Raw genomic sequence first — 131502 nt, 5'->3', positions numbered from 1 at the left:
GCAGCCATGCTCAGCAGCCCTGCTCTGCAGCCATGCTCTGCAGCCCTGCTCTGCAGCCATGCTCTGCCGCCATGCTCTGCAGCCATGCTGGCCACCCTGCTCTGCAGCCATGCTCTGCAGCCCTGCTCCTCAGCCCTGCTCCTCAGCCCTGCTCTGCAGCCATGCTCTGCAGCCCTGCTCTGCAGCCCTGCTCTGCAGCCATGCTCTGCAGCCCTGCTCTGCAGCCATGCTCTGCAGCCCTGCTCTGCTGCCCTGCTCTGCAGCCCTGCTCTGCAGCCCTGCTCTGCCGCCCTGCTCCTCAGCCCTGCTCTGCCGCCCTCCTCTGCTGCCATGCTGGCCGCCCTGCTCTGCAGCCATGCTCTGCAGCCATGCTCTGCAGCCATGCTCTGCAGCCCTGCTCTGCAGCCATGCTGGCCGCCCTGCTCTGCAGCCATGCTCTGCAGCCATGCTCTGCAGCCATGCTCTGCAGCCATGCTCTGCAGCCCTGCTCTGCAGCCATGCTGGCCGCCCTGCTCTGCAGCCCTGCTCTGCAGCCCTGCTCTGCAGCCATGCTGGCCGCCCTGCTCTGCAGCCATGCTGGCCGCCCTGCTCTGCAGCCCTGCTCTGAAGCCCTGCTCTGCAGCTGGATGCATCTTGCAGGAGATGGAAGAGAGAGAATCCCCTGCAGCTCCAGAGACGTCAGCTGCTGACCCAAAGGCCACCACCCTGAGAAAATAAGCTCATGTCTCGACTGGGTTTTCATGGCTACTTCTAACAGGTGACATCAGAGGTTGTCTCCACAGCCAGACGTGGTGGCAGCTGTCTGTGACCCCAGTACTCCACGATGGAGGTTGAGACAGAAAGACCCTGAGCTTGTGGCTAGCCTGTGCAACATGGTAACACCCTTGCTCAAAAAGCAAAAGGAAACAAACGCCCAAGGTACTTTCGGGTACTCACATGCAGCATGCTGACCACAGTCCCATATTTCTGCGGATGACATAATCAGGGATAACCAAAAAAATTGGCATAAGTCAGAGACATCCAGGGATCTTCTCTAGAGGGCAAAGCTTATGCCGGGTGCCCAGCCCAAATGTCAAACAACTCATTTAGAAGCCTGTGGTTCACTTATTCTCACACCCATTTCTAAAGCTCTAAACCTGCTGTGAGAGAAAAACCAAAATGAAAGGCCCCTCAGGTATGTTGACTCGCGTGGGCTGTGGCCCAGTATGGAGTTAGGTCAGGCTGGACCCTGTCTGTGGGCAGCTGTTAGGCCTACACCAGTCGCTCTATTTCTGCGCCTTCCTGACCTTGCATGATATGGAAACACAACAATTTCTATGGAAGCTGGCTCCTGCTCGGTAATTGAATATGCAGCCTGTACAGCTTCAACGAGTATACAGCTACTGTCTTAATTATGGTTTCTATTGCTGTAATAAAAACACCGTGATCAAAAGAAACTCGGAGAGGACAGGGTTTATTTCTTCTTACTACTCTCAGGACACACTCCATCGCGGAGGAAAGTCGGGGCAGGCACTGAAGACAGGAACCTAGAAACAGGAACTGAAGCAGAGGCCATAGAGAAGTGCTGCTTACTGGCTTGCTCCCTGTGGCTGGCTCAACATATATAACACAGGAGCACCTGCCCTGGGGCGGCACCACCCACAATGATCTGGGACCTTCCATATCACTCATTAATTAAGGAAAAGCTGCACAGCTTGCCCATGGGTCAGTCTGGGGGGGCATTTTCTCAGTTGAGGTTCCCTCTTCCCAAGACTCTAGCTAGTACCAATTTGATAAAACACTAGCCAGCACCGCTATATGTGGTTTCTGGACATGGGCCTGACTGACCCATCACAGGCCCTAACTTACCATCTTTACCCTTTACCAAGGGGGCAGCCAGCAGGATGGAGGAAGGTCCAGGATGGGGCGCGTGTTATTAATCATTACTGCGTGCCAAAATGACATTCATTCATATGACAGGCTGAGGCGCTGGGGAGATGGCTCATCTGGGTTGAATAGCTTCCTAGGGGACTCCATGTCTTCATCCCCACATACCCCAGCGTGGCCTGATTCGGAAACAGGGTCTTTGGTGAAGTTACTGAGGGGTCTTATCATACTAGATTATCAGAACGGGTTCCAGACCCAACAGCAGGGATCCTTCCTTGTAGGACAGAGGAGGAGACACGAGGGGACCCATCAGGGAGACGACTGAGAAGATGGCTGGGTTGGTAGGGACTGCGGATGTCCTAACCTCAGGGTTTTGGGGTATAGAGCTGTTATGCAGTGCACTTCAGTGGGCTTAGCTGTGAGCCTGGGGTCACTTGTCCAGCAAACTGTACCCTGGGCAGATGGTGAAAGTTTCACTTGAAGAAATGGATGTCCACATTGGGTTACTGGCCACCTGCCTTGGGGCAGTCAAGACCCCCAACTTCTCTCTACAGGGCCTGCCCTGGGCCAATTGAGGTTCCTTCTGAAGCCACATGGGGACATAGCAGTCTCCTGATAGACATGCCTTGCATGTACAGCCTGGGCGTGTCTCAGGACTCTCAGCCCCTGCCTGCTTTGCAAGACCTCAGTGTGGAGGAGGGGCTGCAGCTCAGTTGGCAGAGTGCTTGCCTATCATCCACACAGGCCTGGGTTCAATCCCCAGCCCTACATAAAACCTGGGACAGTCAAGAATTAATAAATGAAATGAAATAAATGAATGAAAAAGATCTCCTGGTGCAGATTCCTCCCACTTCCCACTTAGGCAAGGGAAACCCACAGAGGTCCTTCTGAGGCCACCTGAGGGACATGGACACCAACTATTAGAGACGCCTGGCGTAAGCCCAGGCCTCTTCACTGGACCAGGTGGATATTGGAGCTGTGGCTGGTTCCAGAGAGAGACCCTCTTGGACTCAGTGGGACACGGAGCAAAATAATCCTCCTGGTGGCATGGTGGTTGTTAGAAAATTACCATAGAAAGTTTGTGAGGGCCACCCAGGGCTGTAGTCAGGCTGATTTCCCATAAGGCCACATTGTCTGGAGCTGGCATCTTTATGCCCACAGCCCTGCTGTGTGCCTTAGTTGTTAGGAGCTGGTTTCTCTCATGTGTGTATGCATTTGACTGATTTTTAAAAATGTGTGTGTGTGCGCGCGTGTGCTACAGAGAGTGTGTGGAGATCAGGAGACAAGCTGCATGAGTTACTTCTCTCAGGAACTGAACTCAGGTCCTCAAGTGTGGGAGCAAAGACTTTTACCCGCTGAGCCATCTCTCCAGCCTGGGAACCTTGAAATCCGTTGTGGATGCTTTGAGTCAATGACTAAGGGCAACATCGAAAGAACTGTTGCAGCCTCCTGTGACGACTTCCAGTGGTGCTTCTAGGTGGATCTCTGTGAGTTCAAGGCCAGTCTGGTCTACAGAGTGAGTTCCAGGACAGGCTCCAAAGCTACAGAGAAATCCTGTCTTTGAAAACCAAAAAGACCTCATGTCTGCCAAACTTTGAAGCTGGGGCCTCCCTGGGAAGGCTGAGTGTGGGTCGTTGCGCCATCTGCCGACCATTTTGGGAACTGCGCCTCAGTCTCCTAGTCTTTTTTTTAAAATATTTATTTTATTTATTTATTATGTATACAATATTCTGTCTGTGTGTATGCCTGCAGGCCGGAAGAGGGCACCAGACCTCTTTACAGATGGTTGTGAGCCACCATGTGGTTGCTGGGAATTGAACTCAGGACCTTTGGAAGAGCAGGCAATGCTCTTAACCACTGAGCCATCTCTCCAGCCCCCAGTCTCCTAGTCTTGATCATTGCCCCCTGGTCCCTGCCCCTGACCTGTGTGCCCACGTGGGGGTCATCTAAATGCAATGCTTACCACTTGCACCTGGATGAATCCACCGTTACCAGATGAATTTTGTACTTTCTAAAGATACGTTCAAATCCCAACAAGTATCGGTGACTGATCATCTTTGGAAGACAGTCTTTGATGATGTCCAGGTAAAGAGGAGGCTGTTAGGGTGGGCCTGCACCAGTACATCAGGAACCCTTACAAATGAGTCAACAGGGAGAGACAGCCACAGGCTGAGGGACACCCAGAGTGGCTAGCAGCACAGGAAGCTGGAAGGGCAATGGAAGACATGTGTCCTCGGGTGTCACAGGAGCCCCCTACCTGCTAAACCCCACCCCCCACCCCTTTACTTTCCTTCTGATTTGAGTTACTGAAAGCTGTGTCAAAGTTGTTTACCAGCTCTGCTTTACGAGCACGTGTTGCCTTGGGCCTCGAGGATCAGAGGATAAGGTTTTCACCTGTTGGCCCACCTGACTGTTGGGTCAGGTGGTTCTGGTCATCTGGTCTCAGGAACCTCACTGCGTGCTTCTGTTGCTTCCAACAAGCCAGTCCATGATCTGTCTTGGCAGCCCCACGTGAGATACAAATGATCCTTACTCATAGCGAGAATACCGGAGACTTGGTAGTCAAAGTGAGACAGGTTTATTTTCACGTCTGCAGAAGCCAGCTGTCAGTGTGCAGATGTCGCATTGTGAAGTCATGGTTTTCAGTTCCCAATCTGAAGATTCCTGCCCTTTTCCCCACAGGCTGGTGCAGAGTGTTGCTGCCCCTCCCCACTCCCCATCCTCCCCTTTTCTGATACATGGCCTTTGTCGTGGCAGATAGTCTGGTTTTTCAACCTTAAGATGCGCCTAGCAAGCAGGCTCCAGCTGCTCGTGCCCTCTGCTGGGAACAGATGCAGAACACCTGCTTAGCTGTAATTCTTCGATGGCCTCACACTGAAAATGGGTCGTGATGCTGTACCTTAAACCCTGGATGTGTGCATACCACGAAATGACATCTGCTTATTGTCTGTTGGGACCATTTGGAGTCCTGGCCTCCAGCTGCTCTTCCCTGCTAGAGATCTTTACTTTCCTTCTGATTTGAGTTACTGAAAGCTGTGTCAAAGTTGTTTACCAGCGCTGCTTCACGAGCACGTGTTGCCTTGGGCCTCGAGGATCAGAGGATAAGGTTTTCACCTGTTGGCCCACCTGACTGTTGGGTATATAAGCCTCCGTGGTGCTATTGAGTAAAGGGCTTCTTACCAGTGACTAGAGGTCTGTGTCTCTGTCTCTCTGTGTGTCTTTGTATGTTTCAATCTCCAGCCCCTTGCCCGAAGCTCGCAAGCTGTATGGTAGCGCATAGAGTGCAGGCAGACATTGTGCGCTGCAATTGTCTTATGTGCACTTAACCCTCTGCCCCTCCTCAGCCAGCTCTCAGCTTTATAGATGCCCAGCTCATACCCCATATCCACAGAGACAGGAGCCCGTGTGGGAATCTATGTCATCACGGTTGCTCCTTCCAGTGTCCCAGGGACCTCAACACTGTGAACTAGATCCTCTGAAGAAGCCGCGCTATAAAAGGTCTTGCAGGCTGACCAGCCCTGAAGACTACAGGTCTGGCTGTCATTCACTCCTGAACCTAACCTATGTCTTGGTGACTGCTAGAGGACTTTTGGACCATATTGTTTTAGCTGACCATTTGCTCCACCAACCCAGGCACACTGTTGACCACCCTGCGGGAGCCGGACCTCATAGACACCTTACATGGCTTTCCTCCTAAGAGTTCTTCCTCTCTGGCACAGGGGCCTGGCGGTTTCTGCCAACACCCACATACTGTGCCAGTCTGGCCTGTTTCTACAGACGGGGAAGTATTCCTGGCAGATGCTCCTTTGGGGCTACTGCTGTACCCCAGTGCACCCACCATGGCCCCAAAACAAATGTGGACACACACCTCCACACTGTCCCTAATCAGTATCCCCACCCCTTATTCCCTGCTGCTCTAAACCATCTTTACCAAGCCTCTAGCTCCTCCGAGAACCCATAAGGCAGGGTCTCTGAATGCTCCTCATTCCCGTTTCTCCGCACCCAACCTAGTTGCTCCACACTTTGTCCCAAGCAGAAGGGGCCATTTTCCCACCAGTCTTAGGCATGGGTCAGGATGTCCCAAGTGTCCACATCCTGTTGTCTCTCTAGCAGGAAGGAGTTCAGGGGTTGACCCCTTCCCTTCAAACTTGGCCAGGGCCGGCTAACCTTAATCCCACAGCCTTGGTCCCCAAAGCTCTGGCCCTGGCAGAACATTCTCATACCGTGGTTCACTTGCTGCCCTCCGCTGCTGGTGTGTGAGCTTGGGACAAAGGCTGCCACTCTCTGGGCCTTGGGTAGGACACACAGCTGCGGCCCCAGTGCAGCTCTTCCCTGGTTTATGACATTGAAGAACTGTGCCCACTGTAGGTGGAAGCACACAGGAGGCAGGGGTAGCTTGGTTCTTACCTCCCCCACTATCCAGGAGCCCAAGGCACAGGGCTGGGGTGGCCCCAGAGCATGGGTACTGGTTTGCAAGGGTCAAAATTCTAGCTAGTCCTGTGTTAGTATGGCAAGACCTGCTGGCAGACCTTGGTAAGGATACTACCAAGGTTCAACCTGGTGAACCAGTGGGTTTATTGGGGTTAGAGGGCTATGGGTGAGGGGTCAGAACACGGACAATTCACAGGCAGCTGCGTCACTGAAAGCTGATCCTAGCATGGGTGACGATTCCTAAAGCTGGCACCGAGTGGCTTGTAGATAGCTGGACAGACAGGAGTCTCCTTCGGCGGTTCCTACTGCTTATGTAACCCTGCGAGGGCCAGGGCTCTGCACTGGTCACTTTCAGGGACTTCGGACTCTAGAGGGAACTGCTACGTGGCAGCTCTTGCCCCGTGAAACCTGGAGTGAGGGAAGCCGACTGGAACCTTGCTGGCCCCCAGCAGAGGCTCAGTTAAGAGTGTAGAGCCCGACTCCAAGAGCAGAGCAGCCCAGGCGTACAAAGGGACACTCAGGGACCAGCCTGCTGAGCATCCCACACAGAGAGAGGTGGGAGAAGCTTGTCAGAGTCTCCCCTTAGATTCTGGCCACAGCTTTCGGGGGCCCCCTCTGTTGTAATTCTGTCCCAGCTGCGTTCATCGATGGAGGTGCTACAGTTCACCAAGGGTATAAGGTGAACCGGGGTGGAGGGGGGGCATCACCCATGCTGGGGCGGTCTTTTGGCGATGCAGCTGTTTGGGGGGTCATCTCTGCTCCCACAGCTGAGCCCAGTATGGTCAGTATGCTCAGTTACCCTTGTGTAGAAGTGCTATTCTGCTCCGTCGCTGGTGCCCTGTCTGGGGAGAGCACATCTCTGAAGATACAGCAACACAGGGCTGGCTCACTCAGCGCTCCCAGCAGCCACAGGAGACACGATGGCCCCACTGAGACAAGGACAGACACAGAGAACCAGATGGGAGACGGGAGCAGGAAGCTGGCAGTGGCCATAGCCCCACTAACTTAGGCTGCCCAAGCAATCGCAGAGCTGCTCTGGGGGACTGGCTGACAGAGGAAGACTGGGCCTATAGTGAGAGCATAGGTGTGTGGGTGGGTGCGCCACGCACATGGGGGGGCAGTCTACAGGAGGAGAAGCAGTTCTCAGCCACACTTCCCACGCTGTGCAATCTTAGCACTAAAGTGTTGCAGCACCTCGTTACTGCCAGGGTTGATACGTAGTAGTGAGTGACTACAGAGGAATGCTGTGTGGTCCCCAAGTAAGTTCCAGTGCGGGGAATTTCCAGAGACAGGTCTGATGCCCCGAGGCTGCTGGAACCCTTCTCCCAAGTCTAGCATGTACAACAGCAGGCGGAACTCTGCCATGGTTAGAGAGCCCAAAGTGCCAGTCATGCAAGGGGCTCGATCCACAAACCTCCCTACCAAGTACAGCTTCCACATTCGCCTGTGCACACTGACAGACACGGAACAGACTGACAGGTGCAAACAGGGCTATAACAACACAAACAAGGCAAAAAACCCAGAGCCCTGGTGGACTGAAGTCTCTCTCAGGAGGGTGTCCGGAACCAGGTGAACACAGGATATAGAAGGTAAAAGGCTTTGGGGGAGAGAAGGGAGTAAGAGGGAACGTGACAGAGATGGGGAAGTCAGAATTGACCACTTGGGTGAAGGTTTAAACTGTCGTGGATGCACAGCCCTCGGAGCCTGTGGGGACGGTGCGATACAGGTGACATGGGGGTCAGTTAGGTTCTTGGAAGGACAGCTGAACCCAGGATTGTGTCGCTCATCTGGACAAATAGAGTGCCCCGGTGACTACATACACCAGCAACCCAAAGGGAGCCATTATTCCGCTGTGAGGCTGCTGGGCTGGATGAAGAAAGCTAAGGAGGATTTATCTTTCGGGGAGGAGCTGAGAGGCCCAAGAGTCACCCAACGTTTTCTTCCAAATCCCTCAGAGCGGCATAGTCTGTGATTCGGTAACTCACCTGTGGGCGTCATGCCCAATGTGAACAGATGCCCCGCACACACCCAACTACCAGTGTGCACAGACCCTAGAAAGCCACACACCCAAGGTGGCCCTGGTGTCCATGTCCACACCTTAGGTACCAATATCCCCCAGTGCCCATCCGATATGCCACACACCTGAGGTGTGTGCACACAAGGCAAGCAGCTCACCCTGAGACGCCTACATCTGAGGGGTCCACACAGAAGCACCCGCAATCCCCAGAAGCCAACACCCCGACCAGCGGTGCGCACACCTCCGCGGAGCGCCACGCGCCGAGAGGCACGCACCGTGACCTTGGAAAAGGTGAAGGGCGTAGAGTCGACGCCCCTCGCGCCACCCCGCCCTCCGCGCAAGCCGGACTGAGCCTTCCCTTTCCTGGTCCTCAGCCAGGAGCCTCCCAGCAACCTACACCTTTTCCTGCCGAGTAAACAGGAAATGGCTCCGCGCGTGGCGGTTGCTTCCGGCCCGGGGCATCGGTAATTCTGAACGGCAGCGCGCTGCAGCCAATCGCAGGAGACGACCGGGGAGCGAGCCAATCGCGGGGCGGGCGAGGGCGGGGCGCGGTCGGACGGACGCCGGGGCGGCGGCCGCGTCGCTGGGGCCGGCGGGTGGCGGCGGCGCGATGCTGCAGCTGCGGGACACGGTGGACTCGGCGGGCACAAGCCCCACGGCGCTGCTGGCGGCCGGCGAGGATGCGGGAGCGGGCCGGCCGGGGACGAGCACGCCGCTGCGCCAGACGCTGTGGCCGCTGAGCGTCCACGACCCGACACGCCGCGCCCGCGTCAAGGAGTACTTCGTGTTCCGGCCCGGCACCATCGAGCAGGCGGTGGAGGAGATCCGCGCCGTCGTGCGACCCGTGGAGGACGGCGAGATCCAGGGGGTGTGGCTGCTGACCGAGTAAGCCTGCGCGAGTGCGCGTGGGAGCCTCGCCTCTCGGCCGCCGGGTGGGCAGCGGGCTGGGGCCCTGGTGACAGGCGGTCCTTCTCCCTTCCAGGGTGGACCACTGGAACAACGAGAAGGAGAGGCTGGTGCTGGTCACCGATCAGTCACTGCTCATCTGCAAGTATGACTTCATCAGCCTTCAGTGCCAGCAGGTGGTCAGGGTGGCGCTCAGCGCGGTGGACACCATCTCCTGTGGAGAGTTCCAGTTCCCTCCGAAGTCGCTCAACAAGTAGGTGCACCAGCGCACTACACGGCAGGGCCCCTGCGAACCCTGTAAGTTCCGTTCTTGCTAGCTAAAGGCCTCATCTTGAAGGACCAGTGAAAAGGACCTTAAAATAGAAACTGTAGAAACTGACTTGAGGGCGGCCCAGTGCCACCTTAAAAGGGCTGCCGGCACTAAAAACCGGTTACCCTTGTGGAATCCTAGCCCACTGTTAAAAGCTATGTTAAGTACTGAACACTCCCCAGACCGGGCATTTTACCTCCAGCAGGGTGGGAGCACAGGGTATCTGTTCAGTCTTTTTCTGGTTCCTGTTTAAAAGAAAAGCAGATTGGCTGATTGATTTGTTGATTGAACGTACTAAAAATCGGATACATTAGAAAACACCTAACAGCCAGTTTTCAAGAGCTGGTGAGCTTGCTATAAAAGAAGTATTCTGAAGCTTAAGAGGCCCATACCCGTGGGTGGTGGTGACACACACCTTTAATTCCAGGACCCGGGAGGCAGAGGCAGGCGGATCTCTATAAATCTGAGACCAGCCTGGTCTACAAAGTAAGTTCCAGTACAGCCAGGGCTACACCGAGACACACTGTCTTGAAAAACTGAAAAAGAGGCCCATACATCTGAGCCCAGACTATGGCGATTTGAATAGGGAATCCAGGAAGCTAATGGCTGTGAGCATTATTCAGTAACACATTAAGGAACGAAAACATCCAAATTTGGCCAGACTGAACTGTATGCCGGTTTCACTGGCTGTAAAGATGAGTCTTAGCATCACCAAGACATGAACCTCTTACTCTCAGAAAGTGCTTGCAGTGGCTAGCGGAGACCCTTGTTACACTGTACCCCAGCTGTCCCTGCCTTCCCTGATAGCAGCTGGCTGCAGCGTTGGACTCCAGTGGTAAGCAAGGCTCTCTTTCCCCTCTTCCATCAGGCGAGAAGGCTTTGGGGTTCGCATTCAGTGGGACAAGCAGAGCCGCCCTTCCTTCATCAACAGATGGAACCCCTGGTCCACAAATATGCCCTACGCCACCTTCATAGAACACCCGATGGCTGGCATGGACGAGAAGACTGCGTCTCTGTGCCATGTAAGCAGATCCGAGGCCCGGGGCCAGCAGTGAGTGTGAGCACTTGAAGTGCAGGTCCTGATAGTGGGGCCTGGGAACACAGGGAGACGCCCATCCCGCTGCAGGATGCTCAGTCTAGAGGGGGCGAGTTGCAGTCCTAGTGAGGCTCTGCAGGTGCTGCCGCTGGTGCAGGTGCAGGCGGGTACTTGGGAGGTGCTGAGGGAGCCCTGAGATCCTTCAAAAGGGCACATGTGCAGCATATAGTGCATTGTGTCCATGCATTCCAGACAGGTTATGGTAGGGCTGAGAAAGTCCTGTCACTGGATGACGTCATAGTCCTCATGAATTTCTCCATCTGTGATGGAGTGCACAGCACGCCAGTGTGCAGCGTGTGATGATGGTCTCGAGTGCACAGCACGCCAGTGTGCAGCGTGTGGTGACAGTGCTGTCGGAGGTCACGTGCTCAGTGTCCTTTGTGTCACCTCAGGGCGTGTGCTGAGTCTCCTCATGGTGTCTTTAGTGACGGAGCGGTACTATCCTGAGCTGAGTGACGTTTGGACAGATGAGTCACCTGGTGACCCAGCCCTTAGCACTTGACCTGATGACTTCTCAGAATCCCCGTTTCCCGTGTAGTGGAGTACTGTTGTCTGCCCTGAGGTGAAGGTTCCATGTTTCTTCTCTCTTTTACAGTTGGAAAGCTTCAAGGCTCTCCTGATCCAAGCTGTCAAGAAAGCCCAGAAGGAAAGCCCACTGCCAGGACAGGCGAATAGCGTGCTGGTGCTGGAGCGCCCGCTCCTCATCGAGACCTACGTAGGGCTCATGTCCTTCATTAACAACGAAGCCAAGCTGGGTTACTCCATGACCAGGGGCAAGATAGGCTTCTAGTCTTCGTGGAGGGACGCGGTGTGCCACCTCAAGCTACCCACTGCGGTTGGAGAGAACACAGGCATGGTCCCTTTAGGTGCCTGATTAGAATAGTCAAGCGAATTATATATATTTAGTTGGATATTGGACACCTTGGCAACATGATATATGAAGGCAGAAATACTGGCTGTCCCTATGCCACCGTGTTCCTTCTGTAACTCCACATAAATGTTTTCTCCAGTGTCCCTGCTGGGCTTGTTCTTCCTGCTCTGCCTCTCCAGCATGCTGAGCAGAATGTGCCCGCCCACTTCTGCTGAACACAAACTGTTGGACACCGGGCGGAGCAGAGCCACCCGTACCTGCACTGCAGATGCACTTGCATTAACTCCCCCTGCCCCCCGCCGCCCTTCAAGTTTTGTATTTTGAAATTCAGCCCGTTTTTTAAAAGCTAAATACAATAGCAGTCAGCAGATCAGTTACAAGAAAGACAGCCACTCCTAGCGAAACTGCTCTTCTGTGAATATGTTTGACCTGAAGTCACACTTTGCAAACTAATCCAGCTTGGGTTAATACAGCAGTTTTCCTAGGCCCAGGGACAGTCAGTCTCATGGCATAATCCAGGCCCTTCTGGAAGTCATGGTGGTGGGTTTTTATCATCCTGTCTCTGTTTAAAAGGGACTGAGTGGTTTGGTTTAAAAAGTGCATGTTTATAATAAGCAGACCAGCCTGCATCCCCCTGGCCCCAGGTGCCATCAGCCCCACCGAGCTTTGCTGAGCTTCACCACGCCAGCCACACACGGTTTCCCCTGTGGCTCTAGCACCTGTCAGTACACTGTAGATGCTGGCCTGTCACTCGATACCTCTGCCGCAGCTTTAAGTTAACCATGGATGTGACCAGAATGACCTCAGATGCACCTGGTCTTTGTCCTCTGCTTTTGGTCTTGTAGTAAAGACGCTGAAAACCAAATGAAGTCGCTCCTTTTTGAAGTTACTGTCACAAAACAGTTGCACCAACTAAAGACTGTCTTGAGGCCTGAGGGACTGAACCTGCTGGCTGGCTGTGGACCCTCCCCATAGTCCTCTTTACAAAAGTTCAGATGGGCAAGTCCACAGTCCAGGTTAAGAGCCTGGTTCAGATATCCCAACATTTTGGTCTGGCTGCTTTCAGGCCGTTTGCTAGAGATGTGGAGCTGTGCTGGGTGGGCTAAGTGCTTCCACTCAGCCAGGCAAAATGGCCGGGGGAGGCACGGGTGCCTGAGGACAGCCTGCTGCAGAGGGGCTGCACAGACCGACAGTAGTCACCCTTGGTCAAGAGCACTCTGGAAACGGCTCGGAATATAGAGACAGAAGGCAGCTAAGTGTTACCTCAGCGTTCTTCATCCTCCTAAGATAGACCTTGAACCTGTGACCTAAGGCCTCGAGGGAAATGACCACCCTTGTCCCATGGATTAGCAAATACCTATTTTATATTACAGTTTATACATATTTACAGAACACATCACTACAGAAAACTGGATATTCCGTCCCATCAGGATCCTGCGCAGCTGTTGCTTGTGTTGAAAGCAGCAGGGCCCGTTGCCTCGGTTTCCACTTGGGTCCTAGGCATGGCCATCCCGTTGTCCACAGGCTGCGCCAAATCCCTCCTTGGTCTCCAGAAAACAGAGACAGAAGTGGTCCTTGCTAAGGAGGGCCAAGGAATCCCCACTCAAGTGCCAGCACAGTCCAAGCACTGGGAAGTCACCTAGAGAGACAGGTGGTCAGGGTCAGAGCAGAGATCAGGACCAGGGAGGGCATCCTATGGATTAAGTGAGGATCCTGGCGAGCCCAGACTGATGCAGCCAAAGCCTATAAAGCTTGGGCAGCAGGTCCCGTGTCAGGTTACACACTGGGCAAGGTCCTGCAAGTTTGCTAAAAGCCATGGTGGTGGGGGCATGTCACCGCTAGGCATGAGCCACCGTCCGTTGGCTGGGATATGCTTACCTTCCCCAGGTACCTGCACGGACACACAGCCTGCAGGGGACCACAGGTACACCTTGCTCCCTCCTGTACAGATGGCCAGCCTTGGCTGCTGTGGGTCCCACTGAAATGAGCGCACTGGAGACAAATGCTCCAGTACCACAAACAGCTTCAGCTTCTGAATGTCCCAGACCCAGACAGCGTTGGGGACGTTGTCTGCAAGGAAACAGAGATAGGGCACCATGTCAGTGCCAGCCCTCTTCGAGCAAACCTGACTCAAAGGATGTACTGGGTTTCTTTCTCAGGGACTAGCACACAAAACAAAACAAAAAAGACCCCCAAAGGCCATAAATCCCTCCTTTTTCCCTGTGGTTTTTACATTTGTAATTGTGAAACTATGCAAACCAAACCAGAGCCACAGAGGCCAATGCTGGAGGGAGTAGGCGGTCAGCCAGGGCGGGCTGACTAGCTAGGAGCTGCTGTGCAGACCGTCCACAGGGAGAACAGCGCACAGCTGCCCTCCTGAGCTGCTTCTCATTCATTTCTGCTCTGGGCGTCAAGCAGTGCAGGGAGCAGCTGACCCTGTCCAGGAGTATGACACTGACCGTTTCTTGTTGCCAGGAAGTAGCTGTCAGAACTGAAAGCCAACATCCCTACTCCCATCCTAGGGTTAGCTCTGTCAGCTACCGGCTTCAGAGTCTGCAAGGCAACTGGCCCAGAGGCGATCTCATCTGGAACACAGCAGGGAGGACATGCAAGGGTGCTGGTTAAAGGGGGGAAGGGAAAGCAGGCCGGCAAGTGTGCAAGAGATCTGCTGTGGGAAGAGGCCTGCTCACGAGTTCCCTAGGGGACAACTGTTCTATTCCGCTGCAGAGAGGGCCCCAAGTAGGGACAGGCCCATGCAGTCTGGAGCCCCCAGGAAGGGTATAAACATCATCAGGTCTGCTTTCTGAGCTAGTCCCAGCTGCTTGAACATCTGGCCGGTCTACCCATCACCAGCATCTGCACAGACGGCTGGCTGCCCTTTTCCAGCTGGGAGGTGAAGGAAGATTATCACCCAGCAGAAGATGTTAGCTAAGCACCAGCCAGTATGAGCAGCACCTCTCAAGCCTGGCTGCCCTCAACCCTGCAGGGCAGGAAGTGAAAGGCTAAGCTACCAAGTACATGTCTGCTCCTGTTCTCTCTCCCCCCAATCCCTCTGAGGTCCATCAGAGAACTGTCGACGGCCAGGACTGTTAAGCTACTGTGACAGGTGGGGTGAGGGCACACGGACTACAGGGCAGTGTGGGAAAGGTGAGCATCACGGGAGAGCACTGGTCTATGCTGCAGGGAGCTTGAGACCCCAGCTGAGATCTCCCCACCCCACCTGAGATTCACATGGACAGAGGATTCTCATCTGAGACAAAGCACAGGCTTTCTCCCTCTGCTGCTTACATTTGCTCTCTGAGGTAGAGAGGGCACCAGCCATTGCTCGGGGTGGTGGGAAGGACAGGTGGCCCAGCCCCAGCTGTGGGATCTTCTCAGCTTCCTTATACACAACCTGAAAAACATGATTTGGCCACTAACCAGTTTGTGACAAGAACCAGGGACTCGGGAAGGTGGCCAACTTAAGTGCCAGACATCACAGTTACTGGGAAGAAGAACACCAGTCTGACCCCTTGCAGTGAAGGACAGCTCAGCTGCCACCTCAGTCCTGCTGACCAGGCTGTCCTGGAGAGATGGGCCCTGACTACATGGCTGTGTCGTGGTAAACAATGTCACAGCCATTCAGAAGTGGCTTGTGTGGGTGCCAGGCCAGAGGGCAGTGAGTAGCAAGCCTGTGGGAGCAGCAAACAGCCAGGCACAACAGATTCGCTGCTAGTGTGGGTCTTAAAACCCATGAGCTGGGGCTTGGCTGCCAGCAACTTTAAACAGTGTATGGGGAATAAGGCAGGTCACTGGAGGTGTGCCTTAAAAGCCTGTATTGGGACCTCGCCTGTACTTCCTCTCTCCTGGCCACTGTAAGATTAGCTCTGCCCTGCCATCTGCTCCTTACCACAGTGTGTTGCCTTGACACAAGCCCAGAGTAAGAAGGCAAAGGGTCCACAGACTGAAGCCCCTTTTCCTTTAAATTGATTCTGTCCCAGTGACATAGCTGATTTATACACCAGTCCCGGTAGAGAAACCATAGCACACACAGAGACCTAGACGCATGAACCACAGGCAAGCCTTGGCGGCCTGCAGGGCCAGCCTTGCACCCTGCCGTCCCTCACCTGAGCTCAGCCAAGGCCAACCACTACTACTGGAAGAGCACAGGCTAAGCCAAAGCCTCACCTCTGCCCAGCTCTTCCTTCCTCCAGGTTCTGGCCTGCAGCCCCGCCCCTTCCTTGTCCTCCTCAGGTCTAGCACCTCAGTAGATGGGTGACCTCTACAAGGAAAGCAGAAGTCTGTCCTTGCTGCGGACTGAGAGATGACAGCGCGACTCAACACTATGGAGCTACAGAACATGCCTTCCTGGTTCCCAGACCTAAGCTGCCCCTTGCTCCCCAAGGTCTGCACAGAACAACTCTCCTGGCCCTTCCCTGCTTGTCTGCACAGTGCCTGGCAGGACGGCAGATGTTCGAGACTCCCCAGTCCCTCTGCTAACACCAGGGACCAACAAAGGACAGAGCATGGATGAACACAGCATCTGGCTAGGATAGTGGCACAGTCCACAGAGCCTGGACTAGACATGCCCTTGACAAAAGAGGGTGTGAGGGCGCAGGGACAAGGAAGACGACATCACAGTAACCAAGGAAGTCAAGAGCAGCTCACAGCACCAGAGACACCACCATGCTCAAGTCAAGATTCATGCAGACTTACTGTCTTGGGATTATTAATGGTTGCAGGATGCCCAAACTCGGTGATCATCTTCCAGGTCACATGATTAAGGAGGCGCACCTGGGGAAGGAACCATGAGGATGACATGCAGGCTGCAGACAGCTCATGGAGGTGGCCAATCCCGAGCCATTTCCCACCTTTCCGTCATAGCTCCCAATGGCCAGGAACTGACTACTGGGGCTCCAGGCCACAGACTTGATGCCCAGGGACCACTCATAGGCACAATATGCGGAGAGCAGGCGGCCGTCCAGGGAGTAGAGCAGAATCTTGTACTGCAGACAGACATGTAGACAGGTCACAGGTACCGAGTGCAGGCTTCAGTGCCCAGCAGCTCGCTGCACTAAAAGCACACACAGGTACCTGCAGGTGCGTGCTCTCGAGAAAGAATGTGCTGCTGGCCATGTGCTATACCTCCAAGCAAGTGTCCCACGCTGCCAGCACACAGCCATTCGGGGCCCACTCGATCCCTGTGAGATCCTGCGTATCTGTGTCAAAGTGCTTCCGGATGAGAGGAAAACACGACAATTTGAAAAAATTTCCTTAGGTAAGTGCATTTATTTCACAACCAATGCTTTTGGCACACGTATCATTTCACATGCAGCACAGACAAGACAGCTGCACGCCGTCCTGGTGAGTGCCAGCCATTCCGGGCCAGGCGCACATGCCCTCATCCTCCCGCAGCCTGCTTCCCAGTGTGCCCCCTCGGATATCTGTTCATGGGTTTGAGGCGTGTTTGCATGGAGGGCGATATGCTCACGTCACAGCTCCTGAGACATCTTGCCCAGGGCCAACTCAACAGCATTCCTCCCAGCAAGGCATTCCCTTACACAAATGAGGGTTCAAAGTTCATGCTAATGCCTGGCGTGCACCAAGTGTGCACACAAGGTCTGAATCACACTTAGTGTGCACTGCTTAAAGGCACACACAGTACTCCTGCCCTCTGGCCACAGAAACCTCATTCTACCTACACCAGGGACTGCAAAGGCCCCTAGAATCATCAGAACACTGGCTCTGCCCCTCTCCGCCCCCACCCCTGCCAGCAGGACAGGACTGCCCTACCCGGAGGAGCTGCCCCTCTACCTCCAGCAGGAGAGGACTGCCCTACCCGGAGGAGCTGCCCCTCTACCCCCAGCAGGAGAGGACTGCCCTACCCGGAGGAGCTGCCAGTCGCTGCACACAAAGATGCTCACATAGTCCCTGCAGTCTCGCCTCTCTGCCAAGGCCAGGTAGCGGCCATCCCTGGTGAAAGTTATTCCTGTGGAGAGAGAATGTACTGGAGCCAGAGCGTGGACAAATGCCCAGAACAGCAGGGACTTTACAGGGGACAAGAGAAAGAACCAAGCAAGAAAAGGGGAAGCCCCAGAAATGTGGTGAGCAGGACACTGTCACACGGGAACCTGACAAGCAGAGAGATCTCACTCCTCCAAGTTAGGTGGGAGCCCAAGTACCTGATTTTTAATGTGTCAGAAATGTCACTGACTGAATGCAGGGCCTAGCTGGTTAGTATGTTTCACAAAGAAACTACAGGAGACACTTGTGGTCAAAATCCAGCTTGCTATTTTGTGTGTTTGGCACATGTGTGTCGTGGCATATGTGTGTGTGTATAAAGGTTAAAAGACAGTCTTAGGCGTCTGTACTCCCCAATGACTTTGTTGAGATTGTTTGCAACTGCATGTGCCAGGCTAAGTGGCCTGCAAGCTTCTGAAAGTCTCCGTCTCCAGCTCCCATCTTGATGTAGGAGTGCTGGGACTGCAGACTTGTGCGGCCGTGCCTGCTCCACAGTGGGCTCTGGGGTCTGAACTCTGTGCGGCCGTGCCTGCTCCACAGTGGGCTCTGGGGTCTGAACTCAGGGCTGTGCCTGCTCCACAGTGGGCTCTGGGGTCTGAACTCAGGCCTTGCCTGCTCCACAGTGGGCTCTGGGGTCTGAACTCTGTGCGGCTGTGCCTGCTCCACAGTGGGCTCTGGGGTCTGAACTCACGTCTGCAGGCTTGCACAAGCACTTTATACCCTGAGGCAGCTCTCTCGTCTGCTACTGCATTTCTTACTGTTTTTGGATTTATCTTTATTATTCCCAGTTAGTGTATAGGTTGTGCACAGAGAGCAGGAGCGCCTGCAGAGGCCACAAGTCCCATCCCCTGGAGCTGAAGCTATAGGCAGCTGTGAGCCCCCGACATGGGTGCTTCTTGAAGAGCAGTGTGTGCTCTAGCCCAGAACTTATCATTTCAAATAAATGAATATTCAGTATTAGCATAAAAAACCCGAGGCCAAGGTTGCTGCTTCATGAATGATAAGAACATTTCAAAGAACAGAAGACTAGAGGACACCTCCACCCAGACCCAGACTGTTGTTCAGCTACAGTAACACTTCAGACTACAAAAAAGTCAGAATGAACCTACAGTGCACTTCAGTCCAGTGTGACCTGCAAACTGCTTATGGCAACAGAGAAGACAGTACGACGCCCGATGTGTCTCGCTCCTTCTACTGTATGCTGTTTCTGGGATCGAGGGCAGTGATGCATACACATCCCATCATCCCATACACTCTGCCCAGGGCTCCAATGGCGAGGGGCTCCTGTCCCTTTCCCCTGCTCTGGGATGCTCAGATGTGACCGGATGTGAGCCCTGACAGAAGAGCTAGGGAAATGAGCTGGAGATGCTCAGGGGTTAAAAACATATGCTGCTTTTCCAGAAAACTGGACCCCAGCACCCAAGACAGACAGCTCACAACCACCTGTAACTCCAACTCCAGGGACTGGGATGTCCTCTCTGGACTCCACGAATGCTTGCATTCACATTACACACACACACACACACACACCTGATTATAAAAATAAATCTTAAAAAAAAGTGAGTGCAGTGAGGCTGCAACAGGCACCGAGGGTGAGCGAACTGTCCTTCCCGACTCTAATGGGTGGTAAAGGGTCTCCCTCCCAGGACGCCACCCCTCTGCAACTCTCCACAGCATCCTGCTGTCAAGGAAATAGCATGCAAGCTCTTGCTTACAGAGACACAGGAAACAGCACAGAGTGAGGAGAGCCAGGTGATATCTAAGGACACAGAGGAAGGTACAGCCATGGAGGCTGGCTGGGAGGGGTCTGCTGCTGCAGCAGCCACTGCTTTCTGCTCTCTGTGACAGACTGTGTGTGAGGGGCGCTGGCAGACTCACCCTGCTGACAGGCTTTGGGATACTTGATGTAAGACACAGATTTTGTGCACAGGGACCAGACGGTTATTCGCAGCTGCCAGGGAGAAGGGGAGAGAGAAAGGAGTTAGGATGTTTCCTGTCGCTAGAAAGACTCTCCAAGCTGAGAAGATAAAGGTGGACTCACGTTGTACACGCACAACAAGGTTAGTTTAGCATGCTTGCATGAGCGGCTGTGAGAGCCCTGATCGTCACCAGTCGTCAGAGGGGACACTGACTCCACAGCGCAGGGCTGGGGCGACGCTCAGGGCGAAGGTCTCACAGCTCAAGGAGGCAGTGGAGTTTGGAAACTCGGCATTCCTCCAAATGCCAAGTGTCTAAGATCCCAGCATGTGCAAGACAGAGACAGGCAAGCGTGCTAGCTTAACTAGAACTGGACAGCTAAGTTCAAGTGAGAGACACTGCCTCAAAACGAGGTGGAGAATAACTGAGGAAGACACGCAACATCGACGACGTGGGAACTCGCGCACACCCCACGACACAATGTCACTTCAGTGCCCTAGCCTGGTAGCCATCTCAAATCCTGATGCGAGCCCTCGGAAGTGAACCCCTCCATCTGCACTGGCCCAGCAGGATCCTGTCACTGAGCCCCAGGGCTCCCCACAACTCAGATCTCAGCAGCAGAGTGACAGCTGAGGATGATCCAGCAAGCCTGTCCTTTCAAGGAACAAGAACAGCAGCTATGACTGCCAGGAGGGGCAATGGACGGGCATATTTAAATAAATACATGGGCACTGCAGACCCCAGGGTCCCCCATAACGGGGAGAAGATGGCTACTGTGCAGTGCAGCTCCAGCAGGCTCTCGAGACCTGTCGGTGTTCCGAGAAGTGTGTAGGTATATCTTCCACTGCTGAGGCGACAGCCCAAGTCGGCCGCCTTCTTGTTGTCTCACAGGAGACAAGGTCTCCTTGCACTGTACAGCGCCTTCATGGATATCCTGCCTCCAGAAGGGTACCCATGATCTAACTGTCCTGCGTGGGAATTGCATGACTCTCAGTTATGTGTCCACTCTACTAACGGATGCCTGTAGGGTCACCTGCTGACCATCAAGCATAGCCGTGGTAAATGAAGTCTGAGGGATTTTTTTAAAAGCTAAAACTTAAAAGCTAGGAATAAGGTAGGGCATGGTGACACAAAGCTTTAATCCCAGTCATCAAGAGGCAAAGACAGCAGATCTCTGAGAGTCTAAGGACAGCCAGGGCTACCCAGTGAGACCCTGTCCCAAAATATAACAAAAAGTTGGCTTCCTTAGGGTGCCCCTTGCTAAGCCATGGTATTCCTTCACACCCAAGCTGAACAGTCACTTCAGGGCCACGGGCCAACAAAGCCATCGAAGGCGACCTGCACGTTTTACTCTGTCCAAACGTCCTCTCCATTTCAGTATGTGTGTGATTGAATGAATAAAGGTACTCTTTTTGGGAGTGGGGCATTAACTGAGGGTCTGAGATCTGGAGGCTGGACTCTGGTCTGCAGAACTCTAAGCATGAGGACTGCTGATCAAAGTTGTCTGGAAAACTCTCAAATGACCCTCTAACAAGCCCAGGCCACTTAAGATGCCCAGTTAAGATATTAGCATAACCAGTACAGAGTTGGCCTGTAACAGAAGACATAGACTTCCAATCCAAGCATGTTTTACTCCAGAACCCAGACTTCCAATCCCAGAGTGTTTTACTCCAGAACCCAGACTTCCAATCCCAGAGTGTTTTACTCCAGAACCCAGACTTCCACATCCCAGAGTGTTTTACTCCAGAACCCAGACTTCCACACCCCAGAGTGTTTTACTCCAGAACCCAGACTTCCACATCCCAGAGTGTTTTACTCCAGAACCCAGACTTCCAATCCCAGAGTGTTTTACTCCAGAACCCAGACTTCCACATCCCAAAGTGTTTTACTCCAGAACCCAGACTTCCACATTCCCAGCGTGTATTAGGCACAAGGGACAGGATGGGCCGCGTTTGGCCAGCTTACATGGAATTCAGTTGTATTCAGAATGTGGCGGCCGTCCGGACTCCAGCAGGAAGCAACCAGCCCTGCGGAGCCCTCGTCGATTTTGCAGTGCCATTCTGGCTGCTCCAGTGACCAGACCTTGAGTCATAAAAGAAACACAGGGATGCAGAGCACGGTTGCACCACCTGCAGCCTGTAAGGGAGAGGATGCTACCTTATCACCTCAGGCGTCCCTTTAAAAGGATCCGCTCATGTCTCTGTTCCAGAACCTCACTTAGTTAGGCTTTGTGGATAGCAGTTCACTGCCTTCCAGCACTCCCTAAACATGAATGCCTCCCACTCCGGAGAACATAGCTTCGAGACTAACAACACTTTAGTGCTTTTCTTTTCTATTTTTTAAACATCAAAAGTATTTGGATTAAACTATTAGAGAACATTAGGTATTTAAAGAAAAAAACTTTAGAGTTTCTTTGCATTTTTGTTTTCAAACCTAACTAGAGGATACAAAAAACCCCATTCCTTCCTAGTTACCCCCCTGGGAAAGTTTCCTAATTCTAACTCTGCTATAGTAACAGCACCGGACCAATTACACAGGCCCTGTGAGTGCAGGCGCCCATCCACACAGGGGACTTACATGAGCCTTACCTATATGTCGCATGTACCTGCCTACACACACGCCTGCCCCGGTACACACCTGCACAAGCCCCCGTCTGTACATGGCACACAGGATGAAGAGGGAGTCTGCTGACCACTCTATGTGCTGGATCTGGTCCAGGCATGTATACAACTGAAGGATCTGAAGGGTCTTCCCATCCCGGATCACTAGCCGGTACTGGACACAGGAAGCCTGAAAAGTGAAGCAGAAGGCACTCAGTAGTGTCTGCTCTACAGGAGGGCAGGAGGGCTCTCTGGTGTGGGATGCCCTCTGTGTGCTGTGAATATGTTTTATTACCATTGGTTAATAAAGAAGCTGCTCTGGTCTATGGCAGGGCAGAATATAGCTAGGCAGAAAAGCCAAACTGAATAGAGGGAGGAAGACGGCGGAGTCAGGAAGACACCAACAGCAGCCAAAGGAGTAAGATGCCAGGGCATTACCAATAAGCCACAGGGCACGTGGCAATACACAGATTATTAGAAACAGCTTAATTTATATGTAGAGCCAGCTACTAAGAAGTCTGAGCCATCGGCCAAGCAATTATAATTAATATTAAGCCTCAGAGTGGTTATTCAGGAACGGCGGGTGGGAGAGAATCCTCCAGTAACAACAGTGAGGCCGTGCCTCAGTGGTCACCTCCTTTCCTCCTGTCTGGCATGTTTCAAAGCTGCCAGTAATTACATAGCTCGTTCCAAAATTAGAAGAAGAGAAAGCTGGTGCATACGAAGATTTAAACGTTCTACCACGCAGTTTCATCATTGCGCACACTACACATCTGTCCAACATTCAACTGGAATCCCCAGATTTGTACAAGTAAATTTATTTTTTAAAAAAATTAGATTGGTGTGCATGCCTGTAATCCCAGCACTGGGGAGGCAGAGACATGCAAATTCCTTAGTTTGAACCAACCCTGGTCTGTAGAGTGAGTTCCAGGACAACCAGAGCTACACAGGGAAACTCTATCCTGAACCACCCCCACCACCAAAAACAAAAGAAAAAAAAGAAAGAAAAGGGAAAAGGGTTTTTTGCTTGGGTGTGATGGGACACACCTGTAACTACCGCTCTAGGGAGATGCTGAGGCCAGCTTTGCGTATTACACTATAGTCTAAAAGAACTTGCACTCGCCTCAGATGCAAATTTGGATTCCCAGAAGTCACATAAAACTGGGTGTACTTGTTTATAATGCCAGTGTTCCTGTGGTCAGAGGGGAGGCAGAGACAGGGTGGGTCAGCTAGCCTGGTGTATGCAGCAGAGAACAAGAGACCTTGAATGGAACAAGGTGGAAGTCAAGCAATCATATTCCAGTTGTCCTCTGCCCTCCGTGTGCGTGGCCCCCATGTACAATTGCACACTAAACAGACACACGTGCATGTGGTGCACAGGCAGACTGAAAAAAGAGAAAAGGAAGCCTAATTTGTCTTCTGTGGAAAAAAGAGAGCGCAAGGGCCAAGTGCAGGTTAGAACTAGGGCCTAGCACAGGACTTAGGTTTTCACAGGACAGCCTTGTGAGCTGTGAATTCCAGAGTTACCAGGTCCAATGAATTCTTTAGGAACCATTGAAGACACTGAAGCAGGAAGCATGGGCCAGCTCTGCCCAGTGTGGCAAGACTCCCAATAAACAATTATCAGGAGTTTCACAACATTTTGATGAGTGGGCAGTCCCAAACACAAACATCAGATAACTAAACAAAACCTCCTTGCTGTTCATAAGAACTTTAAGGAAAACAACCCTCATCTGCCGAGATACTTGGAAAAAGGTAAAATGTATCGAGGTAGGAATGTGTGTGTATGTGTGTGTGTGTGTGTGTGTGTGTGCGCGCGTGCGCACCTGTGTGAGTTCTCTCCTTCCACCTTTCCTGGGTTCCAGAACTCAAGGTCAGGCTTGCATGCAGTAAAAGGTAAAATGTATCAAGGTAGAATATGCTTGTGTGTGTGTGTGTGTGTGTGTGTGTGTGTGCACGCACACGCGTGCCTGTGTGAGTTCTCTCCTTCCACCCTTCCATGGGTCTCAGAACTCAAGGTGTCAGGCTCGCACAGCAGTGCCGCAATCTTCTAATACTACCTCTATTCTGTCACTCACTCCCTACTTTCCTAGAATGACACAAAGGTGGTTAAACGATGTCTCAAAGGCCTGGGTAAAAACAGCAGGAGTGTGGATTAAGAACCAAAATAGCCAGGTGGTGGTGGTGCACGCCTTTAATCCTAGCACTCGGAGAAGAGGTAGCTCTCTAGAGGCCTACCTCACTAGAGTGAGTTCCGGGCAGCCAAGACTGCACAGAGAAACCTTGTCTAAAGAGGATGATCAATGCATAAAAGGAAGCTCATTAAAAAGCATGATTACATTTGTATGCGGGGAGGGTCATACACTGGCTGTGGCTTATGTGGAGGTTAAGACAGCTTGCACATGTCATTCTGCCCTTCCATTATGTGGGCCCTAGCGATGGGACTCAGCTACTGGTCCAGAACCATAGTTTTTATAAGCCGAGTTTTGTTTTTGTTTTCCCTGATGGCTTCCTAATGCCAGTGGTCATATGGGTGTCTGTCACCCATAGAATGGACAGCTGACATCCAACACTGGGACCAAAAGCTAGTTACTTAAATCATCTGCATGCCATGGAGGAGGAGAAGTAGCGCGGAGGAGAAGTAGCGCGGACCAAAAGGAGGGCGCCATTTAACCAGATTACACGCGAGCAAACATAAACTATGCCGTTTGTGACAAAGTAACAATGAGCTGGCATCGCCTAACCCAACTTTGACAAAGGGAAACTGGAGCCGGGAGGCTGGCATCCGCCCAGCCCGCGCCACCTGTTCCAGGTCCCCCTCCCTACCACGACCACCTGCCAGAATATCGACCTCCCCCAGCTCCATCCCTACCCTGCCCAGGCCACCCGCTCCACTTGCCCCTTCCCTACCCCGGCCCCCTGCCAAGACCCCCCCTAGCCCGGTCTGGCTCAGGCCCTCTTTCCATACCCTGATCATCTACCTAGATCTCCCCCGTCCGGCCCAAAACTCTTCCCCTGGTGCCCCGCTTCGTCTGGCTCGAGTCCCCCTGGCCGCCCCCCTCGTCCCGCTCGGGCCCCCTTCCCGCCCCTCTTCGACCAGCTCTGGCCCCCTGCACAGGTCGCGCGCCCACGCACAGGTAATGCCCAGTGCACCGCGGCTCACCAGGTACTTGCCGTCCGGGGAGAACCTGCAAAGCAGGCCCGAAAGCTTGAATGATTCCGAAAAGTTCATGGCCGCAGCCAGCCGGGGCCAGCAGCACCCTAAGGTACGGCCCGCAACCGCCGCGGGCCGCGGCCGGAAGTACGGAGGCGGAAGCAAGCTGCAGCCAATGGGAGCCTCGAGCGGCCGCGCGGCATTGTGGGGCGGGGAGTCCGCGCTCGTGCCTTAAAGGCGCCTAGCGTCTTTGCGCCATAAAGGATCTAAGTGCAAGCCGCGGAACTCGTGGCTGAATTTTGACTTCAGATAAATCACAATATAAATATGTTCCCAGATGTTACATGAGACATACTTAGACTAAAAAACTCCCTTATCTAAAATTCAAGATTTAACTAGGCGTCTGTACTTGTAAATAAACATTTGTTTACATCTAAATACATATTTAAGTATGTAGTCGTCTGCAGATAAACCTATTTTAGTATGTAACAAAGTTTCTGTTACGGGGTTTAGGGGCGCGGCTCAGATGGCAGAGTGCTTGCTTAGCATAAATGAAACTCTGGTTTCGGTGCCCAGCACCGCCTAAACCGGGCACGACGCTTTAATCCCAGACCTGAAGGCAGAGGCGGCGGCAGTTCAAGGTCATCCTCCGTTAGAACGTCTTGGCCTACGTGAGATCCTTTCTCAAACAAAACAAAGCAAAATATAGTATCTATTACAATTTATTTTCTATGTATTTTCTAAGTATAAATATAGGTTTGCTTTGAGGTTTTGTTGAGAGCGACCACGAGCAGCACGACCTCGTGACGCTCAGGTGCTTCGCAAGTCTAGGGCGAAACGAAATCGTAGGCACGTGGATCAGCTCACCTTCCTGGATGTTAAAGTGTGAACTTAGAGGCTCTTGAGAGCAGCCCTGCTAGGCGTCTGTGGGACAGAGCGCCAACCGGGCTTCAAGCCCCGCTCGCTCCCCAAAGAGCCCTGCTCCTCCTGACTCACGCGGCGTCCCAAATCCTCGGTCCCACAGGGCTCCCCATTCCCGTCTCATTCTGGAAGCTGATTGCTCCTGTTTGCACCCAGAGCTTCTGAGGATCAATTTATCGCGCAGCCACTGCCATGGGTGCTGGGTCCCGAATTCTGAGAGCAAAGCAGACCTGGTATTGTTTGGTTAAGCTCCTAGCTCCGAACCTCTTCCTCGCCTCTAATTTCCGAGTAAGATTGAATGAGGATACTTGTACCGTTAGGAGAGAACCTGGAGAGTGCCCGGAATGCTGGCCTTTTCTGTTCCCAACCAGTCCCAAACTTGCTTGTCCCCACCCTGCACCTAGCAATCGTCCTGGTTCATGGTCAGACTTTCGAGTGAGAGGGGGAAATCGGGTCTGCGCCCGACCTCTTCTCTTGCAAAGCCACTGGTGACACTAACGTAACTTCGAGGGCGCGTGGGAACGAACATCTTGGGCTAGGACCACCCTGCGGAGCCACTAAGGGGTCCCATAACCACGCAGGGCAGGGCACACCCGGTGGCCGAAACCGACTCCGAATTGAGATGAGGGACCGCTAGATCGCTCACTTGCCCCGCGGCGAGATCGCTGGTAGTGCAGTAGGCATCTCAAGCCAGAGATGAGCCTGTGCCTAACCACAAGCCGCTCTGTGTGAGCAATTTCTGGGCATCCGTTGAGCATCGCCTACCACACCAACACCCACGTGCACTTTCGACCAAGAAACGACTGATACCCAGGGCTAGGAAACCCGGACGGATCCGGGAGGGTGCAGGGTGCCAACCGTGGCCCCAGGGTGTATGGGTTCAGGAGGCACGACCTCTGATTGAAGTTTGAAGAGTCGAACCCAGAGGGTCTGCACTGAATACTCTTTCCAGGCGGGCTGTGGTCTCCATCAGGCAAATCGAGAGGGGCTACGAACTGTTCTCAGAGGAGACCCGCTGGTGCTCGTCGGTCAACGGTTCTCCTCCAGGGCTTCCAGTCTTCAGTTTCGGTCCCTCCTCCAGGTTTCCTTCGGCCAGGGCTCGCCCTGGAGAAGGCGCAGCTACCCGGCTGAGGGCACTCCTGACCCTCTGAGTTGCAGGCGCTTGGCAGTAGAAGCAGCGAGGGGTTCGGAGGAGATGGGCATCTGGGGAGAAGGCGGAGGAGAGAATGGGAGAGAGTCCAGGGCGTCGGGTGCCGAGTGTGCACCTGGGTCCAACCCCTCGGCGCCTGCGCACCCTTCCTGGCGCCCCGAGCACCGCCAAAGGTCGCGGTCCCCTACAGCTCCGCGAAGGGCTCCGGCTACTAGCGTGCAGTCCGGCAGGGAGACCCCGCTGGGGTTCCTCTGGGCGACGCGCGCCAAGCGGTGGCGGGAAGGAGGCGGGAGGAGTGGGGCCCGGACCCCGACTCGGGCAGAGCCAGCTGGGGAGGCGGAGCGCGCGTGGGAGCCCTGGGCCGGGGTGGCCGGCCCTCCTCCCGCCACGGCTGAATGCCCGCGCTGCGTTCCCGCCGGTCCGCTGCAAAAGGCGCTAAACCCGCGGCAGTCCCTTTGCCGCCGCCTCCCCGCCCGGCGCCCATATAACCCGCCGCCCCTGAAGCCCGCCCCGCAGCCCAGCGAGAAGGCAGCGGCTCAGCCCGGTTCTCTGCGACGCTGACGCCCCGGCCAGCAGCCAGGTAGGCAGCCCTGGGACCGGTGAGAGCCAGGGATCCCTCCCGCGGCTCTGTGGCTGGGATTAGGGTGAGCGGCAACCGGCAGCCGGGATGCTAGCCGTGGGAACCGCCCCAGGGACCTCGCGTCAGTGGCAGGAGGGGCCGGAGTGGGCTACCAGAAGATCCAGTTGATGCCTCGGTAACCCTGGGTCCTGCCTCCTGCCCACCCTGTCCATCACAGGTAGCAGGTGATCCCTGGAGATACTAGAGCTTAGGTCTCCTGCGAGTGGCAGTTGGGAGGTGCAAGGAATGTGAAACCCGAAGGTCTTTCCGTGCATGCCCTGTAAGCAGACTAAGAGAGTCCAAAGACAGCTAGAGCCACTCTACGCTGGCCCGCTGGCCCGCTGGCCCCAAGACGCGAGTTACCTGGAGGGTTGTTGCTTCACCTGCCTCCCTCCCTAGTCTTCTAGGAGAGAATCCAGGCTGCCCGCGCTGTCTCCTGTTTCAGTTCAGGTCAGATCCTTCTGAACCGGGCAACGCGTTTAAGAGATGAGCACATGTGTAGGTGCCTGTCCGTACACACAGAGGTGGGGGGACCCCCAAGACCCTTGGTTCCCTGTATGTGCTGTGATCTCTCTATTAATTAGGTGTGCACTTGGGACCTGGTTTGCAGCAATGTTTGAGGAAGGTTGCTGTTGTGTTTGTTTTTCTTCATTTAAAATTCAGTCGTGTGTGTTCCTGCCCCGGTGCCCCGGCCCCGCATGGCACCGTCAGAGGATGGCTTTTGAAGTCAATTCTTTTTCCATCTTACCGTCTTGGGGATTTAACTCTCAAGCGTCCAGGCTAGGCAGCAAGCACCTGCTTGGTTTTTGTTTCTGTTGCTCTTTGTTATCATTCACTTGGGAAGAAAATCAACGGAGACAAAATTCATCACAAATTCTCGGCGTGTTGCAAATGCCGATCCGCCCCCCCACACACACACAACACACACACACCTTCATTCTTTGAATTATTCAGTAAAAAGAAATTTAAAACATTACCTTGTGAACAAAAGGAAAATATTTGAAATTTTGCCATTCATGATTGTATAAATGTGTGTGTAATCTTAAAAATAAGCGGCTTCAAAGAAGTTGCATTCCCATTAGTCTGGCGGGACTGGGCTACTGGTTGGCCTAAGTGGGAGGCTGCCTATCCAGCTCGGGTCCTTGCGGGTCCTTGCAGGATGCTGAGCACACCTGCTCATTCCAGGTGGTCACCCCATTCCGGTGGGCACCCTGTTTGCAAACAGTCTGGGACAAGTTACTTAACCCTTTGGAACCTCAGTTTATCCATCTGCAAAAACAATAATAACAGTGTCTTTCTCAAAAGGTTGGGAGAAAAGTAGCCAGGGCGCTATATGCAAAGTGGTTGGGAGAGTGCTGATACCCACCAAGTGGCTCCCAAATGTGCTGGCTTTTGGTCCTAGATTTTGACTGTACCCCAGGAAGAGGATCAGTCCCCAGGTTTTGGAGAGGTGGTGGCAGCAAGGCAGGAATCTGCCTCTGACCTGGGTGCAGGCTGGTGGCATCTATCAGGAGTAGGTCCTGTGGTAAAGATGCTTCTATTTCATGTTTATTTATAGAGCATGCCCAACCCAGGTTCTGGAATGGACTTCCAGCGGTGACGCATTCAAAGGAACACAGCTAAAGTAGGGATGAAGAGGGAGGGGAGACTGAGGGCTGAGGGAGGTTCACGGAGGCCGGGGTGTATCCAGGGATGTACTAGCCCTGAGACTCCTAGAACTCCAAAGCAAAGCCGTTTTCGTCATTGCCTTTAATTACAGCTGCTTGTACAGCTAAGTGGGAGACTGTTTCTGTCACCAAATTCAAGGGCAATTTACTGCCCAGAAGCAACACAAATGACTGTGTACATGGTGAATGGTGTTCATAAAAAAAAAAAAGAAAGAAAGAAAGAAAAGAAAAAGCGAATCAGAGAAATCCTCAAAACACTCTTGTTTGTTCCTTCTAACAAGCCAGATTTAGTTTCTGGTTCATCAAAGACTACGTTGAAATGTTATTGGTACCAAATTCTACTTCAACTTCAGAGAAGAAACTATGGAGTAATATTCTGTGACAGAGATTCCTTTAAAAACAAAAAACAAACAAACAAACAAAACCCTGTCACTCAACCTTGTTTCTGCCTAAATATGCGGCAAGGAGTTTAGCAGATACATTGTGTCATTTAGTCCAACTATAGACAGCATAGACCAGGCAATGCCTCTTGCTGCCTCATACCTTGCAGAGCAACCTTGAGGGCTTTTGCAGACACTTTCTCTTTAAGAGAGTTTGCTTTTCCTGGACTTGTTGCTCCACAGGGGAGGACCAAAGAAGAAAGAATTGCTCAGCAAAACTACTGCTTATGAAGTAGCTGCAGGAATTAGTGCCTAGTGCCTGTTTGGGTTATGGCTGTGTTCTGGTATTAGGCTAAATAAGTTAGGATTTTGATTTGCCTGTAATTCTCCAACATTCCCTTAATGTAGTAGGTACTGCAATTATGCCCATTTACAGTTAGGCAAAGGAGGGTTTAGTGTGTGATTCAAGGGGTCTGGAGTTAAAGGTCTTCACACCACAGGAGCTGAGAGTCCCCCCTCCCCCATCTGACAAATGGTCTAGGTCAGGGGCTTCTGGGTGGTTCTCTCCTCTTTAGCTGGTGTTGGCTAAGCAGCCTAGTAAAGTTAAGACAGAGTCACGCACTCCAGTACCCTGCCCGGAGCACTGTTTTAGAAAGGACTCTTTGAGACTAGGTGACTAGAATTAGGAGTGTTGTGAACTCAATACCTAAGAAAAATTTTCTCATCTTCTCCAGTTATGAATGTACAAACAAACCAAAATCTTTACAGTTCATGGAATTTTCTCACCCATTTCAGTGACTGATATTTTTACTGTCTGTTCCTCGGTGCTAGGATTGCAGACATTTGCTGCCATGCCAGGTTTGGTTTTGCTGTTGTTGCTGTTTAATGTGGGATTTTTTGTTGTTGATGATGATGTTGTTTTGCTCTCTCTCTCTCCTCTCTTTGTGTTTTATGTGGGTTCTGTGTATCTGAACTCAGGTTCTCATACCTTACCAACTGAGCCATCTCCCCAGTCTCTACCAAAGGTAATCACAATAAACTAATTTTCAGAAACATTCTAGTCTTATTGCGCGTGCCCTGCTTATCTGCATAGGTGCAGTGAATGTACTGAGTGACTGTGCAAGTCAAACAGAGTCCCATAGCCGGCTTCAGAAACCAGTGCTGGCAGCCAAGCCCAGTCAGGGTCCCACCGTTGGAATTCAGCTGCAGAACTTCTCCTCCTAGAGATCCCCCAAATAGCCTTATCCTTACCACTCCAGGGGGTAACTGTCCTTGTCTATGAGACCTTGTAAGCTAGGTACTTTTTTTTAACCTCTCTCTCTCTCTCTCTGTGTGTGTGTGTGTATGTATGTATGTATGTATAAGGGGGGGGGTGTTATTGTTTTTTACTTATACAAATAACTCTACCTCTATGGAAATAAGCATTTCTATACTACAAAGCATTTACACACATAAAATAAATAAATCTTTTTTTTTTTTAAAGAAAAGAGCTGAGTGTTGGTGGTGCACACCTTTAATCCCAGCATTAGGGGCAGAGGCAGAGGCAGGTGAATCTCTGTGAGTTCGAGGCCAGCCTGGTCTACAGAACAAGTTCTAGGACAGTCAGGGCTACACAGAAAAATCCTGTCTTGAAAACAACAAACAAATGAAAAAGAAGAAAGAAGGAGAGACAGAGAGAGAGACAGACAGAGAGACAGACAGAGAGAGAGAAGAGGAGGAGGAGAAGAAGGAGAAGGAGGAGGAGGAGAAGCAGAAGCAGAAGCAGAAGCAGAAGCAGAAGCAGAAGCAGAAGCAGAAGAAGAAGAAGAAGAAGAAGAAGAAGAAGAAGAAGAACTGATAGAGACGAGGTCAGACTTCTTGGGATTTCATATAAAATTTTCATGCATTTATTATTATTATTATCACTATCACCACCACCACCACCATCATCATCATCATTTTACATCTGTGAGTACACACATGTCACAGCATGCCCGTGGTGGTCAGAGGAGTGTTGGGGGAGTTGGGTCCTTCTACCATTGTGGAATCTGAGTTTCAAACTCAAATTTCAGGCGTGGATGCCAATGCCTTATGGCCTGATGAACCATCTTAATGACCCCGCACACCCCACTTTTTAAACCTGAGTTCTGGGGATCATAATTAGGTTCTCATGCTTATGGCAAGCACTAACACTGACCCAGCCCCAGACATGACTTTGGTTTGATGAGGTCCAGAACCTCTCCCCACAGCTGGGACCCCTTTCCTGTTGTATGTGCCTTTCAGAACTATGCCATCGGCTCCTCCTCGGTGCCACTGTGGATCTGCAGTCTGAAGACACTAAGAGTGGCCAACGGAGTCACATGTCCTAGTGTTCTGCAGCCATGATCAGGGATTATATGTCCTGAGTCTCAGTATGAACCTTAGATCTGTGGCTGGAGCGATGGGGTTGTGGTGCTGAACCCCGTTTACTCAAAGAGTCAGTGTGGGGTGGAAGTGGTCAGGGCTGGCCCGGGGCAGAATTCAACAGACTGAAGGGTGAGAGAGGCCCTGGGACGATGACATCTGGTATTTTAGAACCTTCTGTGGGTTCTCAGTAAAACCCCTTCTGTTTTCCCGGTGTGCTTTGGGTACAAGGATGAACAGCAGCCACCGTTAGAGAATTTGCATGATGCCACTGCGGGCCACTGTGCTGTTCTCTTGGCAGCAGTAGGCTTTGTTTCCTCTGCTTACAGATGGGGAGGCAGAGGGCTGGGAGATCTCTGCAGCAGCTAAAAGGAGGGGCAGCATCATCCTAAGTGTGATGAGGCCATGGTCATAAAAGATGAATTCAGGATTGGGTTGTCATCCCAACCACCGGGGAGGCTGAGGCGGGAGGATGGAAAGATTAAAGCCACCCTGAGCAACAAAGTGGGTTAAAACCCATCCTGATTGACTTAGGGAGACTCGGTTTCAAACCAAAAAGTCCAAAGGGTTCTAATACGCTTCAGGAGCAGAGCACTTGCCTGGTAGGTTCTTGGTAAGGACAGCGAGAAAGGAGAGAGTCTCAACAGGGAAGCCCACAACTGAGCTGATACTAGATTTTGATTAATTTGTTTTTTAAAAATCTATTTTGGTTTTCGAAGACGGGGTTTCTCTATGTAACTCTGGTTGTCCTGGAACTCACTCTGTAGACCAGGCTGGCCTCGAACTCACAGAATCTGCCTGCCTCTGTCTCCTGAATGCTGGGATTAAAGGCGTGTGCAACTCCCCCCTCGCTAGATTTTAATTTTTAAGTAAGATTTTTTAAATCTTATGTATATGAGTGTTTGATTACATGTATGTATGTGTAGTGTATATGTGTGTGTGTGTGTGTGTGTGTGTGTGAGAGAGAGAGAGAGAGAGAGAGAGAGAGAGAGAGAGAGAGAGAGAGAGAATTCCCATGGAAGCCAGAAGAAGTTGTTAGATCTCCTGAAACATGAGTTACAAAGAGTTAGAAGCCACCGTGTGAATGCTAAGCACTGAACCTGGTCTTTAGCTAGAGCAATGAGCAAGTTTTACTGCTGAGCTCTCTCTCCAGCCACTCAACATTGGTTTATTAGACACTGGGGACTTCAGAGATGAAGAAGACAGAGACCTGAGTGTCTTTCTCCGGTGTGTGTGTGTGTGTGTGTGTGTGTGTGTGTGTGTGTGTGTGTGTGTGTTCGAGGGAGCCTGCCCAGCTGAACTCTGATACTGTGAGAGTACAGGGGCTCTGTGGGTTCCTGTCCCGCAGAACAGGGCCCAGAAGGCCTCATGCTATTCAGGATTGGGCTGAGAATTCTCTATTAGAGGTTTCATTGTGCATATTCACTGTATGTGGTTCTGGGTTACATAAGGACTTCTTTGGACAGGCATATATGGTACAAAGACTGTTCCCCATGCTTCTCCCCCCCTTACCAGTCCCCTCCTTTAGACAGTTTATTTATACCTTCTTGTCACGCATACCTATGTGTGTGACTTTATGCATATATGTAAAAATCTAGGAACCACATGTGAGAGAAAACACAATGTTTATCTTGCTGAGACTGGATCAATTCACCTAACCTATCATTTCCAGCTGCTTCCATGTTCATTAAAATGACATAACTTTGCCATTCTTTTTTTTAAATTATTTATTTATTTATTATGTATACAATATTCTTCTTGCATGTATGCCTGAAGGCCAGAAGAGGGCACCAGACCTCATTACGGATGGTTGCGAGCCACCATGTGGTTGCTGGGAATTGAACTCAGAACCTTTGGAAGAGCAGGCAATGCTCATAACCGCTGAGCCATCTCTCCAGCCCCTGCCATTCTTTATGACTGAAAAAAATCCATCGTATATATTCGTCTCCTTTTCTCTATCCAGTCCGCTGCTATTGGGTAGCTAGCAGTACTACCGTGAGCATTGGTTATGCGGGTGTCTCTCCAGTGTGTGAGTTCGGAGTCATTAGTATGAAGCCCAGCAGTGGTACACATGGGCCATATGGTAGATCTGTAGCACAATTAATAAAAACCCAGAGACAGATATTGGGGTTCAACCTGAAGGTCAAACCACTGGCTCTTACCTCTACCTCAGTCTGAAATGGTGATCCCGCCTCCAGGAATCTCAGAATGAGACTATCTGAGAGCTGTCTCCTCCTGACTTATAATCCTCTCTAGTTCTGGGATTAAAGGTGTGCACCACTACTGCCTGGTTTCTATGGCAAACTAGTGTGGCTACTGGGATTAAAGGTGTGTGTCACCACTGCCTGGTCTGTAAGGCTGGCCAGTATGGCTGTTTTACTTTCTGATCTTCAGGCAGGCTTTATTTATTAAAATACAAATGAACTATCACTACGAGACCTATTTCTAAAGACCCTCCTTGCTGACTACAACAGCGGCCATGCTGGTTTGTCCTCCTCTGGCTCCTCCTGTCCAGATCCTCACCAGCGCTTGTTGGGTTTTGTTTTCAAATGAGTAATAAGATGGAATCTCGGCATAGTTTTGATTTGCATTTCTCTAATTTTTAACCATCTGTATTTCCCCTTCTGAGGTCCGTCTGCTCATTTCATTGGTCTGTTTTTTAAAATTGGGTTGTATAATCATGTGTATGTTTAGTTTTTTAAATATTTGCTTTATTTATTTATTTACTTGTTTATTTATGTATATGGTTTTTTGAGACAGGGTTTCCCTGGTTGCCCTGGCTGTCCTGGAACTCGTTCTGGAGACCAGGCTGGCCTTGAACTCACAGAGAACCACCTGTCTCTGCCTCCGAAGTGCTGGAGTTAAAGGTGTGTGCCACCACCACCCTGGTTATTTGCTTTATGTTTATGTATGTGTAGGCATGTGTGCCTGACCAGAAAGTGTCAAATTCCCTGGAGCTGGAGATATGGGCAGTTGTGTAAGCCACCTGGTACAGGTTCTGGGAATGGAGCCCAGATCCTATTCTACAGCAGTAAGCCCTTTTGACTGCTGAACCATCTCTGCAGGCCCTGTGTTTGGAGTTTTGAGTTCTGTATCTATTCCGTTGTTTTATGGGTAGGGATATTTTGCCTGCATACGTGTCTGTGCACCACATGTGTGCCTGGAGCCCTTGGAGGCCGGAAGAGAGTCTTAGGGCTCCTGTGGGTGCTATGAGTTGAACTTAGCTCCCCGGGAAGAACAGCCAGTGTTAACAGCTGAACCTCTCCTCAGTCCCTCTTTGTGTTTTCTAGACGTCAATTCCATGCCAGATATATAGCCAGCAAAGACTTCTTCCCATTCTGGGCTGTCTCTTTGCTCAAGTAGCTCTTTCTTTTTCTATACAAAGTCTTTTGTGTTGGGACCAATTGGAGTCCTGGCCTTCAGCTGCTCTTCCCTGCTAGAGCCTTCTGATTGGAGTTACTAAAAGCTGTGCCTAGAGGATCAGAGGATGGGGTTTTCACCTGTTGGCCCACTTGACTGCTGGGTATTTAAGCCTCCATGGTGCTATGAAATAAAGGGCTTCTTACCAGTAATTAGACATCCATGTGTCTGTCTGTCTCTGTGTGTGTTTTCTCAACCTCCAGCCCCTTGCCCAAAGCTCACGAACTGTATTGTAGCGCATAGAGCGCAGGTGGGGGGGGGGCAGTGCGGGCTGCACTTTTGCACTTCATAAAGTCTCATTTATCAATGGGCTTCTGCAGGGGGAAGGGGTGGGGGACAGAGTGCAGCCGCCCCACTTCTGCTGTTTTCTCAAATGCTGCTGTGTCTTGTGTTGAGCTAGTGTCCTGAGTGAGTCAGCTGCCTGCCTCCACACCAGGTTCTCCGGAGAAACCGAGGCTTCGTTCCTCTTGTGATCTTCCCTGAGCCACTATGGACCACACCCGAGAACCCCTGGAGGGACAGCGCAGGGATACCAGGCACCCGGGAAAGTTTGTGCAGCCTCTCTGGTTTCAGCCCCCACATAGGTTCCTTGGGCATCACCACCCTCCCCATTACCCCCTCTCCTTGCCAACCAGGGACAGGGCCTGGAGTAGGCGCCGCCTGGGCAGGTGACCTGCAAGGACAGGCTTTGTCAGCCTGCTCAGGCTGCTGTATCTAAGAAGGGCTGTCCCAATGTCCCTGCCCAGTGACAGCTGCCAGATCCCTCCCTTTGGGGATAACAAGGACTCTTAATTGCTCACCTGCTGCTCAGAGAAGTTGCCATCCCTGGGAGGGGTTGTGTGGGGAAGCTGTGCTAGTTAGGGACATGGCCCCTCCTTGTGAGGACAATATACGTGGAGTACACCTCTCAGTGGGTCCTTCACAGAGAGCAAGGAAACACTACTCCATCCTGTACCATATCCTGGACTTTGGGAGTGACTTCCGAGTTGTGCCCTCCTCTGGGTTTAGCTAAACCAGGGGACTTGGATTTCGAAACCTCCAGGCTCAGCCAGGCATGTCCACTTTCTAGGACATGCCCTGCTGGAGAACACCCCTGGCAACTCTCAGTTCCCTGGCCCTCGTGGGAATCAAGGGAGAGTTCCCTCTCCCTTGTGGGAGAGGGCATGCAGGATCTTCAATGGGATCTCACCAGCAGCAGAGGCAGGGGCTTATACTAGAGAGGGGTCTCTCTTCTGCAGAAACCCCAGAAACCCTGGCCAGATGCTGTAGGGCCACAAAGGGAAGATGAGCTCGCCAGTGGCAGTGGGCACTTCCTGTTATGTGTGCTGCCCAGACCACGAGCAATAAGCAGCCCATCCCACCACTCTTTTACCCAGTCCCCTTCCTTTGGGGTCCCTGGGACTCTACCACACAAAACAGACTAGACTCAGTCCCCAGACTAGAGAAGAAGGGTCCGCTAGGGATTCCCATGGGAGTTAGAGGCAGCACTTTCTTGATCTGCAAGGCTTGGATCAGAAAATGTGGGCGCCCCCTCTTCCTGCCACCACCTACTCAGTCCCCCCGTGGTCAACCCCCATCAACAAGCCTTTGTAATTGCAGCAGCCTCCTGTCTCTTCTTTCTTTTGGAATAAGGCATGCTCCAGCTTGCTTCGGGGCCCTTAATTTTTGATCAGGGACACCTCCTTGACTAATTATTTGGCAGTAATGAGGGAGGAGAGGCGAGGTTGTGAAAGTGTCCCTGAGCTTACAGAATGAAGCTGCAAATTAAAAAATGAGGCATCGGTAAACAGAGCGCTAATTGGATTAATGTGAAAACGACAGACGGGGATAAAAATAGTGAGGCGGACGACAGCGAGATTGGGGTCAGAGCAATTTCACGAGCATCGCTCAAGCTTTGTGTGATAGATGTGATGAGCAGAACACCGGAACCACACAGGGTCTGCTCTTGATACTCACATGTGAGCTCACTGAACACATTTGAGTCGCACAGCTTCTTCTGAGTCAGTGCAAACCGCCTGGGAGACTATCAGACCCCTGAGTCATTTTGAACACTAGAGATTCTACATGACAACTGCCATCCTCCGCTCCATTTCATTTTTCTAAGTTTTATTTTAAATTCTGTGTACATGTGTATGTATAGGTATGTGCACTGAGTGTAGGTGCCCACGAAGCCAGAAGCCTTGGCTCTCTCTGTAACCGCAGTTACCGGCAGTTGTGAGCCACCTGGTGTGGGTGCTGGGACTCAAACTCTAGTCATCTCTCCAGCCCCTCCTCCTCTTTCCTGTTGGCCCTGTAAGATGCTTTCGAATTCTTTGAATCTCAGAGCCAAACTTGTGTGTGGGTTACCTAGTGGAATTTTGTTTAAAAAGAAAAAAAAACTCTGCCAGAAGATGGTGAAAGTTAGTGTGGGAACAGAGTGTCCATCTCACTTCTGAATGTTCTCATCGGGTATCGGGAAATGTCTCCCCCGCAAGAAGTTACTGACAAAATCTCACAGGGACAGGGTGAGCGCTAGCCATCGGTTCTCCTGGAATGCCAGCGAGGTGCCAGGCTTCACAGGACTTGGAGGGCACCTGAAGGACCTTGCAGACCAGATGTGTCCTGCACTCCTCACCTGGTCACAGTGATACTTTATAGTGGGGGTTAACCCTGGACTGCTTGCCTCAAACCCTGGCTGGCACCTAGACTGTGCAAGAGTTCATAGTCTCCAGAAAATATTCATTTAGACAAATAGTATAGCACTTGAGCTGTGTATATATTTAAATTGTCAAGTCCTGATTCTTAGGATGAACCTTCTCATATCATTGCTTTGCACTGTCTTGGTTATCATGGTTCTTACGTGAATCAAAAGCCCCGTCCGGTCCATCCATCTGTCCATCCATCATCCATCCATCCATCATCTCTCCATCTATCCATCCATCCATCCATCCATCCATCCATCCATCATATATCCATCCATCCTTCCATCCATCATCCATCCATCATCCATCCATCATCCATCCATCATCCATCCATTCATCCATCATCTGTCCATTCATCCATTCATCCATCCATCCATCCATCATCCATCATCTATCCATCATCATCTATCCATCATCTATCTATCCATCCATCCATCCATCCATCCATCATCCATCTATCCATCCATCCATCCACCCGTCCATCTATCCACCCACAAAGCCACTATGAAATCATTCATCTCTTGCTCATTGTTGAGTACCTGTTGTATACTAGGCACTGTTGTGGGGCTCAAGAACCAAAAGTTTGTAAGCTCAGCCTTTGTCATTCAGTGACATCAGTCTGAAGCTGAGGTTTCTGTCCTGCAGAGTGCAGACCTCTTGAGTAATATGGAGGTCACTGAGCCTACCACAGCAAAAGACATCCCAGGCAGAACACAGAAGCCAGTGCTCCAGGGATATGCATTGTATCATTCGGAGGGACATGGGGATAAGTCTTGTAGTAGGGCAGGAGGGGCGTGTAGGATCTGCCACTCGAGGGACCATCAGAAACTTCAGTAAGCCAGGCAACGTCTAGTGATGTCCTAGTGCCTGTTCTCTGAGTGCCTGTTCCCTGTATCTCGGGTAAGACACAGGGGACTCAATCACATGCAGTGAGAAGCACAAGGATTTGGCCAAGATTCTGTTTAGGAGACCCAGGTCCGCTGTCTGTGAAAATGAATGCAGCAGTGAAAACAGAAGCGAAAAAACAGGAAAGAGTGAATGTTCTGCCAGCGCAGATGAGGTGAACATTGTCTCCGTCATGAACGATATGTTAGATACATCAATCCCTCCACTTCCTCAGTAGACAGGGGTAGTAGCTCTTCTCATGGTATTGGTAACGTTTATGTCGAATGAAAAGCGTCAACACAAGGTGTCTGTCACATCCTTTCTTGAACTCCTACTTGCTCTTGGGACTTCTGCAGGGGTTGAGGAGCTGGCGGGGCCAGGACCAAAGACTCAGCTGAGACAAAGGAGGAGTGCTCGCTCCCTAAGGCAACCATATCCTGTCCCCAGGTGTTTTTCCTCCTGCTTCAGGGACTGTGACAACCGTGGTCATTCTGGATTATTAACCAGGCAATCCAGTGCCATCATAGAGAGAGAGATGGGTCAGAGCTGGGGAGAGGGTGCCATTCTTGAAGCAGTGGTTAGACACTGGGTGCCTGGGAGAGTTGAGAGGTGCGGAAGGCGGTCCCTCCAGCAGCCTCTGTGGGATGGAGGGAGCCCATGCAGCCACACCTCGATTTTAGCCACTTTGGCTCAGTTCTCCAATCCTGTGTGGGAAGAAACACTCATTGTTTGATGCTACTAACTTTACAGCAGGTGAGACCAGGTTCACCTCAACATTGTACTCATCAGCACTCCCCACACCTGGATACCCTCCGTGGGCCTGGAGCATGGGGAGAACAGATCTTTAACCCTGGCCTCTTGAATTCCTTGCTGAATTCCCTGCCTAGCGCTGGGGTTGGCTGCCTTTCTGTCACCTGTTCAGGAAACAGCTTGAGACATGGCTTGAGCTGTAAATGGAAGCTGGGTGGTAGTGACACATGCCTTTAATCCCAGCGCTCGGGAGGCAGAGACAGGTGGATCTCAGTGAGTTCGGGCCCAGTCTGGGCTACAAAGCAAGCTCCAGCATAGCCAGGACTGTTACACAGAGAAACCCTGTCTTGGAAAACAAAACAAAAAAAAATGGAGATGTGATTGGCCACCTGCTTACTCATCCATTCTCCTGCTCACCCATCCTCCCTCCCGCTCACCTGTCCATCCTCCCGCTCACCCATCCATCCTCCCCCTCACCCATCCTCCCTCCCGCTCACCCATCCTCCCTCCCGCTCACCCATCCATCCTCCCGCTCACCCATCCATCCTCCCCCTCACCCATCCTCCCTCCCGCTCACCCATCCATCCTCCCGCTCACCCATCCATCCTCCCCCTCACCCATCCTCCCTCCCGCTCACCCATCCATCCTCCCCCTCACCCATCCTCCCTCCCGCTCACCCATCCTCCCTCCCGCTCACCCATCCATCCTCCCGCTCACCCATCCATCCTCCCCCTCACCCATCCTCCCTCCCGCTCACCCATCCTCCCTCCCGCTCACCCATCCATCCTCCCGCTCACCCATCCATCCTCCCGCTCACCCATCCTCCCTCCCGCTCACCCGTCCATCCTCCTGCTCACCTGTCCATCCTCCCCCCACCCATCCTCCCTCCCGCTCACCCGTCCATCCTCCTGCTCACCCATCCTCCCTCCCACTCATTTTTGTCCTTCAATAGATGGATTCAAGTAGCAGAGATGCTGGGCTCCCTGCTTATTCCTAGAGAACCCAGAAAAGCACCAGCCATACCCACAAGTATCCCTGAGCTCTGTGTGTGTGTGTGTGTGTGTGTGTGTGTGTGTGTGTGTGTGTTTGTGTGTGTGTGTGTGTGTGCACATGCCCTACCTCTTGGGCCTTGGGTCCCTGGAAGGTGAAAGGTATCAGGAGATAGCATCGGTGATGGGTCATCTTTAGTCACCTCTTTCCCTTTCTGGGTCTGTCCACCCAGGGTGTGTTGTCCTTCAAAGCTTCTGTCACCTGTTACACCATGCTCAGACTTGGCCACTGGGTAAGGCTTGAGTTTATCCAGGAGAGAAGCGCCGCCATCTCAGATAACGTTTTCTGAACTGGCATTTTGTGGAACTCTTGCTTCCTACATCCGCCGTGATCACCACCCACTTTTCTTTGTAGCTTATGACAAGGTGGACATTTCTTCTTTTTATAATTTTTAATTTTGAACTTTCACATATTATGCCTTGGGTACTGTTTTCACCCATCCACCCTTATGTTGGCTTAGTGACCCAACACTAATAGTTGGAATAGCCAGACCGACTTATGGCTGTGAGTTCAGAGCTATCCATTGGAGCCCACTGGGCTCAGCACAGGGTACATAACCAAAGACCGTGGTTCCCCATCTCCCAGAACCCACTAATAGCCGATAGTTCAGAGATAAAGAGCTGAGCTCTTCTCCCCTCCTTGACTGATTGCTGATTGGGCTGGGCTTGTGTGACCTGTGCAGGAAGTGAAGTTGAGTTAAGCTAATGATTGCAGTAGTTGCTTGAGTCTCTTCTGGGTTCTATTCTCATTGTTCCCTGAGCCTTGGAGGGGATCTAGGTTACTTGTTTAGGATTGGATCCACATCTGTCTCTTTTTGGCATCTTGGGCAGGTGAATCTCTATATTCACCGCTGTCTGTTGTAAGGAGAAGCATCCCTGCTTGAGGCTGGGGGGTGATTGTGTCTGTGGGTTTAAGCACAGAAGTTTAGGCGGCAGTTTAGTATGCCAGCTTAGTTAATTAAAGAAGTACACTCTCCCCAGGTGTGGTTGTGAATGTCTTTAATCCCAGCCCTCGGGAGGGAGAGGCGGGTGGATCTCTGTGAGTTTGAGTCCATCCATCTCTCTTTCTCTGCCACTCCCCCATCGCCTTATTTTTCAGACACAGTTTAACTACATATTCCTGACTATACTAGAACTTGATATGTAGACCAGGCTGGCCTCGAGTTGGGTCCCCACTACCCACATTAGAGATCTCAAAACCACCTGCAACTCCAGTTCCAGGGTCCTGACACTTCTAGCCTCGAGGGGGACTACACCCACGTGCACATAACCGATACCCACACGTAAGCATAATTAATGTTTTCTAAAATCTTAAAAATGCCTGCAGTGCAATGGGAAGCTTGGAAGCTCATTCGTTGAATGCTCAAGGATTATGACTGACTGCCTCAACTTCCCCTGTCAGTTCTGCTGGATGTCTCTAAGCCCCCGACTTGATGACGTTACTTTGGTTCTACCAATCAAGCTACTCCAGATATCTCTGCCGGATGTCGTGAGCTTCTGGTTTGATGTTTCACATTTATCTCATGAGAAGAGCAATAGTAATGTCCGTTGGTAATGGTTTGCCTTCTAGAGACTGGGTCTCACTATGTCTGGACGGTGTGGAACTCACTCTGTAGACCAGGCTGGCCGCACACTCACAGAGATCCACCTGCCTCTGCCTTCCAGCACTGGAGTTAAAAGGTGTGTGTCATCACACTCCCAGCAAAAGCTTTTGGCCGTGTGCTGTCAGGGGGCCAGCCTATATCAGGACAGAGGTTTGGGGAAGACAAGGGACCCTCCCCATTCCCATAGTCTGCTTTGACAAAGCTTCAGTGGCACAGGATAGCTTATCAGCATAAACTACACTGCAACAGGAGTGTAGTAGGACCTCCGAAGTCCTCTGACTAGCGGTTAGGAACATGAGATAGAAATTCTGAGTTTAGCACTCTGGCTGCTCATCCTCCCGGGTCAACACCAACTGGAGTTAGGTGTGAGCATGAACAGGACAAAGACGTGGTTCCTATCATGCAAAAGGACAGGTACTTTCCTGTCACCAACATGTGGAGGTGTGTTGTTGAGACGTCAGAGTTCCCAGGGCTTATTCTGAACTGTTCAGGGGAGAGAGAGAGGCGGTACCGAGGTGTAAATGGGTTGACTGTACCATCTTCTGGCTTTGTTTATGTGCTTGGGACCATCAACAGGAACTACCCTCTGTGATTTTAACCTCCTGAACTCAAGTTTCCCAGGTAATGATTGGAGCGTGTCCTCAGGTTGGTCACCAGGAGCAGGGGTCATGAACACAAGCCAGCACAATACCTGTAAGCCTACTAGCTGGTCCCCAGACCCAGGGCTCCCAGCCAGGCTCCACCCACTGGCTTGGAGCTGGCCACAAGGCCTCCCAGCTTCCGTAACTCCAATGTCATCACCTAGGCAACTGGGACGCTGCTGCCACTGCCCTGCCACTGCCCTCCTGCAAACCACGGGGCCTCCAGCACCTCAATCCAAGTCTACGGACCTACCCAGGGCCCAGGCTCAGCCAAGGTAGGCATGGGCTCTGCTTGACTCTCAGCTCTGAAGGCAGGGTTCTCTTGCTGTCCCCCTCCCTCACGGGACAACAGCCTCAGAGTGCCAGCAGGATACAAAAGCCCTTCCCCATTGACTCTCACCTGGTAGCCCAGAAGTAAGGCACTGTGTGAACAGGCATGCCCCATAGGCAAGCTGGTGGCCAAGGCAATCTGAGGAGGTACTTCTGTGGTTCTGATGGGACAAGGCATTGTGGTATGGCCCTTTGGGAAGCCATCTGCCCTGAGTGAACTTCAGGGCCTCCCTGTCTGTGACCTTGTGCTATGGCCAGTCAGGATGGGAACAAAAGTGATTCTGGCATCTCTGCAGCCTTCATTCATCTGAACCACCTGGGTTTCTCTTCATTCCCTGCCCAAGAGACACCAAGCAGCTACCTGGACCCTCTGAGGCCATGCTTGTCCTGCAGGGTGTTGCCACTGCCCTGAACTGACTGGTTCTCCTTAGCGTCTCCTCCACTGCCTAGCCTCAGCCTCTTTCAGCCTTCATGGTCCTCATGTGTATGTCTGTAGGCGGCCCGAGTGTGGACAGTAGATTGAGCTCAGCAGGCCCTGCTCCTGCTGCTGTCCTGTGAACAAGGGGACAGGCAGATTACATAGGGTCCTACCAGGATGAGCTGGAGAAAATCCTAAACAGAAATGGTCACTGTGGGGCCTGAGAACACGTGAGCATACACGTGTGTGCACACATATGAACACCGCAGTTGTGTGGTGTGTTGTGAGGCGGTGTGTATATGTGTGTGAGAGGGTGGGTGGGGAGGCAGGGAATCGGGGTGTATGGGCCACACCCCTGTGTCTAATCATCCTTTCCTAGCCTTGGCCCTGGAGCCCAGATGGCTGGAATGTTGTTTGGGAGATATCTGCCTCCGGTTTTTAAAATAGGGTCTTGTTCTGTAGCCCAGGCTAACTTAGATTTCATTGTAGTCCAGGTTAGCCTTGAATCTTGATCATCCTACCTCAGTCTCCCCAGTGCTGAGATTGCGGGCATATATCACTATGGCTGGTTGTCTTGGGGTATCTCTGATCTGATTGGTTACTTCAACTGCTGGTCCATTTGCATTCACTGTAGGCAGGAGACCCTCATAGCAGATCTCATGCTGTGAGGGTCTCGTGCCTGTAGTGAAAGCTCACAGGGCCAGCAAGAGGACACCGGTCCCTGTGGTGCCACACATGGCCAGCGATAGTTCCTTGGGTTCTAAAATCTGAACTTCCAACAGATCGAAGACCAAATGAGGATACAGCTCCTTTTTTGTTATTTTAGTCTTTTATTTATTTTGTGTGTATATGTGTATGAAGGCATGTGGGTACATTCCAGAGACTGAACTCCATCAAGCCTGGCAGCAGGTGCCTTTAACTGCTGATTATCTCACTCAGCCCCTATAGGAGCCTTTCAGACCTGGGGTGCAAATGGTGAGGTTTGACCCCCAAATAGCTCACTCTGGGGTTCAACCATCCTTCCATGACCTGCAAGGCCATTTGATCACACTAAATGATTAATTCTGCCACCAATGTCTGTTCGTTAGATGCCAACTTTAGACTGTACACTTACTTACTGAACAACATGGCCATGTCTGTCCTCTGCATTTTATCTGAACACACACAGGCTCTACTCCTGTAGACGATGTCATGACATTCGGGGAGCCAAGGGCTGTCCGGAGACCCCGAGAGATGAGGCTCTGCAGCCATCTGGTCCTACAGATGACTTGTAGGACTGTTACCTGGCAGTGTAGGGCCTTTCCTTGCAGCCTCAGGCCTGAGACAAAGGGTTCTAGGGTGTTTGGCACCTAGTTCTACAGGTTAAAGGTCACCTGGAACTTTCTCCAGAAGTAGATGAGTCCCTTGGAGAGGAGAACGGGACAGAAAGTGCCCGCAAGAAGCCACCCTCCACATCCAGCCACCCTCCACATCCAGCCACCCTCCACATCCAAAACCAAATGGAAGTCGGGTCATGAGGACCCACAGGTGGCTATATTACAGACACACAACAGCCATCCACATTGGATTCTTGGTAACAATCTTGTCCAGGATCCTCCTGAGAGCTTAGCATAAACCATTCATGCAAGGAAGGTGTCACAGCCTTCTTTAGGGACTAGAGAATCTAGGCTCCACACACAGGAGGAGATGGGGGCCCCTAAGTTGGTGGCTTGTTGAGTGCAGAGGTCTGAGGATCAGGGTATACACTGGAGGTTCCCCATCACTGTCCTCAGTAGCTCCATCTGCCCTCCTGAGGCCTGTCTCCATGACCTGCAGCCTCTGCTCGGCAGCAGTGTGTTTGCCTAGCCGCTGACTCTCTCTGATTAAACCCAGGCCCTCTAACGATGGTGATCAGTAGGCAAAGAGACCATCTGACCCCTGTGAGCGGGGTAGAAATGGGTTTGGAATAGAGGGATTCAATGGGCAGATTGAAAGAGCCAGGGTGACCGGCAGCCTGGCACGTGGAAGAGCTGAGTCATAGGGCGAGGCCGTGACAACTCCCATGAGGTGGGCACCCTCTCCACTGAGACTTGCTCTGGACATCTGTATACACAGTGTCTAGACAGACACCCTCCCTGGCTGCTGGCTCCCATCTCTCCTCTCCCTCAGCATGAGCCCTGCTCGGTGCTAGGCGGCCCCTGGACCCAGTTCCCTTTCTACTCTATCTTTGCAGGCCTGAACCGGTCTTGCCACCCGCTTCTCTCCAGCCAGGCTCCCTTGGAGGACCTCCTCTAGGTTGCTGCTGCACACTGACAGGGGACGTCTGCCCAGCTGCACTGATGGTGCATGGGGGGGGTGTCACATCAGCAAGCTCCCTTGAATTGTCCCACCCGTCCCCCTGGCCCTTCAGAGGAACTCACTCCTTCAGGCCTATGACCCCCACCATCCAAATTCACCTGTCGCCTGATTTCCAGCCACCATAACTTGAGGGCATAGGGTGGGAGTCCAGACCTGGCTTCCTGGTCCTCCCTGGCACCCAGCCTTTGGCATCATCACAGGTATCATCTGTTCTGCCCCCCAGATAATCAGGTTATCCCCGACTCACCTCTTCCATGTGATAGATATCAACTCTCTTCTTGAGAAGTCCTGTGAGTGAGGTGGTGTGGTGATATTTTGTTTGTGATCCAACAAATAAAGCTTGCCTGAAGATCAGAGTGCAGGGTAAGTTACTAGTTAGCCATAGAGGCCAGGCAGTGCAGTGGTGGTGCACACCTTTAATCCCAGCACTCAGGAGGCAGAGGTGGAAGGATCTCTGTTAGTTCAAGGCAACCCTGAGCTACACAAGGTTGGCCCAGTCTCAAAGAGAAACAGAGCCAGACAGTGGTGGCTCACACCTTAATCCCAGTACTTGAGAGTCACACACCTTTAACTTCAGCACTAAGGAGGTGGAGACAAGAAGGGATATGGCTGGGTGGAGAGAGGAATATAAGGCGGGAGGAGATGGAAGTTCAGCGCATTCAGTCTGAGGATTCATAGAGACAGGATCGCCCCTTTGGTCTGAGCATTGGTAGACATTGGTAGGAGTAAAAACTCTCTAGTGGCTGGCCTCTCTGCTTCTCTAATCTTTCAGCTTTCACCCCTGATAGCTCCGGTTTTTATTAATTAAGACCAATTAGAATTCGTGCTACATGGAGGCGCTCAGCAGGCTTGAGACCACTTTCAAAGAGGGGTGAGACCAGAGATGCCGCGATGGCAGAGACCAGAGTTGACCTATCTCTGTCCACAAATGCTGCTTCTCACTCTGCCTTTCCATTACAGTGGGGCCTGACTTTCTCTCTCCCACTGTGACCCCATCCTAAAGGAGCCATGACTCTGCTGTGCATCCAACACCATCCTGCCCAGCGCTGTTGCATCATGGTCACCCTTCACTTCACGGGTGGTGGGCATGAGGATCCATGATCATCCCTTTACAGATGAGAACACGGAGGCTCCGGATGGGGTTGTCACCTGCCCAGGTTCACACAACTGGAGAGTGGCGGAGGTGGGCTGTGTGGACGGAGCAGAAGGGACTTGGCTTAGGTGCCTAGCAAGGCTGAGTGTCAGTGTAGATACCATGTGTCCCATATCACCCCAACATGTAGGTGAGAAATTAGGGGCAGAAGGAAGGTCTGAGCGGGTCAGCGGACGGGGAATCCCTGAAGGTCTGCATGTGGGCAGGGCCTTGAAAACAAGTGGGGGCTTCCCCGGGAAGGTGGGAGTGCATACCGGAAGTGCTGTCAATTCTAGAAACCTATCTACCCCTGTTTTTCTACCCGGGCTCCAGGCGGCCACACCCTAGCCAGATGTGATTGGCTGAGCTTCCCCATCATCTCCCCCTATTGTCTAAACAAGGTCGAACCAAACCCAATACAACCATATACAACAGGAACAGATACCAAATATAAAATTACAAGCAATAAACAATATTAAGCAAGAAACGCATAACAAACGTTTTACTAAGCATTCTATTTCAAGGAGTCTAAATAATGTATTGAAATTAAGTTTAGCTAAATCATGAGGATGGTAATTACAATTATCTAATCTTCAACTCCATCAAAGATCTGAGAAGGGAAGGAATATTACTTGAATAAACAGGAAGTGCAATCGAGAAACTTCCAAAATGTGCAACAAATGACGGAGACTACTGACTACCTGGGCAATCACCCAAAGTCTCATTTGCAGCATCGAGGCAACCAACTCTGGCTAAGGCCTAACGTAACTGACATACCATTTTCAAAGGCAAGAAACTTTTCAAAATTATCTTACCCTGTCTTTGCAGGATATGACAGTCCTGTTTTATCCATTTAGGGATATCTCTGTCAGTGGTTGAGGTATGGGCATTTCTTTGCCCAAAGGCCAGTTCTGCCAAGAAGAAAGGCTCCAGGTGGAGTGTCTTTGGTGCTCAACATTCTCTCAGGAGTAGATGGGTGTTGCCAGGAGTGATTGTGTCTCATTACCATGGAACTCTAGGTTAGATTAAAGGCCATTTTAATCTAACCTAGATTAAAGGCTCTTTGAAGAGGTTGAAGATTATACTATCTATACTGAATATAATCTCTATGTATCTAAAGAACCTGATTAGCCTAATTATAAATATGACAAATATAGATGACTATTGATCTATAATTCTCAATACCTATCTAACTTAGACTAAGACAATAAACAGCTGTGCAATAAATAAGAACAATGACCTTCAAATGTAAACAATGTATAATTATCTTGATCAGAGGTAGTAGTGTACACTGCAATATGGTAAATATATATGTCAATACATAAACAAAGTTTCAAACAGAGGTAGAAGCATACATGCATACAATATTCAATATAATTTAACTTTGTATCAATATACAAGAATCGATACCAATATAATTGTCTAAAAACAATAACTCACAAATACCAATCTATTATCCCATCACCAATTATCCCTTTTTTTTCAAAAACACCCCTGAGCCTATAAAATTCCTCCCCCATCCCTCAACCATATACCAATTAAAACCAACCCCTAAATGATGTCCCTAAACCTGAGGGCAAACTCTGCTGGGAGAGGGGATGTCATCCTCTAAAATTGCTTCCAGTTGTCATGGGGGAGACGTTCTTCCTAGGGGATCCTGTGAAAGTAAACGATGGTTAAATTCCAAGATTAGTATTTGGTTTGGTAAAATTGCAAATAGTCTCTGAGTATTTTGTGGAGGTCTGGCCAGAATGTCGTAAAAGATGTGCACCATTTCAGCTAACCAAGTTGGAACCGTCTTGTGCAGCTGGTACCCAAAACAGGCCTTGTAGTAGCGCTATCAGCATCATGACGTCATATTAACCAGGTGGAGTTGTTGTTGTGGGGCCCCATCTTCTTCCTGGAAACTTCAAAGATTACTTCAGGGAAATTTGTTGTTCATTGTGAAAGACTTAAGTATGACCTATATAGACATATACAGACATATGTATTCAATGAAAGGTATGATAAAGACAAAAACAAATATGAGGAAAGGCAAAGAAAGCTTATAAATTATTTTCTTTTCTACTGTCCCATATCATGGCTCTTGACATGAGACAGAAACTCCGGGTTTTCTCTTAACAACAGGCTTGGAATTGGAGAGGGACTGCATGCTGGTAGGATTTGCTGAAGGAGAGCTGGGAAGGAGGTTCGTGATGGCGGGGGGGGGGGGGGTGCCTTAGAGAGAATGCGCACCTATCTACCCCTGTGTTTCTATCCGGGCTCCAGGCAGCCACACCCTAGCTAGATGTGATTGGCTGAGCTTCCCCATCATAGAAAGAAGAGATTAAAGTGTAGGAATCAAGAGGTGGGTGCTTACTATGCGCCCTGAGCAGGCGACCCAGCCTCTGTGGCTGTTTGCTAGTTGGACACTCCCTGGCCATGTCCCTGATAATAAGATGCCGGACACACTATTTTCTAATATGTACCATCTTGAGGGGCACAGGTCAGCATGCTGCCGTACTCATTTCATTTGGTCTTGTCTGAGTCCCCACAGGGTGCCAGGTGACTTGGCATGGGTGGGAAGTTTGACCAACTATTATCTCCTCCGAAAAGTCCAGGGAACCCCGGTGACCTGAAGGATGAGCCCCATTCCCGTACTGCGGTTGATGGCCTCAGCCCAGGCAAGAGAAAGCAGCTGCTTCATAGTTCACATAACATACCCCACCCTGCACGGAGTGGCTAAATTTGTCTCCCCTCGCCAGTACTTCACTCCCCCAGCTCGGGGAGAGGGCAGCAGCTGCCACCTGGACGTCAAGAGCCTCACCTGGCTAGGGAGCAGAATGGCTGCCTGAAGGTCAGGATTTTCCCACCTGTGAGGTGAGCAAAAGCAGGGCTTCAGTCACTTTCCCGCTGGGACAGGACCAACAGGCAAAGGCGGTTGTCACTGCCACGCTGGCCCTGAGGAGGGAGGTACTTCTGCCTCACATCAGGGGGGACCCCAGCCTCTGCCCAGCATACTAGGTGAGAGCAGCTCCTCTTCTAGCAACACCCACCGCTTGAGAGAGACAGGCTCCCGGCACCAGGGCCCCCTGTGGCCAGGTTCTTGGCTTCCTATCTTTGGACTGGGCCACTGCCTAGAAACACTGCAGTTTCCAGAGGGACACTCCCTGGCCATGTCCCTGAGCCTGACACCTGCCTTCCCTCCATGAGAGGATCTCATGGGTGCTAGCTAGGGCATTTTGAGTTCTCTGGAAGAAAGGCCACAGAATGACTGAGATGGGCAATGGAGAGCCCCTTCTGTGGTCACCACCAACTTACTACTAGGCACTTCTGATTTCCATTTTTCTGTTTATTAACATTCACTGCTAATACAAAGTGAGCGGCTAACAAACCACATTAACCGTGACATCATGTAGTAGAGTTACCAAGAAAGGGGTGGCCAAGGTGGGTCCCTCTGGGGCTTTCCCCTGCTGACCTAGAGAGAGAGGATCATTAGCATACCCAGAAATCCCCATATTGCTGAAAGGCCTGCCTCCGGGCTAAATGTGGACTGTCTGACTTCACAGTTTACATAGCGGAGGATGGGCATCGGGGTTCTAGCAGGTGTGAGGGTCTGTCCCCACAGATGGCCCAGGATGACTGAGAGTGCCTGGTATATCATAAGTGGTTGTGAAGCGTGGGCGTAGCAGGAACGGGGGGTGTGATAGGAGAAAGTAGGGATAGCAAGGGCAGGATGCCCCCCATTCTGTTTAATTGATATGTTCTATAAGAAGTGACATCTGTGTCCCCACCTCCAGTTGGGTGATATAGACGAGGGTGGGGGAGGAGAGTTGAGAGTTGTCCAAGATGAAGGCTGCCTTCAGCTTTCAAGGACAGTGACGGGGAAGAAGAGTTGGACAGCTGAATGTAGAAGTAGCATGTGTCCAGGGCCATGGTGACCGGGGTACAAGGAGGGGGTGCTTGGGAGAAGGACAGGGCTGATACCAAAACATGTGGGGGCCAGACGGAAGGTTTAGAGGGCGGTAACTTTTGCTTGGAAACTAAGACCAGCCATAACGGTCAGGGTGAGGTAACAGAAGAGTCAGCAGCTTCCGTTAGGGGACAGAGGACAGTCAGCGACTTCCGTTAGGGGACAGGGACAGTCAGCGACTTCTGTTAGGGGACAGGGACAGCCAGCGACTTCCGTTAGGGGACAGAGGACAGCCAGTGACTTTTATTAGGTCACCAACAAACCTGTTTTAGCTCAAGCCCCAATTAGGATGGCCAATGACTGGGGCGAGTCCCTGGGGGTCTCAAACATTGTGGGCTTGGGACATTGGTTGCTTCGTCTCTAACTTGGTTGACAGAGCCCAGTACTCGGTGTGAAGTGAACCGCTGACAGACCACATTAACTGTGACATCACGTCGATATACCATGGTGGGGGTGGTCTGATCACGGTGGGTTCCTCTGGGGTTTTTTCCTGCTGACTGGAAGAGAAAAGAAAGTGTCTGTGTGGGCCTAGTGGTCTTGCCAGGAACTTTCAGTCAGCATTGCTGGGGTTTCTCCGTGTAGGATCACCCAGTGGTGACAATGGATCTTTTAATCCCAGAACTCAGGAGACAGAGGCAGATGGATCTCTGTGAGTTCAAGGTCACCCTGGTGATGTGGGATTCCCCCTCTGTATGCTGTGAATACCATTGGTTAATAAAGGAACTGCCTTGGGCCTATAGCAGAGCTATAGGGGAACAGAGCTAGGTGGTGTGTGTGTATGGGGGGGGACAACTAAGCTGAATGTTGGGAGAAAGGCGGAATGAGGGAGAAGCCATGGAGCTGCCTCTGGAGACAGACGCGCTGAAGTTTTGCTGGTAGGCCACGACCTTGTGGTGATGCACAGATTAATGGAGATGGGTTAAATTAATCTGTAAGAGTTAGCCAATAAGAAGCTAGAGTTAATGGCATGACTCCAACTCAAAGTTGCCAGACCTCTGTGATAAGCTGTGCTGTCTTTGGTTCAAAGAGATTTTGCTGTCTAGATGTATTAACTTCCTTCTATAACCCTATTCTTTACTGGTGCCCTGGGCATTGCAGGCCTGGCTGATGTACCCCCTGACTCTCCCATGCTTGCTGGGACTCTGTGGGGTGCAGCAGGTGCTGAGGTCTGAGTTGGTCACAGAGCATCTTCAGCAGCTTGCTGTGGTCTGGTGTGTGGTGCTATCTTGTTTGTGATCTAACAAATGAAGCTTGCGTGAAGATCAGAGTGTGGCGCTAAACCACTAGTTAGCCATAGATGCCAGCCAATGGTGGCACACACCTTTAATCCCAGCACTCTGGAGATAGAGGCAGATGGATCTCTGTGAGTTCACCCTGGACTCCACGAGAGATTGAATTATCTGAAAAGAGAAACAGAGCCAAGAGGTAGTGGCTCATGCCTTTAATCCCAGCACTAGGGAGGTGGAGACAGGAAGTGATATAGCTGGGCGGAGAGAGGAATATAAGGTGGGGGGAGACAGTAGCTCAGGGTTCAGTCTGAGGACTTGAAGAGACAGGATATCCAATTCGGTCTGAGGATTTCGTAGAGGTAAGAACTAGTGACTGGCTGCTCTGCTTCCCTGACTCCGGGTTTTTATTATTAAGACTAATTAGATTTGTGCTACACTGGCTCACTGGTGTAGGCTGCCAGGCCTAGAAGAGGTCCAGCTCAGCAAAGAGGGGAAGCTATCTGAGGCTTTGAGGAGGTGGAGGCAGGGCTAGGACAGGGCCAGAGGCAGCCCATACACCAGCTGTGCTTACAGGCTGTGACAGATGTGCGCGATACAACTGTCTCTGAATTCGGAGCTCCCCAGGGGGCCCTTGGTGCTTCTGCCATCAGCGGGTACCATGGCCAAGTGTAATTCAGCCTGAAGTCTTCCTCTGAAGATCCTGGATCTTTTGTGGCTCCCATCGCATCACAGGATGCATGTTCTCTCTAGAAAAACTCAAGTCTCCAACAAAATCTACAATTCCTAGGCCAGTGAGATGGCTCAAGGGTAAAGGCACATGCTGCCCACCCTGACAACTGGAGCTCTAGCTCTGGGACCTGCACAGGGGAGGAGAAAACTGACTCTTGAAAGCTGACCTCTGACCTCTGAGGTGTACACCTGAATGCATACACATGCACATGCACGCACACACATACACACATGCACACACACACACACACACACAAGACAGTCTATTGAGGAATGTGGATTTCATTGGGAGGATTTAACTTAGAGTTTTAGGGTTGATTTACTGGAGTGCAGGTCCTGACCTGCCCTCTCACCCTGAGGTCACACATACCTGCAGCCAGGGCCTCAGGAAGCCCCTTTGATTGGCTCCTGTAGTGGCCAGCATCCACACTCCTGGTGGTGGCAGCAGAGGCTGGGGCTGCAGTCTGGTGGGATGGGAAGGGAAAGCAAACCTGGCATCCTGGCTGAACAGGGAGCTGGGCACAGAAGCCCTTGATATCCCTCACCAAATCCTAGCCCTGAGGGTGCAGATATCCCAGAGGTCTTTCTCCCCCTCCCCTCTCTCTGCCTCTCTTTCCCTTTTCCCCGCCTCTTCCCCCCTCTGAAGAGAGAGATTATAAGACAATAATGTAGAAAGGCTGGGTTACCAGCTGTGGGAATTTTGTAGAAAATAAGGAAGGAAGGCTGGATGGTGTGTGGCCTCCCGGAGGCTGTGGTGGTCTCTGAGTCCAGACCTGGATGCTAGGATGGAGCCTTCAAAGACACGGGCAAGAAGGCAATGTCCCAGCTGAAGGGACAGTGGTGCAGAGCCGACTATCAGCAGCTGGCTCAAGCGCACCCTATTAAGACTGGAGGAACCCGTGGGGGGCAAGATGAGAGTGTGCATGTGGGGGTGCTGTGTGAATGGTGAGCAGGCCAGGGTTTGATCTTAGGCCTCTGGCCGGATGTGCCTTCTGTGTGGACGCAGGAGGACCTGGCAGACAGGAAGGCGCGAAGAAGAACACTCAGATAGGAGTCTTGGGTTTGTGGTGGGGGCAGAGTTGTAAAATCCGCTGACCTCCTGGGAGTCTGGAGCCTGCAGGTAGCCCCTCCCCCTACATCTCCCCGCCCCGGGCATTGGGCATCTGTCACTTCTCAGTCTCCCTCTTCTTGTCCTGGCCATGTGTGCTCAAGAGATGAAGTGGAACCCATGTTCTCTCTGGCTTCCCCCAGAGGGCTGACCATCTTCAGATACGTCGTTGCTGGAACTGAAGAAGCCAGCCGGTGTGGGTGCGAGAGGTAGGGTGACGTGTGGAAGGCAGAGGTACCCACAGAGCACTCCTGGCATATCCTAGGCTGCAATACCCAGACCCAGTTCCAGCCAAGGCTCTTGTTGCTGTGTTCCCAGGCTACAGCCAAGACGGAGCCCTGGAGGAGCATGTGTTTGGGGTCCTCCACCTGACAGGGAGTTTCAAAGTGCTTATTCCTATCCTGAGTACTGGTCTTCAGTGGGTGGCACAGGAACGTGGGAGACCATCCAGGGCAAAATGATCACAGCATGACTGACGTGTTCCAGATGCCGCTGTGGGTCTCTTCTCTCTCTCTCTCTCTCTCTCTCTCTCTCTCTCTCTCTCTCTCTTTTGTTTTTCAAACAAAAACCAGCGTGAGCCAGTCAAGTGACTCAGGGGGCAAGGGTGCTTGTTGCCATGTCTGATGACCTGCAAGGAGAGAATCCGCCCCTGAAAGCTGTCCTCTGACCTCTGCCCTCACACCACGGTACACGTGTACACATATACCGCACCACACGTGTATAAATAGGTAATGTATAAATAAATGGACTTACATAAAAATTCAAGAATGTCCTGAAAATTTCCTAACACATAATTAGCATCTTATCTTAAAATATTGCTATTGTAGACTAGGTCTCAGGTAGTTGAGGCTGGCCTTGGACTGATGGCCCTGCCTCAGCCTCTTGATGACGGGGATTGCCTGTGTGCATCGCTGCTGGCTTCCAAACAGCATCTTGTGGTACGGCCGAGCTTCTGCCTGCTCCCAGCATATTTAACCCCCAGAAGAAACCTGGGACCATAAGCGTTTGCTTACCATTGCACCACCTCAGGCTGGCATCCGCGGATCTGCCTTTGGCTCCCTCTGTAGACTTCCTGTCCTGTACCTGTTGAAGCAACAGACTCAGACACTGGGTGGCTCAGCGCTGTTCTCACGGTTCATCCACATTGGGGGTTTTGAGTCAGCAGCTTGTCCCTGGTTACGGCCAAATGCCACCTGCCGTGTGCTCGGGTCACATCATGTCTGTCAGCTCTTCTGTCGATGTGTTCCTGACCCTCCACCCCACCTGGCTAAAGTGAACAGTGCTTCTGCGAAGGGACATAGGCTTTGCTGTCCTTTCCCTTTCTGAGCTGGCATAGTCAGTGTAAAGGGGAGAAAAGGACCACATGGCCCGTAGGTCAGGACAACAGAGCAAGGGTCTGAAGGTGTTGGCTTAGCCCAGCTGACCCATTCACGCCATTCATTCCCCATCCACCAGCCTAGCCCTGCTGGCAAGCCCACCATGACCAATGGCTCCTCAACAGTAAGGACAAGCGCCCCCACAACTGGTGAAGGCAGGTTTCTTCTGACCCTCTGTGTTGGTTGGCCAATGCTGTGTCAAGCCTTCATAACTGTGGTAAATGGGAAGTGGGGAAAACTAATTCCTATTATTAAAGAAGAGTATAGATTAATTGTTCATTCCTGAGCTTATTATAGTTGTGTGAGCTGAGCTGATTATAGTTGTGGAGCAAGGCGCTTAATGTCTCAGAGTCCGTCTTCTGAAGAGGACGGGGCTGTGGCTATCCGGTGCCGTCCTCCCTTCCTAGGTGAGCCTCCACCCTCAGGTCTCTCTTTGCCTATGCTCTGCTGGGCCGCTGTACTGGCTCTTCCAGCTTGTGCTACTTCTCTGGGGACCAATGGTCTGGCCTGTGCCATCTCTAGAGCGTGCCACAAACCTCTATGAGCCGCCGCCTGCCTGGGGTCAGGCAAAAGCGAAAGATCTGCCCTGCCAGCCCTGGGCAAGTCTGGACCTGTCAGCTTGGCAGTGCAGGGCTGGGCCAGACTGACTCCCAGGGCTCAGAAGGCTGCCCCAGGGAGCTGTTCCTCAGCTGGGATAGGGGCAGCAGCGGGCAGGTGGACTGGGGTTCCCCTGCTCCACCCGCTTCCTGGGTGGAGTCTCCATGTGGGAGGCTGTGCTAAGGAAATAGTGGGGAGAGAGCTTGTGGGTTCTAGCTGGGGTCACAGTAACCCTGCTCCCCTTTATCTCCTTGAGGAGGAGACCACCCACAGGTGACAACTCCAGGACAGTCTCAGGGCCTTAGCTTTAGACTCTGTCAAGTTTTGTTATCTGTGGGTCCAGAGAGGACCCCTCCCCTCTTGAGTTCCGCAGCAGCCTGCATAGCTACGCTTCCCAGACCTGGCTCCAGCAGGGGGCACTCTGCCCATGCTCTTACTGAGAGGAACTGATGTCTGAGCTGTCTCCAAGTCCTGGGCACCTGGGACAACCTTCCCCCACCAAACACACAACCAACACCTGGCTTGACCTAACCCTGGCCATACCTGTCGGCTCAGAACACGGTGATGGCAGCCCTGGCTTATTCTTGCACAAACTGCCCCAAGACCCTGGAGACTAAATTCACTCACCCCACAGCGTCTACACAAGGGGTGCCCTTGTTACCCGTTTCCCCAGAGGTTGTTTACTGCCTGTCCGGAACCCTTCCCACCCCAGCAGAATCTAGGAATGATATATCAAAAACCAAATTTGCCTCTGTCTCACTTCCTGGGCCAGTGGATGGACTGCTTGAGGGGGAAGAGAAGGAGAGGGAGCAGAAGAAGAGAATGAGGAGGAAGAGGAGGGCACAGCGGTGGTGTCAGCAGCATGGGCAGAGAGCTTGGCAGCTGCTCTGGAGTCTCCCCTGCACGGTCACAGCCCTGCTCACTTCACTCACCTGAGAAGGCAGAGGCTGGGGCTCCCCGGATGCTCACGTTGTCCTCGTTCTCCCTCCAGAATGAGCCGCAGCGTGGGAGAGATGACCCAGTCCACCTCTTCCTCCCCTGGCGAGGGAGCTACCTTCGAGCATCTGTGGAGTTCTCTGTGAGTATGGAGACCCCCTCAACCATTGGGCTTGCTTGACCTCAGCTGGCTTGGAGCAGGTTGAAGAGGGGTCTGCCGGGGTAGCAGCTACCCTAGGCCGTGGCCTGGGTGGTCTGTCCTCTGGCCAGTGCTCTGATGGCTATGGGCGGAGAGGTCCGGGGTGCAGAGATCATGTATGCAAAACGATTTCATCCCAGTACTGCCAGGTCTGAGGGGCAAGCCAAGGGCTGGTGAGGTGGGGAAGGGAGCAGGAAAGCTGCAGAAGGTGGAGGACTATAATCGATCTCTGGGACACACAAATGCTGCCAGGAGCCATGGGGTAGCCTGGCATCCTGAACCAGGGGAACTCAGGGGATGATGGACCAGATGCTAACAGCCGATTTTCTCACCCCACAATGTAGGGAGCCAGACAGCACCTACTTCGACCTTCCCCAGCCCAGCAGGGGGAATAGCGAGGCAGTGGGCAGCGAGGAGACCAGCATGGATGTCTTCCACCTGCCGGGCATGGTGAGTAGGGCGGTCCTTGCTGAAGACGAGATTGGTAATAAACAGGGGTCGGCTTTTCTCAGGAGCCAGGCAGAACGAGGAAGCCAGGGCTTTGGGTGGCCCACCTTGTGTTAGTCAGGACACTTCAAATTATAAAGCAGTAAATATATTTAAGTTATAAGAAGTAGAACCAGCTTGTCTTATGTCAGCTCCTAGGTAGGAATGAATTTAAGCATGCTTGGCTCCAGTGTGGGAGGAGCTGCCAGCATGGCTGGACCCAGGGGTTCCCAGCTGCCTCTTCACCTGTTTCTTTCTTTAGTTTTTCCTGAGATGCCTTTGTTTTCAGGCGGCTTCACCCCTCAGAGAGAAGGGAGTTGAGATTCTCTAACATCTCAAGGCCCTGTGGAGAGGACACGTCTCTTTTTCCATTGCCCAGAAAGCCCGCTCCATGTTGGTCTGAGTAAGCGCGTAGCTGTCTGTCTCTGAGCTATCCCTATCTTTCGTGTCCCCTTTTCCGCTGTGGACCAGGTCAGGATGGAGGGCAGTGAGCTTAGCTCTCTATATGAGAAGGGGACGATGTGGCCAATGGGAACAGTCTCTTTCCTGGACCAGGAGGGGTGCCAGCCTGCCAGCTCCTACTGGGAACTCTTGTCTAGAAGGAAAGCCACAGTAGTTAGCGTGGTTCTGTCCCTGACCCACTCTCCGGCTGCCTCTGCGATGCCCTGCTGATGCCAGGAGCTGGAGGGAGGTGGCTGGTGCGTGTAAGAAGGGGCCTGTGATGACCTCTGTCTGGTCCTGAGGTCTTCCGTCCTCAACAGCCTCCCCACTGGCCCACCAGGGTGCTGGGATCCCATCAGACATGGAGGCTGGGAAGGTGTCAGGCGGGTACTCGTTGGAGGAACCCTGCAAGCATATGAAGGAAGAGCAAAACCCAGGCCAAGTTGGCACATGTCAGCTGCAGAGGCACCAGAGAGCTGAGCAGGTCTCCAGGACAGCCTTTCTCCCACTAGCCCCTGAGGACCCATGTGCCAGAGGGCCGGGGACTGGAGAGGCTGGGAAAGTGTGAGGCTAACCCCATGGAGCTGTCAGAATGAGCGTACAGCAAGGCTGAAGAGGCAGGAGACATCTCCTTGTGGTCCCACCCCCCTCTGTAGAGGGTAGAGCATGGGTCAGGGCCTACTGGTCCCCATAGAACTAGAAGACTGTCTCCTACAGCGGCAGCCCCGGTGGGCCGGGGTCTTTCAGGTGTCGGCCTGGTGATGTCCACGTCTCTGAGCTCTGCCTGTCCAGCCCTGGTCTCTGCCTACTCAGGAGACTGTCTCAGAGTTCACCTTCATTCAACACCTTTGCGTGTCCGTGTGACAGGCATGGCAACTGAGGCAGATACTGCAGCAGGGGTATCCTGGGGTTTAGGAACAGAAGACAGCCGTGCAGTATGGCAAGAAGGATAGTCCCCCACCCTGCCTGTTACCCCTTAGTGACAAGATCCTGACCCTTGTTGTCTACGATACTGGTGTCTTCCAGTCTAGAGAGACAGGAAATGGCTACCAGGCTGCAGGGAGAGGGGACCTTATACAAAGACTCTAAAGATGCCTGCCTTGGCAATGCTGGAAGCTGCCTCCCCCGGCCCAAGCTGCCCAGCCCATGCCTGAGTGGACAGAATTCTCAGAAACCCCACTGACCTACCTGGGTGGGGGTCTTGGACTGAAGGTGTAAACAGGGAACAGTCCCAAGCCCCTACGGCTAGGGATATGGTACCCACCCCTGGCCCTAAGGATACCCAATGTAAACATGTTGGCAGGGTGCTCATGAGACCTCACCTGCTGGGGCATGCTGCTCCCAGCGGGGGTAACTCGGGTGGGGCACAATGCCTCCACAAACAAGGGGCCCGCTTCGTCAGGTAGCAACATGCCTTGCAGTAGAGCCATGGATGAAATTCCTGGGTGCACAGCTCAGCTCCTGGAAGTGGGAATTCCCTGGAGCCAGGACTTCCTGGCCTCCTTCTTCAGGCTTCACCTGACCCTTATCCCAGTCCTCTCAAGATACAGCTACGGACCCAACAGCTTCCTTTATGTTTCAAAACTCCCAGCTGCTCTGAAAGCAAAAGATCAAGACTCAGATGTAAGCCACATCTATGGCCATCTGGCGGCTGTGCTCCAGACTCATTGGCAGAAAGACGGCCTTGCCACCCTTGGCAGAGGGCTGCAGGGGGCTGCAGGGAACTGCAGGGGACGATAGATGTTTCATACCTGAAATGAGGTGGTTGAAGTTTGAGCTCACACACGACATGGCTGATTGCAGCTTATCGGGATCAACAATGCTTAGGGAAGAAAGGGACAGCTTGACACTGCAGGACGCATGCTCCCAGAGCAAGGCGAGGTGGACAGTGTTGGGATTCGCAGTCACCAGCTGAGTCTGTGGGATGGAGGTGGCTGTGGAAATAACAGCTTGGGGTACAGCTGTGTTGGGGTGGCTTGGGGACCTGCAAGGTCCCTCACTGTTAGCAGTGGTCGGGGCTCAGCCTGAGAGCACATACTCCCCGTCTGGGGAAGCCACAGACGGAGGAGGGTACCCTGCAGAGGCCCACACTCCCACATGTCAGCTGAATGGGCGCTCTTACATGTGGAGTGTGTAGCCCAGGAGTGGGGGGTTAATGGCTCCCATTCGGGGGCTCAGAAGTATGATGGACATCAGAGGGAGGAGCTGGCCACACTCACACAGAGAGGAGGGTGCGCGTGCCGTGGACTCACACGTGGGTTCCGTGTGTTGTTTCAAACAGGACACCAGCACAGAGTAAGGCCCCCACCTCACACCCCACAGTCTGAAGCAGCTTCTAAAGTTTTGGGTGGCTTTTAAGATCTTAGAGTCCCGGGGGAATGGGAAATACAGAGAGGAAACGGTGCTGAGACAGCCGGGGTACCTGGGCCTATTCAATACTGTGACTGGATGGGAGCTCCCAGATATTAGCCCCACCCCTGGGTCCAGCACAAGGAATACTACCCAGCTTCGCTCTCAGGTCAGCGAGCAGTTCTGGACTCTGAGGTACCGAGGGCTCTCAGCAACCCCACCTCCTGTGTCCTCAGGGACTCTCACCCATCCCCACAGAAGCTCACCCAGTGCTGACTGGTACCTATTTGTCCCTATGTGCTGGATATCCCCACCCAAATGCGAGGATAGTCTGGCAAAGGTGAACCGGCTTAAACCAGCACAGTTCTTGAACAGGTGGGACTTCTCTTCAATGGTTTATGCTGTGACCAAGGGACCTCATGTGGGAGATTGCTTCCTGTCGCATGGGAGGTCTTGAACAGGTCTACCAGCTACAATGAACCCTCAAAATCACACGATACCCTTCACCCCACCTTCATGACTGGCAGAAACCGGTACCGTCAGTGAGTTCAAGTTCTCACATGCCTCTGAGTCTCCGTGTCCTTGCTTGTGAAGTTGGTGTGATGGAAGGGGCTAGAACAGAGAGGATGCTGAGGGATGTGCAGGATCCTCAGAAGTACCAGTGGATGCTGGGAACCAGCTCACCTGCCTGGCCTTGTGTGGAGGGAGGGGCTTGACATCTGACCATGTCCTTGTCTTACTCAAGGAGACTGTGTTGTGGGGTTAAAGAAAATTGGGTAAACAGGAACAGCTGGGCCCCTGGTGGGTTGTGGAAGAGCCCCAGACTTGGTGAGGGAAGCCGTGAGCCCCTGTGGTCTTAGTTTCCTGTGGCCATGTAGACAATGTAGCAGAATCTAGAAGGTTGTGATGGGTAGGGGGAAATTGAGGTCCCAAAGACTAAATATCCTGGGTTCCTAGCCCACCCTGGCCTTCTAAGCTGGGGAGACCACAAGGTCTTTTAGTCTTCTGGGTCCCAGTGGCCCCATTTGTAAAATGGGGAGATGGACAGTTAGAATTCTCTAGGGTTTGGGGGCAAGAGGTGCTCTTTCTCCCATGGGAGTGATGGGGAGGGCAAGGATGGGGTCCTATGTTTCTAAGGCTGTTTCCTTGAAGGCCCTGAACAGTTTGCCACACAGAGGCACTGGGTCCTCGAGCTGGTTTTCCCCGTGTCCAATTCGGCCTTTGTGTATGTAGCTCCTTGCCCTGGCAGTGGTCTTCAGTTCTAGCTGCCCTCGAAGATTCCAGGACCAGGCTTTAAAACAGGCCCTGGTCACTGGGTGTTGTGGCCCATGCCTAAAATCTCAGATCCTAGGTAACCCTGCTAGGGGGATCTCAAGTTTGAGGCCAGCCTGATCTACCTAGGGAGACCCTGTCTTAAAAATGAAGTGACCCCTGTCCAAAAAGAAGAGGACTCAGAGCAGTACTCTCCCAGGTACTGTGTAGGGTGAGCTGGGGGTGGGGCCCATGCCAAAGGCTGGGGATGGGAATGACTGCTCCAGCCTATTCTAGGGTGCCCAGCAAGGTTGAGATGCTTCGGATTCGGCCGTGCATGTGTGTGTGTGTGTGTGTGTGTGTGTGTGTGTGTTTCGGGGAGTCCCAGATCACTGAGGCTTCCACCACAGTGATTGGAAGATTGAAAGAAGGGTAAAGTCCCCATCATGAACACCAACTGCTGCCAAGGGACTGTAGAAGTTTGGCTTTGAGGGCAGGAACCCCAATTCTCACCCCATAAACATGATAAACATGTTGTGAGATCAGCCCCTTCACTCTGATTCCTTAGTCTCCGTGAGCCATATGAAGATAGGCACCGAGAGCCAGAGCCCCTCCAGCTCTTAGGGTGCAGAAAAGGCATAGAGGGGGCCGTGGTTCCACAAAGGAAGGGGGAGAGAGGCAGGTGCCCCAGGTGTGGCTGCAGGATCGCCGCCTTTCCTCCCTCTCCATGTCCTCCTCCAGGCCTGCACCTCCAGTAGACCATCCAGGAGGAGGCAGGAGCCAGGCTGGGGCAGAGGCTGCAGTGGAGAAGAGAGCTCAGAGACGGACACATCTTCCCTCATGGGACTCATAGGCTCTCAGGCCAGGTTCCTCGTCTGGAAGTGTGGACATGGGCACGAATTCTCACCTGCGTTTTCTCCTTTGCAAAACCAACATGACAGTTGATTGATGAGGACTCAGAGCTGCCAAGGGGCACAGTTCCCTCAACCCCATTCTGGAAACTGAGGGCCATCTCTTCAGGATTCTCTGGAGCAGCCAGGCCACACCTACTGGGGTGGGCGTCTGCAAACCTATCCCTTAGCTCCCAGGAGAGAAACTGCAGATGCCCCCCAGAACTTCTTACTATGAACCCCAGTTTGAGCAGTGTTTCTCAAAAGATTTTTCCCCCACAAAATTTTTCCTAACAAACTGGCTTTACTGTTCATATCTGACTTAGGATCAGTGAGGTGGAGCTGTGGCTTTCGGCCAGGGTAGGGTTCTTCTGTATGACGTAGGGTACCTCCACTGCTTCTGTGGTTCTCCGAACTCTGAATTCGTGCTATAGCTACAGTTCCCACCCAAACCCAGCTACTTCCAGCTCTCTGGAGAGGCAGAAGGTGGTTTGGAACTTGGTAAGAAAGGGCTAGAAGGGCTCAGTCTCTGTGCCATCTCTGCATCTTCTTGAACATCTTTAAACTTTCAATGTGGGGATCACAGTGATGTGTTTTAGGGGGCCTGGAAATCCAGGGCCAATGTCCACTTCCACAGGACACACATCTGTTGTAGACAAGGTGGGTTCAGGTACCTACACCAAAGGTGACTTCGTGGTTTGAAATAAACCTGAGACTTAGATGACCCCAGACAAAGAGCAGTGGTAACCGCCATAGGGCCACCACTGGGAAGATGCTGATGTAGAGCCCCTGGCTCTGTAAGGTCTGTAGTGGTTGAGATGCATTCTAATGGGGTCCCTCAGGAATTCTCTTCGGTGGGGTAGACATGTCCCTGCTTCCTGGGCTTAGTTAGAGCCAGGAAAAAATACTATCTATAATGCAATGCTATGGGTTCTTTGGCTCCACCCACCAGTGTGGGCTTTTGACCACCTGATCCTGTGCCAGGCCCTCCACGGGTGCCCTGGCACAAGCATAATGGTGTGTCTTTCCTCTATTCAGGCCTTGGAGTGGTCCCTATGGGCCCACTGTTCTCTGAGAGGAGGCAGGTCCTCTCACCTGGGTCGCCAAGGCTGGCAGCACCACCTGTTCCTTCAGGGTGGCCAAGCCCTGGCTACCAAGGTCTCCAAGACCAGGGCTGACCGCTCATGCTTTGGAGCAGCGGCTGCTTATAGGTGAGAGCCGCGACCCCCAGAGCCTTCACTGGGGGGCAGCTAGGAAGGAGCACGGTGGGAATGGGTGATCTCCGAGCCAGCCAGTGACCCCGCATCCCCACCGGCTCCCCCTGTGCAGCCTCCTTGGTGCGGTCCAACACATCTCCGGGCAAGCTGAGGCCTGCCCTGCGTTGATGAATAGTCATGAGAAAGAAAGGGGTGGGCCCCGGTTTGTTGTTGGATGCAGCCAGTTGACAGAAGTAAGGGAGAAAGGCAGGGTGAGAATGCCAGCCCACAGCCCACGCGCTCCTGAGCATCCTTGGCTCCTACTTTCCTAGCCAGACAGCCTCAGCCCCTCCTCAGTCCACCCCACCGGGAAGCCACCAATCTGCCCCTACCCCACCGAGCCACCCAGACCCATGCCTCGTCCCGCGGCACACCAGCTCCTCAGCGTGTGCAGCCCCCCACAAGCATACCATGCTTTACGTCGGTGACCCCATGAGACACCTTGCCACGGTAGGTGTGCTGTGCCCGGTCTACTTGGAGACCTGGTGCCATGCATCTCTGGGGCTTGGCAGGGTCTGCCATGGTTGGGGTTCAGAGAGACATTCTCTCACCTGTCTCCATGGCCAAGTGCCTGCTACCAGGTGGGGTGACCAGTGGCGTTGGGGAGGCTGGAGGCAGATCCTGGGCTGGAGGGTGGACGGCTCTAGTTCTCTTCATTCAGAGGCGACTCTTGAGGACCAGAAGCTTCTGGCAGGGCAGCGAGTGGGAAGCTGGAGGGAGGCTCTGCTGGTGTCTGATGGGGTGGCTGAGTTACTGCCCTGTGAATTGGGTGATCCTGAAACAGCTTTTGAGTCTGGTGGCTCTGGTCCTGCTCAGGGTCCCCGGGCTATCCTGTGCTGCCTACTCAGCTGCTGAGGAACTTATGCAAAGAGGTCATCTTTGCTTTGTGCTTGAGCATGAGGCTGCCCCGCCCTGCCAAGAGCATCCTCACCTGGGACTTTGTTCACTTGACAGTGCAGATGGGGTGTTTCTCATAGCCGTGGGCTCTTCCCAATGTGGGTGTGAACTCCAAGGCACAGATGGGTAGCAGGCTGAACCCAAGGCTTCCTGTTGCTCTTCTCATTCAGGTACAGCTAGCCTCGGCAGAGGAGCAGAAGGCAGAAGGGGCCACAGCCTGTTCTTGGCCTGAGCCCAAGGGACTTAGGCTCATTTCCAGACTTGCCAGGTCCCTGGGGTCAAGCAGACACCAGGCTGCTAATTGAGCAGATGGAGGTCTTGGTGCAGCTGCCCCACATGGGACTATTTCTCCGTTAGGGGAGCAGGCAGAGTAAGGGCCATGAACGCATACACTGTGCAGGGACCCTACAATGGGTAAAGGATTGTGGGAGATGACAGAGTCCAGTTGTACCCAAGATAGGAGCCATGAGTACAGAGCCACAGAAGTCTTTGTGAAAGATCAGAGATCTTTGGAGAACTGCAGCTCCTAGCAGAATGAGCAGTGTGTGTGTGTGCGTGTGTGTGTTGTGTGTGTTGTGTGCGTTGTGTGCATGTGTGGTGTGTGTGCGGTCTGTGTGCATGCACATGCGTGCGTGTGTGTTTGCATGCGTGTGTGTGTGGTGTGTGCATGTGTGTGGTGTGTGCGTGTGTGGTGTGTGAGGTGTGTGCATGTGTGTGTATGTGTGTGGTATGGTGTGAGTGTGGTGTGTGTGTATGTGTGTGGTATGTGTGTGTGTGTGTGTGTGCATGCATGCACATATGTTGGGGGCATACTGGCATAGCTCAAGGGACAGCAACTCCACCCTTCCTCCTACCTTCACCTGAAATCCAAGGAGGGGGTGTCCTTCTTCCTCTGTCTGTCCTCACCCACATCCTAATCGATTCTTTTGTCCACCAGTGTGTCGTTGTCAGATATCAGCTACCCAGATAGCCTTTAACTCCCATACCCAGTTCTGGGCCGTATAGTTTACTGACCTCTGGGGTATCTGGCTGCCATGTCTGGAATCTAAGGGTCTCCTAACTGGCTAATCTGGAAGTCAGAGGGCAGAGGACTGTGCTGTTTTTTCCTCTAATGGAACAGGCTCCACCTGTTCCATTGACTGAGTGCAGGTCAAATCATGGTTCTTCATGGATGCCCTTCCTGAGGCAAATAGGAGGCAGAGAGCCACTGTCAGGGCCACACAGAGACCTGCTTCCGAGACAATCAGTGACTCCCACCCAGCTACTGCTGCCCTAGGTCTCAGAACCAGTAATGGCTACCATGTCACGCTGTTATTCTGTGTGCGTTATGTTGTTTTGGCGGGGTGTGTATGTGTATTTATATGTGTTCTTGTATTTTCAGACAATCTCTCTCTTGCAACTGGGGCATACTGAGTAGGCTAGATTGGGCTGTCTGTCTGTCTCTGCTTCCCGAGACTAGATTACAAGCTCACACCACCACGTCTGGCCCTTGTTGTGGTGCTGGGGATGGAACTCAGGTCTTCATTCTTTTGTGGCATGCACATCACTGACTGAGCCATCTCCCCAGCCACGTGTCCTCTCTTTGTGGACCATGGATGCCCCTTCTGCATTCGGCCCAATGCAGCAGTGCACCCCAGGATTTGCTGGGGCTCCAAGCTTCTCCTGCTGGGAGCCGGGCAGAGCCATCAGTCTAACTGGGTGGGCGGGTGACTCGGTTTCATTATTTGCTCGTGACCTTGTCCCAGTGAATGAGAGGATGTGTAGCAGAGAGTAGCCTTTGGCTCAGAGTGTATTAAAGATAATGTGAACCATGGACTCGCTGATGTATCTTTCCCACTCAGCTGACGTTGTTGTCCCTGCCTGGTGGAAGCAGCCACTTGGGAGTCCACAGGCCAGCCTTGTCTTTGAAGAAGTGCCTGGTTTTCAGGATGCTGTCTGATCCAGGGATGGTTTTTCTGATAAAAAAAACCATATTGATTTGGGGTTCAGTGTATGGGTTCAGACTTTATCTCTGGTGCTCCCCCTCCCAGCTATGACTTTAGGGGGAGTATGAGGCCACATGCCGAGGCACAGTTTTGTTCTCTGTAAGCAGGGTGGTACTAATTCTGATGCCTGCTTAGGTCACAGAGATGAGCTGTGAGATCCCAATGACAGCATCTGGCCATGGCTGTGCCAGCCCTTTTTTACATGGTGGTGGAGTTACAGAGAAGCTGACTGCAAGAACTGGGCGTGAGCTCATCTTCCTGCTGCTGCTTCCTATCCCGCTGACTCTGCCTCTCCCCCACCTTCCTTTCTCTCTCCAGGGAGTAAAGAGTCTTTAGCCAAGTGATGTCCCTCAGCTGGAGTCCAACCCTGAATGCAATGCAGGATGGGCTGCGTGCAGGGAGCCCATTTACAGGGTAGGAAGAAGTTGAGGGCCATTGGAACTGGGCCTGCTAGATGGGATGAGATGAACAGGAGCCTATGATAGGTAGGACTATCTTCTGACACCCTGAACTCTTAGCCTCTTCCTCGGTTTCCAGTTCTCCTGCATGTGCGCACACACACAGATGTGTGTGAGGTTGCAGAGAAGCGCATGTGTGGTTCAGGTCTGGAGTCCACCCTGTGCCTGGAGCAGGCTTCCCCGAGCTCCTACAGGAAGCCCAAGGGGTGATCTCATGAGGGAAAAGATAGCTATGCAACAAGAAAGGACTGGAAAGCAGAGGGGTGGAGCTGGCCTTAGGGTCTAGAAAGGCACAGTGCAGTGCTGGGAAGTGACCAGAGGAGGGCAGAGCTGAGACTGGGAGAAGGGATGTGGTCCAGGTGGGGTGGGGTGTGTGAGGGTGACTTCAAGGGCTTTCCACCGTGCTGGAGAATTGCTGCAGGAGCCTCAGAAGGGAGAATCAAGCATTGTTCTGTGACCGTGCAGAGTGAGGGGTTCTTCCGCAGTTGAATGGTTGAGACAGAGAGAGTGGCTGGCTGGTAGGAACTGGAGACCAAGCGTGGAGTTCCTGAAGCAACAAAAGGAAGGAGGAAGCGGGATCTGACCATCTGGTGGCTGGGACAGGGCATCTGTGGAGATGGCCAGGTGTGAGACCTGCGGAGGACTGAGACAGGGCTAGAGGACAAGGCCACAGCTGCCTTAGGAGCCCTGAAGCAGTGGTCAGAAAGGCTGTAGGGTTCTGTGTGGGAGGCTCAAGAACGTGAGTGCATGGATGGATGGGGAGGCCATGCGGGCAGGATGCTGTGGACACTGACATCCATGGGGGAAGCCATGTGCAACTCAGGTGTGGGAGGCCATGCGGGCAGGATGCTGTGGACACGGACATCCATGGGGGAAGCCATGTGCAACTCAGGTGTGGGAGGCCATGCGGGCAGGATGCTGTGGACACTGACATCCATGGGGGAAGCCATGTGCAACTCAGGTGTGGGAGTCAGGTGGGCAGGATGCTGTGGAGATGAACATGAGTGTTATTTAAGTCATTAAGTTTATTTATTATTTGTTATTAAGTTATTTAAGCAGGAGCTATGGGAGAGGGGGAAGCAGTTCTGGGAAAGACAGCCACTTTAAGGAGAAGCCTGGAAGCCAGGAAGGGGGCATCATGGTGCCCTGGAACAAGGGGTTCCACTATGAGGTTATGAAAGGGACCAGAGTCAACCACAGAGAGGGGGCTGGTGACCCCAGGGAGGATAGAACTGAAGGAGGATTAGATGAGGGAGCGGCACACCCACTGGAGCCTGATCCAGGGAGGTCATCCTAAACCTATGCTCTCTCTGTCTCCTCGCTGTCCGGGGACATTTCCACTTTCTGTATTCCCTCCTGGTTCCCAGGGAGCCAGATGATGGGATATCCACTCATGAAGCCAAACTGAGCTCCGGCAACCCACCCGGGCAACATCATTTCAGCCGTGAGACACCTTCTACTCCCTTGAACCAGACCCAAACCCTAGCGCTATCTCTGACCCCCCTTTTAAACACCTTTTCTCTACTGCTACTGTGTCCAAAGGCCGCAATGTTGCCTACCCCATGCTTAGACATGCACAGAACCACGTAGACATGCACAGAACCACGTAGACGTGCACAGAACCACTCAGACGTGCACAGAACCACTCAGACGTGCACAGAACCACTTACGTAGACATGCACAGAACCACGCAGACGTGCACAGAACCACTCAGATGTGCACAGAACCACTTAGACGTGCACAGAACCACTCAGATGTGCACAGAACCACTTACGTAGACGTGCACAGAACCACTTAGACGTGCACAGAACCACATAGATGTGCACAGAACCACTCAGACATGCACAGAACCACGTAGATGTGCACAGAACCACTTAGACATGCACAGAACCACGTAGACGTGCACAGAACCACTTAGACGTGTACAGAACCACTCAGACGTGCACAGAACCACTCAGACGTGCACAGAACCACTTACGTAGACGTGCACAGAACCACTCAGATGTGCACAGAACCACTCAGACGTGCACAGAACCACTTACGTAGACGTGCACAGAACCACTCAGACGTGCACAGAACCGTGTAGATGTGCACAGAACCACTCAGACGTGTACAGAACCACTCAGACGTGCACAGAACCACTCAGACGTGCACAGAACCATGTAGATGTGCACAGAACCACTCAGACGTGCACAGAACCACTCAGACATGCACAGAACCACGTAGACGTGCACAGAACCACGTAGACATGCACAGAACCATGTAGACGTGCACAGAACCACTCAGACGTGCACAGAACCACTTACGTAGACGTGCACAGAACCACTCAGACGTGCACAGAACCACTCAGACATGCACAGAACCACTTATGTAGACGTGCACAGAACCTCTGCCCTTCCTCCCATCAGAGGTCCTCGGAGACTCGTCTATAACCCTTTCTGCTGAACCCTGTTATGAGCCCCAACTTCTCCTGCTGTGTTCATCACCCAAGCACTTGCTCTTGGCCCTTCCTCTGGCCAGGGTCCTTTCCCTGCACCCCTGTGTAGGACTACACCAGATCCTACAAGATTTGGGGGGTCCAAGGGACTGCTTCCTACAGACTAGAAACCACAGCAGCCCGTGCCTTTCCCAGAGTCCCACCCTACCTAGGCGCCTGTTTCTGCCTCTTCACTGGGAAGTGTTCACCCTTGTTTCCTGGAAGCCCTGAGCTAGTTTGTTGATTGTCCAGAAGGTTCATCACTGTACTCCCAGGGGAGAACTCACGACCCTCTGCCAAGAGATGACATGAGCAATGCAGGGGCATGGGATGCCCTGAGTGTGTGGGCAGCATCTGTCCTTAGCTTTCATGGCCCATCTCCCAGCTTACACTGGGCTGTCTTCTCCCTCTTTGGGTCCCAAGACAGTGTCACCGTCTCACTATGGGTCACTGCAGGTGGCCCACATTGCTTGGGCCCACATCTCCTTTGTCGTGATCCTAATTTCTCGGGTCAGCTGCTCGTTCTTTATTCCACGCGAACCTAAAATCTCCAGGTGTCCTCAGCTATGAACAAGACAGACAGAAGGACAGCAAGAGGAATGCATGGATGTGGATGCTGAGTTCCTGAGTACAAGAATGTGCCCAGGGAGAGGAGCTGGCAGAGGCATGCCCCCTCCTACATCTTTCTCTCAACGCCACCTCCCCTATGCTATTGGGGCACACTCAGATGGTTTGAAATTTTCTGTAAATCACTGCTGCTCGTATAGTGCCAAAGAGATGGGGGAGCTGCCCAGAGACCCCCAGGAATGTTCTGCTCCACGATACCCAAGGTTCAGGCTGCACTGGGTGGAGGAATGGCCCAGACTTCACAGTGGGTCTTGCAGACGCACGTCTGGCAGCTGAGTGGAGCTTCTGGGGGCACGTTTCCCTGGTGTGAGGTGTGGAAAGTTCCACATGGCCCTGGCATGGGACCGGGCAAGGCTCTGCCTCAGCGGGCAAAAGGAGGGTGCTGTGTGCATACCTCCAGGGAGACAGCCGTTCCCCCCATGCACAAGTCGTGTCTTGTTGGCATTTCCATCCGTTTAATCACAGGCTCAGGGAGACTGTGGGAAACACCATCAGGATGGAGGTCTCCACAGGGCCAGGCTTCTGTCAGTCACTAACCCCGGGCAAGCTGAACCCAGGCTCAGACATGCCTACGGGAGAAGACTGGGGCTCCAGAAGCCTACTTACCCTTAGAAGAGTCCACACAGCTTCGGCTGGTGTTCTAGAAACGAGGGGACCCTGTCTCCCCATCTCTCACAACAGAATGAGCATAACGCTTGCCCCAGGGAGAAGGAAAGAGGCCCAGGAGTGAGCAGGTTTCTGCAGAACTCTGAGACCCCACAGAAGCAGATGTGGTCACGGGGGCCATGGCACCCATACCTGTGCTGGATGGGCAAATGCTACTTGGCTCCTACCCAGAGTTACTACCTTAGTAAGGGGGCAGAAACGGCCATGGAACAACAGATCAAGTGCCCAGGGGCTAGGCCTTGTACTGAGGAAGTGGCATTGGAATATGAAGTACTAGCGGCCGCACAGGGGAGGCTGAGGGACCACAGCATATGGGGACCTGGCAGTTCCCATCCCAACTACTTCTATGAGAAATCCAGGGTGGGCCACAACTGCCTTGTAATCACAGGAGGGGGCACACAGAGGCCGGGGTGATTTTCAGAAAGAAAGGAGGGAAGAGAGAAAGGAGGAGGCAGGGAGGAAGAAAGGATGGGGGAAAGAAAGAAAAGACAGACCAAAAAGGGGAGGAAGGGAGCAAGCCAAGGAAGAAAAGAAGGGAGAAAAGAGAGAGGAAGGGAAGGAATGAAGAAAGGAAGGAGGGAGGAAATGATGGAGAGAGGGAGGAAGGGAAGGAGGAAGGGAAGGAGAGAAGGAAGGAAAGAAGGAGAAAATGGTGGAGAGAGAGAGAAAGGGGAAGAAGGAAGGAAGGAAGAAGTAGTGGAGAGAGGGAGAAAGGGAAGGAGGGAGGAAATGAAGGAGGAAGGGAAGGAGAGAAGGAAGGAGGAAGCGATGGAGAGAGGGAGGAAGAGTAGAGAGGAGAAAGAAGAAAGGGAGACCTAGACAAAGGTCCTCTTCTACTGAGACTGCAGTGGACTTGGGTGGGGTTGTGCTCCAGGCTCTCCAGGTATCCTGTGTGGTCTGTGAAGCCATGTTCCCCTCTGTGCATGTCAAAACCTCAGGGAACTCTGAACTTAAGGCTGCTGCTGCCGTCTCCTGCTGGGTACTTGGGTCCCTGGCATTATCCTTGTGAGCCTGGCTGAGGAGAGGAAATGGCCAGACCAGGTGGACCTATTGGAGCAGCTGTGAATTCAGCATGAGGCAGACAGGCAGGAAGGAAGGACAAAGGAAGTTTTCTTCCCCCCAAAGGCATACTGAATCCGGGGTACAGAAATGCTTGGGTGCAAGGCATGCCGAATCCAGGGTACAGAGATACCTGGGTGCCCCTAGCAGGCAAGCAACCCCTTGGCTGGTGACTGTGGATCAGGAACCGATTGGTCACTTTGGTGCGTGGACTTTGGTTCGTTTTGTCTGTGGTGATTTGGAGGCTTCAGTGTGGGGTCCTTGGAAGCACACCTGCAGCAGAGCTTAGTGCCTTTGCCCCTCGAGAAGGCAGTGTTTGGAGGGAGCCTCATTAGTAGACGACACTCTCGCAGCCCCGTGTGCCATCACGTGTTCCCAATTCTTTGTGTGTACCGACTTCCGAATCCCCCAGTATCACCGACCCACATCATCCCAGAGTAAACTGAGGCAGAGCGGTTGTGTGAAGATCTTGGGTTCTGTGTGGAGCAGATGGTGAGACAGGAGACAGCACGGCCTTAGATGTTTTACGGGAGGGGAAGCCCATAACACCGGGGCAGCTGAAGATCACACAGGAGCTTCCTGGAGGCAGGACACCTTGGCAGGCTGGTCTTCTGGTGAGGAGATGGAGAATGAAGTTAGCCTGCACCCCTGGGCCTTTGCATTTATGTTTGACATCCAGTGCATGCAACAGGCAGATTTTCTGTCATTATTTTCATTAGAGGGGGAAAAAAATCACCTTTTTGGAGAATGTTGCATGTCGTGTAAAGCATGTGCTTTCGTTGCAAAGAACTGGGCGCAGCCCGTCCACCTCCGTGGTCCATCGTGGTGTTCTGGGCTACGACAAAGGCTGTCGAGGTTGATGACGTCAGAAGGGACTGTGTAAGGGAGGCAACCTGCCCCCAGCCTTTAAAAAGACGCTCAGTTTCCATCCACGTATAAGAACCGATGGATCGAGACTGTTCGTGGGTTTGAAACAGTTAAGATGGGAGATGGGAGTCGTTAAGGTAAAAGCACAGTATCCAAGTTTAACATGTGAAGGCAGGAAGCCGAGAGCTTCCTTGTCTGGTCAGGACAGGTGACTGGTGGGGAAAGAAAGGGATGCATCCGGGAGGCCCTGCCCTCACTCCAGCATTGAGCAGGAAGAGCCTGCCCCCGTCCTCCGCCCCGGATGCTGTCTGTGGAGGCCAACAGGACAGCAATCAGCAATCGTGTGGACATTTCCTCCAGAGGCTCCTGAAGTCCAAGGAGTAGAACTCTCTGACTATGTTTAGGTCTCCGTGGGTATTTCAGGGTCTGTTTCACTCAGCCAGAGATTCCGAGCATCTCTTTCCATGCCAGGTGTCAGCACAACCGGTACACATCCAAGAATGAAGACCCCCGCTGGGGACGGCAAGTCTCTATCCCACATGGAGCTTCATGGCTCTGCTCAGACTTTGGTACCAGCCTTGCTTCTTGAGGGCAGACAGCCTCTGTCCCTTCCTCACTGGGCCCTGTGCCAGTATGTTAGGGTGGGAATGTGCCAGCCCAAGGCGATGGAGCTCCTGGATTCCAGTGTCCTGATGGTTGAGCCAGGGTTATTCCTCTCTAATAGCCATAGGGTTTCGGCTTCCAGGCCCCACCCTCACAAGTGTTCTACAAGTTATGAATGCACTTAATTCCCACTATGCAAAAGAGAAAACGGAGGTCCAGGGATGTGGAACCTTATCCTACCTCTCTCCAGCTCCTGCTGTCCCTTACGCCCTGGGGCACAGTTCTCACCCTGGACCCACCGTCAACCAGGAAAGAGTGCTGGTTAGACTGGCATTATCTCCTTCTCTCTCTGCTCAGAGCAGACAAGAAACTCAGCTGCCTTTAGCAGGAGCTTGGGGAGCTAGAGACCCAGTATAGTGTGACCTGTGCCTCATGACCCTCTGCAGCCGCTGTCAACCCAGGGCATGAAGAGACTACCAGGAGACAAGGTGTTAGAACTGAGTTGAAGTCTGAGCCCAAGGAAGGAGGGCAGAGGCATTGATGGCACTGTTTCCAGCAAGGATGGGTGGGAGGCCTCCTGCAGATCTCTATGCAGGGGCCAAGAAGAGCTCCCGGAGATTGAGGGAATGGGAAACTCTTTGGAGAAAGCCTGACCTTCTCTGTAAAGAGTGGGGCTCACAGACCCCCATCTGCCTGAGCCCAGGACAGTGTAGAGGGTGGGGCTCACAGGGGACCCCATCTGCCTGAGCCCAGGACAATGTAGAAGGTGGGGCTCACAGACCCCCATCTGCCTGAGCCCAGGACAGTGTAGAAGGGGGGCTCACAGGGGTCCCATCTTTCTGTGCCCAGAACAGTGTAGAGGGTGGGGCTCACAGGCCCCCATCTCCTGAGCCCAGGACAGTGTAGAGGGTGGGGCTCACAGGGGACCCCATCTCCTGAGCCCAGGACAGGTCTTACTCTCAAGTGTCCTGAAGGTTTTCTGGATGACTCCAGCACCACTGGACACAGAGACCTGGGGGTGAGTTGTGTTCTCCTCAAACCCATCCCCCATCAGAGCTGTTGTCCCCTGATGTTGGGGTTTCCCGTGGAGACTGGCCCACTAGTGGCCTGGACACTGGAGGAAAGGCCACCCGCTGGCTCCATGACTCCTTCATTCCTCAAGGCCTCCTCAGGTCACGCCCAGGCACCCCACACGCACATGTAGGCACATGTGGGCCGCCGCAGGCCGGGCATGTCCTAATTAGCCCACTATCTTGGAGTTCTCATTGAAAGGAAAACAAACCAAAAAAAGTTCGGGTTTTGCCCAGGTCTTCCCTGAGGCCACGTGGGCCTTGTCTGGGCTTCCGGGGGGCCTCTGGGCCTGGGGGACCCCCGGGCTTCTTGTGGACCTGCTTAGACCTCTCTGACAAGCTTCTCATTTCAGCAGTTTATCTGGAGGCAGGAGTAGGGGCCCTGACTGAGCCTCACAGCCTGGCAATGAGGAAACAGGAGTGGGTCCTTCCCCAGAGCCTCAGAGGAAGGAGGGAGCGCTATGGAGATCTCCTACACTTTGTAATCAGTGAGGTCCTTGCCATCTTTGAGAGGCATGATAGACACCAAGACTGTGAGCAAGTGGGTGGAGTCCCTGAAATGCAAGAAAAGAGCAGGCAGGGGAGGGCCAGCATTCACTAGACAAGGGGACAGGTTGGTCTACTGGCTGGCCAGTCCAGTGTCCCCAAAGCAGGTCTTCAGGGGCCTGCCTCTGTGAGAGGGCCTCAGATTCGCCATGCCAGCAAGGTTCTGCACTCCAGTGCTGAGGGCCTGACTGCTGGAAGCTCCCAGTCCCTCCTGCAGAACGCTCCCCCACAGATGCTATCGCTGTTCCTTTTGGTTCAATTACTAAGTCCTTGGCACCCACCTCCAATCACGGAAGAATGCAGACAAGTTAAAATATGAACCTTACTGCCATGGGCCTGTACTCTGCTTCTGCGCAAGAGAGGCAGGGCTCTCTGCCCATCAGGGATGGGACAGAAATTGGGCACGGAGAGGCTGCTACTGCCCACTGCCACTGTCCTGACCTCCCTTCCCAAAGCCCTTCGCTGGGGAGACATTGAGGGCTGCAGGAAGGAGGTGGACTTACCATCCAGGATCTGAAACGTAACAGGGAAATGCCTTCCCCGAGGTCCAGGGATCCCCTGGAAGACAGGAAGCGTGAGGTAGAACCATGGCTCTATCCTCATTCCTAGACAGCTACACCAGAGAGAGTTGCCTTCCTGACCATCACTCAGACATGGGAAGCCATCATTGGACTCACAGCCTCGCCGTCACATTCATTCATTCATTCACTCACTCACTCATTCCTTCCTCTGCTACTTTGTGTGCGCAGAAAAATTCCTCATGCAACCGCTCTGAAATGCACGCCTCTCAGGGAACACGGTGGGTGGGATCCTGCATCTGTGGGCTCCTCTGTGGCGACGGCATCCTCCTGTCTGAGTCTGTGTGACTCGCAGTGTTTATGACCCCTATCCTGTCTGTGGGCTCCTTTGTGTCTGTGGGATCCTGTGTTTGCTGAGTCATCTGTCTGTGTGTTCTGTGACTGTGGGGTTGTCTGCGTCAGTTAAAGCCCATGCCTGTGGGGACCCGTGTCTGCGGGGACCCGTGTCTGTGGGGATCCGTGTCTGTGGGGACCCATGTGTGTAGGTTGTGCATCCTCAAATTCTAATGAGTAGGAATCAAAGAAATATCTCATTTATACTGAACATGTACAGACATGACTCTCTTCATCCCTTAAGCGGGGCAGTCTAATGGTTACATGGCAGATACCACGTGCTGGGTTTTGTGAGCCAGCCAGGGGATGTGTGTAGGCTCCATGTAAGTGCTATGCCGTTGTCTGTAAAGGGCTTTATGTTAAGGGCATCCATGGGGTTCTTGGGCCTGATGTCTCACGAGCGCTGCGGGACACATGTACAATGTGAACCACGTGTGGAATTCTGGACTTGAATAACTGCATTCACACGGTGAAGAGGGCCGGAGCTGTGGCTCGGGGGTGGAGTGTTTGCCTGCGTGAAGTCTGGGCTCAGTCCCCGGGACTGCAACATAAAACAGATGAAAGGAATTGGTAAATGCAACTGACAGTTACCCCTGCCAATGTAGGGTCATCCCAGTGTGGGACCACGGAGCTAGGAGAAAGGTGGTAGGCCTTCTTTCTCTGGCATAGAGTCCTTCAGTTGGGATACTTTCCTTCATGTGCTTAAACACTTTGTAGCCATTAGTCCAACTCACAGGATGGTGTGGGTCCTCACACGCTCACAGTTCAGTGGGAGGCATAGGAGTGACACCTTCCTGTGGAAAGCATTAGGACTGGACAAAGGTCAGAGTGCCCAGATGCTCCAGCTGCTGTAGCCAGGGCTAGCCCCTCTGAGCTCAGTGGAGTTTGTGGCAAGACTAAGACAGAGGCTTCTTCTGGGAGTTGGGCTGGGGTCAGAGGCCTATAGGAGGAGTCTGAGAACGGGGATGCTTGGGTGGGGGTCTGTGCTGGGCCAACCAGAGTTCTGCCTCTATCCCACCCACACTCCTGTGCCAGCAGGAGGAGCGGGACCATGACTTTCCTACCAGGAATCTGTCGTCAGATCTTGGGGTGGGATGGGGCCTCCTCACCCTAGATACTCCAACATGGGGGGCTTCACCCCTCTTTCTGAGGGGAGACAACTGTCACATCCCATGCTCCCCTCACATGGTCTTGGTGCTGGAGGAGGTAAGGATCAGTTCCTTCCTGCTTTTAGACAGTGTTATTAAGGTGTAATTCACACACCACACAATCTACTATTAAAACATATGGTTGGGGGGGGGGTGTAACTCAGGTGGTAGAGTACTTCCTGCCTAGAGTGTCTGAGGCCGTGGGTTCAATTCTCAGCACGGTATGAAGTAGGCACCCTGGTGCCTGCCTCTAATCCCAGCACAGCACTCGAGAGGGAGATGGAGGAGGATCAGGAGTTTGAGGTCAACCTCCTATATAATGAGCTCCAGGCTAGCTTGGGCTACAAGAGACCACATCCCAAAAACTAAAAAGAACAAAACAAACAAGTAAATAACAAAATGTACCACCCAGCAGTGTTTAGTCTGATGGGATGTGCGCATCCATCACCTCCAGAACATTTCCTCCTCGCCAGAGAGGAACAGTGCCTGAGCTTCCTACCTCTCTCTGTGCAGTCCCGTGGTCTATTGCTGTCTTCCTCTCTGGCTTTGCCTCTCTGGCTTCACCTGTTCTGCATTGTTTACCAACATGAAGTCACACTGGGTGTCTGCTGGTAACAAGGTTCAGAGTTTCATCCACAGGCTCGCTACATTGTCACAGTCCTATGTCATCACAGTACTATGATGTCATCACAGTGCTATGTCATCACAGTCCTATGTCATCACAGTCCTGTGGTGTCATCACAGTGCTATGTCGTCACAGTACTATGATGTCATCACAGTCCTATGTCGTCACAGTCCTATGGTGCCATCACAGTGCTATGTCATCACAGTCCTATGTCGTCACAGTACTATGATGTCATCACAGTCCTATGTCATCACAGTACTATGATGTCATCACAGTCCTATGTCGTCACAGTCCTATGGTGCCATCACAGTGTTATGTCATCACAGTCCTGTGGTGTCATCACAGTGCTATGTCGTCACAGTACTATGATGTCATCACAGTCCTATGTCGTCACAGTCCTATGGTGCCATCACAGTGCTATGTCATCACAGTCCTATGTCGTCACAGTACTATGATGTCATCACAGTCCTATGCCATCACAGTACTATGATGTCATCACAGTCCTATGTCGTCACAGTCCTATGGTGCCATCACAGTGTTATGTCATCACAGTCCTGTGGTGTCATCACAGTGCTATGTCGTCACAGTACTATGATGTCATCACAGTCCTATTTCGTCACAGTCCTATGGTGCCATCACAGTGTTATGTCATCACAGTCCTGTGGTGTCATCACAGTGCTATGTCATCACGGTACTATGATGTCATCACAGTCCTATGTCGTCACAGTTCTATGGTGTCATCACAGTCCTATGATGTCATCACAGTCCTCATTGCCAGTGTTCTTCTAACTCCTTTGTCCACATGTCCGGGGTAGCGGTGGAGGGGCTAGTGTCCTATGGTACAGGAAGTTGAGAAGGTTCAGGAGCCTGCCCAGGACTAGGGAGGATGTAGTGGTCTGGGTCTGGACTCAGCCCCTCTGTGGATAGATGGTTTTTTTACTATGGAAACGGATCCCCCTGCCAAGGTCTATCCATCCAAGTCCAGGAGGGCCTTGCATACTGGGGAGAAGGTGGGGCTTAGACATTGGCTCAGCTCAGGTTTGCTCAGATCTGCTCTGCACGGCAGCAGCTGGCTGCCCTTGTGTCCCAGAGCTGGTGGTCTCTGACTGGTCCTCAGTCTCAGGGTGCAGAGGCCACAGTTCCAGCGAGAGACAGAACTTGGTTCTGGAGAGATGGCTCAGTGTTTAGGAGCACTTGCTTCCCTTGGAGGCCACAGTTCCAGCGAGACACAGAACTTGGTTCTGGAGAGATGGTTTAGTGGTTAGGAGCACTTGCTTCCCTTGGAGGCCACAGTTCCGGCAAGAGACAGAACTTGGTTCTGGAGAGATGGCTCAGTGTTTAGGAGCACTTGCTTCCCTTGGAGACCACAGTTCCGGCAAGAGACAGAACTTGGTTCTGGAGAGATGGCTCAGTGGTTAGGAGCACTTGCTTCCCTTGTAGAGGACACAGGTTTGGTTCCCAGTACCCACACATCAACTCACGACCACCGGTAACTTCAGTTCCAGGGGATTTGATGCCCTCTTTGTTGTTGAACTTGGGGTTACACCTTGTATCCTGAGCCAGGTTTGGCCACCCATAGACAAGAAGCCAACTGAAGAAATCAAATGAAGACAGGAAAAGTTTATTCAATGTGGCCACACTGACAAGCAGGACAAAGAGGGCCACTGAAGTTTGGCTTCAGGGTCCAAAATGAAATCAAAACTTAACTAGAGGGCCAGGAATGTGCATATCTGAGCATCCTGGTCAGGGTGTGACCCAGCTCTCACTGATCTTCAGCCTCAGTGGGGGCAAATTTATGTGAAATCTTTTTCTGAGTGACAATCAGTCTTGAGGCCTTTTCCTTCTCCCACCACGAGATTCTTGTGTTGGGGAGGTGGGAGGTGTGAGGAGAAATTCCCATTTCTTTGGGGTCCATTGTTTTACTATTCTGACTGACTGTGAGAGGCATGAGTCTCTCTTTAGAATATCACCATTTCAGAATCACTCAGGGGTAGGGTGACATCATGCTAGCCTGCTTCCACATGTGGCGTGCAACACATATCCAGGAAAACACTCATACACATAACATAAAAAATCTATCTAGAGCTGGGAGGTGGCAGCTCAAGTCTTTAATCCCAGCACTCAGGAGGCAGGTGCAGGAGGATCTCGGTGAGTTCAAGGCCATGCTGGTCTATAGAGCTAGTTCTGGAACAGCCAGGGCCACGTAGAGAAGCCCTGTCTTGAAAAACCAATCAGTCAATCAAGAAGTAAATAAATCTTAAAAACAAACAAACAAACAAATTAGAACGCGTCTCTGGCCCCTTGTCTCCCGGAGTTCCCTCTTCTAATCTGTCCTCTGAGCTGATCCTCCTCCTGCTGGGCAGCCTTTTTGTAGGACCCTCCCTCCTGTGTTATCTTCAGTCTGGTGTTCTCAAGGACACTTGAATTGTCAATCAAGGACCCACAGTGAACCACTGGGGCCTTGGCATTGCCGGTCACTTTGTACAACTGCCCTCCGCATGAGGACTGAGGGACAGGAGGGGCTGAACACAAGGTCCCCACGAGAAGGGAAACCTGGGGTCTGGAGCCGTGTTGTCTGGGAACACCTATTGCAGTACGCTAGTGGGAGGGGACATAGAAGACAAGACTCCAGCCAGGTTCAGAGGCCTCTCTGAAGAGAGCAACAGAGTAAAGGGGGGCACTTTGTACTGTGATCCCCTTTCTTCACCGTCTATCCAGTCTCTGTTATGTTGCTGGCTAACTGGAGCCAGTCATTTCCCCCTCGGAGTCTTGGGGTCCTCGTCTGTGAAATGGGAACAGATGGCAGTACCCACCTCATGCCGGTGGAGGTCCATCTGAGTTTGCAGGAAAGCTCACCAGCGCAGAGAGGATCAATTAAGCAACTCAATTAGGGACCCACTCTGACCAGCATCCGCCATTGATACTATCCTCCCAAATCCTTGTTGTGATGCCTTTTGATGTGGACCGGGTCGTCTTCCAGTCTTCCAGTTGATAGCTGTTGAGACACCCATGGCAGGAAGGTGGGGCCTCCCTAAAGTTCCTGGGCCAGTGGGGTAGTTGATTCAGGGGAAGGGCTGGCCAGCCTGGGCTTTCTTAGAGAACCAGCAGGGGTTCTTGGAGGAGCTGCCCAGACCTGGAGGAATGGGGAACTCATTGTAATGGAGATAAAGCCAAGGCTTAAAGAAATTCCTTTGAAATGGCTGTTGGGACCTCTGGGGACTGATGGCAGCCTTACCTCTGTCCAACATTCAGAGGGCTGGACCTAGTCACATCTGGCCTTGCAGGACTTCAGGGTACACATGCTCTAAAACCCAGTGCATCCCCACCCTTGCAGCCAGGCTACAGGCTCTCAGAACTTTGATCTTTGTGGCCCTCCAGCCCCTGTGCTGCCCCAGAAACACAGTGGAGCCCACCAGGGTCTTGGGTTGGGAACCTTCCCAACCAAATAGCTCCCCTCCAGGTAGATGTACAAAGCCCCAATCCACCTTGCTGGCAGCTGGGTGGATCCCCAGAAGCCCTGGCACCCGGGAGGCAGACGGAGGGGGCAGGCGGGAGAGGTGAATATGCGTTTATCCCAACACAAGTAGTGACCTGTTGGGGTGGGGTGGGGGCCCCAGGAAATATTTGGGATGACTTGGAGCCGGCTGGCCCTTTAAGGCTTCTGTAACAAGACACCTCCCCAACGGGACAGGAGCTGGAGCTGGGGCTTCCACCTTAGCCCTTGTTTCTCCCCTCCCTCCTCCCCCTTCCTTGCCAGGCCCAGTTCAATTTGCTCAGCAGCGCCATGGACCAGATGGGCAGCCGCGCGGCCCCGGCCAGCCCCTACACCCCGGAGCACGCTGCCAGCGCACCCACCCACTCGCCCTACGCGCAGCCCAGCTCCACTTTCGACACCATGTCTCCAGCGCCTGTCATCCCTTCCAACACTGACTACCCTGGCCCCCACCACTTCGAGGTCACCTTCCAGCAGTCCAGCACAGCCAAGTCAGCCACCTGGACGGTGAGTAGCCATGGTCAGTGGGCATCCGGAGGGAGGGCAGCAGGGTGGAATACCACGGCTCTGGCACTGAGGTCTGTCTGAGCACACACATGCTGTCCACATGGGGTTCCCACCTGGCCAGAGCCAGGAGGAGCATCAAGCAGGAGGCGGGTTCTGGCAGTGTGGGTGTGCCCACTCCTCGGACGTGTGGCCAGAGTCAGCCAGCCTCCCATGGGTCCGGAAAGGTCAGGAGTGTTGCAATCAATGAGATCCATGGGGCAGGGAGACTGGCCGGCTTTTTTGTGCTCAGTGCCTTGGAATCTATCCTGAGCTGAGTTCTGCACCTCTGCTGAGGCTTGGGGACTCACATGAGACTTAGGGGACTACCTCCTCCAGGTGGTGTGGTCACTTGCTGGTTGTGGACAGGCTCTCCAGGAGTGTAAGCACAGTGCCGGGAGCTCTGGTCCTTTCTCTGACGTCTCTAGAAACAGTCTGGTTTGTGGCTGGGAATTAGCTGATGTTGTCAAAATCCACCCCCTGCGCACTGGCTGCGAGTTGGGTAGCCAGCTAAGTGCTTTGACTTGCCCACGGTGGAGTCTAATCTTGTCCCCATTGCACAGCCAGAGAAGCTGAGGTGTGAGAAGGGAAGCAGCCTGCTCAGAGTTGTGCAACTAATAAGTAGGTGCTGGAGTTAGGGTCCAGGGGTCACTGCCATGAGCCTTCTTAACCATTGAGCATCCAGGCTGTCTCTGGGAGCAAGGGCTGCGGGAGAAGCAGAGTGAGACCTTGGGGACACTGTCTGGATGTGCAGGGCATACAAGGCATTGGGTCTGGAAGGGCAGCCCCAGGCCCTTCCAGTGGGGAAGAGGGAACCCTGCACCGGCTGGGCCAGTAGGAGGTGCACGGAGGGATACTGGGTCATCCAGTTGTCCCCTGAGCAGCAGCGTCCACTCTCTGTAGCTGGAGTTGGGGCTGGGGCCGTCTCTGTGGTGCAAACTTTGTCTCACCTCCCCTTCTCAATGGGAGCAAGGCCCCTCCCAAGGCTCCTCTGCAAAACCTTAGTCCTACTGGTGTGGCTTTCCCCTTCTCTCTGGAGACTGAAGAGCTGGACAGAGCCAGCCCTGTATGTGGCCACAGAAGATCAGTCTAGTTGGCCTGGGTCTGGGCTCAGGCCTTGACCTCCTGCAGTTTCTTTTGGCTACTGTTCTTGGTGGGCTCCCCAGTGTCTGATCCATGGTTAACTGATGGCTCTGACGGGCTCCAGTGAGTCAAGAGGGGCTGGGTGACTATAACAGTACCTCATCCTGAGTTTCTCTCATGCTCCATTCTCCCCAACCACTGACTGAGGGGCGGTGGTAAGGGCCCGAATGAGACGGGACCGGTATAGCACACAGTGCTGGGGCAGTGGAGATGAGGGAGCCATCCAGCGTGGCCTCCTGAGTTGGCTTTTCTATAGAACTGTTACCCTTGCTGAAGGTCTCTCCTGTGTCTGTAGCTGGGCTGGGGTGGGGTAAACCATAGATCCTTCGTCCAGCCCAGCTCCTGACCTGGGGTGAGGTGGGGACCTGGTCTGTCATAGAGGTCTGGTGGTGTCTGGAGGAGGTCCCCTAAACCCTGGGGATGATGCAGCTTGTAGAGTGGCCCCCCTCCATCTTATTTGCTGAGGATGTTGATGGGGTCAGTCTCTGGCATGTCTGAGGGTTCAGGGTACCTCAGATGGTCAGCATTTGTCTTTGGGAGGGGCAGGCAACGCCCTCTCTACTGGCTTCCTCCTTCCACTTGGGGCCTCCGCAGCCCCATCGGAGGTGTCTGGCACTAAGTCTCCCATAATGGTTTGTTTCCTGCTGCCCTGCTCTGTCCTCATGGGGTGGTTTGCTCAGACTAGAGACAATTCTGGCTGGCCGGACTTGCCATGGATCACAGAAGGCTTGGCCTCCCCACCTAACCTTCACCCAATGCCAGGGCAGCAGAGCTGAGTTGTTGGGCAAGAGGATGCTATTTCCCACACCCTCCTAGCCCTGCCACACAGGGGGCGGAGGTGGGACCAACATTGATAATGAGATTTTTGGCACCTTGGCGATCTGGGAGCAGACACCCAAGGGCTTTTTTCAATACCTAGGGAAGGGCTGGTAGCGGCTGCTCTCAGCTCTGGGGGTCCAACTGTGTGTGCGCTGCCCAGACTTGCCATCTAGGCTTCTGCGCCTAGGCCCCTGCCACACCACTGGCTGGTAACTGATAGATAACTCATATTTTTCTCAAGTACAATTCCATATTGACTGTTGCCTTCGTTCCTCTCAGATTGGCAAAAACACCCTCACTGGCCTCCAAGTGACCACAGCTGTTAATGGGGCCTTTGGCCTCGGCATTGCCGAAGTCACCTTTCCAGCCCCAGAGGATCTGCTTGCCCAAATCAGCTTCCCTCAACCTAAAAATCTGCTTGTGTAGTAAGAGGTCTGGGCCCTCAGTTCATGGTCCTAAATGAGTGTATATACAGACATATGTGTACGTGTGCCCAGGGTCCCATATGTGTGGACACCTCGGTACACAGATGTGTGTAGCGCACGCACATATATCTATAAGCACACAAGGATGTAAACATACTTGGGCTCAGGGACCTATATATGCGTATACAGAGATGCACGCACATACACCAGTAAACACAGGCGTGCCAACAACTAGGAATGAACATGCAAGCACACATGCTAGTCTCCCTGGATGCTGTCTTGGGTTCTGACAGCCCCTTTCCTCAGGCAAGGCTGAGCAGCGAGTGGATTGGCCAGAAGAGGGCTTTATTATTGGGTGTGAGATTGTGGACACCTGGTCTCAAGAGTCCCTCGACAGAGGAGGAAGTGGAACGAACAAGCATGATGCGATGGGCGTCTAGCCGCTGTCCAGCTCCAGCGCAGCCCCTTCACGCTGCCCTCGTCTTGCTTACAGAGGTGGCTGTCTTCAATATCGGAGGCATTCAGAGAGAGAGAGCTCTGGAGCTGGGCAAGAGGGCCCGTGTGGATGGTAACGCTGGCCTGGTATGGTGTCTGGGCTGTGACACCTCTAGCTTGCTAGAGAGGGGGCCAATAGTGAGGCCGTGTTCTCAGATGACTTGATTGGCCTGGGAGCATCACTGATGAAATGGCTTGGACATGGCCCCAAGTAATCTTCAGTGGTGCTCAGCCTCAGTGTGTGTGTGTGTGTGTGTGTGTGTGTGTGTGTGTGTCTGCCTGTCTGTCTGCCTGCCGCCTGCCTTCCTGCCTGTCTATCCTGAGAAAGAGCAGCTACCCACCCACCAGCCCCTGGCGGGAAGCACAAAGCCTCCATGAGGGATTCCTGGGGAGGATGGGGCTGAGTCAACACTAATGGATTTGGAACAAACTTTCCAGCCCCTCGGAGGTTTGCAAAGCAGAAGAATAGAGGAGGTGTCCCAACATGATTGTGGTATCAATTGCGTTATCCTAAAAGTTTATGGAATGCATAAATGGAATTAATACCTTTTACTGGCACCGGGAGCAATTATGTATATTTAAAGCCGAGAGGAGAGTTCTAACAATGTTTATTGTGGAGATGAAACGTGAATTATTGGGGGGAAACAAGAGCACTTAGAGAGGAATTACAGCAATTGCTCATATTGTGTGTGTAACTTCACAGAAGAAGGCGGGCTACCGGTAGGCTGGCCCTGGTCTGTGCTGGGTCCCGGCTTCAGAGATGGGTCTCTGTTCTCTCCTCCACTGATGGCCCAGGGGACCTTGGTCCCCAATGGGCACAGAATCTAGCCTGGAGACTCTGGACCCCTGGATCCAAGTGCAGCTAGACACTGGCAACATGGTCCCCGTGTCGAAGGATGCTCCCCACCTGAGGGGTTACACCACATACCTCCAGGGCTCTAGTGTGGAGCAGGAGACAGGGCACCTTGTGGGATAGGACTCTATCCCATGGGGCTATGGAGGATTGAGTTCTGATTCATACATCGCAAAGAACCATCCATTTTTCGGAGACTCGGCAGTATGGACTGGGAGTGTGGTTCCTGGTTCACTCCTGTTCTCTCCACTCAGCCTGTCTGGCGTGACCCCGGGAGGCCTAAAGCTGATACTTACATAGACTCTCTCATCAGCTCACACCATACTGGTAGATAGAGACCTGGTCTGGCCGGGGTTGTGGAAGACTCCCCATTTCCTGCATTCTTGCAGCTGATGCAGGCATGGCATCTCAGGACCCCCGGTGCTGCCACCCCTCAGCCTGCAGGAGATGTGTATACCTCCTTTCCCACTTTGCAGAGGATAATTCAGAGGAGGGGCCAGGTCAGGCCATCAGCAAAGTGCAGAGATGAGATGTTAACCCAATAGCATATCCCAGGAGTCTGTGGAACTCTCTCTGCCTACCCACTGCTCAAAGTTCTCCAGGAGTGGTTCTGGGATGTTAGGAGCTCTGTGAACAGTAGTGATGAGGCTTTGACACTTGCAGGGGGCAGGCACCACTTACCACGAAGAAGGGAGCTTGGCTTGTTCCTTAGCACCTTGAGAATTTCTATCGCCACTTGTACTGGCAGAGAGACACAATATCTGCCCACCACCCACCCTGGGTAGATTCTTAAATGCTTCCTGATTAGAATCTTCTAGGGCTGACCAGTCTCAAAGGTGAGTAAGCCAGCCAGGTCTTTCCCCATTGTTGATCCATGGTATGCTTGACCTGCAGGACCTAGCCCTGCCCACTGCCCCTCAGGTCTACCAACACACTTTACAGCTGCATGAGAAACTGGGGTGGGGAAGGTGTCCATCCTAGGCTAAAGCTGGGCAGGGTTTGGGGAATGAAGTAAGGTGAGCTCCAGAGCTGAATGGTGAGTTGGGTTTTGCACACCTGCTTTGGAAGCTAAGCTAAGATGCCCTTTCTGTACCAATTTTTGTCTTTATTGAAAAGAGAAAGTGGCTTATTATTCTAGTGAAGATGAACACAGGTGGCAATCCCTTCCCAATTCACTTTTGTTTTTATTTATTTGAGACTCACTTGGAGTATGAGGAAGGGCATGAGCCAAGCCTCCTCCAGGCTGGTGGTAGGTTATAGGAGCAACATGAGATTTATGAGACTCCCACTTTGGAAGCTAAGCTAAGATGCATGGAGACCACTCCAGAATAGTTGTCTGTGCCCTGGAAGCCCAGACTCTGTTACCTCCTCCTGGTAAAAGCCCAGAGCCCATCCAGAAACTCTGTTGCTTGTACAAGTTGGAATATTCTAGGCTCCAGGAGCAGGGAGGAGGGGTCTTCTGCCATCACCCAGCAAAAATCAGTCCAAGAAGACATGGTGGACCAACCTTGGTGCTCTGAGACTGGGTAGCAGGTTGTGAAGCCGGGCTATGCAGTACACTTGAGGGCTGATTAGAATCTTCTGGACAAGTTGCTGGTATGGCAAATAAGTCAGAAACCATTCAGTGACCCAAATTCCAGGTTCACCACTCAGTGCGTGGCCTGTATGCCTGCCTCTCCACCAGCAGTGCGAGCTGTATCTGCTCACTTCATGTCCCCTTGTGCTTGACAACCTAAGGGAGCTTGCTGAGCCTTAGAGGGGGCGGGCAGTAAAACAGGGCTGTGTCACACTCTGCATGTGGTCCTGGTCTCACGGAAGCTCCCAGTCCGCTGTGCAATGCTTATTGCGGGATTGGACATTTAGACACCTGAACGTTCCTGTTCCAAAACTACTTAAGGTGCCCAAAGTTCAGTGGAAACTTATATTCTAGTCAGCTATTGCCTACAGCACTGAGGAGCAACTTCCCCACACACAACACGCACCACACACACACACCACACACACACACATCACACACATACACACACACAACACACCACACACCACACACCACACACACACACACACACACACACACACAGCTTGCTTCCCTGGCTCCTGGCTGTCACTAGCCCCTGAGACTATACGGAAAGTCACCGGTCCTGAGAGGAGCTGGCCAAGGTCTGTGTTTAGAAGGGTCACAGCTGGAGTAGAGATGGGTGTATCAGACTGTCCTATGATGCCCTGCAATCCTCATGCTGACAAGATTGATCCTGCCTGTGGATGTCGCCACTGACAGCCAGCGTGGGCTCCACGCTGTGCCCAGAGCAGGCTGGTTGCCACCCTCCCTGTGGGATCCTGTGCTGCACAGGTCTGTGAGTCCCTTATCACTGAGCCAATGACTGGAGGCCAGAGGACGGGCCAAGCAGGTCTGCTTGCAGCAGCCGGCTGCCCCCGTGCATAGCCAAGACACAAGGCACAGCTCTCCTGCTGGCTGGATCAGGAAGAAGGGTGACAGGGGGTCCCTGTTTGGACTCACGGGGAGGATAAAGCTAGGGTGCTTAGGACCCCATCATGATGTATTCCAAGTACTTTCCTGCTACGCTGCTCCTGAGGTCCTCAGATGGCCTTTGATCCTGGGATAAGATTAGGTGTCTAAGCTAGGAGTAGGTGACAGTACCTCCTAGGGAAGTCTCAGAAAGTCCTGACAGTGGCACTCTGGAGCTGGGGCACCACACAGCATTTGCTCGTAGTTCAGCTGCACCCATCCAATCAGCTTCTGATGCCTTCCCCGGGGCAGGGATTCTAAACCCAAGGCTGCCCCTGTGGTACCACTGCCTTATGTAATGTTTCTGCCTGCTACCATTTGGGACTGTCATCTATTCCAGAAGCTCACGGGACTCTGCAAAATGCTTGTCTAGTTACTCAGGGGACAAAGGGATACACGGGGTACAGTGGGGGTAGGGAAGGAATGTGTGGGCCAAGGTAGAGAAAGGATATAGTTTCCTGGTCCTCTCTGGCTACCATATCCAGGCACCTGCACACGTCCAGCTGTCCAGAAGCTGACCAAGTCCTGTCCTTTGGGGTTAATGCAGAGGCTTCATTACGGAGCCTGACATTTGGGACCCAATTGACCTTCATGCTCTCTGCTCCTTCCCAAAGGCTGGGGCTGGGTGCAGCACGTACTGCCTGGATCTTTCCGAGAGCTACTCAGGGAAGCAGCCCTCAGCTTGTCATTAGCATAAAAAGGCACTGTTGCTTTGAAGAGTCTCTGCATTTTGAGAGCTGTTTACCAGGAACCAGAGATGTAGAACAAATGCAACCTGACAAGGTCTGGTTACCGATCTACCCCAGCTCAGACGGCAGCTTTTGGAAGCCAAGTTCTAGTTCCCAGGAAGTCAAAGTAGACCCAGAAGCCTTGCAGAAAATGGCATGGACAGGGCTCCTTTCCTTCCTCAGGTTTCTGTGTGGACCCCTCAACCGTGCATTCCTTCCAGATTCTCAACCATCGCCCTCCCTTTCTCCTCTGAGACAGCTCTCTCGGGCCCTAACCCGTAGCTATCCATCTGCTTCCCAGCTCCTTAGCCTAGGACGGAAACTGCTGGAAGGTTCTCTGCCATGCAGAGGCTAAGCAGGCCCAAACCCCATGACCTGGGCCCTCTGACTCCACAGTCTTGCTGTGAAAGAGGGCACAGGCTACCAGGGTACCCATATGGCTCCTGCTTGTTTGTTTGGTGGGACAAGCTGCCCAGCTCCTCAGGGGTGCCCCAGCTAGCTCCTGGCCTGCTTCTCCCCAGGGGAATGGGTCTTTGTTTCTAGACTATGGCCTACTCAGGCTTCAGATGCTGCTGGGGTCTTCTACCCTCCCTCAGATTGCAGCTCTTTAGGAATGACTAGTGCCTCTTTATTGCGCATTTGGCAGGGTTAGGCATTGAAGCCTAGGTCCTCCGAAGAAGGGTTTGTAGAACACAGACTCTCCCTGTCCTCAGCCTTTATCCTGGCATGGAGGTGTTCTGGCACAGGCTGAGCGATGTCATCTGGGCATCATCCCCTCCCTAGGGCTTAGGTGTAGATCCTTGTCCTATCAGGCCTAGCCTGTGTGAGCACCCACCCCAGACTCAGATGTCCCCTGATTGATCATGGACATGAGTGATCATGAGAGCGAACTCAGCCGAGGCTAAGATGCGCCCACGGAGTGGCTACCTGGGACCTGCTCTCGGCTGATGGGATCCATGGGTCTGCGGCTCTCCCAGTGGCCTTTCTTGAGGGGAAAGGGAACAGGGAGGGGAGGCACAACTTAGGGGCTGTGGACCTGGGTGCCTCCAGATTTAAGAGATCAGTCTGAGCTTACCAGATTCCGTGCCCTGCCTGCTCTGTGGATCTGTCCTAGCAAGAGTAAAAGCCTGTGACCATGGGGCTGATTCTCAAGGGGGGTCCAGAGTCCAGACACGTGCAAACACACACAAACTATATAAAAGTGGGCTATGAAAAAAAAACTAAAAAAAATAAAGCCCCCACCACCGCCTTTCGTTCAGAATCTGTCCTAACAGATTCACCCAAGCTGGTTAACGGTATTTGCGGTTTTCAAGACGCTACATGTCCCGAGAAAATGACAGACAAGTTATTATCACCTCCCTACTGTCCTCCTGCCCAAACCTGCCTGTGCCGGGCACCCAGCTGCCTGGGAGCGGGTGCGAGGAAATTAACAGCCCTGTGCCGCGCCCGCCCCCACCCGCCCTCTCACCCACCACCCTGCACCAGCCCTGCCAGGCTAGGGGCTTCCAGCCAGGCGGGGACTATAGTGGACTGGGGTTGGGGCAGGGAGGGAGCGAAGGAGGAGGGTTCAGGAGAGGAGTGCAGCGGGAGGGACGTCTGCTCTGCCCCGATGTTGGGCAAAGTATTTCCTGCAAGCCCCGCGGAACACACGCATCCGCGCAGGCAAGTCTGGACGGCTCTGTGTCAACAGCCGAAGATAAATAAGATTTTATCAGCTCGGAATCTGTTGAAACACATCCATCTAGCGGTTCTAGGGATGGAGAGGCAGGAGGAGGGCAGCAGGGAGGAAGCCTTCTCACGTGACACTCTGGAAAAGGGATATCCACCCTCCTGCCCCTTCTTCAGAGTCTGACCCTGAGGACTGACCCCACAAACTCTGCCCAGGAAGGGGAGCACTGGCGACCTCCTGGTCTCAGGTCTTGAGTATCCTGGAGTCTTTCCCTGTGGCCGCTGGTTATACCATCTGGCCCTCGGGATGTGGGGAAGCCTCGGCACCCCACCCTGAAACTCCCTACTCCTGGCTAAAATAGATATCCACAGATTTAACCTGTGGCCAGTGTAGGGCTAGCGAGTGTTTGTGAGCCCCAATGCCTCAAAAACCACTGTTTTTTGACCTAATAGCGATGCCACCTGAGGGCGCAAAAGTGAGGTGAAGTGTTTGCCTTGCCCTAAGGAGAGGAACCTCCTGTAGCTTCATCCCTGAACGTGGGCTTCCCGTCCACACTGGCTCGGTGAGACACTTGCACCACCAGAGATGACTTGACATCAGGTGATTCTTTCTCTGAGAGATTATCATGCGGCAGCCGCTGTCTTGGTACCAGGGACAGCTCCTGGCACTTTAAGCTCCTCCCCAGGGAGGGGCATCTATGGCTAGTCCCTTACCAGCCCTGCTACTCTGAAGCGGTTCCCTAGCTTTCTCCAGATCACCCTCCCCCACCCCCGCCAGGGTCCCATTGTAAGCCATAGGGGGCTGTGCCACCTCACACCCATCCCAGGGCACCCATAGGTACAAAAGCACCTTCTGAGCAGGAGGGTCAGGCCTCAGCTACCTCTGGCCACACCTTGGCAGTAGCGGTGCACGGACGGCTTGGGGGCTTAGATCCTCAGAGGGCGGTGGTGGGGGAGGGCAACAGTGGCCTGCAGGGCTGGGGCAGGCCCCCGGGGATGGTTGGGCACTGTGGTAAGGCACTGCTCAGGAGTAGGTGGTTGAAGGGAGCCCCGATGCCTCCTTCCGTGGCTGGGCTGTGCCCTGAGCCTGGCTCCATCCTGATAGGAGCACAGAGATGAGCCTAATGCACGGTCCCTCCCGCCAGGCATGTTTGGACTTCCCAGGAATGTGGCCTAAGGCACCACCATACCTGCCCCGTTCTCAGCCCATCCTGGCTCAGGCCCCGGTGGGTCTATGAACCCTTCTCAGGTCATGAGCATGGGAGAGGAAGGAACCTCTGGATAGTCAGGTGATTGTAGGAGCCCCCAGGTCTGTGTGCCCAGCAGCTGTACCAACTCACCTATCACCTCACCTGGTAGTGAGAGCGTCCATGCTGGAACACGAGGCGTCTGACCTTGCTGGCACTCTGCCACATGGCTGGCATCTGGGGGTCTTGTGGTAAGTCAGTGGTAGGCAAACCTGACAGGTGGCCCCGTGGTTAGGGCAATCCAACCTGCATTCCTGAACCAGAATGGGGGACTTCAAAGGCTGGCTAACAACCTCTTTTTGCTGCTCCTGGTGACTTTGACCCCAGTTCCACCCCCAACCCTGAGCCCATTTTCTTATCCTTCGCAATGGGCAAACAACAGTCACTTGGTTAGCCTCAGGTGAAGCCCCTATGAGTTCAGGACTAGCTCGGTCCTCCCTTCCCGACAGGAGAGCAAGCACAATTGTCTGAGCCTGGGCCTTGCTGGGAAGCCTTCATTTGTGACTAAGAGGCCTGGGCACTCCGCTGGTCTGCCTGGCACTGTGTATGAATTTACTTAATGCTTGGGGATCCCCACACTGTGAACTTCATGTCACCCCAAGAAGTCAAACTGGCCTCCCTGGTGTGGCCCCGAGCTGCTGCTTTGACTAGAACTCTTTTTCTCAGCTGCTTTTCAAAGGGTCCTGATAGTGAGCCTCTCTTGCTCTTTAAATAGAATGGGAGGGACCTACTTCATGGTACCTCTTTCCACCTCCCCTTCCTTGCATTTGCCCATTGTATATGATATTTCGGTAAGCCTCTTATGGGAAACTCTGAGCCTACAGGATTGGGGTGGTCAGGATCCCCCACTGTCCCTTGCAAAGGAAAGACTCTTAGTATGTGAGCATCGCCGGCTCTTCCCGGTTTTGTGACAACTCTCCATCTCTAGCCTCGGTTTCCCCAACTGCCACAATGGAGTGTGGTGAACATTTTCCAGGTTGATGTAACTCATAATTCTAAGTCAATGGGGACTTTAGAGGAAGCGGCACACCATAAAAATCCCCTCTAAACCCAAGGGCCTGGGAACCGCCACTGCCCCTTGGGGAGGAAGGTGTGAGGAGTCTCCAGGGGTTTCAGGAGTGCGAGGGAGGGTCAGCTAACATATACATAAATGGACATACCTGAAGTGGCCTCCTCAGGGCCAGTTTGGTCCTTAGATGGGTGACCTGGGCCCCAGGATGGTTGGAGGAATGGCAGCATGACCTTGCCGCCCTGGCATGATCTCAGGTCCAGTCAGGTTCTAGGGTGGGGAAACTGGGTTTTGCTGCACACAACTGTCGAGCTTGGCTACCTGGACTCAGTGGCTTTTGTTGGTGGAACAGTGCCGGTGTGACAGGTCACCCTACAAAGCCGTGCTAGGCCAGAGAGTGGAAGGCGTAAGCCGTCTACCTACAGAGTGTTTCTTCTGTGCAAGGCAGCAAAATGCAACCATGGGCTTGTCAAGCAAGCTCAGCGCTCCAGATCCACCTCTGCAGCCGGGCATAAGAGCTCTGCTGGGGAAACAAGGCAGAGACTGATCCCCACTGTCCTCCTGTACTTTCTTGCCCTTGACCCTTGCCCACCACTTGCAGCCTCTGGGATTCAGGTTGCTAAGTGGGCAGCAGGCATAGCCATCTCTGTGTTCTGGAGGAAGGATGTCTGAAGGAGGGCAAACATGGGAGCAGGCCTTATCAGGGTGCCTGGGAAAGGGGTCTCGCCGAAAGTGCCCAGCCCAGACAAGCATGCGGAGCTGGGCTGTGAGCTCAACCTGGCTCTTCTCTTCCCCCAGTACTCCCCACTTTTGAAGAAGTTGTATTGTCAGATTGCCAAGACTTGCCCTATCCAGATCAAGGTGTCCACGCCGCCACCCCCGGGCACCGCCATCAGAGCCATGCCTGTCTACAAGAAGGCAGAGCACGTGACTGACATCGTTAAGCGCTGCCCCAACCACGAGCTTGGCAGGGACTTCAATGAAGGTGAGCACCCCTCTCCACTGTGGGTCCCCAACCTCTACAGCACCATGGCCAGTGGCCTGAGGGCCCAACTGAAGAGGAAACCCGGCCAGCAGTGCAATTGAAAGATGCTGGCCAATGAGTGGACTGGTGGGCTAGCGGGAACTTTGAGCAGGAACCCCGCCCCATCCCTCCCAGTCCATTTCCTCAGCGCTGGCTGCAGCCTCAGAGGCTGATGTTCCAGCAGGGGTGTAGCTTGGGAGAAGCCTGAGGGACCAGCTGACCCTGGGGAGCCTTGTAGAACAAGCATTCCTGCAGCGTTCCTGGAGAAGCCCGCAACACCCCCAGGGTCAGAAGATCTGGGAACAGCATCTGCCAGGCTCAAGGCCACCTGAATGAGGGTTGTACAGCTCTGAGCCTCGTCTGGGACTCTCACAGGGACAAGCCCTATGGTCTCAGCTCTGCCATGCACCTGGTACGGGGTGACAGGCTGGAGGATGTGCCACTCTCTAAAGCTATGTCCCCTCCTGGCAGGACAGTCTGCCCCGGCTAGCCACCTCATCCGAGTAGAAGGCAACAACCTCTCCCAGTATGTGGATGACCCTGTCACCGGCAGGCAAAGCGTGGTTGTACCCTACGAACCCCCACAGGTAGGCTGGGGGCCAGACAGGGTGGGGTTCCTGGATCCACCGCTCTGAGTTCAGCCTGCCTCTCCAGAGCCTTGTCTTGGCTGTTCATTTGTGACCACATACTGTGTGACATGACCCTCAGACCTCTCTCTCTCTCTCTCTCTCTCTCTCTCTCTCTCTCTCTCTCTCTCCCTAGCTGTATAGCAAGGAATGGTCACATGACCTCTAAGCTTTCAGCCCTTCCCTACTAGGAGAGTCTAGTCTTGTCTGTTTCTCCCAACGTGAGCATAGCGTGAGCATAGCTTTCTAGACATGGGAATGAGGAGTGAGAAAGAGTTCCTGGACATCTCAGACTCCGTTGGCAAGGACAAAACCAAGCCAGCAAACATAGGGCTTTGGATGGAGGGTAGGGAATCCCATGCTGGGAGCTGGGGTCATGAAAGGGCCCCTAGACTAGGCTGGGGATCATAGAAGATGATAAAGGAGACTGGAGCTGTGGAACGTGGGCTCAGGAGAGCAGGAAAGATGAGGTTAAGGGTGAGACTAGGAGGGCCTGTGTGCAGAGCCTCGAAAGTGGGGTGCAAGCTGGAGGTGCCGTATAGTGGAGGTGGTGGCACAGGCTATATATGGGGTACAGGGTGGATGTGGAGGCTCAGGCTGGACGTAAGTGAGGGATCCAGGCTGGAAGTGGTGGTTGCAAAAAGCAGCCAAAGGAAGAAAGACTGGAGGAGGCAGGGGTTGACTTTTGGCAACGGAGGGGTGTGTGATCACCATTCTAGATCTGAAATGAGGCCCAGCTGGGGCCAAAGGCCAAGGTGGAGGGAAGTTGCTCTACAGGAACGATGGCCTGTGGCCCCAGGGTGGAGACTCAGAGGAGGACTGTAGACAGGCAGGTCTCATGCTGTGTTGGTGTGAGGCCTCCCCCGTCCTCTGCCAGGCCCCGTGGTCCTCTGAGGAAGCTATTGTATCAGTAGGACAGGGCCAAGGGTGGACCAGCCTCCTCCTCTATCCTCACAGGAGGTCTCGCCTGAGCAGGCTTGCAAACAAAGTGGGATTCTCATGCCCTCTAGTGGCTGCCAGGTGCAAGTTCTGGGAAGGGCTGGCATTTGTGGCTTTGGTGTCCTGATCTAGCAAGACCATGGAACTTCCTCCATTCTGAGGATGGAGTCCCTCTCATTCTTCTGTTCAGACGAGCCCAGAGCATGCGGCAAACACGTGACACAAAGGCCCATGCACACTCACACCCACATACGGCCTTAAGATTTGACCTCCATGTATCATGGGAGCTGGCTGAGGCAATTGCACCATAGACTCTGCACTTCCCAAGCGCTCTGATTCCAGAGCCAGCAGAGTGTTATGAGGGCACGAATGGACCCGTGGCTGGGTAGGCAATCTCAAGTGAGTGGATAGATGTGTAGATGGAGGGGTGGGTGAGTAGGTGGGGGGAGTCAGGCCAGTGAGTGGGTGATGAACAGGCGGGTGGGTGGGCAGGAATGTAAACTGGTCAATAGATGGATGGGCAAACAAATGGATAGGTGGGCAGGTGGGTGAGAAGTTGACGGACAAGGGAATGGGGTAGGTGAGTGGGTGGGTGGGTAGGTAGATGGATGGATGGATATGTGGATGATGGGCAGGCATGTAAGTGGATGGATGGATGGATGATGAGTGGATGGAAGGATGGATGGATAGATGATGGATGGGTGGATGGATGAGTAGATGGATGAATGAATGGATGGATTGTTGTAATAAGAGCGGCGGGACTGCATCCCCAGCACCCCAGCCGCCTGGCTAGCTTATACCCCAAAATAATTACACGGACACTGTATTCTTTTAATCACTGCTTGGCCCATTTCTATCTAGCCTCTTTAGGCTAACTCTCGCACCTGGACTAGCCCATTTCTAATAATCAGCTGTAGCCCACTAGGTGGCTTACCAGGGAGATTCTAGCCTACGTCCATCCTGGGTCGGAGCTTCATCGCGTGTGTCTCAGAGAGCAGAGCTCTCACGTCCGCCCTGGAGAGGGGAGCATGGTGTCTCTGCTCCAGCGAGCAGAGCTGTCGAGTCTGAGCTCACTTCCTCTTCCTCCCAGCATTCTGTTCTGTTTACTCCTCCCACCTATGTTTTAACGTATGAGGGCCAGCCAAGCAGTTTCTTTATTTTTTAACCAATGACCTTCCTCCATCAATGGATGAGTGGATGGATGGATGAGTGGATGGATGGATGAGTGGATGGATGGATGAGTAGATGGATGGATGGATGAGTGGATGGATGGATGGGTAGATGGATGGATGGATGAGTGGATGGATGGATGAGTGGATGGATGGATGGATGAGTGGATGGATGGATGAGTGGATGGATGGATGGATGGGTGGATGAGTAGATGGATGGATGAGTGGATGGATGGATGGATGGGTGGATGAGTAGATGGATGGATGATGATGATGGATGGATGGATGGATGGATGAGTGGATGGATGGATGGATGGATGAGTAGATGGATGGATGAGTGGATGGATGGATGGATGGGTAGATGGATGGATGGATGGGTGGATGGATGGATGGATGAGTGGATGGATGGATGAGTGGATGGATGGATAGATGAGTGGATGGATGGATGGATGAGTGGATGGGCGGGTGGGTGGCTTGATGGATGGATGATAGATGATGCAGAGAGATGGAGAGATGGATGGATAGTGCACAGACAGGATTAATAGATGGTGAGTGGTTGGGCAGGTAGATGGGTAGATGACAGAGAACCATAGTGCATCACTCCTATACCTATCTAGAACCAGGGCCAGACATGACAGCTAGAAGTCCCTTTTCTAGTTGGTTGGCTCTGCATACTGAAGCCAAGCCCTTTCCCTGTCTCCCCTGTGCACAGGTGGGGACAGAATTCACCACCATCCTGTACAACTTCATGTGTAACAGCAGCTGCGTAGGGGGCATGAACCGGAGGCCTATCCTCGTTATCATCACCTTGGAGACCCGGGAGTGAGTCTGCGGTGCCAGGATGGTAGGGGTGGGGCAGGGACTTGGGCCAGCACTGTGGGGGGCATGTCATGGACATAGAGAGGGCTTGCTCTCCTTGGAGGGCACTCAGGTCCAAGGCCAGTCCTGTGGGGTCTGCAGGGGGTGGACATGATCAGTTCACCATTGTGCTGCGCCCACCCTACAGTGGACAGGTTCTGGGCCGCCGGTCTTTCGAGGGTCGCATCTGCGCCTGTCCTGGCCGTGACCGCAAAGCCGATGAAGACCACTACCGCGAACAGCAGGCCCTGAATGAGAGCGCCACAAAGAATGGGGCTGCCAGTAAACGTGGTGCGTGGGGCTCTGGGCCAGGGTGGAGGGCGGGTCATCCCTCAGGATGGAGTTGGACGTGCTGGGTGTGAGCTGGCGTGCCACCGCAGAAAGACACCAAGCATGCTCACATCCGTGGGATGGATCTGGGTCTCAGTGGCCTGGGCCTAGAGGCCTCTCTGGCTGAACAGGGCAAGTGCAACCCAAGCCAACCCAAGACAGTTCCTTTGTCTCTATGCTCGAAGGCCAGGGCCAGGCGACTCTGGGCCCAGCTCCATCTGGCCTAGGCTTGCACTGTACCCATGCTCCGCCCCTGGCAGGTGTTCACCTGGGCACCTTGGCCCTCTGACTCACATGTCTTTCCTGACTTGCTTCCCAGCATTCAAGCAGAGCCCTCCCGCCATCCCGGCCCTGGGCGCTAACGTGAAGAAGAGGAGGCATGGGGATGAGGACATGTTCTACATGCATGTGAGTGACTGTCAGAGTGAGCTGGGGAGGACAAGGCCTGGGGGTGCCCCTTACCGGAAAGCCCAGGTGGGCGAATTCCAGATGCCACAGAGACGGGCAAAGGTGGCATCTAGGCACCTGGGGTGGAGACTATGACCCTGGAGGAGAAGGGGTTCGAAGGAGGCTCTGCTCAGAGTCAGACCCTGCAGTGCCCGAACTCAGTGAGTGTAAAGATGCCAGCCAGGTTAGCTCTGCATCCAAGAGACCCCCGTAGTGGAGATTCAGTAGGAATCCATGATCCTACAGGGCACAGCCTGTGTTTACGTGACTCAGAGAACACTGGATGGTGGCAAGGTCATGAAGGGTTCTGAGAGAACGTTTTCTATTTCCTTGAGCATGGGTCCTGTTGCCTATAGCTGCAGGTGGGAGGAGGAAGAGGAGAGCCTCTTAGTGGGAAGATTGGGCATGGAACTCTGAACCCCTGCAAACCCCCTTCCTGCATCTGCCTCTAGGCAGAGGAAAGAAAGCCAAGTTGTCCTGAGCTCTGGAGTGCAAGGGGACCCTGAGAGAAGAGCTACACTCTGCCACAAACCTGGGGTCCCTCCTAAGGCTCCGGCTGCCCCCTCCCACCAGAGGCATGGAGCCAGGGGAGGCTCCCGGGCACCTGGGCAGAAGGTCTGCTTCTCTGTGCTCAGGTGCGAGGCCGGGAGAACTTTGAGATCTTGATGAAAGTCAAGGAGAGCCTCGAACTGATGGAACTTGTACCACAGCCTCTGGTCGACTCCTATCGACAGCAGCAACAGCAGCAGCTCCTACAGAGGCCGTGAGTGAACCCCACCATCTGGATGGGGAAGTGTGGATATTCTGACCCAGCAGTGAGAAGGCCAGGAGCCTGGGAGGTATGGCGCACAGTAGGACCAAGGCAGCTCAGTGCTCAGAGGCATCTTCTCCAGGAACTTAGCCTTCTGGGATTTAGCCCCCACCTTAACCACACCTCTGCCTCCTATGGGCCTTGTAAATGTTGATCAGGAGTGGGCAGGCGAGGCGAGGCTGGTGTTGCTGGTGAGGTGTTCATCTTCCTGGTAGCTCTCCGAGAGGCGGGGTCTTCATCTACCTGCCTCCAGGGATGTCCGCAGAAGTGCCAGGTGAGAAAGGAGTTGCTTTTACCTCTTAGGAACGTATGCTGTTGTTCTCTAAGCAGGAGTCACCTGCAGTCGTCATCCTATGGGCCCGTCCTCTCCCCGATAAACAAGGTACATGGTGGCGTCAACAAGCTGCCCTCCGTCAACCAGCTGGTGGGCCAGCCTCCACCACACAGCTCGGCAGCTGGGCCCAACCTGGGACCCATGGGTGAGTCCCTAGAGCAGAGGACACCTCGTGTGGGCTGCAGAGACCCAAGGGGGGACTGGTGTGGGACTCTTAACGGCTGCTTTCCCTGCCGCATCAGCCTGGAGAAGGGCAATGGCCATAGGGAGGTTGGCTGTCTTCATTCTAGTCCCAGGAGTCCTGTGTCTGGGGCTTTGAAGAAGTGGTTAGTTAATAACACATGCCTGGCCCATCCTCCCTCTTGAGGACGATCCCTAGTTTCACTCTGCCTCAGTTTCTCCATCAGCAAAATGGCAACACCAAGTCCCCTCATTTGAAGGATTATAGGACATGAGGCATCACAGCCAGGCAGGCTGGAATGTGGGTCTCCTCTGTAAGGTCTTTACATGGACATTAATGGATATGCTTCTGGCAATACGCCCAGGGGTGTCCCCCATAAGGGCCCCGGAACCTGGTAACACCCATACGCCAGCTGCTAATCCCTGGATCATTTAAACTAAGCACCCTGTACACAGCCACGTCCCACTTCCACCTCTTGAGGAAAAGAGTTGGGCCTACGGGTTCACCCCTTGCTCAGCCTCAGACAGCCCTTACTTAGGCTGGATCCTAACCTGGGGCACTTCCCACCGCATGTGGAGCTGCTCTCAGATTCCTCCACCGTTCTTTTGCCCAGGCTCCGGGATGCTCAACAGTCACAGCCACACCATGACAGCCAACGGTGAGATGAACGGCGGCCACGGCTCCCAGACCATGGTTTCGGGGTCACACTGCACCCCGCCACCCCCCTATCACGCAGACCCAAGCCTCGTCAGGTGTGTGGGCCATGTCTGGACCTGGGTTTGTGCTGCACCCCCTCTTCCTCACCTGCTACTAACTGTGGGTTCCTGCTCTGGCGGAGCAGCCTTGCATGTGGCTCTGTTTTATTCTGTGTTTGAATTGCTTGGCTGCCCCCAAAGGAAGACAGGCTAAGACGGTCGGATGTGTCGGGGCTCATCAGCAGGTATTGGCACAGAACCTTGGGAAGAAGGGCACTTGAGCCAGGACTCCTAGGCTGAGACACTGATGGCTGGCCATACCTGCTCCAAGGGACCAGTGGCTTTGCCACTGCAATGGACAGTTCCCTCCCCAGCAAGACCGCTTACTCCTGGGAGACCTGAGCACACAGCCTAGCAATGGGAGTTAATGCTACCTTCTCAAATTCTCTCTGCAGTTTTTTAACAGGATTGGGGTGTCCAAACTGCATCGAATGTTTCACCTCCCAAGGGTTACAGAGCATCTACCACCTGCAGAACCTCACCATAGAGGTAAACACCGGCAGACCTCCCCGAAGGGATGGAGGGTTTGGCCCAAGGCAGAGTAGAGCGCACCATTTAGGGTGGCAAGCCAGGGGAACTCCCAGAGCCTTTCCCACAAACAATCAGATTCTGGTTCTTAGAAGCCAAAACAGGCTCGGGTGACTTGAAGGAGGCTGGGTGGACATGTGCTCTGGTCCCTGGGGGTGACCTGGAGGGCTTCCTCTTTTGTTAAAGCCCCCTGGTGCCGCAGACAGACTGCCTTTAATTTAGGGGGCTGGGATTTTTCCAGGACCCAGTGGTTAAGAAGTGCAGGAGCCAGGAGAGAACAGGCCCAGAAAGAATAAACGGGGCCCAAAGACCAGCCTACACATACAACACAGAACATTCTGGATTGGGTGTGGACTAGAAGGGTGCTGGACATCAAGACTGGAGCCCCAGCATCTGAGTAAACCCCAGTAACACAGCCAGCCTTGATTTGTCCATGGGACACAGCCTCAGGGCCCGGGGGCATCATCTCAGTCCCTCCTGCCCCTCCTATAACTATTTCCTAGACTCCCGCCTAAGTTAGAGGACAGTCCATATCTGCCGCCTGCCCAGGGACCCAGGCTGAATACAGAGACTTATCAGAGGCTGTGAGGCTGGTGCCTGACGACCCGCATCTGTGTCACCACTAACTGCTTTCCTTCTATCTAGAGTCACATATTAATCCTTGCCTCACTAGTGAGACTCATGCGCTTGAAGCTAAGGGATGAGCCTGGAGCCGCTGCCAACTAATGGGTGCCAAGGGGCAGCCTGGGGCCAGGAGACAGGTGGTCCCTTAGGTCCCCATCTCTGTTCTCACAGTGATCTACGTTCCAGGCTGCATGCGGCCCCCAGAGAGGCCTTCATCACGGTCCCCTCTGACACTCCCACATGTCCTTTAGCTGTCCTACAAAACCGTGTGGCTAGACGCTGTGTGTGCTCAGGTGACCCTGATGCTGTCCCTCTCTGGGCTGCTCTGTCACCCACATTGCCGTGTCCTAATAAGTCAGAAGCTTCCTTGCAGGTAGGATGTCCCTGGTGTGGGGGACACACAACCCTGTAGTTTCTCTTTTATAACCACAAGGTGTCCGTCACTCCCGCAGGACCTCGGGGCCCTGAAAATCCCCGATCAGTACCGCATGACCATCTGGAGGGGCCTGCAGGACCTGAAGCAGAGCCATGACTGCGGGCAGCAGCTGCTTCGCACCAGCAGCAATGCGGCCACCATCTCCATCGGTGGCTCTGGAGAGCTTCAGCGGCAGCGCGTCATGGAAGCTGTCCATTTCCGCGTACGCCACACCATCACCATCCCTAACCGCGGAGGCCCAGGTGGGGTGACGGGCCCCGACGAGTGGGCAGACTTTGGCTTTGACCTGCCTGACTGCAAGTCTCGGAAGCAACCCATCAAAGAGGAGTTCACAGAGACAGAGAGCCACTGAGAGCCGTGCCTTCTCCTTCCTCTGTGAGAAACCGCCCTTGCAAGCAGGACCCCTCAACTGTACCCATGGAAACAGCAAGGGCCCTTTGCCAGACGCCGCTTCCAAAGGAATGGCACTCATGAACTGCCCCTAGGAAACTTCTGGAACTGCCCTACCTACATGGACACGAGGCAGGTGGTGGGCCAAAGGCTGAGACAGGGGCTGTCCCTTTGTGGGTAGGTATGCCCATACCCACTCTCTACGCCCGTTCTTTCTTGAAGACTCTGCCATCTCTAGAACAGAGCGAGAGCCTTTTCTCACTCACCCTCTGCCGCAAAGTATTCTGGCGTCTTATCGTTCCTTGCTAGCTGTGAGCGGCCCGGCCACCATGTCTTCTGCAGGTTGATTCCAAACTGTGTCTTGAAGCTGAAGTCTGGAGACAGCCTCTGTAGGATGTGGGGATGGATCTGTTCCTCATGTATGCCATTCTGCTGGTCTCCTGAGTCTCCTGCCCAGAACAAAGTCAGAGTCCAGGGGAGGCTGGAGGACCAGGGGAAGCTTCTGGCATCAGCGCTCAGCCAGCACCCAAAGCTTCTGGCCACAGCCTCTCCACGGACCTCTCTCAGCAGACAGAGGAACAGTGGGGCTCAGACTATTGAAAATTGAATTTTCAATATTTGATAAAATGTTACTCTTTCTATTTGATGGGTCAGCTTGCTTTCTTCCCCCCAACCCCACCACTTTAACTTTCCCAGCATTCCTTTCTGTGATCAACCTAGTGCATTCCTGGCTTTTCCAGACACTGTTGTCAGCAAGCCTAAGAAAACCGAGTGTCTGTTGCCAGGATGGTTGGATGGGACAGTCAGAGAGAGCACAGCTGTGGGAGGGCAGGTCAAAGTCCAGCTGGGAGAAGAACATCTGTCCTGCCCAACCTAAATGCTAGCTCATCCCCATGGGGGAACCGGGGCAGCTGCTGGGGGCTTCAGCCTTCATGGTGTACCCCAAAGACAGAGTGGCCTTGGAGAGACAGCTCCTGCTTATACTCAACCAACGGAGCTCTCTCTGCCTGCCAGAAACTGTGAACTCCTGCAGCAGAGCCCTGGCAGTTCCTGCAGGAGTGGAGGACCACAGGGAGCCCCATAAAGCCTGATGCGCTGCCCAGACTCTGCACGGCCAGCCATTCTCTTTCGGCCTGGCTTTGGTTAGCATGGCCCAACAGAGGCGGTGAAGACCATGGGATGGTAACACAGTCAGCACCACCAGGACTGGCTTCCTATTGGGCTGCCTCCTGGGAGCACAGGAGCAGACACTGCCAATCTTAGCGGACTCTGCAAACTCAGGCTGCTATCACCCACACCACGCTTTGTGGGCCTCTGAGGGGCGGGGCTTGGGTGCACACAGGGTAGGTGCAGGCACCGGGTTGCCAGAGATCAGCTGATCATGTAGGCTCTTCCAACTGGACAGATGCTGCAGCTTAGCCTGGCCTGCACCCAGATGGTCCGCAGCAGCTGCAGCCGCTGGCTTGGAACTTTCTGGGTGCAGGGAGTGGCCATCCTGGCATACACTAACACACCTCACAAAGTGAGGGCAAGTATACCCTTCTTGTTGCACAGATGAGCAAACCGAGGCTAGACAGACTGCATTGCCTGCCTATGGCGTCAGGTCACAGTAGAGGTGGGTGACATTCCCGAGGCACACACAGCCCTATGCTACCTCAGGAACTACACTGAGGTAGCATAGGGATAGCATAGCATACTGTATCCTCATTCCTGGCTCTGTGAGCCCCACTGAGATGTGCTTGAGTTCTGGGGTCTCACACGAGTATATCTCAGGCATTGTCCAGGAGGAGCCATCCTAAGCGCCCCACTTCATGCTCCTGGGAAGGGTTAGGAGGACTTATTTAATGGTGGCTGTCAATAGGAAAGAACCCATCTGAGGACTCAGAGCTATGTGTCTCCTCAGAGTGCCTCAAGTGCCAAAGCTGCCTCAAGGGCCTTCAGGATCTGCCACACTTGAAGGGAACCGCCACGGACTATCTCCAGAGAATAAATGTCACAGGAGCAAGCCTTGCCATTCTGAGAACATGGGTAGCTCTCCAGGAACCGGCCTTTGGGTCCAAAATAAACTCTGTTCTGCAAAACACAGAGAGCAAGAGAAAGCCAATCTTTCAGTCACCAGGATTCCCGGAGCGCTGATGTGGTAGACCGGGAGTGAGTTTGAGGGTGACCTGGAGACAGCTGTTGAGCAATTACGGGTACCTCGAGGCTGAACAAGTAGCCACGCCACACATCAGCCTGTGTGGTCCCAGGAAGCTCCGTGCCTCCAGCTAACTGCTCTCTCTCATGGTCCTCCTGCACTGCTTGCCCCAGCTAACTGCTCTCTCTCCTGGTCCTCCTGCACTGCTTGCCCCAGCTAACTGCTCTCATGGTCCTCCTGCACTGCTTGTCCCCCAGCTAACGGCTCTCTCTCATGGTCCTCCTGCACTGCTTGTCCCCCAGCTAACTGCTCTCTCTCATGGTCCTCCTGCACTGCTTGTCCCCCAGCTAACGGCTCTCTCTCATGGTCCTCCTGCACTGCTTGTCCCCCAGCTAACTGCTCTCTCTTCTGGTCCTCCTGCACTGCTTGCCCCAGCTAACAGCTTTGGCTTGGGCTGCTTTGAGGTCACGGCATTGAGCTTGCAGCACCAGCCCTGGATCCCCGTGTGAGAATCTTGCAAGGGTCAAAAGTTGCTACTTAGAACAGCATTTCAGACAGGGGACAAAAACCAAAACCAAACTGTCCATTTCCACTGTAACGACATGCTTCTCCAGGCAGTATTGATGGATGTAGTCCAAACGACTCTAGTCACTGTTTTGGGTAATGTCATCTTAGAAAAAATGTGTTATTTTTTTAGCTGTGTTTTGGTGGGAATTTTTGTTTTTGTAATATAATAAAAAAAATCACATGTTCCTGTGACTGGCTCTTATGACTAACCTCTCCCTTAGGCTTGTGAGGAGCGAGAGCAAGCACAGGCAGGAAGTGTGTGCACCTGCACGGGCCCAGCAGCACCCGCGGAATATCTGCATCTTTCCTGCGATTGTGCATCTGCCCCGCGGGCTGGGAAGGGGAGATTTGGGGACATCGCAGACACCTAGGTGATGTGTAGCCTGCATGCTCACCTCAGGAGGACTTGCAGGGGGGAGTACACCTCTCCTGTCGGCCCCACTCACACTTTGCCATCACTCGGGCCTCTTTGTGGTCCTCAGACTTCTTGTTTTTCAGCCTGTGGACATGTCTTAGCAAAAATAAGGCTCTAAAAACCTACTCTGCTTTGAGGGAAGTTTGAGACTTCTAAGAGTTGAATGAAATTTAGAATAAGAGAGGCTGAGGTGAGATGGAGAGGGACCCAAGTTCCTCTTCACCTCCCGCAACTGCCACTGCAGGAACAGCACAGTTCTAGAGTCTCCGTGCTGGCTGCCTTGACAAGGGGGGCGGGTAAGATAAGGATGAGATGGTACAGGGTGAAGCCATGTGAGGCCAAGTGAGGCACAACGCTCAGGTGAGCCCAGATGAGGCACAGCGCTCAAGTGAGACCAAGTGAGGCACCTCGTTCTGGCTGTGACCCAAACACCACCGTGTGTTTGACACTTGTACACTCAACGCTCTTCATTCAATGACCTGGTTATTCCCTCTCTGATCCCTCATTGGTCCCCAGGGTCCACTGTGGAGGGTTGAAGGAGATGAACTGTAAGCACCCTTTCTGGGTGAGTGTGAAGCCTTGATCTAAAAAGCTTTTGGGGACCTGAGGCAAGGGAGCCAGCGCCCATATCACCAGATCTCATGACTTCGTGTGATAACCTACTATGCACCGTGAGGGCCCCAGAATTTGGGTTAGAACTCCAAGTGCTCCGTGCTCTCTCACTCAAAAGCCTAATGAAAAGGGTTTACTATGATTGGGGAATCTGATGCTTGGGTGAATTTTAGGAGGTCTGAGGCCCATGTCATCTCAGGGATCCAAACTAACAGCTTTCTCTGGTTCCCTGAAGACCGCATAGAAAGGTTTATCTATTTGGCTGAACTAGATAGAGAATCCAAATTCAGCAAAAATCCTGCTGTCCCCGAGAGGGTCTGTGGTTATTATTTTTGTGACTGGAATCTCTGTAGTTAAAATGAGATCATTAATACATGAATACAGTCCAGCTGGTCCCAGACCTGAGCCTTTGGTGAAGACATTCGAGCCTTTGAAAGAGAACCCTTTAATATACATGAGGCTTGTTTCTGGAGAGTTACGGTGTGTGTATGGAACGCGGCTAATTCCAGGGTGAAATTTAGGTGATGGCAGGTCTCTTGCTAGGGTCTGTCCATAAAGTCAGGGGCTAGCCTAAAAGCCCTGAGGTAAGAGAGTCCCCAGGAGCTGCTGAGCAACCTGGGAGAAGGGTCTTGCCATTACAAGAAAAATGGGAGCTGAGAGTCTGGGTGGACAGGAATATGAGAGAGAGAGTCTCTCTTTAGATCTTACAGTGTGATCCAGGAGGTGCTGACAGGCGTCTTCCCCAAGATGGTAAAAGGACTGGGACATACAGGTCAAATTGAGAGCATAGCCTCATGCATGGTCCTGGACCCTTGTGTAGGATCCATCTGACTTCCTTACTGTTGAAGTGGAAGTGTTTCATGGGGTGTGGCAGGAGTACAGACGCCCACTAGCCAGGAATTCACCAAGAGAGGCTGTCAGCCTTTCTGTGCTTCAAGATATAGGATATTGGGGACTTCCAGGAAATTTGTTAAAGACTTTAAGAGCCGTTGCCTCTCTTAGTGAACACCCAGAAATGGCACTATACCAGATGGCACAGGGAGCTTGTCTGGTGACACAGAAGCATTTAGGGAGGGTTCTTGAGTACTAGATGACTCCAGGCCACTTCAGGACAGGGGGCTGAAGAATTTCCTAAGAGCCTCTAGACTCACAAGATGCCTTAACAGGACTTGACATTTAGATATGACACTCCCCTCCACACACTCTCCACACGTCTGGGGTTAGTGAAGGTTTATAAACCACGTAGCCTCGGGCTCACAGAGAGGGTGACCTCCTTCCTCAGTGGGCTGCTCACACTCCAGGCACGATGTGGGGAGTGTGGGGAGTGCTATCTAGTTCCATTGTTATCTTGAGCCCGATGACATTGGGAGAAAGCTGGTTATGCACGACTGTCATCTGAGGCAAACTGACACCTTCTTTAGGAGTCCAACTGAGTCTGCTTACTAAGCCTCATTCCATCTGGGCTTGTTGGCTGTTGGCCATCCATCTTGGAGGAGGAGAGTATCGTGGAACCCTCACCTCTGTATCTGGCTACCCTCCCATCCAGGTGTATGCAATTCTGATCAAAATTGCGAGTGACCTCATAGTGTCACGGAAGAACTAGAGCGCCATCTACACAGCTATGGGGAAGCCATCATCCCCGCTGGGTGCAAACCCTTCACCCATGCCCCCACCCCCCAGTCCCTCAACCATTGCTGTGTAAGTAAGCCTAATGCGCTCTTTGGGCTCCTTCCCCCACAAATTTTACTGGACCCACTCCCTAGTTTATAACTGAGATCTTAGGAGGAGCAGGAGATGTTGTTCTTGTCTTCTCCGGGAAGAAATTTTAGCCACATTGGCTATCCCCCAGGGAAGAGCAAAGGCATTTTCACTTCCAATTTGTCCCTACGTTGCAGTCTGGATGTGGGTCTAGGAGAGACTTGTACCCTGGCGGCTTTGGGCAATGACAGTTGAAGTATATTCTAGCTGATCCTGTTAGCTGGAAAAGACTCACCCCCAGGCTGGGTTAGTGCTGAGACTGGACCAGGTGGCCACTAGATGGAGCTGCAGGATTTCCTGAGATGCAGGGATGAGACATTAGCTGCAGCTGTAGGCTGAACTTTTCCCGTATCTCTTTTCTCCTCTAACTTGGCCTTTCTGACTCTCCAGACCCTTCCTCATTAATTAAAGACTTTGAAAGCTGTGCCTAATAAAAGGGGAGGAAATCTGGGCTCCAGGATAGTTTCGAAGCTTTTCTTCCATTGAGCAAATACATAGGTGATGGTGGGGCCATTGAGGCAGGTCCCAGCCCAGGTGCCAGAACTGTGCCTGCCAGGAGTGCCCCATCCTATGGGCTGGGGGTGGGGAGGACCACCAAGGATCTGGCATCAGGTGGAAAAGGCCCACAGACCTCCTGTGAAGACAGCGGTATGAGGCATGGTGAAGTCAGTGTGGCCTCCAGCTGTCCCTAATCTATTCCAGTTCACAAGGGCTCCGTGGCTCAACTCAGGTGAGCCAGATCCAGAAGCAGGTACAGTTGGGGAGCAGGAAGGACTATATTAGGGAACAGCTCTCTAGCCAGGGCCAACATCTTGTGGATGTCTCCTTGTTGAGGGTTGGGGCTCTTGTCTGGGGACTTGATGTCAGAGCTGGCCCAACAGAAGCAAGTTCTGGCCTGTGCAGGTGTACTTGTCCCCAGGGGCTTGCCATCTCTACCTCGGAGTCCCTTCTCTGGACCCACAATCTCTCTGCTGGTGAAGTGTCTCCTCTCAGGGGATCACCTTGGCTCATAGACAGCTTTTCTTGCCAACTTATACCTTTGAAAAATTAGCCTCTCGGCAAAAACAACAAAAACAGACATTTTAGGGATCTGACGTCCCAACTGAATTTCATTATTGGAATTCCTGAAACACCCAGGCTGCCGTTCTGTGAGGCACACATCACCTGTGCAAGGCACGGCGCTGAGCTCACCTGGGTCCCTGGGTCTGTGAGCTGGTGTGCCCATAAGGCTCACACACCAGTGGTGGCTGTCCTTACTTCACGAGTGCCTAGGGGAGAACTCGGCAAGCCGCAGTAGAGACCCAAGACAGCAAGCAGTGCCAGCCCCCAGGGACTCCTGCTTCATTAGACGGGGCTGCCAGGGCCACCTGTCTGCACTGAAGCCGACTCCACACATAGCCTCCAAATTTGGAGAAAATCTGTTCATCGCTCCTTGAAATAGCAAGACTAGAGTTTTGATTCATTTATTAAATTTGGATGTCCGTCCCAAGGTAAAACTTTCTATTTTGTGGCTGTCACCTGTCCCTCTGCATTTCTGTAGCAGAACTGGAAGTCCACTTGGGTTCCTTAGTGACCACACGTTTTTAGCTAGGCTAAACTGAAAAGACCAGAGTGGAAAACAGAAAAATAGGCTCTTTTAAAACTTTATTTTGTGCGAATCGAGTGCTTTGCCTACACGTGTATGTCCTTACCATATATGCACACCTGGTGCCCGTAGAGGTCAGAACAGGGCATCAGCTCTCATATGGATGGTTAAGAACCAGCATGTGGGTGCTGGGAACCAAACCCAGTCCTCTGCTCTTAACCACTGGGCCATTTCTTCAGCCCCAATATGTGACTTCAAAAGTATTTATGTTAAAGCCAGGCATGGTGGCACATGCTGGAATCCTAGCACCTGGGAGACAGAGGTAAGTGAGTTGGAAGCCAATCTGGTCTACATAAGTAAGTTCCAGGACAGCCAGAACTACATAATGAGACCCATCTCAAAAATACATATATAATTTTATTTATTTATATGTTTGTTTAGTGTGTGTGTATGTGTGTGTGCACGCGTGCCTGTGTGTATGTGTGAGCGTGTGTGCGCTCATGAGGTCAGAAGAGGAAGTGAGTCCTCCGTAAGAGCAGTCCATGCTCTTAATGGTTGAGCCTTTCAAATGGGCAGGGGTTGTAGCAATCCTGAGATTGCTATAGTAGCGCACAGCTGGCCTCAGAAGCACTTAGAAGCCATACTGGAAATTCACAGAATAACAACCTGAGGAGAAGCCAGTAAGGCGAAACTGACTTCTCTAGGTTTGAAGCGATAAAAACACCCCATTTCCTTTTCCTTCTCTTTGGAACAGTTTCTCACAAGTAGACATGGTATGTCAAGCGCAGGCCTCGAACACCTCCCTGCTCTTCTCTTTCTCACCCTCCACCCCTCCTATATGTCCCCTTTGTCCCCCAGAGAGACAGTTTCATATCGACTTCCACGTCATAAAAACATACGCATTTGGATGTGTCTACGCCAATGAAGAGAACACAGCGTCTTTCTGAGACTGGCTTCAGTCACTGAATATGACTGTCTCCACCTTTATCGTTGTCCTGAAAAACACTTAATTATTCTTTGTGCGGAAGAAAACCTTTCATCGTGAATGTCAATCACACCTAATTCTCCACCCCTTTTTTGCTGGTTCCATAGCTTGGCCACTGTAAACAGCAATTAGCCCCGTTTCTTATTAAAACCTGTCCAAAGATCAAACACAAAAGAGATTTATTTTGTAATTTTATATTTGGCCATAACATTTTAAAAGCATCTGTGGGTCCTTAGAATTGTCTTGGAAGGTATTCTAATCTTATTTCTGTTACTGTGGCAAACACCGCAACCAAAAGCAAGCTGGGAAGGAAAGGGTTTATGTCAGTTTGCTGGTCATCTCTGTCACTGAGGGCAGTTACAGAAGGACCTCAAGTAGGAGCCTGAAGCGGAAACCACGGAAGAACATTGTTTATGGGCTCACAGGCTCACATGAGCTCACACGGGCTCACGTGGGCTCTCATGGGCTCCCATACACAGGCTCACATGGGCTCCCATACACAGGCTCACACGGGCTCACACAGGCTCACATGGGTTCACATGGGCTCACACGGGCTCACACGGGCTCACACATACAGGCTCACACGGGCTCACACACACAGACTCACAGGGGCTCACACGGGCTCACACAGGCTCACACAGACTCACAGGCTCACATGGGCTCACAGGCTCACAGGGGCTCACACGGGCTCGCACGGGCTCACACAGGCTCACACGGGCTCACACAGGCACACATGGGCTCACACGGGCTCACACGGGCTCACACAGGCTAACACACACAGGCTCACACGGGCTCACAGGCTCGCATGGGCTCACACAGGCTCACACGGGCTCACACGGGCTCACACAGGCTCGCACGGGCTCACACAGGCTCACACAGACTCACAGGCTCACATGGGCTCACAGGCTCACAGGGGCTCACACGGGCTCACACGGGCTCACACAGGCTCACACATACAGGCTCACACGGGCTCACACGGGTTCACACAGGCTCACACACGCAGGCTCACACAGGCTCACACGGGCTCACAGGCACACACAGGCTCACACTGCAGCTTCTGTATACACATAGGAACTCCCGACGAAGGAGATACCGCCCACGGTCGGCTGATCCTCCTACATCAAGACAACAACCCTCCACAGGCCAGTCTTAACTGAGGGTTTCCTTTCAGATAGCCCCGGGGCAGCACTGAATGGACAATCAGAGCCAACTAGAACAGAAGGGAGAAAACCATGATTTTTCTTCAGCCAGCGAGAAGTCCCTCTCCCAAAACGGCTGATGGCCCAGAGGTTTTGTCCTTGCTTTACTATCTCAGGTCTGATCCTTCTTTGTGTAAGACTGGTCTTGCTATGGTGCCCAGCCCTGTGGAACGCAAAATGGGGGCTCAGTGGCCCAGTGAGATGCTCAGCAAAACCAAGAAAAGGAAAAGGGGGCAGAGGAGAAAACAGGTACTGTTAAAAATATTCTTAAGATGAGCCTCTCTGCCGACGCAAATAATTCCAATCAGACCAAATTAGACCAAATAGAAGATGCCCACGTTTAATGCAGTATCCCCACGTGGCCCAGAAAGCAGGGCGAGAGGAAGAGAGCTTGGGAGACCACGCTAAACACTGAGACCACGTGTTCCCTTTTCTGTGGGAGTGGTCCTGGCCCTCCCTGGGGAGGGGTCAGCGCTTGGTGGGCTTTCCCTGAGATGGAGTTGGGACCAAGGCGACTCCCAGGGGAAGGGGCTTGAAATGGAGCTTCCTGCTCCATTGGTGCTCCAAGAATGGGTGCCAGGGGCTGGGGTGACGCTTTCACCCAAACATCCCAGGCTTCTTCTTGGATATAGGGGTGTCAGAGGGCTGGGGTCTCATTTTTGATCAAACGGGTACTAAAATAGTCAAACCAAACCAACTTCATTGGTAACTACATCAACTACCAACTGGTGGAATCTGCCAAAAAAAAAAAAAAGTCTGCCTCTGCCTCCCTAGTGCTGGGATTAAAGACGTGCGCACCACCGCCAGGCTGATCTCCAGGGCTCTTATTATGAAAGGGGGGGGATCACTGTTTCTCGTGTTGCAAATGAAGGGGGTGATACTCTGGAATGAAGTGTTCTGTCAGTATGCACAGTGAATACGTGCCAATAAAAGAAAAGAAAATTCCTACTCCTGCACCCAACAAAAATGAGAGAGGAGGATTCTGGGCCCCTGAGGTCAGACGACTTCCTTTTCTCTTGTGACCTCCTGAGAAGTTGTGGGAAAGGCATTTGGGTCTGCTTCCCAAGTCCTTTACCTAATTGCAGAAAATTGAGGAGACTATGACCATGCCCTGTTTCTATGGAGACATCTGTGATGACACACACTGCTCCTAGGAGCCTATAGGACAGGAGCATTAGAAGCTTGTCTTTTCTAGCTTGGACCCCTCTGAGGGTTCAAGCTAAGGTTGACTTCCCCTCCATAACCGGCGCTGTACACAGAAGCAATAGGCCCTGTGCGGTCATTCAGGGTGACTGTCTGCCTCTGGCTCCGTCTTCTCAATGAAGAAGGAGAACTTCCCTGAGGAGCTCAGCTTGACATCTCCTCAGATCAGGAAGGGCGTGGTGCTGCTTCAGAGCATGGCCAACCGAGATTCCCGCGGTCTAGAGAGGAAGCTGCAAGAAGTCCATCACAGACCCAGCAAGTCGGCCCAGGCCATCAGTCGCTACTACCGCAAAGTGGTACGGAGTTGGGTGGAGTAGCTCTAACTTCCCGGCACAGCCACCATGGAGCGAGTTGTTCCTCTTCCATGCCAATGACCCATGGGAGCTAGCAGCCAGCAGAGCTTGGCACATGCGTATTGGCAATCTGCCACACAGAGTCCAGGAGGCCTGCAGACTGCTGCTTCTGGTGTGGCAGAGCCCTGGCTGGCCTTGCCCGACTTCCTGAAGGACTTATGACCTCCTATCCAGAGCCCCCAGGCTTTCTTGGGGGTAGCTGTATGGAGTCACTGACTTCCCCCTCTGCAGACCTTGGCTCTTACTTGGTCTGGACAGCCAAGCCCAAAGGAGGAAGTCAACTCTGAACCCTGAGCAAAGAGACCCCGTCTGTCCTGAGTGTTACAGAGGAAGATGAAAGAGAGAGAAGGGCCCAAGGAAGGGAAGTCCAGATGGAAAGGCTGTCTGCACCCACCATGCACCAGGGGAGCCAGGGATGGTGATGGCTGTCTACATGGCTTCTTAGTTGGGTGCTGAAAGCCCAGCCAAGGGTTACCTCTAATGCAGAGCCTTCTGGGAAAGCTTTCCAGCTGGCCAGGAAAGGGGCGGCCCATTGCCACGAGTAACAGCATAGACAGGGCCCCTGCAGCCATCCCGTAGGCACAGCCCAAGCCCCTGGTCTCACTTTTTCTCCTGCCAGAGCCAGTTCAAGAAGCTCAATAGCCCTAATGGCTTTGTATCTGAAATGGAAGAAATGAGAAAGGCCTTTCTCATGAGGCCTGGATGCCCCCAGTTCAGTACCAGAGCTACATCTGTATCTCATGTGGGTAAGACCACCCTCCCCCAGACCACCAAGGGTGACGGGAACAACCTGCTGCCTCCTGGAACCCTTCAGCTCATAAGGAGCCTCTGGGGATGCTTCTGAACTCATCTGTGGGAGCACAGAGTCTCTGAGGCCTGCACAGAGACTGGGGGATGGCGAGATGCGAGAGGACAGACCTCACACTCATGATTGCTCCTTCTTGTTTTGCTGTTGCAGTGTTGGGGTGGGGAGGGTTGGAATTTCTAGAAGCTTCTTAAGTCCACGGACACTTCAGTGGGAGCAAACACCCCAAGGACTCCTAGAAGCCTTACATCTTGTTTTGCTGAAGCCCAGGAGAGCACTCGGTGCCTACCCAGGGCACATCACTCAGAGTCAAGGCTACATCCTAACCTCTTGGATCTCTGACTTGCTCTTGTCCCATGTCCCCAACACTGACTTGGGGACTTGTCTGTGAAGTTCAGCAATAGCCCAGCATAGGCTCCACTCCCCAAGGGGACCTGTGGGATTGTTGTGGGGTGGACTGAGGGGCCACAGAGTCTAGGCTGCAGGATCTGTACCTGCATTCTCTCACAGACATCTCCATCAGTCCGCTCAGGTGATACACTGTGATCAAATGGGTAAAAGACAGAGCATATGGGATCTTTTGTTGTTGTTGTTTTTGTTTGTTTGTTTGTTTGTTTTGTTTTTCGAGACAGGGTTTCTCTGTAGCTTTGGAACCTGTCCTGGTACTAGCTCTTGTAGATCAGGCTGTCCTCCAACTCCCAGAGATCTGCCTGCCTCTGCCTCCCGAGTGCTGGGATTAAAGGCGTAGGTCACCACCAGCCTGTTTAAGCTTCTGTTTTGATGGAGCCGAGGGTTCAGTGCCGTGCCTCCATCAGGAAGACTCACTTGTTCCTGGCCTCCTGTTTAAAGATAACATGCCAGCCTTGACCTTAGAGATCTTGGAACAGTAAGATTGTCACCTCTGGCACCTCGTACATTCCAGGTTCTGCCACCACGGTTGATCTGCCCAGGGACACATGTACCAGCTCCGGAACCTGGAAGATGTCCGAGGACCAGCCCCTGGACAGGCAGGGCTCTGCCACCAGTATGGACGGTAAGGGGATCCTGGAGGTCTCTGCCTTCATCTTCTGGGGTCCTGGGCAATGAAGCTGCACCCCAGGGATGCCTGATGTGTCCTCATGGAACTCTTCCTAGCATTGCCTGCTTCTCAGAAACGCTGAGACACAGGCTACCCAGGTCCAGGGCTGTAGCGGGACTCTACTCTCATTGGTGGAAGACACTACCATTGTTCCTTGTCTGGCTGAACTGCAGCTGAAATCTGTGTCCTCTACCTTCTTTGTGCCCTTTCCTTCCAGCCCCTTGGGTACCACATCCTTGAATAACGAAATAAGCTTTCCTTTGCCAGAAAGTGAGACAAACGTGATAGTTTCAGATAATAACCCGTAGTGAACAACTCCCTCCAGGCTTTAGAAGGTGAAGAACCCCAAATTCTAAAACAAGACTCAGGGGTGCAAGAGGACTGGGTCATGGGGTCAATAAGGGCAGTAGCAGATGGCTTCCTATCCTGAATCCCAAGCTCTTGTCCTTCCACCCTGGGGTCTGAATATGGACTTTGATACCCGGCCACCCTCCTGAGTGTGTTATTGGTGCGTGTGGACAGATGTGGTGGTTCCAAGGGCTATACATAGGCTTCTGGTCGAGGAGACACAAACTTTAAGCTTTTAGTTTGGCAGTGGATGACAGCTGACTGGACAGATACCGGCCTCTGAGGGAAGGTCTGGAAGGGTGGATATTATCATGGAAAATTCCACTGCATATCCACAGGGAAGAATCTACTGCCCTCTGGCCCATGTTCCTCCACAGGGCGCCTCTTTTCATTCAGCAAGAGTGCTTGCGAGCTCAACTACTCACGCAAGAGGAGTGAGCCCCCGGCTACGAGCCCCACCAGCAGCCCAACCATGGTCAAGAGGTCCCAGAGAACCAGGATGCCCTGGTACATCTCAGTCATCCATGAGAAGGTAGGGTACCGCACCTGGTCCGGCATCCTGCCCACCCCTCAGGGGACTGTTGTTCTACAGTATGGCTAGCTGTAGCCTAAAATGACACCCAGACACCCTACATTGGCTGCTATTAATCCAACGATTCTCACACACACCTTCTGCCTCCTTCCTTCCTGGTGTGTGGCACTTTAATCCGCACAGAACTAGTTAGTGTGTGTGGCCATCAACCAGTCTGTACACCTTCAGCCCAGAAATCCCTGTGAGTATGAGTGAGAGGCTAGCAAATGCCTAGAGATCTGTGCATAAGCCAGCACATCCTGGTGGGATCCTTTCTTTAAATAACAAACAAACAAACAAACAAACAAACAAAGTTGGTACTTGTGAGAGGTGAGAACACAACTCACTTGTCTTAGAATTATGTTGAAATTTGGTATCCAGGCTATTCTGGCCTTGTTTTTTAAAAATTCAGAAGCACTTCTGTAGTGATATTTTGTTTGTGATCTAACAAATAAAGCTTGCTTGAAGATCAGGGGGCAGAGCTAAGTCACTAGTTAGCCATGGAGGCCAGGCAGTGGTGGCAGACCTTAATCTCAGCCCTGGGGAGACAGAGGCAGATGAATCTTTGTGATTTCAAGGCCACCCTGGACTACATGAAATTGGATCAGTCTAAAAGAGACACGGAGTCAAAAGGTGGTGGCTCACACCTTTAATCTCAGAATGAGGGAGGTGGAGACAGGAAGGGATATGACTGGACGGAGAGAGGAATGAATGTAAGGCGGGAGGAGAAAGGAGCTCAGTTGCTGTCTGAGGATTCAGTCTGAGATGCAGTCTGAGGATTTGGAGACATGGTATCACCCCTTTGGTCTGAGCATTAGTAGAGGTAAGAACTCTCTAGCGGTTGGCCGCTCTGCTTCTCTGATCTTTCAGCTTACATCCCCTAGTATCTGTCTCTGGGTTTTTTTTATTAATACTAATTAGAATTCGTTCTACACACTTCATCTAGGCTTTGGGAGATTCTCGGTTATCACTATTCCCCAAACTCTGAAGCATTTGTTTTTCTCTCCTACCATTTTGCCCTCTGGGGCTCAAACCCTGGGTCTTGCATGTGCTTATAGAACCAAACCTTCTACTACTTTTTATTTTGAGACAGGGTCTCACTGATTTGCTCAGGATGGCTTTGGACTCACTCTACAGACCAGGCAGGCCTTGAATTTGCAATTCTCCTGCCTCAGCCTCTCAAATGAGTTGGAATTCTGTGCTTACAAAACAGACAAGTTTTAATAAATCACAGGTTTTCTGCCTTTACAAGGTAGGTGTTTCCTCTTTTCTGCTTCCTGCAGTTAGCGGGCATGTAGGAACTGTCTGACTCCTGAAAGTCTGTGTCACTAACCTAATGCGGTGCAGCAGCAGGGAGCGGTGCCATCATGGCCTGTGGCTCCTGCAACGGCGACCTCTTCATTCCGAAACTGCAGGCTCCTGTCGTGTCTCCTCCTGATCAGCTGCTTTCTCTGTGCTAGGCTTTCTCCGAGTGTTGGCTTTAGGATGTGCTGATTTTTTCAAATGGATGCTTGCTATTTATAGGTCTTGAATCCATGTGTTCATGCACGCATGTGCAGGTGCATGTGTGTGTGCTCGTGAACGTGGTATAAAGGACAAACGTCAACCTTGGGTGCTGTCTGCCTTGTTTTTGAGACAGAGTCTCTCGCTTGCCTGGATCTCACTGATTAGACTAAGCTGGCCCCAAGGATCTGCCTGTGTCCATCATCCCAGGGCTAGAATATAAGTGTGCCCCCACTTCTGGCTTTTTTAATGTTAGGTTGACTTTAAATTATTGGCTTTAATAGAGTGAGACAGCTTCCCATTTTGATTTTATTTGTATTGTCTTTTTAATAAATTATTTCATGTGTATAAATGTTTTGTCAGCATGCATATCTGTGTTCTCTGTGTGTAGTCTGGAGACGGTACCAGACCCCTGGAATTGGAGTTACAGATAGTTGTGAGCCATCATGTGGGTGCTGGAAATAAAACCCTGGTCCTCTAGAAAAGCAACCAGTGCTCTTAACCACTAAGGGATCTCCTCAGGTCCAACACCTATTTTACGTGGGTTGCAGAGATCAAACTCAAGTCTTCCTGTTTGTGCAGCAAGTACTTTACTGGCTGAGCACCTCCCCAGCTCCCATCCATTTTTTTTTAAAAGCCAGTGGGGCTAAAAGGGAAACCCTGCACACTTGTTGAATGCACAAGGAAGAACACCATTGGACAGAAGCAAATGAATTTCTGCAAGTCCCAGCCAGGACAGGCCCCTGACAGCTGGCATATGTGTGATATGTCCAGAGGCTCAAAAGTGTGTCTGTCCCTTGACCCAGCCCTTCCACCTCTGCCATGCTGGCAAAGGTGTTTACCACCAGGCTGCCGCTGCTCACCCACCAGGGTGGAAGCCTCTGAGAGATGGCGACAGGCCTGGCTCCCTCCAGGAGCTCAGATGGCATTACTGGGGTTGTCTTTGTGTCTTTCTGAGAGGCTGTAGTGTCAGGAAAGCCACTTGCACCAGCATATTTGGCCCATGCCATCTTAGCAGTCCCTGGCAGGAAATGTGCCAGTTTCCCCGGCAGCAGTTCTCAGACTGCTTGAAGGCACATGCACATGTCTGAGATCACCTTGATCAGAACAATAAGATGTGTTCTCTGGTATTGTTTTCCCACTTTGCTTTTTTTATTTTGAACATTAAAAAAATTAATCATCATACAAATAATTCCCACACCCCTTTCACATTTTCCAATGCTACAGTGTTGCGTGCTGGCTTCTTTCTGATGTGTGTGTGGGGGCAGGGGTATGTGTGTGGTTTCTGTGCTTGCAGACACATGTGCAGGCACAGGTACCCATGTGCATGCCTGTGAGGGTGGGAAAAGGACCTTGGCTGTCCTCTCCAGTTGCCTTCTGCCTTATTCCCTTGAAACTGGATCTCCCACCAAACCTGGAACTAGGTGTTTTTTGGCAAGGCTTGCAGCTAGCATGCTCCAGCTATCTTCTTGTTTGTACCGGGGTTACAGATGCACAGGGTCTCACATCTGGCTTTCTACGAGGGAGGTGGGAACTCAAACTTGGGTTTGTAGGTGGAATTCTTCGTTGGGACAGCCAACTCCCAAATAACCGCTCAGAGACTTATTAATTATAAAGGTTCAGCCCATGGCTCAGGCTTATTACTAACTAGCTCTTATATATTAAATTAACCTGTATTTCTTATCTATGCTTTACCATGTGACAGTACCCTTTAACAACAGGGCAAGTTCATCTTTCTTCTCTCTGCATCTCTCTCCTTGTGACCCTGAGATTTCACTCTCCTCAGCATTCTCTTTCTTTGCCCTGAAAATTCTGCCTAGCCATCGGCCAATCAGCTTTTTGTTAACAACGAGAGCAACACATCTTCACAGTGTACAGAAGGATTATCCCACAGCACAGGTTCTCACACTTGTACAGCCAGACGTTGATCTTTCCAGCCCCATTTGCTCCTTTCTCAGATTTGTTTTTATTTACCTATGTACATCATGGATGGACCTGCAAGTGGCTATGCGTGGGTGCCTTCAGAGGCCAGAAGAGGGCATCAGATCCCCTGAAGCTAACATTATGAGTGGTTGTGAACACCATGTGGGTGCTGGGAACCAAACTCAGGTCTTTTGCATTCTTGCCCGTGAGCCATCTCACCTCCTTTTGCTTCATTTCCCCCTCCCATTCTTCCTTCTCAACCCTCTCCCTATACAGTTAACTCTTTACATCCTCCCAGTACTGGGGCCTGAGCCTAGGCCCCATACATTCCGAGCAAGAGTTCCACCACTGAATGATGTCCCTAGCTCTCTGTCTACTCTTGTGAAAACCTCAGAATGGATATCATTAAATTGCCCACGTAGGCTTTGCATTTGTGATCCCCCTGCTTCAGTCTTCTGAATAGTTAGGGGTTCATCAATTCTTTTTTTTTTTTTTTTTTTTTTGGTTTTTCGAGACAAGGTTTCTCTGGGGTTTTGGAGCCTGTCCTGGAACTAGCTCTTGTAGACCAGGTTGGTCTCGAACTCACAGAGATCCGCCTGCCTCTGCCTCCTGAGGGCTGGGATTAAAGGCATGCATGCGCCACCACCGCCCGGCGAGTTCATCAATTCTTGTGTCTCACACTTTCCCCTGGTTTCTATTTCCATTAGGCTCAATTTTTGGTTCTTTTCTAAATTTAGATTTTTGAGGTATCTATTTTTTTCATTTCTTTTTATATAATGTGTATGGGTGTTTTGTCTGCATGAAAGTCTGTACACCATGGGTGTAAGGTGCTTGTGGAGGCCATGAAAGGCCAGGACTCCTAGAACTGGAGCTGCAGACAGTTGTGGGCTGCCATATGGATGCTAGGAGCCAAACCCAGGTCCTCTGCAAGGTCAACAAATACTCTTAAATACGGAGCTATCTCTCCAGCCTCTAAGATGGCTGTTTATATTAGTTTTTATTTCTCCCAATAAGAAAATCTCAAAACCACAACCTTGAATTTATTTGTTTGTTTGTTTAGCGTGTGTGTCCCTGTGTGACTTTCCTCCATGTGCAAATAACCTCAGGACCAGATGAGGGTGCTGGCTCCCCTGGAGCTGGAATTACAGGTAGTTATGAGCTGCCCTGCATGGATTCTAGGAACTGAACTCTGGTCCTCTGCAAGAGCAGAGTAGAGCTGGGCACGTGGGACAGCCCTTTAATCTCAGTAGAGGCGGGAAGATCTCTGCGTGTTTAAGGCTGAACTGGTTACAGTCAGCTAGAGCAACAGACTCTTGTCTCAGAAAAAAAAAAAACAGTACTCATTCTTGAGACATGTTTACTTCCATCACAGTTTTAGATTTATCCTGAGGTGTGACAATGGTCCCACATTCAATTTCATTCATTCATAATGTTTCCTAACTTCTCAAGTGGTTTCTTCTTCAGTCCATAGGATACACAGAAGCTTATGACGTTATTTCAATTAACTTGAGAGATTTCTAGTTGCCTTCCCTTCCAGATTGTTCCTCCTGCCTGGAAGCTTTACCTTAGTCTTTCTCTGAGTTCATATCTGCTGGTGAGGAACTGTTAGCCGAAGATGCCTTTAACTTGCCTTCTGTTGAAGAACTGACACAGTTGAGATTTTGAGAAGGCAGACTGAGGGGCTCCCTAACAAGCTGGTTTGGGGGGGTCACTCTTGGGTGACATTTCCGCATAAATGTGTGGGCCACCGAGAATACAGGTATCCTGAATTAGAGCGGGAATGCTGACCAGGCTCTGGTCCTGACCGAAATGCCTTTGCGCAAGGATTTAGGGTCCACGGCCAGGACAGATGCTAATGCTGTACAATCCCAGGCTGTGGCTCCCCAGGAATGGCTGCAATAGAGAGCTGCAAAACTTGTCCTAGTGTTTAAGTGTCTGGGAACTACTGTTCTCTGGGTGGCGGGGAGGGGATATGGGGACAGTTAGCCTTGCCTGGTGGCCCAGGAGTCGTCTCTGGTTTCCACATAGGATCATTCCCTGGTCCAGCTGGGAGAAGAACTCCGGCGCCTCTCAGTGCTGGAGACCCAGATGCAGAAGAAAGATCAGGAGATCTTGCTGCTCCAGAAGGAGAAGGAGGCCCTGAAGAAGCAACTGAAGGCCCTCCTCAGAAGCAAAGGCACAGAACCATCTTCCTCTTCCATCAAGACGGTGAGCCTTCTGCCAGGGGCCTACGGGAGCACTGAGCTAGTCCAAAGGGGTAGCGCGTGGACTGAGATAGCCCATGAGCTGCAGGCCCTGCCCTCTCAGACATTAGCAGAGGGTGGGGGAGGTGGGACCCTATGGCCAGGAATGGTCCTTGGATTGGTCCAAGACTTGATGTCTTTCACACCTGATAACAGCTTGTGCTTGTCCGGGCAGACGTGAAGTGGGAACAGGGAGGAGGCTGGAGGTCATGGGCAGTGTCTGGGTACCTTGGGAAAAACTGCCCACACAGATAGATGCCTGAGGCAGAACAGATGGGACGTCTGCTCCCCCATCCCCTCCAAGGGCTCTAACGCAGGCATGAGAGGACAGGGCAGGCAGATGAACTACAAACAAGCATGCTCACTGTGCCAAGTGGTAGGGCCCAGAGCCCCATTGTTCCCCAGAGCTGCTCACGCACAGACCATGGCCCTGTTCTACGGATGGCACTGTTCCCTTGCCCTCTGCCATGGTTACCGCTTGGAGATACTGATGTTCCCTTCCGGGAGGGTGACGAACAGGGGCAGCATCACCTGGAGCTCCTGTGGGAGTTTGGAGAGCTTGGGGTTCATAGCAGCATCTGACAGGATCGGTCATTTGAGGCCTCGCTGAAGCTGGGAAAGGTGAGCATGCTGAAGATGCCACACAAAGAAGAGGAGGAGCTTCAGCCCTGGATGCAGGTGTGGAGCAGGCTGAAGCCCCAGGCTTCACTCCTTAGATGCTCCTAGGGGAAGAGGACCGCTAGGAGGGAGGCCCCAGCCACAGTGCCCCTCCCTGCAGCCCTGAACGTTGCTGGCCCTCCCTAAATGCAGATGAGACCAATGGGCAAGCTCAATCAATGCCCCTCCCCCACCAAGAGCACAGATACTGAGAGGCGGAGGTACCTCTCTCTTGTACCTAAGGACATTTGTGTCAACGCCCAGTCCCTTTTCTCTCTGTTCCCCAGATGCAGGATGACTTCAACATAACCGAGAGCAGCAAGGAGCTGCCGATGGAACCCGGAAGTGTCGTGGAGGAAAAGGGTCCCAAGGGGGCCCCGGAGGAGGCTGGAACTACTTCCAGACCTGGGAGCAGCATGGGCAAGATGGGGACTTTGTGTGAAGAGGGCCCTGAGGAGGAAGAGGAAGAGGAGGAGGAAGCAAATGGACTAGCAGAGGAGGAGGAGGAGGCGATGGTAGAGGAGGAAGAACTGTGGGAGCTGAGGGAGGAGGAGGAGGCCCAGCATCCCAAGAGGTCGTACTCCCCTACCGAATCCTTTGAGGAGGAGCTGATGGCCCAGCTGGAGGAGTATGAGCGCATGTTGTTGGACTTCCAGAGTGAGCTGGAACTCACCAGAACCAGATATTCCCTGGCCACAGGTAGGAAGGGCCAAGGGGCGGCTGCCATGGGGTGCGGGCGCCCAGTTCCACTGCCTCTGCCCAGCGGGCAGGAGATGCAGGAGATACAGGTCCCTCTCCACCTGGAGTTGCACCAAGAAAGGGTAACGGGGCATTCAGACAAGCAACTCGGGACCTGGGGCTCACAGCTGGTCCTCACTCTCTCGCTCTGCCTGTGACCTGCCTCGCTCCGCCTGTGTCCCGCCTCGCTCCGCCTGTGTCCCGCCTGGCTCCGCCTGCGTCCCAAATCGCTCCGCCTGTGTCCTGCCTTGCTCCGCCTGTGTCCCGCCTCGCTCTTAGGAGCCATCACATCCTTACAACGGCAAACCGACTTCCAGGAGTCTCAGCTGCGAAAGGTCACCACGGAAAACGAGCTTCTGGAAAAGGAACTCCGCGAACGAAAGCGGCAGATACAGGCCATGACCAACAAGGTGGCTGTGCACACAGCAGCCCCGCTAACCAAGTCCAGGGCACCAGCTGGTAGCAGTAGAGCTGTGATTCCTATCAGACTGTGGACAGCCTCAGTCCTACTGTCCTTTGGTCTGTGTCCCTATGTCTTCTGCCATGGTAACCCTGGTTACTTCCCAAACATTTGCCGGCCCCTGATCCCTAGGCTGAATTTATCCACATTTAGAGTATGCTTAGCTTCTGGGCCTGCTCACGCTTCTGTTAACAAATGCCTGAGACAGAACATGTTATGAAGTAGAGAAGTTTATTTTTACCCAGGCTACCCCACAAGTGCCTCTTCTCATGGCCCCCATCCCATAGCAATGACGTATAAGTCTTCTAGCAAATTCTTCGGGAAACTCCACTATAGCATCAGATAATGCGTCTCATAGAGTCATCTTCACTGTGACATCATCAAAAGACTTCCTCTTCCCCAGCGTCCTCATCTGCCTTCCAACGGGGCAGGCACTCTTTCTGTCCTTGGCTCGCCTAATGTCATCGTATCCCAGCTTCCATTCTGTGCTAACATCATTTCCGCAATCACTTGAAACATGTAAGAGTCCACTAAACAACACTGAGATTCCTGTCATGGTCTTAAGCTTCGCTTCTGCACCCACGGCCTTCTCTTTCTTGTTTCTGTGCAATGCATTTCTAGGGTTTTTTTTTCCAGAAAGGAGGTATACCTGTAAGCTTTGGGAACACAAACCACCTGCAAATGCCTCAATTCTACACGTTAATAACCACCAGATTGACCACAGTTTGGAAATCATTATCCCACCCAGCTGCAGAAGCATTGCCCTGCTGCGAAGGCAAAGACATTGTTCCTGTCACTTCCAGGCCTGGTGGGGAGTCTGAGGTCACCTGTGTGTTCTTAAGGTTATCTGTTGGAAAGCTGTCAGATCCTGTCCCGGGCATCCTAAGATCTGGCAGAGCCGTGCCTTAGTGCCCGGAAGTGAGTCACCTCGCACTGTGCGGCAGGCACTGTGTGGCCCTCTGGAAGTGTGTCCTGTGTTCTAGAATCTTTGTGTGCCCTGCTGTTCACTTCCTCGTTCTGTTTAGTTCTGTTGCCACACGTGACAAATGCCCTGATAGAAAGTAACTTAGAGAAGCCTGGCAGTGGTGGCACAGGTCATTAAACCCAGCACTCGGGAGGCAGAGGCAGGTGGATCTCTGAGAGTTTGAGGCCAGCCTGATCTACAGAGCTAGTTCCAGGACAGCTAGGACCGTTGCACAGAGAAACCCTGTCTCGAAAAAACAAAAAAGAAAAAGAAAGCAACTTAGGGGGCACAAGGTTCACTTTAGCTCACGGTTCCAGTCCATAGTCCGTCAAGGCAGAGCCAGAAACAGCTAACGTCCAGTCACGAGGAGAGGGAGTGGATGCTTAAATGCTTAATGCTCGCACAGCTTTGTCTGCTCCTGCATAGTCTCGGACCCCAGTCAGGGAACAGCTGCCCATTTTCAGGCTTAGCCTTTCCAAATCAATTAACAATCAAGCCAATCCCCTACAACAGGTATGACCACAGACTAGCATGATCCAAACAATCCTTCATTGAGACTCTCTTCCCAGGTGTGGGTTGTATCAGGTTGGCAGTTAAACTAACCACATTCTTTTCTAGATTATTTTACTTTTTTTTTACCCCACTCCTCCCCTCTTTTCTCCCTCTCTCCTCCCCTCTGCCCTCTACACTCCTGCAGGCAAATTGAAAGACCTAGAAAAAATGTCCTGACCAAGGTAACCCAGACCTAGAAAGACAAATATCATATGTACTCACTCATAAGTAGATAATAGACATAAAACAAAGGACATCTAGCCTACAGGCCACAACCCCAGAGAACCTAGGGAACAAAGAGGACCCTAAGAGAGACATACATGGGTCTGCCTAGGAAGGGGAAAAAAAGATGATTTTACTTTTTAAAGTAAAGATGATGGTGGCACACGCCTTTAATTCTTGCACTTGGGAGGCAGAGGCAGGTGGATCTCTGTGAGTTCAAGGCCAGCTTTGTCTACATAGTGAGTTCCAGGACAGCCAGAACTACACAGAAAAACTCTCGAAAAACAAGCAAAAAATTATGTATGTGTGTGTACATATATGTATGTGTGGATGAATGTGTGTGCATGAGTGCCCGTGCTCACAGAGGCTAGCAGAAGTCAGCCTGGCGGCTGGAGGGAGCTGCTTGTCATGGTGCTGGGAGCTAATCTCCGGCTGTCTGCAAAGGCAGTGAGCTCTCTTAGCTACCTGGTCATCTCTCCAGCCAAACAATCACGATCTTCCTTTCTGATTTCCCTTAGGGAGCTCCAGGTACTTGGATTGGCCCTCTCTTTGTGAGCTGCCCTTTCTTTTAGCTTTCTGTCTCCTTGTCCCTTAGGTTTCCTCAACTCCATCCGTAGCTCTGCTTTGGAGTTTCAGTTTCATTGTTTGAAATGTCCATCTATGCTTTAGAAGGTTCTTTTTCTTCTTTTTCCAAACGCCATCCCTTCTATTTCACAAGAGCCCTGTCCTCTCTTCCTGCAAAGGCAGCATTGATGGGAGCTTGCTGTCATGTTCTGTGACAAGATCTAGAACTGAGCCCCAGGCATGTTCATGACAATCCTCCTGCCTCTGCCTTCCTATTCAGGGATCACAGAGTCACTGACGTTTCAACGTCTGGCTCTTTCATTTCTGACGAGCCTCCCTTGGTCTCTACTACTTATGTTTGTTAAACTGGCTGCCCCAGGGCTACCTGGAAACTCGGACTTTGTGGTGACCACACTGTGCTCCAGAGTGGCCCCTGGAGAGTTTCCGTAGAGGTCTCCTCTGGTGTCCGGGGCAGTCAAGTTTCCTTGAAAGCGAGGGGCTGAAAGAGCGTCTTGGCTAACAAGCAAAGGTTTCTTGCTCCGGTTCTGGGCCTGGAGGACAGAAAGATGAGGATGTCCCCACACTCAGCTCACAGGGGAGGGTGACATCTTCAGGCCTGGAAATGACTAGTCTTTACCAGAGTGGATAAAAGGGCAGGTAGCTGCCAGGCCAGGGCCTGTCTTTGGTTTCCCTGTGAAGGGCTTAGCGTCTGGCTTTCTTGGCTCTGCCATGTTGGATGCCATCCACTGCTCTGTTTCCCATCTCCCACGGTGTCCTTGGCTCTCTTTCTCTTCTTGCACGTCTGCAAAAACCCACGGCTTTTTCTTCTTGGGAGGGTGAGGAGGCAGGCAGGTCAGGTGTCTGTATGCCAACATACAGTGTGGGCCTGGGACCCACACTGACCCCACTGTCTGCCCTGCAGTTCTCCAGCCTCCGGGAAGAAAAGAAGCAACAGGGGATAATGGGACTCATTGAGAAGGAAAACCTTATCCTCCGACAGGTGATGGCACGGGCACCGCTGAGGCCTGGGCTGGGGTACCATGATGGACAAGATAAGGTTGGAGCATCTTCACAGTGGAGCTGGCCCTCTTAATCCACTGGGGTCCCCTGGCAATGGCTGGGCTGGGTGGCAGGAACCGGAGGCTCTTTGCCTCCATCTTTTGGGAAGACGCGGTAAGGGTTGCACAGGAGCAGCTCTGGCCGCATAGCGAACGTCCTGTCCTTCCTGGTTCCCCCAGCAAGTGTCTGACTTGGAGACAGAGCTCCTCAAGCGTGACCAGGCCATTGTGGAGCTGCACAGCAAAGCCAGCGAGCTGCAGGCTCAGGTTGACCTGTATGAGGACCACCTGAGGCGGTGGAAAGAGCTCCACAATGATCTCCAGAGCCGGAATGAGACAATCCAGCAAGCAGAGCAACAGACTCGCGTGGTCCTGGAGTCCTCTCAAGCCAGGGTAATGCCCACCGTTGCCCCCCACCGAGGATTCAGATTCATGTTCATGACCGCCTATATCCTTACCCACTACCCGCCCACACGGACCATATGCCCAGCAGACGAGGGCTCTGGCTCATTCTGCCTCAGATTGCAATGTGCAGTGTAGAACTGATGTTTGTGAAGTAGTAGAGGAGGGAGTGAAGGCTCATGGAACATTCTGGAAGCAAAGGACAGGAGCTAGTATTGTTCATCGAGAAAGTGGACCTTGGGTTACCTAGAAAAAGAGGCAGGAGGGAGGGTGATGATGTCCGTGTCTGCCCCTCCTTTCATCCCCCCCTGCTCCTCCCCAGTGTGTCTCCCTTCCTGCTTCAAGTCCTCTTTATCTTTTCTAAGCTGATTTTTTTTAATAACCCGTTGAGTCCACTTTGTGCTGCCCATATGTGAACAGCTGTGGGGTCACACACTGGGGGGCACGAACAACCAGTCAGTGATCACAAAGACTCCTTCCCATACCAGACATTAACTGCCATAGTTCCTCAGCTGGGGTGGGACCTTAGGAGCCCACTCTGTGCTCCACTCTGGAATAAACAAACAAACATGTGTATGTGGTATGTGGGTGCCAGCACATGTGAGCACAGGTGCCTGCGAGGCTAGAAGCTTCAGGTTCCTGCAGAGCGGAGCGATAGGGGGTTGAAAACATCCCATGTGGGTGCTAAGAGCCTGTAACCTGTGGTGGTTTGAATGAGAAGGACTCCCAGAGGCTCAGGTTCCATTGTTTACGTACGAGGTCCCCAGTTGGTAGACCAGCCTGGGAAGGAGTCCGGAGTGCAGCCTTTTTGGAGGATGGGCTTTGGGGTTTTGAAAGACTCTACCCTTCCTAGTGCCTGCTTCTACCTCCTACTTGTGGGTCTTGGGTGTGTGTGCCATAATGCCCTCGCTGCACCATCACAGACTTCAACCCTCCAAATGTGCAGCTCAAATCAAACACTTTTATAAGTGGCCTTGGTTATGGTATCTTATCATAGCAATAGAAAAGTAACTAGACAGAATCAAATTCGGCAGGAGCAGAACAGGCAAGGCTCTTAACCACGGAACCATCTTGTCTGTCACAATCTATACTCGAGTTTTTAACTGGTTTAGTATTGGCCTCCATGGCAGTTTTTTGGTTGCGGAGGTTGAAGGGGTATATATCATAGATAAGAGAGAGCTGTCTAAAAACCGATAGTCTACAGAGAAGGGATGTTGTGAATTGTTAAGAGGCTGGAGAGATAGCCTAGCCATTAAGAGCTCTGGCTGCTGCTCTTTCAGAGTACATGGGTTAAATTCCCAGCACCCACATGGCAGCTCACAACCACATGCACCTCCGATCCCACAGGGTCTGATGCCCTCTTCTAGCCTCTGTGGGCATTGCATGCATTTGGTGCACAGATGTACAAGCAGGCAAAACTCCCATACACATAAAATAAAATTAAAGCAAAACAAACAAAAGAGAGGCTGAGATCTTCAGTGGCAGCTGGAAACTAAAATTTAAAATAATTGTTTGTGTCATTCTTTTATTTTATTTATTGTTGGTTTGTTTGTTTGTTTGTTTGTTTTTCGAGACAGGGCTTCTCTGTGTAGCTTTGGAGCCTGTTCTGAAACTCACTCTGTAGAGCAAGCTGGCCTTGAATGCACAGAGATCCACCTGCCCCTGCCTCCCAAGTGCTGGGATTAAAGGCGTGTGCCACCACCGTCCAGCTCATTCTTTTATTTTTAAAACATGTATTTTTATGTCTGTGCTTGTGTGAGTCTGTGTGTATGCATTCAATCCCCTGGAGCTGGAGGTACAGGCAGCTGAGAGTCCTGGGTCCTGTTGGGTGCTAGGACCCAAACTCAGGTCCTCTGCAAGAGCAGCAAGTGCTCTTAACCGCAGCGCCATTTCTCCAGTCCTGTGCTAATATTTTAAAGTCATATGCAGAGCTGGGGATATATCTCAGCGGTAGAGAGCTTCCTAGCACGTGGGAGTCCCTCGTTTCAGTTCCCAGGACTCATGGTGGAGACGTGCGCTTTTCTAGTTTAAAAACATAAAAATAAGTGTATTGCCATGCTAAAGTTTCTGTGCTTCAATGCGGGGCCACCTAGGAACTGAGGTCTGACCCAGAACATTCTAGCTCTTAGGCAAGTCCCATTTCCAGCCATGACACGCAAGAGCAAGAAATAACTTCCGGCCTGCAGGGCTTACAGTGGCAGCGCCGGGCGTCATTCTTAGTAACAGTGGGAGATGGTTTCACCTTTCTTTACAGCTGGAGCGACTAAGGAATAAGATCATCCAGGCCGTCTACAGCGTCAGTGGGACCAAGAACTTGTCCACGGAGCTCTCTGACAACTACATCCTGGAGTCCCTGCAGGTGAGAGGACCCAAGCTATGTCCCCACTGCTCATCACTGAGGCTGAGGGAGGAGGGGACCCAAGCTGTGTTGCCCCTGCCCATCGCTGAGGAGGTCTGGACTCAGTTTGTAAACCGGGTTTTCATCCTAACTGTATCACCATGCATTGTAACTCCAGGACTGTCCCTTTTCCCTGCTCAACCAGAGAGGGCCAGCCTATCCTTGGAGATTGCTCTAGCATGGAGCTGCTCTCAGCCTCATGGAGGATGGCACTCAGTTATCCTGGTGCTCATCCCTGCACAGGGAGAGGGACAAGCTATCTGCATTTTGGAAGTTCTCTGCCCAGCTCAGCTTCCCTTGGTGGAGCTCCCTCCAGAAAAGCTTCTGGGCCAGAGTTCTGGCACAGACTCCTTCCTCTTGGCCTCAGCCTTGCCAACTCCTATGGACCTAGAGTCCCCCAAAGCAGAAGCTTTAGAGGGTCCTGGGGGTGCAGGCTTTGGTGCCTGTGAACTGGAGTAGTGACCACCTGCCAGCCCTCGGTGCTAATCCTAGCTACTTTGTGTTTCCCTGAATAACAGGGCCTTCCCTTTATAAAGGGGATGAACCCACCTACCCTGAAGGTATAGCCCTGGGGATGGCTGAGGTACCAGGCTGCTCTGGTTGGGGTCGTATGCCACACAGGATCACATCTCCTTAGCAGACGCTCTGTTCCCAAGGTTCCGCTGCATTGCCCAGCGAACCCAACACGTTCACATTTCCCTGCGGCTTTGGGGAAGGAGCCTGGGTCACTCCACTGTCACCTGTGGGGACAGGCCTGTGGTCATGTGTCTGCTGGTGGGGAGGAAGAGGGACAGAAGGACAGAGAAGATGCTCAAGGCCCTGTGTCTCTGCTAGGAGTGAGAACAGGGCTAGGGCTGGAAAGGGACTGGTCAAGCCCCGATGGACGAGGTGAAACAGCTTCTGGTCTCTAGGAGTCTAAGGTTCCCTTCAGTGCCACACTGACTAAAGGGGTGGGCTCGGTGCGCGAGCTGACTCCTGGGACAAGTGCATATTCCCCCCACCCCGCCTCCTGGGACAGCATCTCTGAAGTCTTACCACTGGCAGGGATACCACACTCCAACTTGCCTGCTGCAGCAGCAAGTCCTGGGTGGGGGATGGGGGACCAAGGTGCAGGGCTGGAGGCCACCCATGGACTGTTTCTTGTGCAGAGAATCATCACAGAGAGGAGCGAGTTCTACAGCCAGCTGAGACAAAAAGGCGTCAAGGTGCCCCCGCTGCAGCAGTCAGACATCTCCCTGCCCAGCAAGCTCAAGAAGCTGTCTCCCAAGTAGACCTGGCAGGGACCCCAGGACGTGGCCTGCCAGGCAGAGGCCAGGACCTGTGCGGCTTGCTCTGTGTTAAAGAATTAAACCTTAGAGTTGACCACAGTCTCATCTTCTCTGCAACCTACAGGACCTCATCCTTTGCACCAGAACCTCACGGGCCAGGTCCCCATCTGTAGGGGAGAGCCACACCTCCAGGACCCCTCTTCCAGGCTTCACTTTGCAGAGGGCCAAAGACCGCTCCCCCCCCCCTTTAGATCCAACACT

General features: G+C 52.5%; 4 protein-coding genes across 8 annotated transcripts; 3 read left to right on the top strand and 1 right to left on the bottom strand.

The window, feature by feature from the left end:
* The first annotated feature begins 8858 nt into the window (after positions 1-8858).
* On the top strand, positions 8859-12362 carry Tprg1l (tumor protein p63 regulated 1 like). The gene is made up of 4 exons (XM_075944714.1): positions 8859-9199; positions 9297-9473; positions 10399-10552; positions 11222-12362. The coding sequence occupies exons 1-4, from the start codon at positions 8925-8927 to the stop codon at positions 11414-11416; spliced, it is 801 nt and encodes a 266-aa protein (XP_075800829.1). The 5' UTR covers positions 8859-8924; the 3' UTR covers positions 11417-12362.
* Positions 11487-25317, bottom strand: Wrap73 (WD repeat containing, antisense to TP73). 2 transcript variants are annotated; one of them, XM_075944712.1, is made up of 12 exons: positions 25178-25317; positions 22052-22204; positions 21380-21496; positions 19376-19448; positions 17362-17465; positions 16622-16708; positions 16348-16482; positions 16193-16270; positions 14786-14891; positions 13957-14082; positions 13376-13567; positions 11487-13136 (listed from the first exon to the last, which is right to left on the bottom strand). In XM_075944712.1, exons 1-12 carry the CDS (start codon positions 25244-25246, stop codon positions 12994-12996), a joined length of 1383 nt encoding a protein of 460 aa, XP_075800827.1. In that variant the 5' UTR covers positions 25247-25317; the 3' UTR covers positions 11487-12993. The 2 variants fall into 2 exon arrangements, with proteins under 2 accessions (XP_075800827.1, XP_075800828.1); XM_075944713.1 differs by having other exon boundaries at positions 12840-13136; positions 17401-17465.
* A 32206-nt stretch (positions 25318-57523) lies between these two features.
* On the top strand, positions 57524-103168 carry Tp73 (tumor protein p73). 4 transcript variants are annotated; one of them, XM_075944926.1, is made up of 14 exons: positions 57524-57603; positions 58005-58114; positions 66380-66390; positions 82029-82271; positions 94020-94206; positions 94717-94832; positions 97692-97801; positions 97986-98128; positions 98487-98575; positions 99250-99377; positions 99756-99904; positions 100554-100692; positions 101091-101184; positions 102300-103168. In XM_075944926.1, the coding sequence occupies exons 1-14, from the start codon at positions 57539-57541 to the stop codon at positions 102633-102635; spliced, it is 1920 nt and encodes a 639-aa protein (XP_075801041.1). In that variant the 5' UTR covers positions 57524-57538; the 3' UTR covers positions 102636-103168. The 4 variants fall into 4 exon arrangements, with proteins under 4 accessions (XP_075801041.1, XP_075801043.1, XP_075801042.1 ...); XM_075944928.1 differs by lacking the exon at positions 66380-66390 and adding an exon at positions 67072-67082 and having other exon boundaries at positions 57539-57603; XM_075944927.1 differs by lacking the exon at positions 66380-66390 and having other exon boundaries at positions 57539-57603; positions 58005-58110.
* Positions 103169-113250: 10082 nt separating this feature from the next.
* Ccdc27 (coiled-coil domain containing 27) lies at positions 113251-131282 on the top strand. The gene is made up of 12 exons (XM_075945830.1): positions 113251-113430; positions 114107-114233; positions 115215-115325; positions 116096-116250; positions 121744-121923; positions 122544-122636; positions 122903-123314; positions 123633-123763; positions 127038-127115; positions 127354-127566; positions 129830-129934; positions 131122-131282. Exons 1-12 carry the CDS (start codon positions 113251-113253, stop codon positions 131242-131244), a joined length of 1908 nt encoding a protein of 635 aa, XP_075801945.1. The 3' UTR covers positions 131245-131282.
* Positions 131283-131502: the final 220 nt, after the last annotated feature.

The sequence above is a fragment of the Microtus pennsylvanicus genome, chromosome 13 (genome assembly GCF_037038515.1).
Source record: "Microtus pennsylvanicus isolate mMicPen1 chromosome 13, mMicPen1.hap1, whole genome shotgun sequence".
Classification (NCBI taxonomy): domain Eukaryota; kingdom Metazoa; phylum Chordata; class Mammalia; order Rodentia; family Cricetidae; genus Microtus; species Microtus pennsylvanicus.
This window is presented reverse-complemented; position numbering and strand designations above follow the sequence as displayed.

Excerpts from the sequence above, each read along its gene's own strand:
- Tprg1l (XM_075944714.1), top strand. The coding sequence starts at position 8,925 with ATGCTGCAGCTGCGGGACACGGTGGACTCGGCGGGCACAAGCCCCACG. Across the intron at positions 9,200-9,296 it reads GGGGTGTGGCTGCTGACCGA|GGTGGACCACTGGAACAACG; the intron begins GTAAGCCTGCGC and ends TCTCCCTTCCAG. Across the intron at positions 10,553-11,221 it reads AGACTGCGTCTCTGTGCCAT|TTGGAAAGCTTCAAGGCTCT; the intron begins GTAAGCAGATCC and ends TCTCTTTTACAG.
- Wrap73 (XM_075944712.1), bottom strand. The coding sequence starts at position 25,246 with ATGAACTTTTCGGAATCATTCAAGCTTTCGGGCCTGCTTTGCAGGTTC. Across the intron at positions 17,466-19,375 it reads TCCCAAAGCCTGTCAGCAGG|GAATAACTTTCACCAGGGAT; the intron begins GTGAGTCTGCCA and ends CTCTCTCCACAG. Across the intron at positions 13,568-13,956 it reads CTTCCTGGCAACAAGAAACG|ACAACGTCCCCAACGCTGTC; the intron begins GTCAGTGTCATA and ends GTTTCCTTGCAG.
- Tp73 (XM_075944926.1), top strand. The coding sequence starts at position 57,539 with ATGACCCAGTCCACCTCTTCCTCCCCTGGCGAGGGAGCTACCTTCGAG. Across the intron at positions 99,905-100,553 it reads GCCCAACCTGGGACCCATGG|GCTCCGGGATGCTCAACAGT; the intron begins GTGAGTCCCTAG and ends TCTTTTGCCCAG. Across the intron at positions 100,693-101,090 it reads GCAGACCCAAGCCTCGTCAG|TTTTTTAACAGGATTGGGGT; the intron begins GTGTGTGGGCCA and ends TTCTCTCTGCAG.
- Ccdc27 (XM_075945830.1), top strand. The coding sequence starts at position 113,251 with ATGAAGAAGGAGAACTTCCCTGAGGAGCTCAGCTTGACATCTCCTCAG. Across the intron at positions 123,315-123,632 it reads CAGATATTCCCTGGCCACAG|GAGCCATCACATCCTTACAA; the intron begins GTAGGAAGGGCC and ends CCTCGCTCTTAG. Across the intron at positions 123,764-127,037 it reads TACAGGCCATGACCAACAAG|TTCTCCAGCCTCCGGGAAGA; the intron begins GTGGCTGTGCAC and ends TCTGCCCTGCAG.